Source organism: Cibotium barometz, chromosome 5 (assembly GCF_041138505.1).
Source record: "Cibotium barometz isolate CiBa-2024 chromosome 5, ASM4113850v1, whole genome shotgun sequence".
NCBI classification, from domain to species: Eukaryota; Viridiplantae; Streptophyta; class Polypodiopsida; order Cyatheales; family Cibotiaceae; genus Cibotium; species Cibotium barometz.
In genome coordinates this window covers 17,840,459-17,967,493 of record NC_141050.1, presented here as the reverse complement: position 1 = coordinate 17,967,493, position 127,035 = coordinate 17,840,459, and the positions used below count along the sequence as shown (strand labels likewise).

Genomic DNA, 127,035 nt, shown 5'->3' with positions numbered 1-127,035 from the left:
CATACCACCAAGAGGTATAACTCCAATACAACAGCACTCAGCTCTATAGTGAAATGGCAAGAATGTAGATACAATCCTCTACACAAGAGAACATCCCTTGAGTGTGCCCCATGTCCCTATTATATAGGAGGGCTCTCAAGTGACTCTTGACTCTCCATTTCCCATGTGTGACCCTTGGATGCCTGACCCTAACCTTAACCCTTAAGGTTAGTTCTAACCCATGCTCCACTAGAGCTTGTTTCCATGCTCCCATGCTCATAAGCCTAATGTGGGTTAACTACCTAGTATATGCACATAGAATGTGTACATAACATACTTCCCCAATGTCCTTTTACTGATCCGTAAATACGAAATAATTCGTTTGGACCATAAACGTCTTTATTGAAAGTACAATCTGAACATTGGGTTCCTTCAAGATGATGCGAAACATTAACACCTTGAAGTTTTGTAATGTGAACAGATTTCCTTGGAATAAACTTTTTTGGTGTTGCCTTTTGATGAACAGGTGCCGAAGTTGTTGTCAAAATTTCTTTGTATGCCCCTTCTCTTTGCACTTAAAGCATGTGAGTTTTTCCTTACAAACTTTGGTTTTTTGCTGGCATTATCACCATTTTTTGGTTTTGGTGTGAAAACCAATTTCCTTTTTTGTCCACTGTTTGAATAAGTGAAAGTGGGTTTCTTTTCATTTGACGCTGGTTTTGATGAATTGGCGCCAACCATTGTCTTATGAAAAACTTGAGCAACCTGAATAGCATCTTCAGTCGTTTCAACTTTGCACTTCTTCACCTCATATTGATAATCGCGAGATAATCCATTGATGAAAATACCACACAAAGTATGATCATCAGACTTGGCTTTAGCAGCCAATTGTCTACACTTTTGCACATAGTTATCAAAAGACTAATTAGCCGTGCTATTTTTAACCAACTTGGCAATAACTTCAAATTCATCCTCTAGTTGGACAAATTCTTTCTTGAATGCAACTTCAAATCCTAGCCAAGTAGTGGAAATAGGATCTTCTTTTCGATCCTTCCACCAAGTCAAAGATTTCCCCTCTAATAAACCCTGTGCCATTTACAATTTTTGCACATCAGTGAAAGAGTGAAAAGCAAAGTGTGTATTCCATCTATTAAGCCAGGCATCCACATATTCTTGTGGATTCTCCTTCTTCTCTTTGCCATACACCTTTGGTGCAAAAGACGGAGCAACTGCTTTGGTAGCTATAGATGAGGTGGCTAGAAGAGCTTTCTGCAAAGTTAAAATCTGCACCTTAAGTGATTCCATCTCATCATGGCACTTTGTTATAGTAGCCTCGAGACATTGTGTCACCTCCAAAAATTTGCTCTTTGCTACCGCCGCCTCTTCTTCTTCATGGAACTTATGATCTTCCCTTCTAGAGTTGGGATGATCACTCATGTCATCGACATTGTCATTGACCGAGAAGTCAATATGAGCCATGGTAAATGAATTCTCTTTGAATCTGGGTTAAACTTTTCTTCACCTTTCTCTTGACCCCGCTTGACCCAAAAGTTCTAGCAAATTAATTCATTAGAAATAACTGCACATAAGAAAATGCTTTAATTAGCATTTGGTGGCTAGACATTGGCTAAAAAATCATGAAAACATCATCTAGAATTAATCCAAATGAATAAAATATTAATACAAGGCATGCTCGCATTAATAATATGCGAATAGCCCGCATTTGTTTAGTGTGAGTACATAAAAAATGTACTATAATACTAAATATCCCTCGAAAATAAGAATTCTCGAGAAAAAAGAATTACCATGATTTTTTTCTAAATTTTCCTAATTTTATAGGGCCTCAAAATATGTTAATTTTGAAAACCACCAAAACCCATCTTATGGCACTCCAAACCTATAATTTTCTAGAAAATTTTTAGCAAGTAAATTTGCCAAGATATTTTTTAAAAATACTAAAATCTAGGATCTCTAAAAATAATTTCTAGAATTTTCTAATTTCTCATGAGAATCCCATCATCCACGAAATTTCCAATTTCGCCCAACAATTCTCAAATCCAATGAAATTTTAAAAAATTTAATGGATTTCTTAAATTTTTGGACCAAAAAATAGGTTTTTAAAAGAATTTGAATGGTCATGGGTGCCCGAATGAACATACCACATGTCAATCCACCAATCCCAAATATTCTAAAAAATTAAAATATCCTTTGCCTAATTTTTCACTAATTTTTTGGATTTTTTTGAAATTTTTAATTCACCCCAAACGCATTTAGAATACGAATGGTAAAAAAATATATTTAGAATTCCAATGGTTTCCCGGAATACGAAAAGCCAAAAGTTTTGGGAAAATGAAAAGACAAAAAAAAGGAATATGAAAGGTCAAAAGTTTCCGAAATCCGAAAGGTCAAAAGATTTTTCAGAATTCGGAAAGTCAAAAGATTTCCCGAGAATGCGGAAAGCCAAAAGGTTCAAGGGGAAAAAAAAATTCCAGAAGAAAGAATATAATTTTCAAAGAAATAATATATTTTTTCAAGATTTTTTTTCCTTTTTCCAAATGAAAATAACTTGAAAAAATATATCTATTTCAATTTTTTTTAAATGCTTATAACCTTTTGGGTTTAAAGCCTTTTAAAAAAAAATTATAAGGGAGGGGGAGCGAATTTCACCCGCCGACTACTGCGCAGCCCCCCCGCTCGTCTATGCACCAATTCCCAAAGAGAGGGAGAGATACCTCTCCTCTCTCTTCTCTTTGGGAATCGTCTATGCGCCGATTCCCAAAGAGATACCTCTCCTCTCTCTTCTCTTCTCTCTACCATCTCCCATACTATCTCTCTCTACCATCTCCTTCTCTTCTCTGTTAGAGATTAGAGAAAGATGATTTAAGATTAATTAATCATGTATTAATAATAATTAGTGTTTAATTATGATTAATATTTAATTAAATTATCTTATTAAAATACATTCCCACGCAAATGGAAGATAAAAATTTCAGATTTTGAGGAAGAGAAGAACTTTACGCACACGGGAGAGAACCCACGCATCAACTGACTGCCCCACATTGCTTTTCAGCAAGAAAAATTGGCAGAAAATTGAAAACATGCTCGCGGTTTACCATAAAAATGCTCAAAAATTTTCTAAAAAATTAGGAAAAATTTCCTAAAATTTTAGAAATTTAGGGAATCCATTCTACCAACAATATCCACAATAAAATATGTGGAATTTGGTAAGAATTCCATTAATGCTTATTTTAAACCATAAAAAATAGGGAAGAAATAGCATTAAACTCATGAAATTCCCCTCCAATGTTGATTTGTCCATTGAGTAGTAGTAACACGTGTTCCAATCGCCATATCGACAATCCACGTGCAAAATCACCAAAATAAACCAATAAAATAGCATTTTATTTAGTAAATATAAAAATTTACTTTTAAAAAAAATGCCAAAAATTGGAATAAGAAAGTAGAAACAACAATAATTAACTAGAGATTGCTCTGATACCACTGTTAAAACCCTAAGATCTTTCTAGATAATTAACATGCATAAATCAGGCATAAACTCTACCACCCAACCACCCCCGAGCCCAAGGGTTGCACACATGAAATATAATGGAGTACCACATACCTTAACCTTAGTGTCCCATACCACCAAGAGGTATAACTCCAATACAACAGCACTCAGCTCTATAGTGAAATGGCAAGAATGTAGATATAATCCTCTACACAAGAGAACATCCCTTGAGTGTGCCCCATGTCCCTATTATATAGGAGGGCCCTCAAGTGACTCTTGACTCTCCATTTTCCATGTGTGACCCTTGGGGATGCCTAACCCTAACCTTAACCCTTAAGGTTAGTTCTAACCCATGCTCCACTAGAGCTTGTTCCCATGCTCCCATGCTCACAAGCCTTATGTAGGTTAGCCTCCTAGTATATGCACATATAATGTGTACATAACAGTACATGTACATACACATATATACATACATACATACACATATATATGTGTGTGTGTGATACGTGCATACATATATATATGTACACATACAACACTATGATTTTTTAGAGAAGGGTAAATTATTTTATGTACATGTACATACACATATATACATACATACATACACATATATATGTGTGTGTATGTATGTATATATGTGTACGTGTACATACACATATACATACATACATACACACATATATATGTGTGTGTGTGTGTGATACGTGTATACATATATATATGTACACACATAACACTGATTTTTTAGAGAAGGGCAAATTTTTGTAATTTGTCCTTCCATGTATCCAATGAGCCTTCTTGCAAAGGGTTGGAAGGATACTGAGAATTCTAGCGAGATAAGCTAGACAGAAAAACTATAATCATAAATAGGGCATCGATTTTTTTTTCATTTCCATGAAATAAATTATGTGAAATTTTCAAGAGCAAAACTGTTTTTCTAATGTTTCATTTTAGTATCTAATTATTAATGGTTGAAAAGTCAACTTCTATTTTGCATGCAATATCATTTCTATATAGGGAAAGTTCTCACCCATGCATGCTCTTCCTCTCCAACATGCATGAGGACTTATACTTGTGTCTCTTTGCTACACACGGAGTGACTCTCCTTGTCTCTTCCCCTTTCTCTCTTTGCATTGCATGCCTCTCTCTCCCTATCTCTCTACTCTCTATAAAGTCTCTCTTCTATCTCTCTGCTCTATAGAGTTCAAGTCCCACCGTTGGTTGTATATGCCCTCGTGTTGCATTCTACCGACGTTAATACCTCTCTCTCTCTCTATATGTGTGTGGGGATGGCATGCTTCCCCCCCTCCCCCCATCTCTCTCTCTCTCTCTCTCTCTCTCTCTCTCTCTCTATGTGTGTGTGTGTGTGTGGGGATGGCATGCTTCCGTGTTGCATTCTACCGATGTTAATACCTCTCTCTCTCTATATGTGTGTGGGGATGGCATGCTTCCCCCCCCCCTCTCTCTCTCTCTCTCTCTCTCTCTCTCTCTCTCTCTCTCAATCATGATCTTGATCTATCTAGCTTTCTCTCTTCTCTACAGTTGGGCGATGATGATCTCGACGACTCGAGGAGGCGTGAGGGCTTCCCATTTTTCCTTCCTAGCCATGCAAGAGAGAGAGATGGAGAGGGGAGGGCAAGGCAAGACACTAGGGGCTTAGGAAGGGGGGAGAGAGACAGATAGAAAGAGAGCAAGAGAGTGGGGTGCTGATAGAGAGGCGACAACGAATGAGCGTAGACACCTTAGGTAGCAATTTTATTAAAAGAAGCCAAGTAAGTGGCATCTTTATATTAAACTAGTGGCTTGACCTGTCCATGACGGGCAAGAGTATTCTTATTTGTCGATCACAAATCAGTGCAGTAGAGAGAGGTGTTGCTCTAGAGTCCCAAGATCACGGGTTCAACCCCTCAATGCGAAAGCGATGGCACGCATGGGTGTTTTTTTTTCTACTTTCTAATTCCAAACAATTGAAAAAAAAAAGAAACACTCGTCTTCAAAGGGTAAGTAGGGATAAGCCTTATATTTGAAGCCCGTGATGGGCCCCATGCTCCCTAACTTGTCAACCTATATATAAACACACCATGCTTGCCATATATATTCTCCTAAAGCACTCAATCTCATTGAATAAAGCACCAAACTTGGCGTAAATAAACAGCCAACATTTCAACCCAAAATAATGTTGACAATCTCAACACACCTGAACAAAGCTTTAAAACAATCTTCGGACAACTGGATTATCTCTCCTTGGAAGCCTATACTCCTTGCCTCCATCTAGCAAAAAAACATTAAAGGAAAAAACATTAGTTAGTGCAAGATAAACTTTTCATGGGAAAAAAGAAGGAAAACAACAAAACCTTACAGAACTCATTTGGTGGATCAATATTTGAGGCGAATGGGGTTTGAACAGGCCTGTAGACAGCAAACCAAAAACTATGTATTGTGCAATGCCTATAACTCGAAAATCTAACCTATTAGGCTTTTCATAGTCCACAAACATTACATGTAGATGAAGTTAATCTCAGACTGTAAATTACAAGGAGCCCAAAACTCTCGTTTGTAAGGGTCTCGACCATACAAACCCAACAATAATTTGGGTTTTAAAAAATAAAGATATTCCCTGTTGCGAAAAGAATGTATCAATAGCAATATAAATTCATCAAACAAAACACAAAACCTACATAAAAAATAGGTTTCTATATATACCATAAAACACCGGTGCTCTCTAACAGTTTGATAATTAGAGATGCTGTTGCTTGTCCTTCCCAAAATGGAGGGTCTACAATTCAGCCATGAATATTACATAGATTATGGAAAACAAGAACACTTGAATTATAGCAATCTAAAAAATAATTACCTTCAATATCTTGGCCATCACCATAAACAAATTTGCCACCTCCATCCTACGAAATATTCCCCTGATATCAAATATAACACTCACAACACTAATAATTTACATAACACTTTAAGATCTCCCTCTCTCCCTCCCTCTCTCTCTATATATGTTTAGTATTTTCTAAAAACTTTGATTATATTTAAAATTATTCAAAAAAATTATAAGCTCTCATAAAAAAAGAAACATTTTAATAAACTTAAAAAAACCTCTCTCTCTCTCTCTCTCTCTCTCTCACACACACACACACACACACACATACACATGATACTTTCACTCTCTCTCTCTCTCTTTCTCACACACACACATGATACTTTCACTCTCTCTCTCTGTCACACACACACGCATGCTATAACTCTCTCTCTCTCTCTCTCACACACATGCTACTTTCACTCTCTCTCTCTCTCTCTCTCTCTCTCTCTCTCTCTCACACACACACACACACACACACACACACACACACACACATGATACTTTCACTCTTTCTCTCTCTCTCTCTCTCTCTCTCACACACACACACACACACACACATGATACTTTCACTCTTTCTCTCTCTCTCTCTCTCACACACACATACACACACACACACACACACAATCAACCCCAAACACACACACACACAAATACATTTGCTAGTCAAATTTAAAAAACATTTTCTAAAAACTTTGAACATATTTCAAATTATTTAAAATTTTTTAATAAGCTCTCATATTTTGATAAACATCCATAATATTGCATTTAAAAAATACATTTTAAAAAACTTTAAAAAACTTAAATTTAAATAAAATATCTAACCAATGTAATATACCAAACTAAATCCATAATTTAAGTGTTAATGATTGCAAAGACTCATGAAAGAAGATTCACCAAGATATTATCAAGATTACATAGTGCATTAACTTACTATTACCCACCATGCTCTCTCTCTCTCTCTCTCTCTCTCTCTCTCTCTCTCTCTCTCTCTCTCTCTCTCTCTCTCTCTCTCTCTCCATGCATGTGCACATGCTACCCACACACACACACAACACACAGACACATCCATGCAAGTCGACTGCGTCTCAGCATAGCAGAAACTGGGTCCCCACTCCCCCACCACACATGCATGCGGACGGGGCTCTTGTACTTGTACTTGGCGAAATAGACACCATGCTTTCTCTCTCTCTCTCTCTCTCTCTCTCTCTCTCTCTCTCTCTCTCTCTCTCTCTCTCTCTCTCTCTCTCTCTCTCTCTCTCTCTCTCTCTCGTGCACCTGCACACGCTACCCACACACACATAACACAGACACATGCTAAAGGTTGACCATGTAGGCTTCATCGAACGCACACAGACACATGCTAAAGGTTGACCATGTAGGCTTCATCCTACGCTTCGATGAAGCCTACATGGTCAACCTTTAGCATGTGTCTGTGTTATGTGTGTGTGGGTAGCGTGTGCAGGTGCACGAGAGAGAGAGAGAGAGAGAGAGAGAGAGAGAGAGAGAGAGAGAGAGAGAGAGAGAGAGAGAGAGAGAGAGAGAGAGAGAGAGAGAGAGAGAGAGAGAGGAAACTTACCTGTAGCAACAATAGCAGGATGTGGATAACCAGGAGCAAAAAAACGTGAAGGAGAGAGTCAGTAGCTCGTAGAGACAGCGAGGAGGCTCACCACTTCAGAGCATGGTGTCACCATGCTCTCTCTCTCTCTCTTATATGTACATTATGTGTGCTATGTTATATGCACATTATGTGTGCATATACTAGGAGGCTAACCCACATTAGGCTTGTGAGCATGGGAGCATGGGAACAAGCTCTAGTGGAGCATGGGTTAGGACTAACCTTAAGGGTTAAGGTTAGGGTCAGGCATCCAAGGGTCACACATGGGTAATGGAAAGTCAAGAGTCACTTGAGGGCCCTCCTATATAATAGGGGCATGGGGCACACTCAAGGAGGCTTGGGGGCTTGGAGGCTTATGCTATGGTCTCTTGTGTAGAGGTTCATATCTACTCATCTACCATTTCACACTATAGCTACATGCTATTGGATTCGAGTTATACCTCTTGATGGTATGGGACATCAAGGTAGAGGTATGATATATTTCATTATTATTCATGTGTACATCCCTTAGGCTCGCGGGTGGTTGGGTGGTTGAGTTTATGCATGTTTATGCATAACAATTATCTAGAGAGATCTTAGGGTTTTAACAGTGGTATCAGAGCAATCTCTATTTATTTTTTGTTGATTTTTTTTAGTAAATTTTAATATTGACTAAAAAAAATGTTATTTTATTGATTTGTGTTGATGAATTATACGTGGATCGTTGATATGGCGATTGGAATGCGTGCTACTTCAATTCAATGGACGAATCGACGTTGTGGGAGAATTTCGTGAGTTTAATGCTATTTCTTTCCTATTTTTTATGGTTTAAAATAAGCATTAATGGAATTTTTACAAAAATACCACATATTTTATGGTGGATATTTTTGGTAGAATGGATTCCCTAAATTTCTAGAATTTTTAGGAATTTTTTTCTAATTTTTAAGGAATTTTTTGAGCATTTTTATGATTAAAAATATATTTTTAATACATTTTTGCAGGTTTTTTCCACGGGTATGCGATCAAATTTTTGTCTATTTTCTGCTGAAATGCAATAGGGGACAGCATGTTGATGCATGAAATGCTCTCCCGTGTGCGTGGGATCCTCTCCGCCTCTCAATTCTGATTTTTCCTTCATTTTTTCGTGTGAATTTCTCTTGAAAGGGATTTTTTAATATTAATCATAATTAATGTTTAATTATGATTAAGACATAATCAGCCTCCTCTCTAAACAGAGAAGGAGAGGGTGGAGAGGAGAGAAGAGTGAAGAGAGAATCTACTCTCTCTTCCTCCTCCATTTCTTCTACGCGCAGGCGGCGGGAGGGGGGGGCTGCGCAACAACCGGCGGAAAAAAAACCCCCCCTTTAAAAAATCAAAACCCATATAAGCTAATAAAAGCTTATTATTTTAAAAGCCTGAAAAATAGTGAGAAATAATGGGATTTGAGGAAAAATCTCTGAAAAATTTCTGGAAATTTCTTCTTGAAACTTTTTGGCTTTTCATCTTCCGGAAAACCTTTGGCTTTCCGTTTTCCCGAAACCTTTTGGCTTTCCAAATTCTGGAAAAACTTTTGACCTTCCGTATTCCGAAAACCTTTGACCTTTCACATTCCGATTTTTTTTGTCTTTTCATTTTCCCAAAACTTTTGGCTTTCCGTATTCCGAGAAAACCGTTGGAATTTTGAATTTTTTTTGACCGTTCGTATTCTATATGCGTTCAGGGTAAGTTAAAAATTTCAAAAAATCCTAAAAATTAGTGAAAAATTAGACAAAGGTTATTTTAAATTTTGGAAAAATGTGGGGTTGGTGTTTGGCATGTGGTGCGTCCATTCGGGCGCCCGTGACCATTCAAATTCCTTTAAAATATATTTTTTGACCTAGAAATTTAAAAAATCCATTAAAATTAAAAATTTTCATTGGATTTGAGAATTTTCGGGTGGAATTGGAAATTTCGTGAACGATGGGATTCTCAGGAGAAATTAGGAATATTCTAGAAATTATTTTTAGAAATCCTAAAAATTTGATATTTCTTGCGTAATATGCAGGAAATGCTGACCGAAGCTCGGGATTCTATCAGGAGTGCTCAAGATAGGGCACGGTTTTATGCTGATAGGGGACGCTCATCTCGGTCTTTTGAACCAGGAGCGTTGGTTTATTTTAATGTTCCTAAAGATTCTCAGACTTTGTCAATCAATAGAAAAATGCTCGAATTTATCTCCTAGATATTGTGGTCCATTTTCGAGTTATACATTGGATTGGCACGGTTGCGTTTGAACTTAAAACTACCTCCACATGTTAGAGTTCATCCAGATTGAAAGGGAAACTGGGAGGTGAGGATAACACAGTTACTCCTCAAGAACTCGTTGAAGTTGAAGATTTATCCTATGTTCCACATGAACCTGATAAGGTACTTGAATTCAGGGAAAGAAAACTTTGTAGTTGACTAATCCTTGAAATAGAGGATTCGACTTGGGAGTCGGTTGAGATTGTTCAGCGCAGTTCTCCTTCTTTTCATTGCAAGAGTGCAATGTTTTGAGAGAGGGGAAGTATGTTATATGTACATTATGTGTGCTATGTTATATGCACATTATGTGTGCATATACTAGGAGGCTAACCCACATTAGGCTTGTGAGCATGGGAGCATGGGAACAAGCTCTAGTGGAGCATGGGTTAGGACTAACCTTAAGGGTTAAGGTTAGGGTCAGGCATCCAAGGGTCACACATGGATAATGGAAAGTCAAGAGTCACTTGAGGGCCCTCCTATATAATAGGGGCATGGGGCACACTCAAGGAGGCTTGGGGGCTTGGAGGCTTATGCTATGGTCTCTTTGTGTAGAGGTTCATATCTACTCATCTACCATTTCACACTATAGCTACATGCTATTGGATTCGAGTTATACCTCTTGATGGTATGGGACATCAAGGTAGAGGTATGATGTATTTCATTATTATTTATGTGTGCATCCCTTGGGCTCGCGGGTGGTTGGGTGGTTGAGTTTATGCCTGATTTATGCATAACAATTATCTAGAGAGATCTTAGGGTTTTAACACACACACACACACACTCTCTCTCACTCTCTCTCTCTCTCTCGCGTGCATCTGCACACGCTACCCACACACACATAACAGACACATGAGAGAGAGAGAGAGAGAGAGAGAGAGAGAGAGAGAGAGAGAGAGAGAGAGAGAGGAAACTTACCTGTAGAGCAGCAACAACAGCAGGACGTGGACAACCAAGAGCAAAAAAACAGCGAGGAGGCTCACCACCGCAAATGTGTAGGGCACTTCAGAGCCTACAGAAAACAAAAAAAGAAAGACATCAGGCGCAGAGAGAGAGAGAGAGAGAGAGAGAGAGAGAGAGAGAGAGAGAGAGAGAGAGAGAGAGAGAGAGAGAGAGAGAGAGAGAGAGAGAGAGAGAGAAGCAACAACGAGTAGAGGAGAGGCGCATTCAAATGGTGAAGCGGGCCGTGTAACCATTAATGAAGGTGATTGTAACTTGTGAGAGCATCAACCATGCGGACCTGCAATGGAGAGGGGCGGTTCAACCTTGCGGACCTACAATGGAGAGGGGCGGCGCTGCATCAACCATGCGGACCAATGGAGAGGGGCGGCGCTGCATCAACCTTGCGGACCTGCAATGGAGAGGGGCGGTGGAGAGTGTACACGTGGATGGCGAGAGAGACTGGCGGCTAGCTGGTGGGACATGCCTAAAAAGCTGGACATGTGGCATGTAGATATAAGCGCTGCTATATATAAATAGAATAAATGTGAATACTCGAAAATAAAATGGGGGAATGATGGGTAAAAATAAATAATTATTGCGCAAATAAAATAAGTGAATCATAAATAGGATAAAAATGGGTAAACGATGGGCAAAAATAAATAATTATTGCACAAATAAAATAAGTGGTGGGCTGTTCAAATTATGGCACATAAACAGCATTCAGTTGGGTCGAAGATGGGAGTCAAATTTTGCAATAAAAACTGCTCGGTTCTGCCTGCGAGGGAAACGAGAGCGGGGTTAAAAAGAAGGGAAAATGTCTCAGTTGCGAGCTCTGAAAACAAAGCATAATTTCTTCCCCGAAGGTTTTTGAAAGCTCGCGCCAAACCCCAAGGTACATGCATAGAGATTTCCTTGAATTCTGCAGCAGCTGGGCTTTAAAGAGTAGAGGGCTGTAGCTTGGAAGCTTTTCTGCTCGCCACCATCAAATCTTGTGTTGTGCTCCAACAGGTTTCTGCTTTTTTGCGTTTTTTTTTTGGGTGGTGGTTGTTACTGTTTAAAAGGAAAGGAAACATGAAGTCAAGGTTTTTGTCCTTGGCCTTTAAATCTAACCCCCTCCCCGCGGGTCTTTTTTTCTGGATAGCTTCTGTAGTTAAGCGGAAACTTTGGAGGTGCAAGAAGTTGCTTTCTGTGAAAGGTCAAGCTTCACAAGTCCATTTGGAAACTTTAAAAAGTTGTTTAACCGAAGAAAAATCCGTAGATTAGACCTCAAAACATCTTCGATCACAGGAGTTATTGAAGCCATCCACAGATCCGTTTTTCAAGCCATTGGAGGTCGGAGGAGCTTGAAGAAAGCCCAAACATGGATGGCGGCAATTCGTTAACTGCTGGGCCTGAAGGAAGGAAGAAAAAAGTCACCTACTTCTACGACCCGGATGTCGGAAACTATTACTATGGGCAAGGGCACCCGATGAAGCCACACCGCATCCGCATGACACACTCTCTTTTAGTGCACTATGGTCTTCATCACAAGATGGAAGTGCTGAAGCCTTTTCCTGCCCGTGTGAGCGATTTGTGCCGCTTCCATGCTGATGATTACATCTCATTTCTGAAATCGGTCACTCCAGAGACCCAGCATGAGCAGATGAGACAGCTCAAAAGGTTTAACGTTGGGGAAGATTGCCCTGTCTTCGATGGCCTCTACTCATTTTGCCAGACTTATGCTGGTGGTTCTGTTGGTGGGGCTGTGACACTCAATCACAATCATTCAGATATTGCTATCAACTGGGCAGGTGGTCTGCATCATGCAAAGAAATGTGAAGCGTCAGGCTTCTGCTATGTCAATGACATCGTTCTTGCCATACTAGAGCTTCTGAAGTACCATATGGTATGTATTGAAGAGATTGTATATGTACATGTGTCTCTTGAAGAGATAGGTACAGTAACCTGCCTTGTCATCATCAAGCTTTGTGTTTACGATTTTATGGTATTCTTGTGGTTTGCTGCAGCGGGTGCTGTACATAGACATTGACATACATCATGGTGATGGGGTGGAGGAGGCGTTTTACACAACAGATAGAGTTATGACCGTATCATTTCACAAGTTTGGGGATTATTTTCCAGGTACAGGTGATCTGAAAGATGTCGGGCATGGTACTGGGAAGTACTACTCTTTGAATGTGCCCCTCAATGACGGGATTGATGATGAAAGCTATCAGTTTCTGTTCAAGCCAATTATATCCAAGGTGATGGAGGTGTTTCAGCCAGGAGCCGTGGTCCTTCAATGTGGAGCCGACTCTCTTTCAGGTGATAGGTTGGGCTGCTTCAATCTTTCCATCAAGGGCCATGCAGAATGTGTGCGTTTCATGCGCTCCTTCAACGTCCCGCTACTTTTAGTCGGAGGGGGCGGCTACACTATTCGCAACGTAGCACGATGCTGGTGCTATGAGGTTTGGTCTTTTCGCAAAACTTTTTAGCATTTTCTCGAGAGTCTTAGAGGCTTGGTGTCTGATTCAATGATGTATGCTGATACAGACAGCGGTAGCGGTGGGTGAGGAGCTGGAGGACAAGATGCCCTACAATGAATACTATGAATATTTTGGGCCAGATTATACGCTCCATGTGACTGCAAGTAACATGGAGAATCAGAATGCCAGAATTTATTTGGAAAGCATTAGGGGCAAGCTTCTTGAGAATCTATCTAAGCTGAATCATGTGCCTAATGCTCAATTTCAGGAGAGGCCACCAGACACTGAAATGCCAGAACAGGTACAATTATTATCTCAAAGAGAAGATTGTTAGATTTGACATACAATTCTCTCCACCTGTGGGACAGTTGGGGAGTTAGACAGAGGGCAAGATTGCCCACACATCATGCACAAGTGGCCCCAACTTAGTGGTCTTTTTCTCTGTCTTCTGCCTTTTGTTTTATGAACCCATTCGGTATACCTGCTGTTTGTACTTTGGTGTGTGCCATCTGAATTATATGCTAATTCATCGCATGCAATCATGTACAGGAGGAAGAAGACGAGGATGCACGCGCCAAAGACCAAAAATGGGATGGAGAGTTTTCTGATTCAGATTTTGAAGACCATGAGTCGAGGCGCCACAGGGATGCTGAAAGTGGCAGCGTCTTCTGTCCACGGTCTGTATCTGGTGCTTGCTTTATAGTTAACATGCTTGCTTTGTCATGCGGGTCACTCTTTTATGCTTGTATGAAAAAACACATTGTTTTTTGATCCGTGTAGTGAGAGGGGCTCTTTGTGCATGCCCTGAGTCCCAAACATCCTGTTATCCAATGGAAACATGCGCACATTGAATAATATTCTGATGGATAGCAGGCTATATAAGCAGGAATGTCTGTGTTGTTCTAATTATATTTTACTTTTCTGACACTGTCTGTGCTGGCCATCTGTGTTCATTAATCTTGGTTTGCTCTGGATTTTGTTTGTATGTGTTGACTAACTTATTTGGCTAGGAATTGACTTTAATATTGTTTCTGGAGATTTTTTCAGGCCACTAGTTGTCAGAGAATATAAATTTGTACTGCAAATGATTGAAGCCCAGCTCCCAAAACACTCAAATGCACAATATTCTAACACCCCCTTTGCAACTCATAGTGTGCAAAATGAAAGGTGCAATGGAAGTTGCGTAAAGGTGCATGTCACAATAAGCAATTCATTTTGTAGGCACACTGTCTGTAGTATAGTTATCAGAAAACGGGGAAAGTGGGGAGAGGGTGAGGAGAAACACATTGAAATAAGAGGGAGAGGATGGGAAAGGAGATTGAAGCCACCACTAGTGTTAAATTGGGGGTTTTGCAGGGGATGCGGCAGGTATTGTCAGGGAATTGGCTCAAATGGCAAACCAGCTAAAATGGCAAGGAGGCAATGGCTGAAAGATCACCTCACTCGAAGTGTCTTTTACTTGTAAATATATGTTACATGTTAGATGTCAGGTTTTGAACTCATGACCTCTTATGGGGAACGTGTTGAATAGCCCTCTTAGCGGGCAAGGGCTTGTCGACAATATTTTTAGGTGTCTTATGTGGGGAGGAGAGTTAGTATATAGCCTAAGGTTATCAACGTTAATCTTGGGCAGGGTGGCCTGGGGAAGGGAGAGAGGGGGAGGGAATCCCTTTATAAAAAGCAACACCCCTTTAGGTTTATCATCTTTAGTAAAGGTGTTTTTGTCTGTGTTACCATTTTCGTGCATTCCATTGAGCATCCTACATTCTAGAGTAGTTATTTTTTTTGCATGGACTTACAAGGTCAATTTTTTTGTGGAACTAGCCTTTTTGTGTGCTTTTGAATCTTTCCATATTTGGTGTAGAAGTTGCTTAGAGATTGAGTGCTTTTGCTTTAAAGTAGCTGATAAGGTTGTATATTTCCTTCTCAGGAGGCCTGCACCATTGCTTCTTGATCAAGCCTCAAAGCGAGTAAAGCAAGAGGAGCATATGATTGACTTTCAAAATCCAGTTAAGCTCTCATCTGGCTATGTTGTGATTCTAAAAAAGAAAAGTCTTTACATGTGTGTGGTGCATGCACATATGCAGGCATAGGTGCATACACATAGACATTCATATACACATGCATATACATATACTTATTACACACATGCTACAATGGCTGGGAAAGAGAGCTGCAACCCTGCAGGGGCATGCACACACACGTGGGTGCACATCCATCTTTCCAACTATCGATCCATCATACATTTGTTTTTGGGTGTGCTGGCTCACACAGACCGCTCAGAAGTTGTCCAACTGCATCTTCTTCTTTCTATAATAGGGTTCAGTCCTTGGAGATATATGTTGACTCTGCAATTTTTTCACATGTGCTACTTCATGTAGGAGGAAAGTGATGGCAAGGAAGATGTAGCTGCTACCATGGATGGCATTAAAGAGCCTAAGGAAGAGGTAGTTTTTTGCAGCAGTGTTTTTCAAGTTTTGGCTTGATGAAAAGGAAAAAAACACTACAATTAAGGAGAAGAGGATAGGTGTTTTAGCTTTGTAATCCAGTGTTTTTTTTTCCATTCTAATTAAAAAGGTCCGCCATCATGATGTTATGTGCTAGCAATCGTGTTATTTGTCTTAAAAACTGTAGTGCAGACGAGTCATAACACTGAGAGCTTGTGTGCCATAGCGTTAATTAGTGGCTTGCATATTTTTGTGTCCCACAAGGGTGTAGCAAAAAGAGGTTGATACACATACACAACCAACTCGGTGTTAAAACTACCGGAACTCAGCACGCCTTTTGCGTTAATCACAAGTGCCAGTGGATTGGCTATTCGGTGGGATCCTTATGTAGGAAGGACGACCTGTGGCTTATGAGTCTTGAAAGCTTAAACCTCATGAGAGGAATTATGATATGGAATTATTGGTAGTAGTGCATGCCTTGAAGTTGTGGAGACATTATCTTCTTGGATAGAGATACACTCTAGTAACTGACCATAAGAGCTTGAAGTGGATATTTACTCAAAATGATCTCAACATGTGTCAGAGGAGATGGATGTAAACTTTGCAAGAGTTTGGCTTTGAAATGAAGTATAGAAGAATGTGGTTGTTGATGCCCTTAGTAGGAAAGCTTTTTTATTTGCATAGTAACCATGATTTCAAATACTCTATCTTCAAAAATCAAGGAGAAGATCGGGAAGATGAGTTCTTTGCTTCTTCAATCATGGCTTTGCTAAAGCAGGGAAGCAAGACCTCTCAAGAATTGAGGAAAGTCCAAGGTTACAAAATTGAAGACGGTTGTTTGTATTTCAATAACTGCATGTGTGCTGCTAAGGAAAGGGAATTCAGAAAGAGAATCTTGATTGAGACTCATGATAGTCCCATTGTAAGACATCTTGGTTATGTGAAGACATTTATGGTGGTCAAGAGGAGTTTCTCTTGGCCTGGATTAAAGAAGGATGTATTCCATCATGTTTGCCAATGCTTAACGTGCCAGAGGATTAAAGATAGAGAGAGTGAAAATGCCAAGAAAATTACATCCCTTGGATATTCTGTAGATGAAATGGGAATGCGTAAGTATGAAATTCATCACTGGATTGTTTTTGGTAAATGTAGGTTATGACTATATTCGTGGTAGCGGATAGATTAACCAAAGTTGCTCACTTAATCCCAGTAAAGAAAACCTTTACTACGCATGATATTGCCAAAATCTTTTTGTGGAAAATATTCCAACTCCACGGATTTGTTTTGCATAATAATAAGCGATAGGGATGCCAAGTTTTCCTTCCAATTTTCAACAAGTTTCTTTGAAGCAGTGGGAACTTCTCTTGATCTTAGTATTGCTTATCATCTTGAGGCTGATGGTCAAACTAAAAGGGTTAACTAAGTGATTAAGGATATTCTTCGTGTATGTTGTGGTCGTGAGCCAAGAAGATGGATAAATTATTTACATCTAGTGGAGTTTGCCTACAATGCCCTTTATCATCGAAGCATCGGTACAAGCCCATTCAAGGCATTATATGGGCAAGAATGCCACATCCTTGAATTGGTATGATCCATTGATCAAGGTTGAAGTTTCTAAGCAGATGCTTAATGAAATGGACCATCAAGCGTAATCCATAAGAAAGGACATAAAGGTTGCTTAGGACAGGCAAAAGCAATATGCCAACCCAAAGAGATTCAGCCAAAAATTTGAAGAAGATGATTTCTTCGTATATGATCCAAGAGTTTTTCTCTCTTATGGGAAAAATTATCACCCAAATATTGTGGTTCGTATGTGATACGTGGAGGATTGGAGATCAAGCTTATGAACTTCTTTTTCTCTCATATCTTCATATCTGTAATGTTTTGCATGTCGTTTGTTGAAGAAGTATGTTCTGGATCCAGGACATTCTAGAAGATAAGTAAATTACTATGCTAGTTCACATATTCAGCAGAGAGGGGGGAGTTCCTGCCATGCAGCGAACGACTACCACCACCGTGAGGGAGGTTTTACGCCAAGTCCGCCATCGCTCCAACACATTTGTGGGTTGTCAAGGGGGGAGAACGCTGAGTGAAGAGGCTAAGTGGCCCGCATAACCCACGTGGGAAGGAAAAAAAAATTATTTTACATCACCATGGGCAAAGCTTTACGCCAAGTCCACCATCGCTCCGCTGCTTCCATACAACACCGAGAAAAGGGGTGGACGAGGGAGTGCCGTGGAGAGGGTGAGGGCTTCACAACCCACGGGTAGGAAAAATTTTGCTCTGATACCACTGTGAGGATTATGTTGTTAATCCCTCATATTGTGTACTGATTACTACTTAAGTACTTAACTTAGAGAACAAGAACCTTCAGGAGAACACTTGAGAGAAGATTGAATTGACTTGAATTTGAGTACAATAGGTCTCTTATATAGGAGATGAAGAGACACATTTGAGGAGGCATGTCCTTAGACGAAAGGACATGACCATGCTATGCATAATGGAGTTGATAGTTATATAGTCTTGTGGGTTGACTACCATGAGTATATAACATGCACGTTCTTAAAAGGTGAATTTGGGCATGTTCCTGGATTCATCTAGGTATATATATAGAATTGGATGTAACATGTAGTGGAATTATGCATAATGAAGGATCCTGTCACACAATTCTCACACCGCCTTCTTTATCTTGAGTTTCGCGAGTCTTTAGCAATCCACTTTTATCACTTCAAACTTTAAGAGATGAGAGAGAGAGAGAGAGAGAGATCTGAACACCTTATTGGGTCCCAAATTACCCATTGAAGAGCCCCCTTCTATTGCTAGGAGTATTTGCTTTATTATCTTTGAAGAGAATGATTGAGGGACTGACTTTGGACTGTAGATAAGCCAAACGCAAGACCTTTGAAAGTCCAAGAGTCGGGCTGAACTGTACACGGCTGTAGAAGCACCAATGGTGACCGATCTCAAGCCTATGTACTTTTCCAATGGAATGTAGGAAGGCTGCAAATCTGAGGCTGAGAGAAGGGGCTGATTGGGACTGTTCTAGGCTGTGAATGTATGCTGAAAATGAATGTATGAATGCGTTTTACCTTCACCGGAAGGGCTGTAGCAAAACGATGATGAGTGAATGCTGAAAACTGTGTGAATGCTGAAAACGCAAGGTACTGTAGTGGCTGAATGCTGAAGGTGCTGCGTTTTGATGAAGATATGCTGAATGCTCAATCATGGATGCTCCTTGGGCTGAAGGATGAAACGCTTGAGTGATATGATGATGAATGATTATGGAATGCAAGAAGTGTTATAATTGTGCATCTCAGTGTTTTGGGGCTTTACTATTTATCTGGGATTTTACTGGATTTTTCTCTTATTTATTTGTCCAAGGCCGGTCGGCCAACCCTAGAGGCAGTCACGGCCAGTTTCCTCCTGCACCATATAAGGAGTTTCCCATTATTCACTTTTTCATCCATTTCCCTTGCACATAGTTCAACAGTCAATTGCTTGCCATTGCCATTGTAAAGCTTTACTGCAGTTATAAAAGGTGATCTTGTCCAACTCTCTCAATCTCCTTTGCACTCTCTCATATGTTTACTGTTTATGCTTCCGCCTGTGCTATCTCCTTCATGGTATCATATGCTTAGGTCGAGGCTGCTCCAAACTCTGCAAATCTGTCCACCTTTCCCTCCTTTTGCTGTGCGTTTTTCTCCATATCTCTCCCGGAGCTGCAGATCTGTGACAACAAGTGGTTGCGTTTCCCACAGTGCTGCGTTTTCAGGTCCAGCCAGCTTGCTGTTTGTTGCCGGCCAGTTTTGGTGGCTGTGTTTTCTCCTACAAAGGCAAGCCGGCCAGTTCACTTGGCTGCGTTTTCTTCTACAGAGGCAAAAGGTGGAGTTGTGGCTGTATTTTCTGCACCGGCATCTGTTTTTTGGTGAGTTCTTTGCATTTGGTGCTGCCAGACAAGTGGCCCTACATTGTCTGGATTGTTTTGCTGCTGTTCCACCTATTTCTCTCTACGGTTTGAGAGGGGGCTGATTGTTCCTGGTGCCTCGCTTCGTTGGTAGGCACTTGAGAGAAGTGTTTGAGAGCTGAGATTTGTTCTTTGCTGCTGTGGATATGGCTCCCCTTTGTACGAACAAGGATGACAAGTTGAAAGGACCCAACTATGCTCATTGGAAGCTTCAGATGCGGATCTGGTTCATCCACAAGGGTTTGTGGGACATTGTTTAGGGTATTGAAAGGAAGCCCGAGCGTCCTCAAAACTCTAGGAGGTGGACTCAAGATCAAGAGGATGAATTTGCTGTGGAATTACAAGACTGGGAGAATCGGGACTCGAAGGCGCATTCTGTGCTTGTGCGGACCATCACAGAGGAGGTCTCACCGGCAGTGCAAACTCTTACCAGTGCTCATTAGGTATGGTCAAAATTGGAGGATCTCTTTGCACGAGATTCATTGATGAGGGCAATTACCTTGCAGGGGCAGCTCTACGGCTTGTTATTTCCTGAAGGCAATTCAATGCAGTCTTCTCTCATGAAGGCCAAGGTTATCCATGACCAGTTACTAGCTATGGGTGCTGCTTTGACCTCTTCTCAGCAGGCTGCTCTTATCCTTAGCAAGTTTTCTTCGGACTATGATGTGATTTCTTGATCTTTGCGGTGCCAGGTTACATCCACTCAGTTGGATTTTGATGATCTTAGCTCCCTACTTTTGGAGGATTCCATTCGCATCTCACAGGGTAAGTTCAAGGTGTCAGTCACTACAGTTCTGACCAAGCACTTTCCTCAATTCAGAAGAAAGGTTGGAGTCACTGTTTCTCTTGCGGGAAAAGAGGACATCTGTCCAAGGATTGTTTGTCCAAGAAGAAGGACAAGACCAAGGGCAAGGCTTCATCTCAGAGAAAAGGCAAAGACATGACATAGGATAGTGATACAGATTCTAGTACCTTGTGGGCAGGAGAGGGGACTGATTACAGCTCCACCTACTGGTGCAGGGGGACCGTGATTCGGAGTTCCAAGCATTAGACATTTGGCAGGACATGGTTATCTTTGGTACAGCAGAGATTATGAACTGGATCTGTTCCAAGTTCATTGTTCGAGGCTTTTGGGATGTGATGTGTTCCGTCCATTGTTGGGGATTATGGGCGCGGCATATTCAGCAGCTTATCATCTATTTTTGGATTTCACTGCCACATTTGTGTAGGAATTTGTGGCCAAGCAAAGTTCCTTGCTGTTCGTGGTGGCATCTTGTTTCGAGGAAACATGTTGGTGGATGCTCTCTTCGAGGTGATTCCAGTATTCGCGGTGCTGGAAGGTCCATGGTTGCATCTTCATCATCGACTCTTGCACACTATGAGTTGTAGGGGGGTGCTAGAAATTGTGCATCTCAGTGTTTTGGGGCTTTAGTATTTATCTGGGATTTTACTGGATTTTTCTCCTATTTATTTGTCTAGGGCTAGTCGGCCAGCCCTAGAGGCAGTCGGCCAGTTTCCTCCTGCACTATATAAGGAGTTCCCCATTATTCACTCTTTCATCCATTTCCCTTGCACATAGCTCAACACTCAGTTGCTGGCCATTGCCATTGTAAAGCTTTATTGCTGTTATAAAAGGTGATATTGTCCAACTCTCTCAATCTCCTTTGCACTGTCTCATATGTTTATTGTTTATGCTTCCGCTTGTGCTATCTCCTTCAAGAAGCGATGCTATTTATATGGGTATGTTGCTCGTCGGTTGGTTGGCAAACTGGCTGACTGGTTAATGAAGCGACTGGATAATAGGTGTAATAAATGTTGGAATAATATGGGAAAAATGCCAAATAAATAGGATAAAATATGGAATGTTATTTTGAGGCTTTTGCAATGGTCTAGATGGTCTATATGCATATGGAATGAATGATATTGAATGTTATTTTGAGGCTTTTGCAATGGTCTAGATGGTCTATATGTATATGGAATGAATGATATGCCAAATGCAAACATGTTCTGATGCAAATCCTAAGACTTCTACGACTTTCATATGCATGAATGATTCTCTCCAAGTGGGTTAAGGGACTTGACTGACTGACTGACTCTCTAAGGCTGAGGAACGCTGTCCCAAGTTGTCTGATGTAATGGTACTAGGCAAACCACAAATGGGTACCAATGCTTGAGAAAAAGACAGGCTACGTCCTCAGTTGTGGCCGTATGCTTGCATGGGATGAGCATGTAGAACTTACTGAAGCGATCCACAATGGTAAAACACCGAGTTTTACGAGATCCGGTGGATGTTGGTAGAGGCCCTACAAAGTCCATAGAAATGTCGATGAAAGGTCCGTTCGCGGATAGGCAAAGGTTGAAGTAACCCAGCCTTTTTTCGTATGTGGAACCTTAACTTTTTTTGACAAATCTTACAGGCTTGAGCATGAAAGCCAGTAAAAGGACTATTCCAGTTTCTCAAGGGTTCTGTTGATGCCTCTATGTCCTCCAACTAAGGAGTCATGGGCATCATGGAGAAGAGCTGCACGCTTTTCTGGAATGACACAGAGACGTTTCTTGTAGAACAACCACTCGTTCTGCACCGAGTAATGGCCAAGCTCAAAAGTGAGGGCCAAACCGTATTGAGTACCAAACTTAGGGGAATCGACATACTGATCTTTCATGCTATCTAAGTCTTTCCCAGTGATTTCGAGAATGGTAGACTCCTGCATGGTCTGGATGCTGGTCTTTCGACTAAGAGCATCTGCGAATGGGTTATGCTTACCAGGGATGTACTCGATCATTCCTCCAAATTGTTGGAAGATCCGACTCCATCTGGCTTGCTGATCACTCTACTGGGCACTTGGCATGGTTTGAAGCCACTTAAGTGTTTGGTGGTCTGTTTTGACTGTGAAAACTTGTCTATAAAGAAAAGGCTTCCAATGTTTAAGGCTGTGATCACACCCAAAAGCTCTTTGTTATATACGAAATAATTCTTTTTGGCGACATCTAACTTTCTACTATAGTAGGCTACGGGTCTATTGTCTTGTTGAAGAACTGCACCTATGGCTACATTGCTGGCATTGGTAATGACCTCGAAAGGTTCATCCCAAGATGCTAACTTCAGAACAAGCGCGCCTTGCCTGTAACTGTGACTTTTTGTCTACGAGTCTTCGTATCCTTGAGCAAGTCGGTGAGAGGTGCTGTAAGGTTGGAAAATTGGTGAACATGAGTGCTATAGGCTTGGCAAAGACCTATGAAAGAACGGGTCTCTTGGGAAACTGAAGAGAGGTGCTGATACCTCAGATGTATGGCCTTTTTTTCCCTTTGGTGTTCTAGTAATATGCTTTCAATCGAGCTCTCGTTGGTGCTCCCGAGTGACGAGTTCAGCATGACGCCGGTCTTCATCGATCCTGCGTTGGGCTAGTCCCGTCTATCTGCTTTTTCTTCCAGTTGTCTGGCTTCATCCGCTTGTCTTTGTTGTTCCATCTGAAAGAAGAGGGTGATGAGGTCGGGGGTAATCGGAGGAGTGGGTTTTGCTGTTGTTGCTTCCAAGAGTTGGAGATGCTCCATAAGAAGCTGGTTTTGTGCTCGGAGTAGAGCTATGGTATCTGTAGTAGGCGGAAGAGCCAGGTCTCCTTTGGGGGAGACGTCTTCTTGTTGATGTGTACTCTTCTTTGTAGACATGTTGAAGTCGGTGGTCGTGCTAGGGCGAAGTTTGACCATCCAAGGATGCTCTCACGATAGGATGCGGTGTGTGTGGACAAGCTGAATCTGATACCAATGTAACGTGCAGCTAAATTATGCGTAATGAAGGATCCTGTCACACAAGTCTCACACCACCTTCTTTATCCCGAGTTTCGCGAGTCTTTAGCAATCCACTTTTATCACTTCAAACTTTAAGAGATTAGAGAGAGAGAGAGAGAGAGAGAGAGAGAGAGAGAGAGATCTGTACACCTTATTGGGTCCCAAATTACTCACTGAAGAGCCCCTTCCTATTGCTAGGAGTATTTGCTTTATTATCTTTGAAGAGAATGACTGAGGGATTGACTTTGGACTGTAGATAAGCCAAACGCAAGACCTTTGAAAGACAGAGTCGGGCTGAACTGTACACGGCTGTAGATGCACCGATCTCAAGCCTATGTACTCTTCCAATGGAATGTAGGAAGGCTGCAAATCTGATGCTGAGAGAAGGGGCTAATTGGGACTGTTCTATGCTGTGAATGTATGCTGAAAATGAATGTATGAATGCGTTTTACCTTCATTGGAAGGGCTGTAGCAAAACGATGATATGAGTGAATGCTGAAAACTGTGTGAATGCTGAAAACACAAGGTACTGTAGTGGCTGAATGCTGAAGGTGCTGCGTTTTGATGAAGATATGCTGAATGCTCAATTGTGGATGCTCCTTGGGCTGAAGGATGAAACGCTTGAGTGATATGATGATGAATGATTATTGAATGCAAGAAGCGATGCTATTTATATGGGTATGTTGCTGGACGGTTAGTTGGCAAACTGGTTTAATGAAGCGATTGGAGAGTAGGTGAAATAATGGTAATAAATGTTGGAATAATATGGGAAAAAATGCCAAATAAATAGGATAAAATATTGAATGTTATTTCGAGGCTTCTGCAATGGTCTAGATGGTCTATATGTATATGGGATGAATGATATGCAAAATGCAAACATGTTCTGATGTAAACCCTAAGGCTTCTATGACTTCTATATGCATGAATGATTCTCTCCAAGTGGGTTTAAGGGACTTGATTGATTGATCGACTCTCTAAGGTTGAGGAATGACCTATGTAGCTCATTCTTGAGATATCCTGGATTGAGGATTACAATGGGGTCACACCGTACGATGAATATCAAATCCTAAAGGGTTCTACTGCTGTACAATGTTGCACTGATGATGAGCCATCTTGTCACCATGCACTATAGTTTAGAGTGCATGTGACACTAGACTAGCCAGAGCAACAGAAATAGCTTAGTAGACAGACCTTATGTTCTAAAATCAACCAACACAATACATACGAATCCCTTAGTCAATCAAGGGAACTAAACATGTTAATCATTCTTGTAGAATAACCAAAAAAATAAGAGACTGACTGACGACATACCAAGCCATGTCTCAGGAGCATATTTTCAAATAAACCAGGTTCACCAAATATAAACCAATTCAGGAACATGGCAAGTTAACATCAAAAAGACGTATTTCAAACTTTTAGAATTACTAGATTTCATCTAGAATCCGAAAATACAAAGGTAAATTAAAATTTGCTAGTGCATCATCCAAGCATCGACCCACATTGGCATACCTGTGTTGTAGCCCTCCCAATAGTAGCTAACACGAGTGACATTGATATATTTGCTTGATTGGTTTATTGAGCCCTTGTGTTTGTGAGCTTCACAAACATGCGCTTATAATGTAACTCTCATATATGTTGGGTATAATAAATACCGATTTAGGCTTTTGATGTTAACTGGTTAGGGTTGGGTGACAACTATGACACATGGTTAGGTCTCTGGAGACCCACAATACGCATTCAGACTAACATATTTGTTTGTTTGTATGGATGCAGGTAACAGGACCTACCCTCTCAATGTTGGCTGGTTTTATCAAATGTTGATTATATTGATCACTACAGACATATTATGATGAAACTTTCATCTTGTATTTTTGTACATGATTTATGTAACCCAACAGTTGTGTCACAGGCCATGTAAACTCATTATTTGAATCAAGTTGGTAGTTTTTTTCGAGTAGATGTTTCTATTCGGTTGTGGATTATTGTATTATATGTAGCACAAAGACACACACACATATATGTATATACATACATACAAATGTGTATGTATTTGTACACACACACACACACACACACACACACACACACACCACGTACAATCTCACAATCCTCCAGAGAGCTGTGACATGCGGAAGGATTTCCAAGATGATGTCTTGGAAGTATCCAGGAGCATGCTGGACTCACTCATGGAAGGGTGGTAACCCTAGTGAGTATGTGAACTCATGGAAGGGTGGTAAGCTTGGTGAGTATGTGAACTCATGGAAGGGTGGTAACCCTGATGAGTTATTTGAACTCATGGAAGGGCAGTTGCTCTGGTGAGTATTGTCGGACATGTCATCTCCAGCCCATTTTACTCCATTTTATGCCACTTTTTATCCAGATATTTATCTGATGTAATTAGGGATTTAAAAAGCTATTTTATAGCTTAGTTTTAGGCTTTATTAGACCATTTGTCCAAATTAGTAGCTTTTTTGCTACTGCCGAGTGGCTCTACAGATATATATATAAGCATGGACATTGTTCATTCATAATTCATTCAATATTTCAGTTCGTGGCTCAAGTGTTGGATCAATCTTGGCTGTCTACTTTCTCTTGTTTGATCTCTACTTGCTTCCGCTTCATATTCACATATTTTCACATGGTATCAGAGCACTTGTGCTTCTACAAATTAGCAAGAGGACTTTCAGCCTGCAATTTTTTCTCCACATCTTGCGTTTTTCTCGTGGTGGTTGCATTTTGGAGATCTCTTGCAAGCACACATGAGTGCTTCTCTTTGCACTAATTGTAGGCTATTTTCAGCCTCTTTCCTTCATGTGGACCAACCCTAAATTCTGCGTTTTTCTTTCAACAGCCCCTTTTTCTGCGTTTTTTCATTCCTAGCCCCCCCCCCCCCCCCCCCCCCCCCCCCCCCCCCCCTTGAAAAGAGGCCCTACAGCAGCTGGTATACTTCATGGGCAGCCTTCAAGAGAGAGAGAAAGAGAGTAGCCATCATTAGGGTAGTTTGTAACGGTGGTAGAGGCTAGTGTGCAGTAAGACAGCCTCCCTTAATGAAGTGAGAGGGCTCCAATTTATAGATTTGGGTTTCCCATGAGCTAAAATGGCAAGATGACAAGTGGAAGACTATAATGACAAGTGGAGAGCCACACAATAGCTGAAGTGACAAGTGTGAGGCCACTTGTCTCACTTTGATCCACTTTCTTGCCACACGTCCCAATCTAAGAGATGATAATCTTTACCTTTAAAAATATCCCAATTGGTAGACCTTTTGTCAAATGTGCTTTTGGCATGTCTCCCCATTTGCTAAATTCTAGACATAATGACGCGAACGGAATTCCCATTGGAGTCGGGCCAAAAATAGTAACCCTCCTAGATTTTAGGAGTGTGATCCTTTGTATTCCAAGATAATTCCCCATTTCCAAAGCTTATACTTTTCAAATATTTAGATGTCCTTGAGTCCACTAGATCCCTTTAATACTGGGAAACGTCCAGGATGGTGACATCCTCCTTGGCTTCTTAAAAGTTGTCTGCAACTTTAAGCTTCAAGCTATATATCCAAGATATAATCATGTCTCATCAAGTCGGCGAGACGAGACAGTCTCAAAAATCCAATATAATTGAAAAACTCCATGTCCCAAATAAATGGGCGAGACTAAATAAGTCTCCATAATACCAATATCAAAATCATGTCCCAAAATAAATGGATGAGACAAAACAATCCCATAAGTCTAGATCATAATCATGTTGCATAATAATAGGCGAGACAAAACAGTCCCATAAGTCCGGATATCATAATCATGACCCAAAATAAATGGGTGAGACAAAACAGTCCCACAAGTCCAGTTATTATAATCATGTCCCAAAATAAATCGACAAGACAAAATAAGTCTTTTGCCAACAAGGCGTTAGTTCACATGACCCTTGGCGTCGACATAAGTCCCGTGCCAACCCCACTCTACCACTTGCATCCCATGTTGGTACTTTGACCACACACCTTGGATGAGAGGTGGGCTCAAGTAATTAGACAAAACAATGACTTACCTCCGTGTGGGTACTGATTCTTTCCCAAAAACCACGGGTCTTCATGCAATAGAGCTAGTATAGCAAGTACAACTCTCCATTCAACGGGTACAAGTACAATGGCTTGTACAGTAGGTACAAGGGTTGGTACAACCGGTACAGTGGTTGGTACAATAGGTATAGTGGTTCGTATAGTTAGTACAAGGGTTGGTATAGCCAATATAGTGGATGGTACAAGTAGTAGAATGGCTGGAAATCATAATAAAATGATTAAATACCGTTGCCTTCGGTATTTCTTTGCTATGGAAGGCTTCAAAACAGTCGCCAACAACTCGTATACTTCATGGGCAGCCTTCAAGAGAGAGAGAAAGAGAGTAGCCATCATTAGAGCAGCCTGTAACAGTGGTAGAGGCTAGTGTGCAGGAAGAGAGCCTCCCTTAATGAAGAGAGAGGGCTCCAATTTGTAGATTTGGGCCTCCCATGAGCTAAAATGGCAAGAGAAGGCTATAATGACAAGTGGAGAGCCACACGATAGCTGAAGTGACAAGTGTGAGGCCACTTGTCTCACTTCGATCCACTTTCTTGCCACATGTGTGAGGCCACTTGTATCACTTCGATCCACTTTCTTGCCACATGTCCCAATCTAATAGATGGGTTCTCCCATAATCTTTACCTTTTAAAATATCCCAATTGGTAGACCTCTGCGAAATGTGCTTTGGCATGTCCCTCCATTTGCTCAATTCCAGACGTAATGACGTGAACAAAACATCGAAGTCGGGCTAAAAATAGTAACCCTGATAATCCCCCATTCCCAAAGCTTGTACTTTCCAAATATTTAGACGTCTTGGAGTCCACTAGACCCCTTTCATACTCGGAAATGTCCTGGCTGGTGACATGTCGACTAGCTCTACATATATGTATATAAGCATGGACATTGTTCATTCATAATTCATTCAATATTTCAGTTCTTGGCTGAAGTGTTGGATCAATCTTGGCTATCTACTTTCTCTTGTTTGATCTCTACTTGCTTCCGCTTCATATTCACATATTCTTACAAGTACTTGGATCCTACATGGGTGGTGCCCGTGGTCGGGACTATTTTGGTGTACAAGATGGCAAGTTGGGAGATTTAATGCATGTGCACAAGCATATACCTGTGAAATGCACCTACATGTGTTACTTGTTTTGTTGCCTGGACATTGCTTGGTATTTTGCTTGTGAATGTCCACGGGCACTGGGGATGCCTGGACACTCCGTGTGCACACCTATTTGGGACTTAGGCAGAGATTTTGTGTTTTGCAGGTGGTAAGTGTGCACACTTAACTCTATTTAAATATTATTGCCTTCTTTACTAGAGTTAAGTGTGCACACTTAACTCTATTTAAATATTATTGCCTTCTTTACTAAAGTTAATGGTTACAGGTTCAAACTCATTAAAATCTGGGCAGACAAACTTATAAGTTACAAGTGAGTTCACATCAGGGCAGACTATAATAATGTACCGAGGCCAATTATTAGTGATGGGCACCCACATATGGTTTAAATCCTACGAGTTGCTAAAAAAGGTTGATGAGTTGCTAAAAGAGGCTGGGGGAGATATTTTTGAAGCCCATGAGTTGCTTTTTTGGGAACCTAGTGTGCTGGACAAGGCAGGGTTACTTGTAGGGTATGTAAGTTCCACACGTGGGGAGTCTAGAGCTTGTTAGAGAGAGCTGGTCGGCTTCTTCTACAGGTGGCATAGGGCTGCTGAACAGCAGATACAGGTGCCATAGAGCTGGCCGACTTCCTCTACAGGTGTCAAAGGGCTGGTCGACTTTGTAAACAGCTGCTACGGGGCTGGTCGATTGTGGTTTTTCTCTCCTTTTCTGCTAGTCGAATTGCTTACAGGCCTCAGACAGCTAGTCGACTTGCATACAGGGTTCTCTAGGGCAGATCGACACCTTCTCCTCCTCCTCTACAGGCTGGCTGAACTGTTTTCAGCATAGTACCGGGGAGGATATCAAAGATTTCACTGACTGGAACAGATACTGTTAGCAGTCATCTCCTGTCTGTACCATATTACACTGTAGGGAGTGAGGGCCAATGATGTGGGTGTGCCTGCCCGTATGAGGACTCCGTGATCATGTTCTTGTTTTTCCCATTTTTTCCAGTTGTTTGCTTGTCATAGGGGAGCTGTTTTTCCAGTTGTTTGCTTGTTGTAGGGGAGCTGTTTTTCCCTGGCCGACAAGTCGGCCAGGAGGGGTCCGCCAAGGGGCTGGCCAACCAGGCTGCTCTGGTCGTGGGCCAGCCGATCACTACTTCTGTTGGCCGACTAGGCTTGTCCTAGTCGTGGGCTTTTCTTTGGGGTTTGTCAGCCTGTTCGTATTGGCCGACTGCTGTACCATGCCCATATATATAGGGCTCTTGCCCCCCCCCACTTGTTGTACCGGATATACTCTTGTATATAGTAGAGTTCGACACATCTCTCTTGCTCTTGTGCAATTTTTTGCTCTCTGATTTCTGTCTCATTTTCGCTGCACATTCCGACATGGTATCAAAGCCCTAGGTGGCTTGAAGAGATTGTGAGAGCTTTTGGGGTTGCTGTTTTTGGTGTTGATTGGAGAATATTTGGGCTGTATGGGATGTGGAGAAGCGGGTAGAAGGCGGGCGTCATTGCTAGACAGCCACTTTGCAACAAAGTGCAGCCTCATCTTCAATTTTTTTTCCCACCCACCCTTCCTTCACAAGACCAAGTGAACCCCCATGATGGCATATTTGCTCGAGATGGCGGAGAAACCTATGAAGATCCCCACCCTCCCGACGTTCCCGGTGGACCGACAGTTGGATGGAAACAACTATGGCATTTGGAAGGTGATGATGGAGTCTGTTTTGGAATCTTATGATTTGGTTGACTTTGTCACGGTTGGTGTTTCAAGGCTAGATCCGACGGAGGAGGCAATCAAAGAGCGGGAAGCCTAGGCACGTTGTGGGATTGTCTCAATGCTCGTATGCGTTCTTTCATCTTCCTCAATTGCACACCCCAAGTGATCAATCATATCAAACACATGATGCTGGCTCGAGGAATTTGGCAGCACTTGGCTTCTCTGTACAATCGGGTATCACCCATGAAGAGAGTTTCCTTGGAAGTGCAGATGCGAGTGATGAATCCAACAAAGTCTTGGACAATGCGAGAGCACATCAACAAACTCTTCATCAGGAGATTCACCGTTCTTCAGGCTAGGAAGGAGATATCATTAGAGGAAATGGCCATCATCTTGTTGTCTCATCTATCCTCTCAGTACTTAGCTTGCTATTTCTCTTTGATCACCAGTGGGGGGCTCAGCACCATTACTTGGGAGGAGCTTGTGCCGATGATATTGGACCAAGAGGAGAGGTTTTTGAATCCTCCACAGGGCGGAGGTTCTGAGACTTTGATTGGCCAGCGGTCGAAAGGCCGCAACAACAACAACAACAACAACAACAACAACAACAAGGGCAAAGGGAAGTCTTCACAGTTGAAGTCTTCTGAGAAGAAGCCCGACTCAAATCGTGATGCTTTGAAGGCCAGCGGGACTCGCAGCCATTGTGGCCAAAAGGGTCATTATTCGAGGAAATGTCCTCAATGGAGCACCAAGAAAGGTGCAGATTCTTTAGCTGCAACTGCGAAGACTCTCAACTTTTGTGCACTTGGAGATTATGGACACCGGAGCTTCATCTTCTTTGAGCAGGGAGGCGGTTGGTCTCACGTTGGGATACTCGGGAGTGGATTCTGGACAGTGGTGCTTCTAGGCACATGACTCCTTCCCGAGAGTTGTTACAAGACCTTTGGAGGCAAACATGTCACATCTTTATTGGTGACAAGTCCACTATCCCGATTCACAGTGAGGGCAGGTTGGAGATCGTCCCTGATAGCAGAGGGGGAAAGCATTCCTCCCCAGTTCTTTATGTTCCATCTCTTGGTTTTCATCTTTTGTCAATGCATGAGGTTTGCAAGACTTGTATGCGGGTGGAGTTTAATGAGCATCCAGTTGTTATCCGGGACAAAGCAATAGGCCAGGTTGTTTGGGAAGGCAGAGTGGAGAATGGGATTTACAAACTCTCAGCACTCCCTTCTCTTTCTTACAGGTACTCAGTTCGGTGATTTGTGGCATTTTCGTTTTGGCCACTTGAATGTGGATGCGCTATGGCGGGCTTTCCGGGACCAAATGGTGGATGGCTTGCCAGATGTTGGCAGCAGGCAAGGATACTGCAGTTCTTGCATTTGTGGGAAGCAACGTAGGGAGTCTTTTGTGAAGCAGGCTACCAGGTGAGCTTCGAAACCACTGGAGTTGGCTCACACTGACTTGTGTGGGCCTATGCAGACCCCATCCTTGGGAGGAACCTTGTATTTCATGTTGATTGTTGATGATTGTTGTAGGTTCACATGGGTGTATTTTTTGCCACATAAGGACGAAGCCTTTGCTTGGTTCAAGGATTGGTATGCTTTGGTGGAAAAGGAGTTTGGATTGCAAGTGAAGACTGTTCGGGCTGACAAAGGAGCGGAGTTCTCTTCCAATGCTTTTGTGCGGTTCTGTGCCAGAGAATGGCATCAAGCGAGAGTTGGCCAATACAGGGTTGCCTTTAGAGAATGGAGTGGTTGAGCGAAAGAACCGACCGTGGTGGAGATGGTGAGGACGATGTTGGAGCATCGCAACCTTTCTCATTCACAGTCGTGGCTACGGCTGTCCATATCCTCAACTGATCTTCAACGACTGTAGTGCCCAAGATGACTCCATTTGAGGCTCCTTTTGGCAAGAACCCAGATGTCTTTCATTTTCGTGTTTTTGGGAGTGATGCCTATGTTCACTTTCCAAAGAAGCAGAGGGGGAGGCTTGACTCCAAGTCCCAGAAGCTTGTTTTTGTGGGAGCTGGAACAAAAGCCCAGGACTTATCCTCAATACTCATCTAAGAAGCAACAGTGGAAGATGAAACATGCTCATCAAAGACAACATCTCTGCTGACGACAACCTCATTCCGCTCCGAGTCATATAACCTGTAGCCTTTGAAAAGAGAGTTATATAGCTAGTCTCAGTCCGTAGGAGAGGTTGATCCCGCGGTTCGAGACTTGTCCGAGTAGTAGCAGGAGGCTCTGCGTTTTGTTCGGGTATCGAAGTGGTTGATGGATACCATTCGAGAGTCTAGTGTGACGGAGTATCCCTCCGAGTGGACCACGGAGGATGGACCTCGAAGATCCCATAGGGTTCGTGACAAATGTCAGTCAGAGGAGCATTTACAAGTAAATTATGCCTTGATGTCTCGTATCGTTCGGGACAAAGAGCCTACTTCAGTTAAGGAAGCTCTTTCCTAGGAGACTTGGAGGAAAGCCATGCAAGTGGAACTTGAAGCCATTGAGAAGAATGGAACTTGGGAGTTGGTACCGAGGCCGTCAAAATGATCAGTCATTGGTGTCAAGTGGGTCTACAAGACCAAGTATATGTATGATGGGTCCGTGGATAAGCACAAGGCCAGACTTGTTGATAAGGGCTATGCTTAGCGGCCAGGCATCGACTATGAGGACACTTTTGTACCTACAGCTAGGATGACCATGATTCGGACAGTTCTTGTTGCCCTTGTCTCTCATCAGCAGTGGCCGGTGTATCAGATGGATGTTAAATTTGCGTTCCTGAATGGTGACTTGCAGGAGGAGATGTATGTTGAGCAACCTCTTGGCTTTGAGGTTCAGGGCTCAAAAGGTATGGTTTGCAGGTTGCAAAAGGCCTTGCATGGTCTGAAACAGGCTCCCAAGGCTTGGAACTAGAAGATTGATACCTTTTTTCAGAAACAGGGTTTTTGGAGATCAATTGCAGATCTGAACTTGTATCTCTTTTGGGAACGCGGTATGGTCACATTGATTATCCTCTAGACTCATTGGGACGCAAGATTGCGGATCTTGCGGTATCTGCAGGGTACGAAGGATCTTGGACTCTTTTATAACACTGGAGGAGGAATGAAGGACCGAGTCGGTCTCAGAGGTTGGAGTGATTCTGATTGGGGAGGAGATCCAAACACGAGGAGATTTACTTCAGGATATGGCTTTACCCTTGGCTCATGAGCGATTTCCTGGAGCAGCAAGAGGCGGCCAACTATTGCCTTGTCTTCCATTGAGGCAGAGTATCGGGTTTCTTGTGGTGCTGCTTGCGAGGTGGTGTGGTTTTTTTGCAGAGGTTATATGGCGAGATTGGGTTTCCACAGAAGGAACCCACGGTCATCCAGTGCGACAACCTGAGCTGTATAGCTATTACTCGGAACCTGGTCTTCCATGCTCGGACCAAGCATATAGAGATACAATTTCACTTTGTTCGAGAGAAGATTTTGGCTGGTGACATCTTGCTAGTTTTTTCTTCGACGGAGGACAATTCAGTGGACCTCTTCACGAAGCCTCTACCTCAACAGATGCTCCGTCAGCACTCTAGCTCACGGGGGTTGGTTCCACATCCAGGAGTTGAGAAGGGGTGTTAGCAGTCATCTCTTGTCTGTACCATATTACACTAGGGAGTGAGGGCCAGGGACGTGGGTGTGCCAGCTTGTATGAGGACTCCTTGATCATGTTCTTGTTTTTCCCATTTTTTCCAGTTGTTTGGTTGTCATGGGGGAGGAGCTGTTTTCGTTGGCCGACTTGTAGGCCAAGAGGGGCCCACCTAGGGGCTGGCCGACCAGGCTGCTCTGGTCGTGGGCCAGCCAACCACTACTTCTGTTGGCCAACTAGGCTTGTCCTAGTCATGGGCTTTTCCTTTGGGGGCTGTTGGCCTGTTCGTACTGGCCGACTGCTGCCCCAAGCCCATATATATAGGGCTCTTGCCCCCCCACACTTGTTGTAGCGGATATGCTCTTGTATATAGTAGAGTTTGACACATCTCCTCTCTTGCTCTTCTGCAGTTTTCTGCTCTCTGATTTCTGTCTCATTTCCGCTACACATTCCGACAGATACAAGATTTGCCTGGCAACTACATTGCGCACAGGTTACTAAACGAATTGGCCAGAGGGCCGTCCAAGACTGTTTGGGCCTGTTTCGGGACTGTCTGGACAGAAAGCAGGCTCTATTCAGTCATGAAGACAGAAAGGACGTTGTTTTGGGCTAGCTTGGTGGACTCATATATGATCCAGTGGAACCTTCGGGTGGCCAGGAAGCTTGAAACATAGCTGGTTGTGCGAACAGTTGTGTGGACAGCTCTAAGCTAGAGGATGTGATCACGTACTAGCACTCGGGTGGGCTTGATAGGCCTCGAGGTAATCAAGAGAGTGGTTGGTGACTGCTTTGCCTTGGGTTGGTGACCAAGGGCTTGTTTTCTTTCGTGTTTTTCACTGATTTGGATAAATCTGATGCTGCCGGTGGAGTAGGAACTCCCGGACACCACACCCACATCTTGTACAAGAAAATTACTCTGTTGGTAATAAAGATACCTCAGGGGAGGCTGGCCCAACTTCAGCCCCTAGTGTTGTGTCATGTGCAAGCTTGTCTTTTGGCGATTACAAGATGTATATGTTCTTGATATTTGTGACATATGTATTGGAATATGATGTGAGGGATGCTGAATGTATGCTGTATTTTGGCAATTAGTTTGTGTATTCACGTGCTTGCTTGCGACATACACACATACATACAAAGATATATACACATATACAAACAAACATATAAATACATACACATCTCTATAATATATATGTATGTGTGTGTGTGATGTTCATGCACATGGGCATGGCTAATCCTAGGCTTGCAGCAGACAAAATATTAGGTTTTGGAGCAGTAGCAGCTGTCACAAGCATGGAAGGCACGGTGTGTGGACTAGGACCTTGTCGATTGAGCATCTTTCTGATGGTGTTGGTAGTGAAAGATTTACGCATGTCCATGGAATTGGCCGACAGCAGGGTGGCCAGTTTATTATCCCTTCTAAGGCGTATAAAAGGCATCGCTTTGCTCATAGTAGAGGATTTGATCCTCTACAAGGGTCGGGTCATAGTAGATAGGTAGGATAGGGTTTTCCATCTTTTTGGGGCATGCCTATGGCTGCGAGAAAATAATGTACCTTTTTGTACTATATGACTATGCTAAAAAATATAGCCATCTCTCTCTCTCTCTCTCTCTCTCTCTCTCTATTCGGGGAGATTGTACCCAATGCTTGTGTGATTTTGTGTCTTCTATTGTTAAGTATGTTACGTTCATGTCTATGCATATACGCACGCACGCTCACGCTCACACTCACACTCACACTCACACTCACACTCGCACACATATACATATATATACATATAGATGTACGTATACACATATATACATATACATTCGTACATTCATACATACATACATACATACATACATATAGACATATACGTATACCTATGTATGTATGTATAGATAGATGGATCGATAGATAGATAGTTGGATCGATTGGATGGATAGATAGATAAGATGAAGATATATATATAGAGAGAGTTGAGACCTTGTCATGCTTTCATTCCAATAATTGTCAACCCCTTGTGATGCAAGATGGATGAACGAGGAGAGGACTAACTATAGGAACTGCTTATCATGTGCTGTGGGCTTTGGTGGCGGTTCCAAACTCACATATCCTCTGTGTGTGTAAGCAACTATCATTGGCCTTTGTATTTGACATCCAAGGAACCAAGAACAAAGGAGAATGCTCAAGGTTTATATTCCATTGCAGGGAATCGAGTATTCTAGAACTTGAGGGTGGTTGTCTAAGTTGTATCCAAAAGGAGCAACTTTGAGATTGAACAACACTAAAACTTTTGTACAAGAGTCATGGGACTAGCCATCTCATGGAGGCATTGTTTATCAGCGAAGGAAATCGGAATTGAGTACATGGATATGAATACTGTTAGTCTACCATAGTCAGACATTGACATGGGTAGTTAGACTACACTAGGAATTGGTGTAAAAACCAAGAAATTGGTGTCAAAACCAAGGAACTGTTTGTGCATTCATTTGTTGATTTGCTCTATGTTGGTGAACATATTTGTGTATGTGTGCCAAGGGTGGGGGATGCCCGGCTAAACCCAAGGACAAGCATGTGTGTATGTGTTTGTGTCTTTTGAGTCTTGACATATAACGGGTGTGTGTTGGAAGAGAATCATGCCGGGAAACTCTTGCTTGAGGGCGACCCTAGAGGTGCAAGGGATGGGAGTATTTGCCAGAGAGGTCAAACCCAAGGTCACTTTATGTGAAGAGTAAAAACTGTGAGGGCAAGATGCTTCTTGAAGCCACACACAAGAGAAGAGGAGGACCTTCCACATGAAGAATCATGTCTCAAGAGCCAGAGAGAGAAGAGCTAGGCCCACAACAAGAAAAAAAGCAGAGAAAAGCAAGAAAAAAGCAAGGAAAAGCTAAGACAAAGCTAGACCTATCACTTGAGGACAACTGTTTAATAGTTGGAGGAATGTCACTGAAGCATCAAAATACGGGTTGTTGACAAACAAAAACGCAATGCAGAAAAAACTAACGTGGTGTTGATGACGTGGCACTCCCATGGGCAAGATAGCAGTACAAGGCAACCTTACAAGCTTGGAATGAAGCGACCAGATTTTAGAAAGCAAAAGATTAAAATCTTTTTAAATACTAAAAAGAGGAGCTTTTATTATTAAAAAGATACTTTTTGGGCTATAAGTAAGTCTTAAAACGCTTTTCCTGGGTGCTTTTGGGTAAAAACTATAAATTTAGCTATTCTCTCATTGTTGAGACATATAAAAAGACGAGAGCTCTCTAGCTCTAAGAACTTGTACTCAAGACTCCCTTCCAAGGGGTTTTATCTAATATAACCCGGAGGGGGGGAGGAGGCTAGGACCAAGGCTATTTTGGTCTCTAGTGTCGTGCCACAGTCCTTACGAAGGCTTGTTGCAACAACCGGGTGACATGAGGCATCTATGTGGAGAGAGCAAGTTTCAAACTTTGCTAGAATGATGTGGTGTGGAATGGAGGGTGCGTATGAGTGTCTTTTAGCAGCCCCTAGTGTCACAAAATTCCTCACAACTGCTGTTTTTCTACTGCTCATGTGTGGCATGTGGAGCTTGACATGGCATACATGTATGGCCGGTGGAGCTTGACATGGTGTGTCTGTGTGGCATATGGAGCCTGACATGACAGTACATGTATGGCTCATGGAGCCTGACATGATGGTACATGTGTGGCTTGTGGGGCCTGACATGGTGTACATGTATGGCTCATGGAGCCTGACATGATGTGACTCCTTGGGACTAGTTGGAGATTTTCTGTATTTATGTTCTGGGAAGGTTCCGGAAGGATCATGAGCCCTGGACATTTTAACTGATACAACTAAGCAAATGGGTGTTTCTGCCAGCCTAGTTGTGCTCATGTGCGTGCATGACTTTGATTTTACCTTTGGATGGCTTGTCTTGTTTGCCTGGACAATGCCTGAGTTTTTTGCCTGCGTTGTCCATGGGATTGGGGCCGCGTGGGCACCTTGTGGACGTGTATGTGCACACGTGTTTGGGACTGATAGGTGGTCTACATGTGTTTTGCAGGTGGTAAGTGTCCCCAAAAACGCAATTTATGGCTTTATGATTTTACATACTAATAATTATGGGTGCAGGTTCACACACACCTATAAGTGACTGGACAACTTATAAGTTGTACACACTGGACGAGACTTATTTAATACATGTGGCAGCAATAAAGTGGGCACTTGACCTGATTTGTACCAAACCCTTGTAGGCGCCTCCTTCGAGACCAGAAAAGCACACGTTTGAGCTATTATTGGCAAAAGAGCTCTATTATTGAGGGGAACTCCAGATTTGAGGTAGGTGCATGCTTTTCTGGTGTGCATGAGAGCTGGTTGACTGGTTTTCAGCCTGCTGGCAGCCAACTACAGCTATCTACCGCGACGGATACTCACCAGATGTATTAGAGATGCTGGCCGACTCCTTCTGCATGTCTCCCACTGCTGGCCGACTGTTTTACAGCACTGAAAAGGAGTTGTACAGGTCATAAAACAAGGGGAAGAGCTGGTCGATTTCTCTGCTGATCGGAGACTTACTTGCTCGCGTACTATTGCTGGTCGCTTCCTTTTGTGGCTACTGAGGGCTGGTCGACTACTACAAACAACCTCTCAAGGCTGGTCGACTTTTCCTGCGAGCCATACAGGAGGAAGGTGAAGATATAGGGTTGTTCCGGGCTGTTGTGGGAGTGCTATGGGCTGTCCATAGTTCTCCTGCATGTGCTTGATGCCGGAAGTGCCCTCTTGTGTTGAAGATCATCCACAAATTCTGCATATGTTTTTGTCTTGCTTTCATACTGTATTGGAAGAGATAGGTGCTAGCCAGTGGAGAATCCTTGGGCACCCGTGAAGTTGTATTGGAAGCAGACTCCTTTTTGGTAATCTAACCATAAAGGGGGGATGGGGGGGGGGGTCAGCCCATCTTCTGGCCCCTAGTGTGGTGTACTGTGCAGAGTTGTTATCTTCTTTATCTGGCATGCTTATGTGTATTTTCAGTTTTCATGATTGATAAGATTTCCATGTTACAGTTGCCCTCCTGTTTACATTGGTATCAGAGCTTGGCTTTCTACAAAGCTTGTACCTTATATGATGCTGGATATGGCTGTAAGGAGTCATTATCCGTGAGAAAAGGTTGGGATTCTGAAGTAGAAAGACTTTGTGGCCCTCTTGTCTGTTTAGGGGCACTGTTGCACCCTTGCAGTCTATTCAGTATCATACTTGGGAAGCTAGTAGCGAGCGATTCCGGGGCATGGAAATTCTTTTCTTTTTGAAAATTTGGTAGATAATTATGGCCCGCCAGTCAGATCATTCTGTGGAGGAATCTATCACTTGTACTCGCCGCATGTGCGGGAAGAGGATAGAGATAGGGGTTAACGATACATCGTTGTCTAGTAGGGCTGAAGATCAGCAGGATATTGATGCCTTGATGAATGAGCTTGAAGAGCTTCCGGCTTTGCAAAGAGACCCAGATATACAGGGGGTCATTGAATCAAAGTCTCACGTCAAGGCTGATGTGGTCACTTTTGATGTAGTTGTTCAAAAGATGGGAATTGACAAGTCTCGAGAGTTGGTTGTTGCTTATTTGAAAAGCCGTGGTGATGTTGTTTCCGATGATGAGGGCAAGTGGGTCTTCACACAGCAGCCTCGCAGGCTATCCCGTGAAGGGAATTCCAATGATGTTGTGAGAGGGCATGCAGCCCGCACCAGTGATGTGAGAGGGTATGAAGCCCGAGCAAGTGATGTAAGTGGGCATGTAGCCCGAGCAAGTGTTATGAGGGGATTTGCAGCCCATGCAACAGATATGAGGGGGCATGCAGCCATGCAACCTGAGGGGATGATGTACATCGACATGCAGCCATGCAACAGATATGAGGGGGCATGCAGCCATGCAACCTGAGGAGATGATGTACATCGACATGCAGCTCCAGGGGATGATGAGGGGTTTTCAGCCCATTTGAGAGATGCAGAAGATCTTCATGGAGAAGATCTCCACCTTCTAGGTATGTTCCTGCTTCCAGAGTTCCATCCAGAGTGAAGGGTGTTGCACGGGAAATCAGCCCTAGACTTGGGCACCGTCGCCATCGTAGACATGATGAGGAGGATGATATTTTAGAGCGTTGGGATGCTCGTCATAGCAAGAAGGCCAAAGAGTTCAAGTCAAGGGACAAGGACATTAAATTCGGGAGCTATAATGGAAAGCTGGATACCACCAAGGCTCTTGCTTTCATAAGGCAATTTGAAATAGCGTGATAATATTGAGCATGATGTTGTAAATTCCATAGATCAAGATAAGATTGATTTCTTAAGTGAATATGTCGAATGTTTCGCTGACTTCCTACTAGGGCAGTTATCCCCAGAGAGGCCAGAGGATCATTGTATTGACATAATCCCTGGAAGCTCTCCTCCTAACCGACCTCCTTATAGGGTGAGTGTTGCCCAACAGAAGGAAATCATGGCTCAAGTGAACGATTTGCTTGAGAAGGGGTTGATAAGGCCAAGTTTTTCGCCTTATTGTTCTCCAGTTTTACTTGTGGAGAAAAAGGATGGGACATACAAAATGTGTGTTGATTACAGGGCCCTTAATAAGATTACCATCAAGAATAGGTTTTCGATTCCCCGAATTGAGGATATTCTTGACAAACTTGAGGGAGCTGCTTGTTTTAGTTGCATTGATCTTAAGAGTGGCTACCATCAGATTAGAGTGGTACTCCAAGATGTGCACAAAGCGGCTTTAAGAACATCACAAGGTTGCATTTAGAACACATTTTTTATTGTTGTGTTTGGGAACGTTTCATAACGTTTGAAACTTCAAAACCTTTTGTATTTGGTTGTTTTTTCGAAAGTGTGAGTATTGAACGTATGAAACGTTTTTTATATTAAAAACGTTTTGAAGCTGGCTTTGTAATCTTGCTAAGGTAAAAAAAAGGGATAAATTCTTCTGCTCACGCGCATCGCTGTCTCACGTATCCCGCGGAGTGTCACACTTCACCTGTTCACGAGGCACTTTTTACTCTCTTTAGGAGAGGTTTTTTTCCCATGTTCTTTTTTCTATTTATTATGTTCGCTTTGTATAGCGCTTATGCGCTCATGACATCAGGTACATGTGACGTTGTCGTTTGATTTTGATTTATCATGTGTTTCTACTATCTACTTGAATTGTCAAATTCCAATCATGGTGTATTTGGGTATGTCTAGACATTGTTTATGTTGTGAGTGCTAAATTTGAAACTCTTAGATAGGCTGAAATGCTAGAATGTGATATGTGTTGACATCACTTCTTGTCTATCAAAGGATATTAGATATAGAGTCTAGACTTTGGGCTTTCTTGACCAATCACAGACACAGGTCTCACACACACATACACACACACATGTATGAATTGGCAGAAAGGCATCTAAGGTGGGTAATTTTCTTGTCCATGTTTCATTTTCAGATTTTGCATTCTCTGGGCAAGAAGAATTTGGTAGGTGATGCTTTGTCATGCAAGCCTTAAGTGCATGCAGTGACTATCGCTTATCATCTGGACTTGTCAGCGATGAAACCCTTGTAGGCGCCTCCTTTTGGACCAGAAAAGCACCGGACTTGATTTGTACCAAACCCTTGTAGGCGCCTCCTATTTAATACATGTGGCAGCCATAAAGTGGGCACCGGACTTGATTTGTACCAAACCCTTGTAGGCGCCTCCTTTTGGACCAGAAAAGCACACGTTTGAGCTATTATTGGCAGAAGAGCTCTATTATTGAGGGGAACTCTAGATTTGAGGTAGGCGCATGCTTTTTTGGTGTGCATGAGAGCTGGTTGACTGGTTATCAGCTTGCTGGCAGCCAACTACAGCTATCTACTGCAACGGATACTCACCAGATGTATGAGAGATGCTGGCCTACTCCTTCTGCATGTCTCCCACTGCTGGCCGACTGTTTTACAGCACTGAAAAGGAGCTGTACAGGTCATAAAACAGGGGGAAGAGCTGGTCGATTTTGGCTGGACAGGTTCTTTGCTGATCGGAGACTTACTGGCTCACGTATTGTTGCTGGTCGCTTCCTTTTGTGGCTACTGAGGGCTGGTCGACTGCTGTAAACAGCCTCTGAAGGCTCGTCGACTTGTCGTGTGAGCCATATAGGAGGAGGTGAAGATACAGGGTTGTTCCGGGCTGATGTGGCAGTGCTATGGGCTGTCCATAGTTCTCCTACATGTGCTTGATGCCAGAAGTGCCCTCTTGTGCTGAAGATCATCCACAAATTCTTCATATGTTTTTGTTTTGCTTTCGTACTGTACGGGAAGAGGTAGATGTTATCAAGTAGAGAATCCTTGTGCGGAAGATCATCCACAAATTCTTCATATGTTTTTGTTTTGCTTTCTTACTGTACTGGAAGAGGTAGGTGTTAGCAAGTAGAGAATCCTTGGGCATTCGTGAAGTTGTATTGGAAGCAGACTCCTTTTTGGTAATCTAACCATGGGGGGTTGGGGAGGGGCCATCTTCTGGCCCCTAGTGTAGTGTATTGTGCAAAGTTGTCATCTTCTTTTATCTGGCATGCTTATGTGTATTTTCAGTTTTCATGATTGATAAGATTTCCGTGTTACAGTTGCCCTCCCGTTGAAGAACCATGTCCTTCATCTTACCAAAGGGTAACATGGATGAATTTAAAGAGTGTAATGCATGTAAGTGTCTCTGCAACCCATTTCCTATGTGATATATAGTGCTATGCCATTTGCATACAATAGAATAGACTATTGCTTTAGACAGGAGCCCTTGCCATGGTGTGTGTCGATGAAATTTGTGAACTCATCTACATAGAGCCCAAAAAGAGGGGGGGAGACGGGACATCTTGCTGTACTCCAATTGTGCTGCAATTGCTCCATGCGTATTGAGACGACTTGTGCATATAGTGTGATTGTGTCGCAAACGACCTCATATCTACCCTTACTGTCTGAATGGACAGATCAATCTGGCTCGTGGGACTCTGTTGAAAGCCGAGTGGAAGTTAATAGAGGAGTGTAACTTATCTCCTTGATGCTCGGCCATCCTCGATGTTTGGACGAAGTTCTAAGATGTGGTTGAATGTGGAGTGATCTTGCCAGAAGCGTGGTGCCCCGACGAAGTCGACCAAGCAGCGGCACCCCACGTAAACATACCCTCTGGAGAGAGGGGGGCCAGAATACGCAGCATCCGCAGCCAAATCTGCTGCGCTTGAGGGCAATCCCAAAGGCAATGTCTCTGTGTCTCCATAGGGTGGCCGCATCGGACGCAGGCCGCCGGAAGACCGCTGTAAACAAGCCAGGTGCCAACTGCTGAGCCCCTGTGGGGGCGACCAGCCACTGGAAAGTTGAGATTCTGTGGGCCTGTCGACTAGCCCAGAGCCGAGCCCAGAAATCGTCCAGGAACTCCTGTGAGAGTCCCTGTAGCCGCCAATGCCCTGCTGTGGAGCTGGAGAGACCATCCTCCTCGCCGTCAAAATATGCCTCCCCAGCCGAACAGTATACTGGAAAAAGGTGATCTCTGTGGCCTCAAGGGATGCATAAGGATCATGCTACTCGTACTCCCCAGGGTCCCACTGTAGCCGGGCCAAGGGGCGCGCTGCATATGCCCATATGCGCCAATCCGGGAGCACATCAGTAGGGTCGGGGTCAATATGCCACTTCCGAGAAGCGGCGGCCACTACCCGTATCCTCTGAAAGGTGCACTCTGCAACCAAAGGCGACTCCACCTCCACTCTCTGAAGTCTGCCCTCATCCTGAATCTCATAGTAGAGGCATCTGCCATCCTCAGTGCAAGCTCTGACAGCAATCAGGATCTCCAATTGAGTAAAGGCTCCCATCCACCGTGGGGCCACTGGCTCGAAAGGCGTGAACCACTCCTCTGTGAGTGCCTCCTGAATATCATCCCTCATAATCAACCCCCCTCTGAAGTGACTCAGCCTCTCCACCTGGATCTCCTCTGGGAGACTGCAGAAGGCCTGCCAGTCTCCAAAACTTCGTGCTGGGCCTGCTGCTAGAGGTCCCCAGGCTAGACGAGGCCGAGAACCCAGCATATGACCCTGCTTTGTGCGAACCGCTGGGCTCCAGATGAGCGGCTGTCTGGCCCGCTCCTCAACACAAGGAGGTCGCTGAGAGAGCCCCGGTCTCAGCAGCTCCCAAGCTCTCAGGATACTCAAAGCAAATCTGTCCTCCCATCCTCTACTGAGGCCTGTCCTCCTCATCTCTATGAAGATCCAGCGAATCTCTGGTGCCCAAGTGCCCCCTGCTGGGGGAGCCCGAGCCTGCAGCCGCTGCAAGAGAAGCTCTTTCCAAGGCTCAGCGCTTGGAAGCAGCCCCCGAACAATAAGCTTCCCCAATAAGGCTCTACTCTGATCGACTGGATCTATAATGCCCAAGCATCCCTGAGCCAGCGGAAGTGTAATAACTGCCCATGCAACCTTTGCCCGGGCTGGCTGACCGTCCCGCCCAGACCAAAGAAAGTTCCTGATCAGCCTCTGTACCTGGCTGATGCAAGAGCTCGAGAAGATCCAGCAAGACGTAATGTACCACATGGTCGCTAACAGCACCTGATTTGCCACCACCACCCTTCTAGCCAAGGATAGTCGAGCTGTACTCCAATACAAAAGCTTCTTCCGAATGCTCAGAAGAAGCGGGGCAATCTGCTGCTCAGGTGACAAATCTAGTCCAATCTGGCATCCCAAATACCGCACTGCTGTGCCAGGAGGAATCCATCTAAAACCGGGGTCCGGGCTCCATGCCGGAGTGGGAGCGCTACTTATCCAAAAGGCCACTGTCTTGCGCCAATTGATCAATGCTCCCGAAGCTGCAGTAAAAACCTGGAGCGATTGCTCTGCCGGAAGAAGATTGGCCTCTTGGCCATGCAAAAATAAGCCCGTGTCGTTTGCAAACTCAGCATCGAGCAAGGGGACACCCCTGACGGACTGATCTGGTCAGCTCCAAACTCGGCCCCCGTCCTCCTGCAATCAACACTTGGCTACGAGCTGTGGAATACAGAGCCGCCACCCCTCTGATCCATCCTGGCTCAAAGCCCAGGCGAAGCATAGTGCCCTCTAAGAAACCCCAATCAACTCTATCGTATGCCTTCTCAAAATCGAGAAGCATCACGACCAAGTCCTCGCCAAGAAATCTAGCTCGGGCCGTCGCCTCCAAGAAAGTAAAGATGTTGTCAAGGATACTGCGCTCCTTGACGAATCCTGTCTGGGTAGCATGAATCAACTCCCCCAGGAAGGGCTGGATCCTCAAACTCAAGGCCTTTGCTAAGACCTTGTAGACAGTATTGAGAATCGTAATAGGCCTCCAATGCCGAATATCATCTGATACTCCCTCCCCCTTGGGGATAAGAAAGATCAAGCCCTCTGAAAAGCTCTGTGGCATCACCCCAGTGTCCAAAACATACTGAAAGCCCCTGCGGAGGCCTGGCCCCAAAAGGTCCCAATAGCGCATAAAAAAGGCCGGCGTCAGTCCGTCCTCCCCTGGGCAACTATGTCGCGGCAGGACCCTCAAGGCCTCGGCAAGCTCAATCTCTGAAAGAGGCGCACCAAGAACTGTACGCATACGATCTGTGACCCTCCTCTGCACATGGGCCCACACAGTCTGTCTGCAAGCATCTCTATCCTCAGTGGCTGGCTCCGCTGAAAGCAGGTCTCTATAGAATGCAGTGGCGATGGCTCTGATCTCCCCGGGCTCAGTAGCTACCGATCCATCCGGTCTACCAAGCTGACGGACTCCTGCTCGAGCATGGCGGGGTCCAGTGATCTCAAAAAACTCCCCAGTCACTCTATCACCAAGTTGCGTCCACTGAGAGGCCTGACGACGATAGTAAAACTCATGTCTCTGCTCCTCTGCCTCTCTAACCTCCTGGCGTGCCTGGCTCAGCTGAGATGCCAACCACTCACATGCAGGCTGCTGCTCCTGAAGGCGCTGTAGCGAAGCAAGGCTGCGTCTCAGCCGATGCTCCCGCTCGCGAATCTCTCCGAGCCGTGTCAAAGCTGCAGCGTGCAGAAAAGAGCTAAGCTTGATGAGTCCCTGGGCACACTAGCCTGCTGCATCCTGGTCAGAGCACTGACTGTCATGCCAGATCCTCTCAATGTCCTCAGCGAGACTGGGATCTGTAAGTACCCTCTCTGGGATCCTCAACTGCAAGCTGGGCTCTCGTGTCTTGTCCTCCAATGTCAGGATAACTGGCGCATGATCTGAAAATGAGGTGCCAGCGAGAATGCCGACGGAGCCCCCTCGCTCCCCTAACCAGTCGCCCACATAAAAGCGATCAATCCGTGATAGATTAGTCCCTCCCTGTCGGCGATCCGACCGAGAGAAACTAAGACTGTCCTGAGAGCGGGAGAAGGCCCCATGCTGCCATGCATCAGTGATCCTCAGTGACATGCAAAACCGGTCCCAAGCTGCAAGCTCCGTGTCGTGCACTGTAACATGACTGCCTCCCACCCTATCGGCCGGGTCCTCAAGCATGTTGAAGTCTCCCCCGACACACCAATGTGCGGCCTCTGGCAATGCATCCGTAACCTGGGTCCAGAACTCTGCTCTAGCACTAGCATGATTAGGTGCATAGACGTTGAGCACGCCCAATAGCTCATCATGCACCCTCAGAATGACATACTGTGCTCTACCAGGCACAATGATCCCTCGATCCACAATGGCCTGCCGCCATACATCTGCAATGACCATGCATACTACTGCCTGTCCACCCAAAGGACCAAACCCTGCAGACCAAAAGGTGTCCCATCTACCAGGCATCACCGAACCATATCTCCGGATCCTGCTCTCACCCAAGTGGTGCTCCTGCATCATCAAAATATCAATTCTGCCTCCAACCAGGCATCTCTGAAGCTCCTGCCTCAAGCAACCACGATAGCGTATAAAATGTGCTCTGCCCAGGCCCTGTACATTCCATGAGATGATCCTCATGGATGACCTGCTGAAGTGGATGCTGTCTCAGCCGTACGGCGGGCCTTCGCAAGCGGCTTGGATGGAGAGTAGTCCCCATCCGAGCGGCTGCGAATCTGCCCACCCGGTGTACTGCAAGAATCACGGATCAGGCGCCAGTGGCTGTGGCCCATGGTGACTGCCTCCCGCTCTGACAGAGCAACTTCATGTATACATACATATCCAGGGTCGCGTGCTAAGGCTGCCACTATACGCACGACCAAATGACGAATCCCTGAGGCATCCACACTCCCGGGATCCAAGAAAAAATGAGCCAACTCCCATAGCCGGCCTATCACATCTGTCACCTCCAGATCGCTCACATGATGAGAAAACTCAACTGCCTGAGTCTTCAAAGTGCTAAGAGCGAGCTCTAGAGTCCACTCCCGGTCGCAAGGGCCACATAGAGGGAACGAGAAGGCCACCGCTGAATCAAGTGCCTCCTCCCCGCGGGCCGGAGGTATCACTACATGAACTCGGATGGGTGCTGGCTCACGGGGGCCCTCTGCTCCAAAAAGCCGAGTGAAGGCGTAATCAAAAGCCTCCGATCGCTGGCTAACACCGAGGCGACTCAGCTGACTGCGGATAGATGATATCCGTGAAGCCCGAATCGGCATGGTAGGTCTCCTCTGTGGTGCTCGAGCGAGGTTGGTGCTCAGCGCCCTCCGGACTGCAGGCGAACGCCAGGGGACTGCCAGGGCCTCCCGGGAAGGTGAGGTGGGTGGGGGGGGAGGAGGGGGGGGGGAGGGGGGTGGAGAGGGAGCCGCTGCCGAAACCGGAGCGGGGACGGGAGGAGGTGAAGGTGGAAGCGAGGCGGTGGGAGGGGATGGGGGTGGGGGGGGTGAAGGAGGGGGTGCTGGCATCTCCTGGTCCTAAGTCGTCGCCGCAGGGGTCTCCTCCTGGAGGGGAGCAAAGCTGTTCCTCACGGGAACCCAGTGAGGCTGAGACTGTGGCTGCTGCTGCAGCGGTCTCTAGGCGTGCTGCTGTGGCTGTCTCCCTCGGCGGCGCCCCTGTCCAGGCTGCCACTCCGAGGTCTCTGTGGCTTGAGCAGGTGTCCCGGAGGCAGCCTGCCGTGCCGCATCTGTGGGCGGGCCATCAGGGGCCTGCTGCTGTGGTGAGGATCAAGGTCTCTTGCGAGGGCAGGCCTTGGCCAGATGACCGACCTGCCTGCAAATGAAGCACTGGTTTGGGAGCCCCGAGAACTCCACTCTCTGATCAATCCATCCCCCCCCTATCCTAGGTAGCTGAATGACCTTAGGAAGGGAGGAGATGTCAGACACCAAAACTCTGACCGAAGGTAGCCCAGCTGCTCTGGCCACCACTGAAGCTGCTGTGGGGCCAGTCTCTAGTACCGAGCCCACCAATGCTCCTAGCCTAGAGAGGAGCGGAAGATACTCCCGGCGGAGTCCAAGGAAGCAAACTGTAACATGAAAAAGGCGCTCTCCCTGCTCAGCCGCTGCTGGGTCAAAGCCATGCTGCCAAGGTCTGAAGAAAGCCCGAGCACCCCTGATGTCAAGGGGACTCATGGCAAGGACCTTGGCCACGCTCTGGGCGGTCTCGAATTCGATCTGATAATGTCCACGGCCCAGTAGCTGTACGTCCAGGATCTTGCCCACATCTGCAAGAAGGCGGGCCTGGAGAAGATCCCGGATCTCCCCTCTGTTGGGGCGAGTGCCGACTATACGACAGATGGTGGAATGAGCCTGGAGGCATTCCAGCTCTACGGTGAGGCTCGCTTCCTCTTCTGGCGAAATAGAAAGCCTGATGGGGGTGTCCTCAGGGGCGGGCGAGGGGGCTGCGGATGAGTCCCTCTGAGGCGGGGCGGGAGGAGCCTCCATCAGAGTCTGAAGCTAAGGCGTAGGCGAGGCGAAAGCGGAGATCCTGCAAGAAACGAGCAGCGAGGCGGAAGACGAAGGCCGGAGAAAAAGGAAAAAAACCCCCTGGGGGCGGAAGTCAGCAAGAAAAGGGAGGGGGGGGGGTGAAGTGGCGAAGGAGAAACCCTGGGGGGGGGAGGGGGGGGGGGGGGGGGGGGGGGGGCAAGAGGGGCGGGGTGGAGAAAGTGCTGGCGGAGGGGGGGGTCGGGGCGCTGCAAAGGGGAGGTGGGCGCGAAGAAAGGGGGGGGGGGCGCGAAGGCGAGGAGGGGCGGCGGGCAGTGCAGCGAGGGAGGGGGGCGCAGCAGCGAAAGCAGGCGGAGGAGGCAATAGGAGGGGCGGCGGGCAGTGCAGCGTGGGAGGGGGGCGCAAAAGCGAAAGCAGGCGGGGGGGGGGCAAGGGAAGGCGCGAGGAACGAGGGGGGCGCAAGGGGACGAGCAGGCAGGTAGGCGGGGGGCGCAGGTGTGCAGGTAGCGCAAGCAGGGATGGGCGGGAGCTTGATTTGGAGATATTCTTGTGAAGCTCCTTGAGAATTGATAGGCTAATGTCATGTGCACATATGTACATGGCTCATAATCCAAGTCTAATTCTGATAGGCAGCATATAAAGAGCTAGATTCGGGCTCATGCCAAGGCCAGACAAGGTACAGAAGATCGTTCAAAGGACAAGGACCTTGTCGGCCAGTTTTGGAGTACTTCTGGAGCAGGTTGGTAGCCTTCAGAATTTAATGGGATTTTCTGCTGGCTGACCAGCAGTCGGCCAGCTTCTTGGGCATGTTTGGGCCTATAAAAGGCATCTCCTTGCTCATTATTTATTTTCTCACTCCTTGATGGAGTAGGCCCTAGAGTAGGGTTTCTTTACCCCTTTTGGGTGGGCAAGGCCAAAGATATTGTAACCTTTTTAATATACTATGAATATACTGAAAATACAACCATCTCTCTCTCTCTCTCTCTCTCTCTCTCTCTCTCTCTCTCTATTCTGTGGCTATGCTGATTGTTCTTGCATCAAGTGTTCCTATGCAGTTCTTAGGGCTGAAAGAAGGCTCTCAAAGCTTTTGCATGTGACATTGGTATTAGAGCTTCAGGTTGTATTTGAGATATTGTTGCTGCCCATGTCCTTCCCACCTTACTGCATCGTGCATGGATGAAACCATCGCTCATGTCTTGATCTTTTGGTGGTGTGGTGACCAGGCAACAATATATTAGCATTAGGCTCAGCTATGCTAAGTGCTATTGGTGTCCCGGAAGAAGTGCATAGGTCCAAGGGGAGAAACGTAGCAGACCCCCAAAGGCTGGTTGGTGTCGGGCAAACCCAAGGGGAGAGTTTCATGAAAGTTGGTAGCCAGTTGTTGGTGGGGCTGCCCTAGAAGCAAGGGATGAAGTTAATCAAAGGGGTGGAGCCAAGGGTGCCAGGATCAGTTTTCAAGAAGGATTCATTTTTGTGTTTAGGGACAGGGCAAGAAGGCAAGGGCACAAAGTGGAACACATGCACATATTTCTATCTCAGACTTGGAGTGGATTCAGAGACCTAAGGCAAGGTTCTCATGGGCATGTTTGGGCCTATAAAAGGCATCTCCTTGCTCATTGTTTATTATCTCACTCCTTGATGGAGTAGGTCCTAGAGTAGGGTTTCTTTACCCCATTTGGGAAGGCCTAAGGCCAAAGATATTGTAGCCTTTTTAATATACTATGAATATGCCGAAAATACTCCCAGGTGGTACAATGGATATCATCACACAGGATTGATATTGACAGATTACCACCCTTACAGTATGACCTAGCTGCACCACACAGACGCCTCTCTCAGACAGAGAGGAACAGAGTCATGAGACATGACATTTGGCAGGGCCAAATACAGGAGACTTGGCTATCTCCCAGTCGGCCACTCTCGACGAAGATGCTCTACTACAGAGACCACTTCTTGAGCACCTCCACAGACGGCTTCATCCAGCGACCACGATACTTGGAGGTCCACTTATCACATGGAGCCAGAGTAGCCATTGGGCAACTAAGGGTCTCATCACACCAACTAGAGATCGAGACTGGGAGAGCAGCACGCATCCCTCGAGCAGAGCGCATTTGCAGATCATGCCAGACGGGGGTAGAGACAGAGGAGCATTTTGTTTGCCGATGTGGTGCTTTGCAGGAGATCAGGGCATGCTATCCTGAGGTTTTAGAGGGACCACATCACTTAGACAGATCTGGGAGAGATCGGACCAGAGACAACTAGGCAGACTACTACTAGCACTACAGAGACACAGGGAGATCTTACTTCAGACATGCGCACATCATAGCGGAGGAAGACAGTCCCAGTTGACTGACTTCTTCCAGAGATTGGCACCAGTAGCCCAGCCACACACATTGGGAGTGACATCTCAGCGAGCGGAGGAGATTTGAGCTAGGTGACGACCCAGACTAGCCGGCTACCAGACACCACGACTACACCACAGAGAGATCGCGGCCATCCGGTCTCGACACCAGTAGGAGGTCCAGGAGCAGCTAGCACATTTTTGCTCTGATCCAGGACGCATGTTCCAGACATTTACGGCATCCTCAGATCGGATGTATGACATATTGTACCCAGACTATGGGACTGGATGGAGTTAGGAGTAGATAACATATCATACTTGTATCACCCCTTCATCATATAGAGATGCATTAGTAGCCCTAGTACTCCATCCACACCCTCTCGTTTGTACACCACCATTGAGTCCCCTATGGTCGTGTTGTCATACTTGTACATTTTATTCTCACTCCACATTTTCCTCTTGATGACTGGAGGAACATCATTGTACTACTTGTTTGTCTCATAGGCCAATTTTGGCCTTTTGCAGACGTTAATATATCTTTCTTTCTTTCTCTCTCTCTCTCTCTCTCTCTCTCTCTCTCTCTCTCTCTATTTTGTGTCTATGTTGATTGTTCTTGCATCAAGTGTTCCTATGTAGTGCTTAGTGTTGATAGAATGCTCCCGGAGCTGCCGCATGTGACATTGGTATCAGAGCTTCAAAGCTTCAGGTTGATTCTGAGATATTGTTGCTACCCATGTTCCACCCCCCTTATTGCATCGTGCATGGATGAAACCATTGCCCGTGTCTTGATCTTTTGGTGGTGTGGTGACCAGACAACAATGTATCAACATTAGGCTCAGCTATTGTAAGTGCTATTGGTGTCCCGGAAGAAGTGCATAGGTCCAAGGAGAGAAACGCATCATGTTTTAAGACCCCTAGAAGCTGGTTGGTGTCAAGCAAACCCAAGGGGAGAGTTTCATGAGAGTTGGTAGCTAGTTGGGGCTGCCCTAGAAGCTTTCATGGAGCACTCCAAGGGCTAAAGTTCATCAAAGGGGTGGAGCCAAGGGTGCGAGGATTAGTTTTCAAGAAGAAGGATTCATGTTTGTGTTTAGGGAGAGGGCAAGAAGGCAAGGGGACAAAATGGAACAGATGCACAGATTTCTACATTATACTTGGAGTGGATTCAGAGACCTAAGGCAAGGTTTTCAGTGGAAAGGTTCCTATGAAGGGAAGGATGATAAGTATGGGAGACCATGTGTGGAGACAGGGGATGATGACAGTCATTCTGAAGTTGGAATCCTGTCATCAAGTTTAGCACGAGGGGATGTCATGTGCACACATGTACATGCCTCATCATCATAGTCACAAGGGACGGGGGACGGTGACGGGGTATGGGGACGGGGACGGGACGGGGGACGGCCATAAGTAGGGAACGGGGACGGGGGAGGGAACGGCACTCAAAAAATACTTTTTTTTAAAATTTTCTACTCTACACTTATTCTACTTTGGAAGTACATCAAAATGAGCACAAATTTACACTAAAATGGTAAGCTTTTGAGTCATATTAATAATTAAGTAGATACAAAATGAGTCATGACTCAAGAGTCAGGACTAAGCCTTAAGGAGGCAGAATACATGGACGGACTCAAATGAGTCAATGACAAAAAAGTGCTGAAGACTAGAGGCTAGAGGCTAGAGCTAAGTAGTAAGGCCCATGAATCATGATCCATGAATGTTCATCCACGTGAAGTGCTCGCCTCATGGTCATGGGTAGCTTGTGCCAAAGAAGCATCAAGCTCATCCTCAGTCTCATCCTCACTGGCATGCTGCTCTTGCACCTCATCCTCTTGTTGCTCTTCTTGTTGACTCGTCTCCCACTCGGTGAAGAAATCTGCCTTCTTGGTCACGCTCTTGCAAAGCATTCGCAAGTTCGCGCTGACGAAGACAAGGTCATTGGCACGCTCTACCCTGAGTCGATTCCTCTTCCTAGAGGCAATGTGGCTGTAGGTACTCCAAAGTTGCTCCAAGTAAGAGGAGCTGACGGCCTGGCTAAGTATGCGGATGGCAAGCTGCTGTAGCTCCGGTCCATCTGAACCAAAGTCCTCCCACCATAGAGCAGCACCAACTTTGGAGCGGTCAACCTGTGCATCATGACAGTCATAGGAGCCATGAAATGACCTGTACATCAAAAGCTGGTCCCTGATCTTGCGCCTAACCGATGCATCAGGCACAAGACGATCCAAGATGATCCTCCATCCAACGCTCACCCCAACATGAGAAAGTTGTAGGCAAACCGGGTGTCGGAATATTTGAGGAGAGAGAGACAGGACCTCTTGTTGAACTCATGCCGAAGTCTTTGGTGGTTGAGGACAAAGGAGACCATGGTGTTGGCCTCCTCAATGAGCGGGCTGATCCATGGTAATGCCCCGATGTCCTTGAGGAGGTTGTTTAGGCAATGAGCCATACAAAAGGACACCGTGACATGTCCATACATACCTTGGAGAATAGCTCCCGCCGCCCTATTGGAAGGCTCCCCATCCGCAACAAAGCCCACTACATGCTCGGGGCCAACGATCTCCATGGTGGTAGCCCACTCCACCGCAAGCACATCCGCGCTCTTCCTAGTGCCGGATGCATCATGAGATGAGATGAAGTACATCTCTCCGCGGGAATATGCAACCATGCCGTGAATACTCCTCTTGCGGGTGTCACTCCATCCATCCACAATGAGGGAGACTCCGTTCCTCTCCCATTGCCGCTTTGTGTTGTCGGCCGCTTGCTCTACAATGCGCTTCTCCTTCTCGAGCAATGTAGTGCGCAAGCTCTTGGATGAGGGGGGGCGTATAGGTTGAGCCATACTCCCCAATCTTCTTAACCATGACCTTGAAGTATTCCGACCTATTCAAGAAAGTAATTTACTAATGAGAAGGGGACTAGGATGATGAAAACATGAATGATGAATTGGCAATGATCAATTGCACTTACCTAGCCGCTTGAAAGGCAATGTGGTCGTGGAAGAAGAAGCGGGCCACCGCCATATCCACCTCCTCCTCCAACTTGGGGTTCCAATTCTCCCCAAGTGTAGATTGTCTCCGTGGGCCACGTAATGATTGAGAGGCCGTGGAGATGGAGGGTGCCGGCGTCGTGGATGGAGTAACATTCCGACTTGATGGTGAAGGTGATGGTGTGCATGATCCCGACATGACTCCATTGTAGAGGCTTGAGTTCCTCTCCCTATCGTCGCGGGATCCACGGCCACTCGTGGTGTTCTTCTTGTCGCTTCGACCGTTTCGTAGACGCTAAGCTTGTCAAGAAGTTCCCATCTCTTCTCGGGCGTGACATTCGTGCAAAACCTCACCTCATGCCCACTCTCATGCAAGAGGTGGGCTCGCACTTTGTCGGCGCCACCCGTTCGCCGGTACGAGCAAAGCTTGCATACCCATGGCCGAGAATTGCCTCCATGAACGGATGTGGTGTAGTTAACCTCCTCCCACCATGTCCATCCCGTTGTCCTTCTACGAGAAGCCCCGGCACGTGAGGAGGATGCCATGGTTGAAGATGGCTTGACTCTTGAGCCTTGAGGAATGAGAGAGAGAGAGAGAGAGAGAGAGAGCCTAGAGGCTAGAGGCCTAGAGGCTAGAGGCTAGAGCCTAGACTCTAGAGGCTTGGAAGTTGGAAGACTCAAGAGGCTTGAAAGTTGAGGGAGAGGTGAACCGTGAGAGAGAGAGAGAGAGAGAGAGAGAGAGAGAGAGAGAGAGAGGCCTAGAGCCTAGAGTCTTGGAAGTTGGAAGACTCAAGAGGCTTGAGAGAGAGAGAGAGAGAGAGAGAGAGAGAGAGAGAGAGAGAGAGTCTAGATTCTAGAATCTAGATAGTAGGGCGGCGGCCCGCGGGCCTTGTGTGAGAGCCTAGAGGCTTGGAACTTGGAAGTTGGAAGCTAGAAGAAGCTTGAGCCTTGAGTTGTGTGCCTCAAAGGCTCAAGGCTCAAGGCCCAAGGCCCAAGGCCAAGCCAACAGCCATAAACGGCTAGAAACGGGAAGCGCAACAGCCAAAAACGACGAGCGCAACGGCAAAAAACGGCGAGCAACGGCTCTCTGCCGTCCCCTCACAGAGCCGTCCCCGACCGGCATCCCCGTCCCTGCGCCGTCCACGTCGCCGTCCCCTGTGAGAAACGTGCCGTCTCGTCCGTCCCCATCGCTGTTGCGTCCCGAATCGCCGTCCCCGCGTTCCAAGCAGCCGTCCCCTCCGTCCCCCGTGAGTATGCTCATAATCCAAGGCTACCCTTGATAGGCAGTAGATAAATAGCTAGATTAGGGCTCATGACAAGGCCAGACAAGGTACAGAAGATCTTCCAGAGGACAAGGACCTTGTCGGCCAGTTTTGGAGTACTTCTAGAGAGAAGGTCAGCAGTCTTTAGAATTTAATGGGATTTTCTGTTGGCCAGCTTCTTGGGCATGTTTGGGCCTATAAAAGGCATCTCCTTGCTCATTGCTTATTATCTCACTACTTGATGAGTAGGGTTTCTTTACCCCTTTTGGGAAGTCATAAGGCCAAAGATATTGTAACCTTTTTAATATACTATGAATATACTAAAAATATAGCCATTTCTCTCTCTCTCTCTCTCTCTCTCTCTCTCTCTCTCTCTCTCTCTCACCCCCGCCCCACCACCTCCACCTTCTTCACAAAGGGCATGGTCCTCAAGGCCATTCGTAGACTATGCAATGGGCGAGCCCAAGATCATGAGGGACTCAGTGCCGAGTACATCTCGCATGCCCATGATACCCTAGCGCCCCTACTAGCCTACATGTTCAATAGAGCCCTTTGTGAAGGATTTCCACCCTCTTATCCACCAACACCATCACCCCCATCCTCAAAGCCGGAGATCCACTTGATCCTAATAACTACATGACGATCATGATTGGCCACACATTGGCCAAACTCTATGGATTAGTGCTAGAGGCGGAGCTCAGTTCATTTGTAGAGAGCCAGGGATGCAGAGCCTCAGGACAAGCTGGCTTTCGGAGGAGCTACTCTACCCTTGACCACATCTTCACCCTCCATGCCATCATCGAGGAGGGTAGAGCACGACACCAGAGGATTTACTGCTGCTTTGTGGATTTCCGCAAAGCTTTTGATACTGTACCCTGAGCCCGCCTCTTACACCATCTACAGGAGATCGGAGTCCCATCTGACATGGTTTGGAGCATCATCGCCCTCTATGAGTCCATCACCGGACGAGTGAGAGCCCCACAGGAGATCTCTAGCACTATTGGGGTGACACATGGCTGCCCTCTATCACCCACTCTTTTCGGCCTCTACATTGATGAGATCTCGAGCTTCATTGATGGATTAAGCGGGGCTGGTCCCACACTGGCAGGCATATTGATCTCCATACTACTTTATGCAGATGACATTGTCCTCCTCTCAGACTCAGCTGAAGGGCTTCAGAGACAGTTGGATGCCTTACATGACTTTTGCACTTAGCGGCACCTCTCTGTTAACCTTGGTAAAACCAAGGTAATGGTCTTCAATACCTCTCGCCCCGTCACATCTAGATTGAGGTTCACATATAGAGGGGATCCTGTGGAGATTGTCTCATCCTATGTCTACCTTAGTGTCACTTTCAGTGGCCCACGCTTTACCATGCTTCCTGCAGCACATGCCAGAGTGACGCGGGGATACGCAGCCTTGAGCTTACTTGAGCGGTAGTGCTTCCAGGCACATTTCCAGGAGCCCAGGACGAAGGGCTGGCTTTTTGACACCCTCATCACACCAGCCTTGATGTATGGAGTAGCTTTCTGGGGGCCAGATTTATCCGATGAGGATTGGCAGCGAGTTGAGAGGCCCCAGGTCATGATGTTCTCCCGTATGATCTGCAGCAAACCATCAGTCCCACACCAGATTATCCAGGCAGAGTTTGCTGCAGCCCCGATGGTAGTGGAGGCACTCTTCCAGACAGTCACATACCTCCATCGCATCAATCACATGGATCCCCACAGGTACTCGAGGCTTGCCCTGGAGTTTGCTAGACAGCTAGCACTTGAGGGGCACTCTAGAGAATGGTACGCCTACCCCCCCTTCAGTACAGTTTGGACTCCCCTTTTTTCCGGCTGTCTCACGAGGATACCAACGGGGTTATCTGGTCAAATCTTCTTAGCCTCTACACACATTGCACATGGATCACACCCCCGGAGCTCCCCCACGAAGATGCACTTTTACAGAGACTACTTCCTCACACTCACCGAGGATGGATTCATCCAGCAACTGGGCTACTTGAGTGTTCACATGTCCCATGCCATGCGGATTGTGATTGGCCAGATACGGGTTTCTTACCAGCGCCTCAGAGTGGAGACAGGTAGAGCTGAGTGCATCTTCAGAGCCGGGAAGCTCGTACGGACACCCAGAGAGGAGAGGATCAGCCGACTATGCCACACAGAGGTTGAGACGGAGGAGCATTACATATGCCGTTGCCTAGTATACTATGAGATCCGCGGGAGGTTTCAGTGTTCAGTGTCTATTTTGTGAGGGATTCGGTCCACTCTCCAGGATCATTGACTTCCAGGACCAGCATTGCCTGGGCCTCTTCTTGCTTGAGCTCCGCAGACACAGGGACACCTTCTTGAGACACAGGCCCCAGCCACCCCGCCCCTCCCTCGGCGGCCAACCATCACCGGTTTCTTCCGGACCCAAGAGGTGGAGGACATCGACATAGTGGATCTTGTGGACCCTCCACGAGTTGCTCTGGACCTACCTCGCCCGTTAGGCCGAGCCTCTGCACTCTAGCGTGCCCGACGCCCTCGACCCCCCCATCGGCCACGATCACCTCATCAGCTTCAGCTCCAGCTCCAGGACATGCTCCACCGCCATCGAGCTACCTTTCCACGCGACATAGCTGAGGGAGACCTCTCGGCCATACTCGTCAGCCCCATGCTTGACATTTTGGAGAGTGGTATACCATCTACTCGGAGCTGATGTTGCTCCCATGTTTTTATGTTCTTAGTATTCCATGATGAGTTTCCATGGACAGTTTTGTATCACCCCAGGGAGATAGCTATATTTATGTTTTCTTTCTGTTTTATTTTCCATTCCATGATGAGATTTGCCATGGACATTATTGTATCACTTTGGTCTCATAGGCCCATTGGGTCTTTAGTAGATGCTTAATATATCTTTCTTTCTCTCTATGCTGATTGTTCTTGCATTAGGTGTTCCTATGCAATGCTTAGGGCTGAAAGAAGGCTTCCAGAGTTTTTGCATGTGATAGCTAACCTCCTCCTCCTCCTCCTCTTGGGATTTGGAGAGATCTACCTCCTCATAAATTGTCATGCTTACCCCTTCCTCCTTTCTTTAGAGATCTACTTGGTGCTTCTCTGGTTCGGGTTTGGGCATTTGGGCTCAAGCATTGGAAAACCAAGGCAATGAAACATATGCTAGAAGCTCCTCATCACCATCCAAGAGCTCCTCCTGCCTTGGAAGCTCTCCCTCACTTATCAACGCTCCCGGTCTTGGGTTGCTCCTCAACCTTAGGCGACTCCACTCTTGTCTGCGTCCAGCCTTACTGATGTGCGCCCTGCAGCCCAGCGCCCTTCCATCAGGAGCACCTCCACCTGTGGGCCGCTGCTGTGCCCTGCTGCTTCTGCCGCCTGCATCCCAGTCACCTCATGTGCCTGAATGCCGCCTTTGAGCAGCGCTGCCTTGCAGCAACAACACCCGGCTAGCGTTGCCCACGCTGGTAGCCTCTCCATCAGGTGCCTCAGCCACCTGCTACCAACCATATTGACAGTTCACCTGCTCTGTAAGTGGCTGGCACTGTACCTCCAGCTTGGCATCTACTAGTGCAGCCCATCACCCCTCCTGCAAACACAGGTCAAAAATCAATTTGGGGTTATTTCATTTCTTGCTGAAAATTGCAAAATCTAAGCGTCTCTAACCCACAAAAATTAGGGCTTTTCAGAAAATCAGTGGCTAATTGAAGCCCTGCATATGCATAAAATTTGGGAGTCTCACAAAAATCAGCTTTTAGCATCAAATCTGGAGCACCTACAGCATTAGAAATTTGGGGCTTTTCTCAATCATGGAGGCTTTGCAAGTTGGAGCTTCAATAGTCATCCAATTTTGGGGCTTTCTTGAAATTGGCCCTCCTACATCAAATTGACATTTCTTCTATGCAGCTCCAATGTTGGTGGCTAACCGGGTTCTCTACCCTGGCCTTGGAACCTAAAATGATGCCCCAGGCATCGACTTTGTAGCAATGACGCCACAAAAAGGTCTACATCACCGGCATCGAGGGGGGATTCTACCCCGACTTTTAATCTATTTATGTTTGATTTTATGTGTACGAGTGTCTAGGGTTCTCTGCCTGGGATGTCCCCCAAAGCGAGATGTAATAATCTCCTGCGTGTTTTTTCCACGTATTATATGTTTGTACCACCTTATGTTATAAAAGGCTCTACTCCCATGTTGATCCCCCTTTTAGTAAGGGGGTGTTTTTCTTGGTTGAACCGATGTAGGCATATGAATGGTCAACCTCTTTATTAGGCCTGACATGAGAGTTCAAGTGTTGTGTTCGTTTGTAGCACGTGATTGCAGTCATAGAACCCAAATCATCATATTGAAGGTTCTTCTTAGGTCACTCCACGTTCTCTCTGAAGGGGGGTTTGTTGGGATTTGGAGTCGTATGTGTACGTGTCCATCATGTGTCCCGTCATGTGTGTGCAACCATGTTTGTGTGTCCACCAGTGTGTGTGTGTGTGTGTGTGTGTGTGTGTGTGTACACCCCCAAAAAGGGTGTGAACACTCACTTATGTGTTATGTGTGTGTTTTGGTGTGAACCCACTCTTATAGTGGTTCACATAATATCTAGATATTTATACATGCCGAACATCATTGCTTACGTCATGTAGAAGAACCTTCAAAGGTTATGAAAGTATTGTACTTGGTGTATCTCAAAAGATTAATCGAATCAAGATATCATTTTGAGTCGTGCAATACTTCTCTCTCTCTTACCTCCCCACCATGGAGCCCTTCGAGCCACCATAGCTGCCTGCACTTCTGGAAACCCTAACCCTAGGCAGAGCTGGGTCATCAGACACGCTATGTGTGGCCACTTGTATGCTACTTGTGCATGCTGGTTTGCTGAAGCCGATCTACCCGCCCTCAACCAAATTGTCTTGTTGTACAAGCTGCCAGCTTGCATCAGTGCTGACGTATGCACTCTTGCATCACTGCTCACCTCAGTGCAGATGTATACACGCTTGCATCATTGCTATCCACAGCACTGATGTATACACAATGCACATACATCAGTGCTTGTACCATGCATATCTTCTCATCTTAACCACCCTTGAAGCTGCTCTTAACCCTACACTACATATAAAAAGGAACCTCCCTTTTCCAACACACACTTGTTGAAGGCAAAAAAGTCCCACACGAAGTGGAGGGTGGTGTCCAACTGATGTTGCAGCCTACAACAGTTGTAACTGAGGTTTTTATGCATTTTATTTCTTACTGAGATATAATTGCAGTCCTTGTTATTCAAATGCTTGCTTTATTTGCTGGAATTTATTCCACTACTATCCCAATTTAGGACCTGTGCAAGCTTCCACATTGCTTTATCTTAGTTGGGGCCCATCCCCACAACAGTAACGAATTGAGGGCATAGTAACAAGAAACGGCCATTTCCTAGCCCGGAAACGTGGAAACACCGTTTCCCGAGAGTCGTAATTTCCATTTCCGTTTCTGTTTCTGTTAGTGATTTTCTACAAATCTTGTTCACTATTTATTTCAATTATGATGGTGTACTCAAACTTTTGCCTAGTTATTAATTTTGTCATTATTTTTATATTATGTATAATACATCCACCGTTTCCTAGTTTTGAGCTGTTGCCGTTTCCCAGAGGTCGGCTATTTCCGTTTCATGCAACTATGATTGAGGGGAGAGGTCAATTTCCTTTCCAAGAAGCAAAGCCAAAAGGCTTTAGCCTCACTCTAGTGTGGAGAGTATTTAGCAAATTTTGTTTGTATTTTGCAAGCAACTCTTTTCTTTCGTCCAAGGAGATGCCTACTTCTTTGTTTTGGGGGCTTGTGGGTGGTGAAGGTCGAACTGTTTATTCCATTTCCGACATCATTCCAATGGTGGAGCCTTGTGGGGATTTCTTAGTGGGGAGTGGATTGTATAGGGAAGGCCAAAAGGCTTTAGCCTCACTCTAGTGTGGAGAGTATTTAGCAAATTTTGTTTGTATTTTGCAAGCAACTTTTTTCTTTCGTCCAGGGAGATGCCTACTTCTTTGTTTTGGGGGCTTGTGGGTGGTGAAGGTCGAACTGTTCATTCCATTTCCGATGTAATGTCTTGCATTCCTCATCTCATACCATTCATTCCAATGGTGGAGCCTTGTGGGGCTTTCTTGGTGGGGACTGGATTGTATAGGGAAGGCTATTACGTCTCGATAGCCCTAGGATTAGGACTAGGGGCGTGTGCTAACCTAGGAGTTAACCCAATATTAGGGTTAAGGCTTAGTTAGGGTGTGGGGATCACATATGGGCTAAGAGCTTATAATTAATAGCCTAGGGCTATTAACTATAAGCTTATAAATTAATAGCACACGTGGGCTAAGAGCTTATAATTAATAGCCTAGGGGTATTAATTATAATGGATGGCTAAAAGCTTATAAATAAGCAAGGGTCAATAATAGTCGGGTTACTACTATGGGGTCACATCCTGCAATTTTAGGTACAAAAGGTACCTAACGTACTAAAGTACCTTCAAACAAGTACTTGTCCCGTTGATTAGGGCTGAATGTGAAAAAGTAGGCTGCTACTTTATGTGTGTTGGCCGCCCCTCCTTGTGATTGAACAGAGACTCGAGCTCCTTCAAACTTCAAAGTTCATAGGCCGTCCTTGATTTCTTCTCACAGGCGGTACTCAATAGTGAGCAATGTGTTCCTCCTCCTCCTCATCACTTTCTTCTTCTCCTTCAATCATTCAATGGCATCTAGAGCTTCAGACAGCAAGCGGTCCAAGAAGCAAGCTACTTGGTCATGAGGTGGATTGTGATGAGACATATGCAAGTGGAGGTGCCAAGAAATGGAAGTGCATGTATTGCAAGCAAGGAAAGACAGGAGGTGCCAATTGTGTGCGGGCTCATTTGATGCATGAACTTGGCTATGATGTGGCTTTTTATCAATCAGTTCCAATAGAGGAGGAGTCACAAGAAAGGCTCGATGCACAGGTGTTTCTAGCTCCACCTACAAGGTCTGTGGCTTTAAATTCCTCTCTTTTTTAATTTTTTTTAATTTTTTTTTGCTTCTAGTGTATCTAGTGGTCACCACCATCACGAGGTGGCCAAAGAACTATTCTTTTTTCATGGGATCCTCGAAAGCAAGAAGCTGTGGATGCTACAGTGGCCAGGTTTTCCTTTCATGATCACATTGCATTCAATGTGGCGAGATCACCATATTTTCAAGAGAGTCTGTGCAATTGTTGGATTTGGACCCACATATACTCCATCTTTGAGGATCACTTTGCTGAAAAAGGAGAAAGAGGCCATTGATGGAGCATGAGAGAATATTCGTGTTTGGTGGAAGAGGAATGGGGTGTCTCTTATCATTGATGGCTGGAGTGACTCGCGCTCTCGCACCATCCATGGTATTGTCGCTTATTCACGAGGTGGTGTGCATTTCTTATCCTCACATTATGCATCTGAAACAGGGAAGCTTGTGGAGAAGTGGGCAAATGCTGTCGACACCATTGGTCCAAAAAGATGTGATTCAGGTCATAAGAGATGGAGAAGCATCAAATAGAACGGCAGGGGCAAAGTTGGAGTTGAGGTATTCCCATAACACATTCACTTCTTGTATCACACATGGGCTGAATAATTTGCTGAAGGACATTGGGGATTTGCCGTGGGTGGCACCTGTTCTTGAAAAAGTGAGAGAGAGATTGTTAGTTTTATCATTCGTCACTGCTAAATTCTCTCCGAGTTCAGAAAGAGGTCTCCCCAAAAGATATCTTAAAATACTCCGAAACGCGCTTCGCCTACAATTTTATTATCATGGAGAGGCTTCAAAAGGTGGAAAATGTTTTGAAACAGCTTGTGGTGAGCTATAAATGGATTAATTGGCCCACCTCTCGTTCAGTTACAAGTAGAGCATGCTACAGTAATGTGATTCATGATGCATTTTGGGCTGATATGTTGTTGTGAAGTCCATCATTCACATCTTAAGGATTGCGAACAGCAAGCAACCTTGCATTGGCAAGGTTTATGAGGGCATGGACAAGATGATAGAGTGCATTAGAGAGGTGAAGTCTAATGAGGGAAGGCAAGAGGAGTTGAGAGAACTTTCCTAAACTCGATGGGATAACTATCATTCACCCTTGCATGCAGCTGGTTTTGTGCTAAATCGAGAGTTCTAGGGGTGTGGCCAAGATACCGATGAGGACGTTGTAGATGGTTGGGAGAAAGTATTGGGAAGTTGGTGTTAGATCCTTTCCAAAGGAGGTCTATTAAAGATCAATTATAAATTTATAGAAGTAGGCAAGGAAGATCTGGTTCAGTAGATGTTTAGAGAAACAGATGCAGTGTGGGTGCCACCTTATGGTGGGAGGACTATGGAGCAGGGACTCCTGAGCTTCAACCTCTTGCCATTTGTATTTTGACCCAAGGAGCTAGTTCCTCGCCTATTGAGCAATTGTGGAGTGTATATAGCCACATAGCCTCAAAGAAGTGGAACCGGCTTGCTACACAAAGAACCAATGATTTGGTTTATGTCTATGCAAATCTGTGGCTGCTTAGTCAGCTCTGCAGTTCGGAGGCAGAGGGTTTGGTTGATGCCCTTCAGATTCAGATGTGATGCAATGCAGATGGACATGGATCATGATAAGATTGGGAGCTCTTCTAGAGTAGTTGATGATGATTTAGTTGCTGATCTTGACATTTGATGTGTTGTACTCCATCTTTTAGTTTCTATCATTTGACATTTGGGATTTTGCTCATGTGCATTGCATCTATCTTTGTAGCTCTTGCGCCTTTCTTTGTATTGTTTGAAGTTTCAGAAGCTGATTGTGGAATCTGGATCTATTTCTATTTTTCTTGAGTACTCAAGTCTCATGATCAATGGCTATGTATAATGTATCGTGTTTGTCATGTTTTAAATGAAAGATCAATAGCTTTTAATATGTGTGTGTGTGTGTGTGTATGTTTACGTGGTGTTCCCATTCCCGTTTCCGTTTCCTAATCCCTATATGCTGTTTCCGTCCCTGGGATGGCATGGGCCATTCCCGTTCCCGTTGCGTTGTGACTATGAATTAGACCTCAGGCTTGGGGGTGGTTCGAGGTAGTTGGGTGGTGAGTCGCTAGCCGCAATCCATCGTGGTCATGCAATGTGTATGACGATGTCGGGTCTATGAAACCTCGTTAGGGTTTTGGTTCTAGGTTAGACTATCCTCGGGCGTGGTCTATGGAGACCTTACAAAGGCTTTGTTGGGCTGCAATGTGGAGCACATGCGAAGAAGGGAGGCTTTCTTATGAGTGCGGAGCACATGCAAAGAAGGGGGGCTTTCTTATGAGTGGAGCAGGATGTTGATTGATGTCACGTGCACACGTGGACATGGCTAATCGCTGATTTGGCAGCAATTTTAGGGTAGTTCTAGGGCACTAGCAGGCTCAACTAAGGCAAAGAAGAAGCCAACATGGTCAAAGGATTGGTCGGCCAGGTCATTAACTACCATACACTGGAAGTCAGCAGCATTAAATGAAGATTGTACTTGTCCTCTGCTGGCCGACAGCAATTGGCTATGTGTAGGGGCTGTTTATGAGTCTATAAATGACTTGGCAAGGTTTAGTCTTTAATCATCTGATTCCCAGTTGGGGCAGGTCAACTGTCAGTCCATAAAGGGTCTTAGTTTACCATTTTGGAAGGTCAAAGGCCACATAATCAGTGCTTTTGCATTAGTGTTCCTAATCAGTAGGTTGTATCAAGTAAGTCAAGGCTTCCACATGTCACAATTGGGGCTATAGGATAGAAAAGTTTAGGTTGCAGAGTGGATAACATGGAAATCATCTCAATCAAATGTTTGCCATAACCGTGACTGTAGCATCCTCCTCTGTTGAGCATCTGTGTATGTTTACCATGAATAACTGGAAATGTCCATGAATAATTGGATGTCCGAAAACAAGAAAAAGAGACATCTACTATGAGAGAGAGAGAGAGAGAGAGAGAGAGAGATTTCTCATGCTTTAGGCTCTTGTGCACAGGCTTTGGATCTTGATACAACGGTAGTGGATGATTCAGGAAAGTCTCCTGACAAGGAGGTAAGGGAAAATGCATCTGGTGCAATGTATACTCCATCTGTCTCAGCAACTGAGAATTCTCAAGGGCTGGTTTCTGGCTCGACAGCTCCAACAGTTCTGATTGAAGGGCTACCTGTGAAGAATCTATCACTAGCGGCTAATGTTGAGGAGGGACGACCATCAATGGCGACATTGCTCAACCTCCAAACTACTGGAACTAACACGGGGGCTGTCGTGCCGAATGCTATGTTTGCTGCTGGACCTGCCATTGCATCTCCTCCACTGCACACTGTTGGAAATAGCAGGCCTGTCTTTTCAGGTGTGCTTCCTGGTCTTGCAACAAACTCAAATAACTTGAACCAGTTTTAGGACCTCTTCCTGCTGCTGTATTGTTGCCATGGGTTGAAACAAATGCTTTACACATCCCTTCACATTTTTTCGGAGCTCCAATAACATCTACAGAAAATGCTAAAAATGTACCCATAGATGGATCCTCGAGTCAACCGGACACCTCATGAAGTATTCTGCCTGCTGTCTAAGAGCTGTGCGCGCTACTAACGGGTACTTGTGTTTCATATATGGATGCTAGTCAGAGAGCTTTGGAACTGATGCAAAAAAGTGTTGCTTCTCTTAGCTTTGCCTTTTTTGTTGCATTGTCAATGCTCACTGAGGTATAGTTGTCATATGAAAAAGATTTAATGTGTTAGGTTGCGGAAACTACACTAGGGTATTCCCATCATCATTGACTGAGGTGGAGTAAAAAAAAAAAAAAAAGTCTTGTTTCTTTGATATCATCTATTTCGCATTTTCAACCAATCTTTTGTGTGCAAGTATTCTTTCGTGTGTTTTGAGTGAATGCATTAGCTTAATTTAGTGCCTTCATGATTTGTGAGTGGCATTAGCCTTGTTAATAATTGACTAGTAGCAGCCCATGCTTGGATATCTAGCATTGTTGGTTTAAGAAAGCATAGCCTGTGCTGGTAGGCCCTTTCCCTAGATGCTATTGTACTACAGGAGAGAGTTGGAACCCCAACATTTAAATATGATAGCTTGTAACAAAGAATGTGTACCTTGCATCTAATATGCTGAAAGTAAACACACAATTCGAAGAGCTAAGTTCTCAGGCCCCACACTTCCCCACGAAGTAATGGGTGAATCTAAGCCACACCATTAATTCTTGCCTAGCATGTGCACCAAAGACCATGGATGGAGGGGTGTGCTGTGTAATCATAGTTGTGCATGTGCACTAATAAGCACTCTATGCTTGAGTGTACAGCATGCTTGTGCCTAGCATGTGCACTAAAGACCATGGATGGAGGGGTGTGCTGTGCATGCACTTTAGCTTGAATGTACAGCATGATTGTTCTTTTCAACTACAGGTCTCTTTTGATTGGCATGGTGCTTGTGGCAATAGTTTGTTTAAGGACCAAATAAACGAGGCGGGAGCAGATCAAGTTTCAGTAACCCTTCTAATAATGTGATTCATATGGTGCTCATGCCCTTGTGCTCGTTTGTTCAGAAAGACTCAAGGTTATGGTGCATATGGTTTCCTTTCCTTAGGTATTAGTATAAATGTGGCTTTCAATTTGCTCATTCGATCCTTCGTGTGCCAATGCACAAGAAAATGTACAGTCACATGTCAACTCAACTTTATCATTGTGATCATTGTTGACATTGTTTCACTTGAGTTGCCATGTGATCGTGCATTTTCTTATTGCATAGACATACCAAGCATTGAATGCAAATTCGAATTCGATTGCTTAATATCCTTGGAACACCTCATTACACAATTTACAAATTCAAATTGAACTTGATTAGAGAGAGAGAGAGAGAGAGAGAGAGAGAGAGAAGATATACAAGTGTCCATTTTTACTTGTGTGGTGAAGATGGGCTTCTCCATGAATAGGTGAAGATGGGAAACAACTTAAGTGTGGTGTATGCACGGAATGTCAAAATGAATAGGGCTTATCAGCGATAGGTTAAGATGGACTTCTTCACGATGAATAGGTGAAGATGGGAAAGAACTCAAGTGTGGTGTATGCATGGAATGTCAAAATGAAAACAATTTTTACACATGAAGGTAGTGCAACCATTTGTGAATTATCAAAGGAACATGATCAAGCCATTTTAAAGTAAAAGTGTTAAAAAAATGCAACAAAAATCATTGAGGAACATGAGTTGATGATTGATGGGGTGAGAAATAGACTGATAAGTGTGGTGCTATAGATTATGTACCATGTTGCAAGAAAGATATGTTACTAGAGGCTTTGAAGATGAATGTTTATTTCACATGTATATGCAAACTTTGTCCCTCATAATGAATACTCCTTGTCTAAAAACTTTAAAGCTTGTAAACAATTTCTTGAAGCTACATATAGTTTATATTGTGAGAGTTTGTAGTTTATAAACTTAAAAGCTCGTAAATAATTTCTTGAACCTATGTGTAGTTTATATTGGGAGAGATTGAAGGAAGATGTTAGTTTAGGAAACAACCCTTAGTAGTTAGTTATACTTTAGCCACCTTAATCGTAGTACTTTTAGCTTATCTTTAGATATCAACGGTCATAACTGAATGGGTATTATCTTTTGGTATCCTAACTAGTGTAGCTATATAAGTGCAAAGCGCAACTTGATACATACAGAAATTCATTCAGAGATAATGCAATTCTATATTCAATGATCTTTGTCTTCATCTTTTCGTAAGCATAATTGTTTATCTATGATTATCTCAATGTTGCTTGCTACCAATTGTTTAATATGTTCACCTCATTGTATTGGTCATTCACCTCATTGTATTGGTCATTCACCAACACTTTTGGCAATCTTGTTGTGCTCGCTTTTCCATTGTTCTCTAGTTTTCAACATTTTTAGTATGTCAAGACCATGCAATGGATTTGTCTCATTGGTTGAGGGATTGCCCCTACTAGCTAAACGGACAATCGTCCCAGGGTCTTATAGCCACAAAGGATGCCGAATTATACTACCAGCATAATGTAATCATATACATTTGGGTCTTGATTGTTGATCCTTATGCTTTATTCTACATTTTGAATTGTCGATAGTATGTTGATTCAAGTTCTCTTCTCTTCTCCCATATTCTCTCACTCACCGAGGAATTGAAGTAGAGGTCAAGTTTTCCATAGGTCTCTCTCTCTCTCTCTCTCTCTCTCTCTCTCTCTCCTCCCCACCCATTTGTAAATCTCCCTAGCTTGAGGACCCTAGCTCTCCACAAGAGAGGGTTGCTCTCTCTTGTAGACTCAACAAAAGAGGGTTGCTCTCTCCACAAGAGAGGGTTGCTCTCTCTTGTAGACTCAACAAAAGAGGCAAGGTTAAGGACCCTTATGATTGAAGCTTGCTTGTATGCTCTCTTTTCTTTGTTGCATGTATACTTGAGGATTATGTGGGGAGTGATAGTATGTTGATTCAAGTTCTCTTCTCCTTCTCTCCTTCTCTTCTCTTCTCCCATATTCTCTCTCTCACCGAGGAATTGAAGTAGAGGTCAAGTTTTCCATAGGTCTCTCTCTCTCTCTCTCTCTCTCTCTCTCTCTCTCTCTCTCCTCCCCACCCATTTGTAAATCTCCCTAGCTTGAGGACCCTAGCTCTCCACAAGAGAGGGTTGCTCTCTCTTGTAAACTCAACAAAAGAGGCAAGGTTAAGGACCCTATCTCTCCACAAGAGAGGGTCTCTCTAGTAAGAGTGGCTAGAGATTCAAGCCAATAAGACCCTTGCATTCTTTCTCTTCTTCTATCTTGCAAGACTCAAGTATTCTCAAATTGCTGAGCATCTTTGGCACCACTGTCGAGGAAGTGCCTTGGCATGGACTCCCTTGCTAGAATGCAAATCCACTTATTGTTGTTGTTTAACTTATGTTTGTTTTTTTAAAAAAAAGTTTATTTGAATTACCTTCGTACTATGGGACATGGAGCAACCCTTCAAGCTCAAGTTGCATGATTACAAGTAAGCGTTCATTTCTAATTCCTTTTATTCAAGCTCTTTCTTCTTGCATTTGGTATATTTTTGAGTTTTTATTTATGTTAGACATTAATCTCACCATTAATCCTTGTAAAAATACCATTAGGTTGTATTGAGCATATCAATAGATAGATTAGGAAAAGCTAAAGTATCTTCTCAAATCAAGAACCCAAAAACATGAACCATTAGAGAGCATAATTTGGATTTTTTTGGTCAAAATTATGAAAAATATCTCTAGTTTGTTTACGTACGTGCTCAACAAGGCCTATGAGCGCATGCTTGCAAAGTAACATATGTTCCTACATCTGACATGGTAAATGTGCATAATATTCTCAATATGAAAAAATAGTCCCTTCATAAATGATCATAATGATAAAAACCGCTAAAAATTGAACCATCATCATGTGGCCCAAACTTTCACCACTACAAGTGGCAGACCTGTTAGTTTTACGTATGCACGCACCAAAGTGGGAACACACATTCTGACTTGTGAATGCACGTTCTTAAGTCAAACAAACGCTTGCCCATGCATGTTTCTATCTTCTCTGTGGCCATGTACATTTGCAGATCCTCGTGCATATTTCGAGACTTGTGAACACATGTTTGCAAGTCCAACATGGACATGGGCATGCACATTCTCAACTCACTTCACCACACACATACCCAATTAAAAACACACCTTCTCAACTTGCAAGTCTAAGAAAGACTAAAAAACTTAAAACTTAAAAAACCTAGCTGAATCAAGAATTTCCAAGGCCATAATGTGACTTATGTTAGTAAAGGGTGTGCTCTAAGATGGTCACCCTTTCATGTACACAAGATCAGGAAGGATTTTTGGACTCAATCCCCCACTAGAAGAGAAAAGGGTGTGCTCTAAGCTGGTCATGCTTCCATACACACAAGATCACGAAGGATTTTTGGACTCAATCCCCCACCACTAGAAGACAGTGCCTCAAATGTGCAGAGTCAAGAACACCTTCTCCAGAGGAATCATTACACACTCCACAGTCCTTGGAACCTCACAGGAGCCAAGCTACACAATATGCAAAGATGCTAGATTGAGTGGGGCCTATTATTGGGAGCCTATCACTTTAGAGCCTCATATGGACTAAGAAGTTGGAGTACTTGGAAGCTAGGAACTCCACGGGCTACAATCAAGCTCTGATACCAATATTGGGGGGGTTAGGGTTTTAGAGAAACAGAGAACACACACACACTTACACACACACACACACACTTACACACACAAAGATGCACACAGCAGCGAGCTCTCAAGAGAGTTAGAGAGATGGTGATAGCTACTCAAAGTAGATAGGATACAAAGATGTGGAGCAAGTGAGTTGACTCCACAATATCAAAATACACATAATAAGTGTGGTGCCCTTTCACACCTAATATCCAAGGGAAAAAACCCAAAGGGAGAAAAGTTCCCTTGGTTAGCCCATGTTCACACGTGGCACTAATCATATCATAAGTGGCATAAGTCATAGCATATATGCCAATAAATACCCCCTGTAGTGAAAATGTGAACCTGTACAAGGTCTGAGCAGATCACTCTCTATAGGAGAGTAAGCCTAAAGCTTTGCGGAAAGCTTCAAACTTCTCTTGAGGCAACGCCTTCGTGAACAGATCAGCAACATTGTCCTGTGTAGAGCAGTAAAATAATGAGATCTCCCCTGCATGAATCCTCTCCCTGATATAGTGATAATGAATCTCTATATGCTTATTATGGGCATGAAACACTAGGTTTTGTGCCACGGCTATAGCACTCTGACTGTTAGTGATTATGGTGATGGGTGTCTATTGACACTCACGAAGATCAGTCACATGAATCTCCTCAGCCATACACAATCTACTGTGGCTATAAAGGCCACCCTGTGCTCAGCCTCTCACAAACAGATGTGGCAACAGTGGGCTGCTTTTTACTCAGCCATGATATGCATGAATGCCCCATAAAGAAATATTTCCCACTGGTGGACTGCTATGTATCATAGTCACTAGCCTAGTCTGAATCACTGTAAGCATGTAACTGCAAGCTGCCCCCTTGGGATATACCAATGCAAGATCCAAGGAGCCTTGAAGATAGCGGAAGATCCGCTTCACTGCTTGCCAATGCTTTGTACCTGGGATGTGCATAAATTTGCTACACTAGGAAACCCCAAACTGAATATCTTGGCGTGTGTTGGATAAATATATGAGGTAGCACACTGCTTGGCTGTAAACACTCAAATCAAAAGGCTCTCCAACATCATACATGCTCAATTTCAGCCCTAGCTCCATCAGAGTAGAGATGGGCTTACAATTGAAAGCCAAATTTGTGCAACAACATTTGAATGTACTTTGATTGGTGTACATAAATCCCAACATCTGTCTGCACAAATTGTATGCCCAAATAATAACGCAACAATCCCAAATCTGTTATCTCAAATGATGTTTGCAATTCAGCTTTGAATGCTAAAATTTTATCCGTATCATTCCCAGTTATAGCAACATGTCATCCACATAAAGAATGATCATAATTAAAGTGCCATGATCCTCCATAGAGGTTCTCTCCGTTGGACTATTGCAAAATCCCTACGTGGTCAAATAAGTATGTATCTTCTCTCATACCAAGCTCGAGGAGCTTGTTTAAGACCATAAAGTGCTTTTCGAAGCTTGCATACTTTGTTTTCATGACCATGCATCACAAAACCAGTAGGTTGATTTGATACACTTCTTCTTGCAAATCCCCATTGAGAAAAGCTGATTTTATGTCCAACTAATACACTTTCCATCCATGATGGGCAGCCAAATGCAACAACACATCTAATTGTGGCCATACGAGAAGTAGGTGCAAAAGTCTCATCATATATAATCAATGCCTTTTTGTTGGGCATATCCTTTGGCAACTAGCCTGGCCTTGTACCTATCAATGGTACCATCAGACTTTCGTTTTTATGGATAGAATCCATCTCATTTTGCATGGCTTGCATCCAATGCTGGCTCCCTCTCTCACAGACTCCCCTCAACCCAAAAATCTAAAGATGGATCAGGGAGCTGCTCCATTGATTATTTTGCTGAATTCTTGGAGATGAACTTGATGGACACACCCACACAGTAGGTGGCAACAATAGTAGCGAGGCGAGTGGAAGCCAAGCCCCCAAAGTGTACGCCAATCAGGAGGCCCCTCTACTCGTTCATTTCCCATGGATGAAGAGGTACCTGAAGGTGTCTGGAGGCCCCTCTGCCCGTTCATTTCCCATGTGTGAAGAGGTACCTGAATGTGTCAGGAGAGGCCCCTCTACCTGTTCATTTTCTATGGCTAAAAAAGGTATCTGTACGTGTCACGAGGCCCCTCTACACGGTCATTTCCCATGGCTGAAAAGGTACCTCTATCCATGTCGTCATCAGGAGGCCTTTCTACCCATTCATTTCCCATGGTTGAAGAGGTACCTGAAGGTGTGTGGCATGCATTTCACTTTCATGTTTGCATATTCACAAGTTCATATGAAGTCATGCAAAACATTATAGATACACACAGGTGGATCCAGGACGGCCATCTCACCTTTGCTATGAGAGATTCTCAAGGGCCATCCTCAACTCTTAGGGCTACCTTCTTCTAGATTTCCCCACCTACTTTCTCTTATATGATCCACAAACTTGCACAGAACATGATAGAGTTTATGGCCAGACAAAAAGAGAAAAAATTGATGTTGTCTAGCAAGCACTTCTCATTGCATAAGCCAACTTTGCCCAATAGGGGACTCAAAGGAATGTGACGATCGCACTAAACGAACAGGTGTTGGTTGACTCTGGATCCACTACCTAGAGCGAGAGATAGATATTATACACACAAAGGCGGAGGGAGCTAGAGCAGCAAGGGCACAAACTTAAGAGGAGCTCACACATGCAACCATTGCACTACAAAAGGGATGCACACATACAATCATTGCACTACAAAGGGCTGGAGACAATGGCACAAAATAGGTAAAAGCTCATGGATGAAGTTAATAGCAAACTTTCTAGGCACAAAAAAGGACTTTAGGAAAGCCATAAATGCAAAAGATAAAACCATAACCCAGCTAAAGTAGCAAATCACAAGCATGAAAGTTGGGTCAAAGCAAAAGCAGGTTGAGCTCGATGCCAAGAAGAAGGTTGAAATCCTAATGGATGTAGCTACAAACATTGTGGACCTCACCATCTCCCTCGAGATTCCCTCTGGCACCCTCGAGTTGTAGCATCGGAGTCTCAGCTCAATCTTCTCCAACACAACATCTACATCGATGAGGACATCCCCACATTCACCTTCCTGCATTCTCTCCTCCAAGGTGCCATGGGCCTCCTAATCCACCCTAGCTATGCTATTCTTCTAGAACACCATCTCCTTCACAAAGTCCTCCACCATCTTCTGCCTCCCTCACCATGTTCTCTACCTCAACTTTCAGTCATGGTGCAGAGTCTTCACCTTCTCCGACCACATATGGAAGAGGGATAATACATCTAATGGATGCCCACTAATGGCTGGCAACTACCAAGAACAATGAAAATGACCATGCATCAAGTAGCAACAATAAGGAACAGTCATGGGAGGAGCACCCAGTAGGATCAGACACGTGGTTTGGCCAAAGTGAGGCTCACCACCAGGACCCTTCCCCATTTGGCCCCTCTGCACATCAGATGCACCCACTCTAGATGCTTTTGCCAAAGGCAAGACCAAAGAATTTCATACCCAACCCTCAATATAAGCTCCCCCTCTTTCCACCTCCACCTTGAGTCCTACCACTTCACCCCTTGCTTCTCCAATGCTACCATCCCCCCTTTTATCTCCCAAACTACCTCCACAACTTATCTCATTAGGGGGTGTCATAAATGAACTATCCAAGGCCTCCGCTTTTTTGCAAGTGGCCTCATAACCCATTGACCCCACATGCAACCGCCTCTTCATTAGGAGTGTTAGAAGAAGGCAAAATCCTAGCACCCCTCATTGGAGAGTAGGAACCGACTTCCCATTCAACTGGTGAGGACTGCTCCAGTTGAATGGGAGTGTTAGAAGAAGGTACAATCCTAGCACCCCCATTGGAGAGTAGGAACAAATGTTCCCCCCCGACCACCCATTCAATTGGAGAGATTTTCTCATGATGGCATTGACATTGATAGAGCCATTAGGATCATGGAACAGAGGAAACACCTTGATCCCACACCAAATATCAATAGGGTCACTTAGGATCCTGGAACAAAGGCAACACCCTGACCCCACACTAGATATCACTGACCTAGACATCTACTTGATCAAAGTTTATCTGGAAGAGAAGTTGAACCAATGGTTAAGATCTCATCAGCAAAAGGGACCAAGGGGGATATAAGAGACCACAAGCTAGAGCTCACCCAATCACAAATGAACTCATGGGTGAACAACCTATATGGCAACAACCTTACCTTCTCTAGACCAAACATTAGAAAGAAAGATGGGCCTGGGACCTCTTTGAGAAAGAGCTACAGAAGAGCCCAAACCTCGAATACTTCACAGAATGTGCACATGAGGCTTGACATAGTCATCACTATTTAGCTTTTTTGCCTCATTATCGTCCTACTAGTGGAGTTTCCAAAATAGCACACTTTTGATAAAAGTCTCCAAGGCATGGCCTTTGACATCAACAAAGGCTCTACCCTACGATAGATAATATTGCAAGCAAGTACAATGGATGCAAGGCTAGAGGATACTCACATTCAAAGATATTCGAAACCGCTTTTTAAACATCCTTCTAGACCAACAAGGCATTCCATTGCACCACCCAGTAAAATTCTTGTTTCGACTTCTACTAGAATTTTAGTGGCTTCTACCATTGACTCTCTAGAGCCTTATTGAGGCCAATTTTGAGGATAGAATTGTGATTAGGGAGGAAGGCATGTTAACTGCATTGGCTAACATTACTCTAAATGCACAACACCATTTTTAAGCCATATTTTTTGTAGTGTGCAATGCGCTTCATGTAAATGATTATGGGAAATCTCTGAGCTTTTGACTTATGTAATGCCAAAAGATAGTCACACTTATGTAATGCTAGAAGATAGTCAAAACTAAGCTTACAAGTTGTGTAATGCCAGTAGTGTATACTTAGACTAGGAAATTAGCCTAGACTAGCTTTTGGGCACCTCGACATTACTGTACATATGAGTCTTGTATATAAGACATTTTTACTAATAAGAAAAGACATTATCCCATTCTCACAATTAATTTTTACTTTCTTGCTCTTGTGATTGAAGCTTGCTTGTATACTCTCTTTTATTTGTTGTGTGCATGCTTGAGGATTGTGTGGGTGCATGATGGTACGTTCATTCAAGTTCTCTTCTCCTCTTATTGGCTTGTACCAACCCTCTCTTGTGGAGACCTAGGGTCCTCGACCTTGCCTCCTTTGTTATCAATATAAGGGAGATTTGAAAATGGGTAGGGAGCAAAGAGAGATAGAACTACGGAAAGCTCAACCTCTACTTCATTGCCTCGGTGAGAGTGAGAGCATGAGGGGAGAAAGGAATGGAGGCTAACCAACCACTTGGTAGAAGGCTAGTTAGGCATGCATATGGGATAGTTGGTCTCCCGCCATCTAGAGTAAAATTTGTGTTTTCTTGATTAAAAGAGAATATTCATCATTAAATATCTCTAATCTAGGGTTTATACATACTGAGTTCATAGCTTACCTTGGGGGAAGCAATTAGTTGTCACTTTCAATAGGATTAGGGTGTCATTAAAAGTGTAGCTAGGTGCTAGATCTCATCATTGCTAGGATACTTTATTGGTACAAGGGTGCAATCATAATTTACTAGGTGTAGCAGTGAGACCAATATATTGTTCATAGCAAGCCCATAGTGGTCCTTCATCAATCCAACCTTGATCTTGTGGAAAACAAGGAGTGGAGAAGAGTCAAATAAGGCCATCAATCCCTAGAGAAAAACTTGCCTACTTATGGAGCTCCTAGCCATTAAAGAATTTATTATTTTACACATTTAAAATAAGCCTTGAACTCATATTTCATATGCTTTGGGGCGGATGCACATGAAAGGGTGTACATACTATTGGCATGAATTATACTACACTTTTGATGTAGGGTAATGGGTAATGGGTAATGGGTAAGTAGAGTGAAAGTTTCACCACATAAGGTGGGTAAGACAAATACTAATTCTAAGAGTCTAATTAATTTTAATGACGTTAGGAGATGGTGCGGTACTGTAAAGTAGGTGAAAGAGCTGTACTTTGAGATTTGCATGAGCATTTTGTGCATGTGAGAGTTGCCATAGCCACTCCTCAAAGGGCTACCCCCATTCAAACTCCTCATAGTCTCCCCTATAGTTGCTCCTGCCAAATAACTTTGAGCTCTCTCAAATTGCATGTTTGACCCATTAATAGAATCTGCATTTCATGCATGAGAGGAGAGAAAATGCAGTAGGTGATTAAATGTCTCTGCACTCAAGCATGGAAAATAGTCCATTGAATTAAAACACTAATTGGAGAGAGAGAGAGAGAGAGAGAGAGAGAGAGAGAGAGAGAGAGAGAGAGAGAGAGAGAGAGAGAGAGAGAGAGAGAGAGAGAGAGAAGATAAGAAGAAGAAGAAGAAGAAAATCTGTTCTCCCATGTTAGCACCTGCATAGGTGATTTTAGAGAGAGAGAGAGAGGACACATTTTTTTCCAAACTCACATTGAATGTTTTATGTGAAGTGAAACATGAATTAGAAATCTCTTCAGAATGTTTTTTCCCCATGTCGAAATATTCTATGGTGCCACATGCCATTTAGATGCAGTCATAGGTGATTTTAGAAAGAGAAAGGCCACATTTTGTTCACAGAAGTTGGTCCTACAAATGTTGTATTTTCTAGTGTAGGTGTTGCACTCTCTTTAAATGGCCTCCATAGAATTGTTGGCAAGAAATCCCAAACACAAGCCGTTGGAGAATTTCTATTATAGTACACAGACACAAGTGCATTTGACGTGCCTAGCCCATAGGCACAGGTGCATTTGACTTCCAGTACTTTTGATGTGCCAAGCCCATAAACCATGTGAAGTTGCAGGAGTGGATGAAAAATGTTTGGGGTAAGATTAAACTAGATAGTAGGAGGGGTTTTCATATTAAAAATCTAAAGGATACTTATGTACCTGAGTTCTTCCATTATATTTATGGTACAAGAGATGTTGTTAACAATGAGGTGGGGTCAATTTTGGCACGTGCATTTGCAACCCACAAACACGGAGTTGTGGTAAAGTGGGAAGACTTCCAGGAGCACAGGTTGGAATGTTGTCAAGGCTCTATTAGTGGGACAATGGTAAAGGAAGAGTCAGATGTTAAACACAATGTGCATCACCAACAACTACCTACAATGCAAGTCATTGAGGAATAGTTGCATATGGTGTCCATGTGGCATAGTGATGTAGAGTCCAGAAGACTCTCTTTGGTTATAGATTTGGAAAGAATACAAGTGAAAGAGAGAGTAGCACAGAGAGAAGTAGATGGCCATGACAGAACCCATGCTTTTATATTGCAAAAATTCCAGTGTGTTAGCAATGAAGTCTTGAAAGAAGACTATAATTAGTCATTAATTGAACTTGATGCTACATTGCGAACTGCAAAGGAAACCTTGGGGATTGTTCATGCTGAACGCAGGAATATTGAAGAGGAGGTAGACAAGGCATGGATATACCTGTGTAATTTAGAGGAGGTAGACAAGGCATGGATATACCTGTGTAATTTAGAGGAGATGACAACATCTATTTACTGAACATGGCTTGAGCCTTGTGAAGCCAAGTTTGTTTAGTACATCCCGCACATGCTTCAAAGGACATTACAGTCCACATTGACAGGTTTGAATGTGCATCACTAGAGTCCATGAATTTAAGATTTTTGATTTATAGTTTAATTCTTTAATGGTAATCATACTCCATTTATGTTGTGCATCATTTTCAGGTGTTGTTTTTGTGGTTATGGGTTTGAGCAAGACTACTTAGATGTACTACGTACTCTTTGTTTGCACACATACCACATGTTTTGTGCGACGAACACTTTCTTGCGTAGCGCACACTGTCATGATCCAATGTGTGTCAAGAAGGAAGTGCCTACAAAGTGGTTGGATGCTATGGGTAAGGCATTTGGTAGATTCTCAAGTGCACATATGTGTTTACAAACTAATTTTTCAAACTTCTAGTGTAGTAAGGTATTGACCATGCTTAGTTTTTGGTTGTAGCTCAATGCCTTGAAGAGTTAGTATAAGTGTTACCTCTATTAGTGGTACATAGTACTTGGATAGGCTGCCTTGCGTGTGTTTGATTTCATTTCTAGCACTCTGATGTGCTTCCTACATGTACTAAATAGGGAGTATATCATTTGTTAGATTAACTTGTGATATTTAGTACTCCCAAAGCTAGAATTGCATTGAAATAGTGCTCTCCTCAACTACCCACTATACTATTTGTTGAAAAGTGTTGTGTATTGTCAATCAGAGTGTTAGGCACTATGTACATAGAGTACTATGTACTACAGAGTACTTTTCTTATACAATACTTTCTTTTGAGATAGTAGCATGTATTATGTACTAAGATAGTATTGTGGTGCTATCTAAAATATACTGTAAAGTTTTTTGAACAAGTACCTCATCCATGTATTGAACTATATGTAAAACCAAGATGTTGTACTATCAATCACAGTGTTGGGCATTATGTACATAGAGTACTATGTACTTACATAGTACTTTGCTTATACAATACTTTCTTTTGAGATAGCAGCATGTATTATGTACTAAGATAGTACTATGGTACTATCTAAAATATATTGTGAAGTTTTTTGAACAAGTACCTCATCCATGTATTGAACAATATTAATGTATTGACGCCTATCAATGTATTTTGTAGATCTGAATTGTAAATGTACTACTAAAGAACTATGTATGAATGCCTCATACATTAGGAGAAATATGGACTCTCCATTTTTCCCCTTAAGGAGTGAATAAAAAAAGATTGGCCTGACCAATGAGAGAGCTGGGATTCTAGATCCATGTAACATGGATCTTTTTGTCATATCTTTGCCCAAATCTCTTAAGACAATAAAATAATAGAGCCCATATCTTTAAAAAATAGAGAAATGTCAGATTTCACGTCATAAACTATTCTTTCATGTTAGATGTACCTTGCGGTCAGCACATGGAAGTTTGAAAACCGAATTTCATTTTTTTCCATTTTTTATGTTTAACTTTTTACTTTCCCTCCTTTTGCATTTCTCTACCTTTTCATTTTCCCCTTTTTTTGGCGGAATTCAATTTCACCATATCTTCTGCAACTATGGTTCTTTCTTCATGAAAATTTACAGGTATGTTGTTCTCCACCATAGTTCTCTCCTCCTAAAATTTCATCTCATTTGGACAAAACGTTTGTGAGTTATGCCCATTTTCTCACATGAACTTTCTCTTCTCTGCACCACAGATAGCTATCTTGATGTGAAGTGGCATCAAATTCTTGTGAGTAATTATCATATGTTTAGGGTTTGTCTATGTTTTGTCTTGATGTGAGTAATGATCATAGGTTTAGGATTTGTTTATGTTTTATCTTGGTGTGTTGCTGTTAATTTTCACAGGAGCAAGGTTGTGTAAATCAAAGCAGTAAGTTGTTGTTTATTTCTTGATGTTTTAATCTTTATTTGCTGCTTACAATCTTCTTTGCACAACAATGATTTGAAGTGGTATAAACTAGCATAGTAATGATCATAGGTTTAGGATTTGTTTATGTTTTGTCTTGATGTGTTACTGTTTATTTTCACAGGAGCAACAAGGTTGTGAGGAGTAAGTTGTTGTTTATTTCTTGTTGTTTTAATCTTTATTTGTTGATTACAATCTTCTCTACACAGTAATGATTTCAAGTGGCATAAAATACAACAGTAATGATCATAGGTTTAGGGTTTATCTTGATGTGAGTAATGATCATAGGTTTATGTGAGTAATGATCATAGGTTTAGGGTTTGTTAATGTTTTGTCTTGATGTGTTTATGGTTATTTTGATAGGAGCAACAAGGTTGTGTAAATCAAAGCAACAAGGTTGTGTAAATCAAAGCAGTAAGTTGCTGTTTATTTCTTGTTGTTTTAATCTTTATTTGCTGCTTACAATCTAACATATATATTTATTAATCATGTAGTCTAGCTTTATTAATTTAGATGTCTTCAAGGAGGAGGAATATCAGTAATATTCACATAGTGGAGGTGTTTAACAAGAGAGATGATGAAGGTAACTGGATCCCTGATCCAGTACAATAAGTTAAACTGGATTTTAATGTGACCAGATGCACAAATGGTATGAGTACAATAACAGAGGCTTTCATTCAACATGCTTATATGCACTAAGAGATTCGATTGCATCATGATAACTTCAGTGAAAGACATAAGCCTAACAGTAAGTTTATATCTCTGTGCTTTGTGTTCTTGTGCTCTGAGTCCATGGTTATTAGATAGAGTTTTAATACAAGCATGTTTGTTGCTTGCAGCTTTATATCCATCCACTCTGCATGAATGGCAGAATGTAGAATGTTTTAGTGGAAATCTAAATGTTTTACATGCAGAGATAGGTGCCTTGATCTATGACAACAAGAGTGTAAGAGAATTGGCATCTCAGAATGTTTACTTTTATGATTCAGTGTATGATGTGGAGAGACATAGTTTGGAGTATATTCCACTACCACCGTTGTCTAGCCGAGGAATGGTATAATCCTAGCTTAGACATGTTAGAAGCATGTAGGTAAAGATAAAAACTGAAGTTCATGCTGCCATGAAACCATCCACAGGCTCTAGAGATGTGCATCTAAGTTGGTTTGTACCATTTGGTTTGTTTGCACATTTGTTTGGATCCTATGAAGTAGTTAAGAAAACGAAGATTACTTATCAATGCAAGTTTCCATCTGAGGATTGGATGACTCAGTTTTTACTGGGTGAGTCATGGCATCTCAAGAGAACTCACCACGATGATATCATTAAGTGTAGAATTACTGTGTCAAATGTTACCTTTAGGTAAGATTGCACTTCTGTTGATACTGTATGATTTATTATTTATTATATTTTAATAAAGTGTCCTTTATTTACTAGAGTATAAACATAAGGTATAAAAATAAATATAAGTTTATAGATATTTGTAAGTAATATAATAAACACAAGTATAAATTTATTAAAAATATTATAAATTTAAGTGCCCTAGAGGCCCTAAATATAAAAGTTGGGGCCATTCTAAAAAAAAATCATCCTCTCCCATGCATTACATGCTCGATGTGCTGACATCAATTTTATTGGTTTGTAGGAAATTGTGTATCTTGATGAATTTGCATCGAGACAAAGTGGATGATCTGGGGGGGCGGCCAAGAAAGGGTTCAGGACTCAACTTTATGCAATATGTTCTTTTCATGTACAGATTGGGATGATCATTGGACTTTGGACACATAAGTACTATGCAGTACATTGGCAAACTTGCCAATGATGTGAGAGTCTTCCACAAGACTTGCTCTCCGGGGTATGCAGAGAACTTTTTGAAGATTAAAGCACTTACAAAGGGTGCTGCATTCAAACTTATTCCGAATAAATTAAGTTTGGAAAAAGTTATTCTCCTTCGACGCTCAAAGTTACTTTACTTGTTCTCGACTCAAAGGTCAGGGCCTTTACATTCTGTGGTGGCCCGTGGCATTTTTATTGTGAGGGTATAGGATCCCACTGTCATTATTAGGACAGAGCTTGAAGGGTTCCATGTTTTGATTCTAGCCATCAAGGCGGCTTCAGAGTCTGGAGAGCCTAGTAGTAAGAAGCCTAGGATATAGCTATGATGATTATGTAACTTTGATGACTATGTTTTGATGGCTATGTAATTTTTTATACTATGAATGGAAATTTGGGTTGTAGAGTTTTTTGTTTAATACGTGTCTTGTAATGTATTTTATTAGTTAACTTAAGCAAATAAACTCAAATTACACACGTAACTCAAATAAAAATTGTATCCATTTGAAGACGCATATAAATCAACAAATTATATAAACTCAAATTAAAAGAGACTTATTTGCAACACAAGATAAGAGAATTTTTTTTAAAGATATACATCGAGCTTTACATAGCTATTGAGAATTACACTCATGTGCGATATACAAAAATAAAACTAAAGATCCTGGCCCGAAGGATCTCTCCAGCGTCACATGCGTCGCACCAACTGCATGTCCTTTTCATCATCACTGATGGTGACCCTCTTCGCATGGATAGCTACAAACACTGTGTCACCAAAAATGTCCACTAGGTACACCTCCGCAGCCTCCTGGAAAGCTTTGCCTATCCACCACGTAGGTAGTGGGCTTGATGCTGCACGAACCTAGAACCACCTATCACGATGGTCTTGCAGATCCTGCATGATCTCTCACACCACATGTTGGAAGGAGAGCTTCGATATGAGCAGGTTCACCGTCTTTTGGTATTTCCTAATCTCACGGAGAGCCACAGTGCCAGGCCTCCACTACACTTGCGATGTTGCTGCTGTGGTGGTTGGATAGGGGGGGGTACTCCACATCCCACCTCAGGGGGCTAGACTCTCCTAGCAGTTTGCTTGGCACGAGCCAGGATCTTGGAGGGGAGAGAGAGAAATGAAAGATGAGAAATGAGGTGAAATGAGGGTTACTTCCATAATTATAGATGAAATTTTTTATATTTTCTAAATTAGTTCAATACATAAATTTGATACTTTTTAATTTTTAAAAATAGTTTTCCTTATCAGAATGATCTCTAATTTTATGTGTACATATAAGTATCATGGAACACCTCCTAGATAAAATATCAACCCCACCAGAGGTCTGTAGGGCCCTTCTTCGAAGGCTTGCGTGTATAGAACTGCTATTAAAAAAAGAAGGCCTTTACACGACGCGAGCCTTCGAACAAGGGCCCTATAGGCCTTTGATAGGGCTGATATTTTATCTAAAACATGTAAACTATATGATCTATTTACATAATAAATTTCAACCCATTTTGATACTGCACACCATGCATTAATTTTTTCTAGGAAAAAAAATATTATCGTATAAAATAGCACTTGCACACATGCACATGGTCTTGCTTGCACATGCACATGCATGCTCATGATGTAAGCCACATGATCTATGCATAGAACAAATTTCAGCCCATTATGATCTATGCACACCATGTATTAATTTTTCTTAGAAAATTTAAGAATATACACCTATACATGCACAAATAAAAAAGCACCTACACATGCACATGCACTTGCAAATTTTTTTCCACGAAAATATAAGAATATACACTAACATTAGAAATGAAGAAAACTAAAATATTCAAATCAATGGGCAAGTCCCCGGTACACAACATTGGAAAAAACAAGGAAACTTAAAATATCCAAATCCAGTACATCGCATAAAGTACAACTAGTTGAGTAGAACTGAAGGAAAATGTGAAAACACAAAACGATACACGAGCATTTACACAGCTCTTAAAACCATGTCATGGTTAAGGCTAAATGCATCACTGTTGTTACGAATCCTACGAACAAGAGTGAGATCCGAGGGCTAGAGTGTGATGCGCCGAGCACATGGATGGCTAACAACTAACCATCATGCATGAGATCCACCAAGTAACTTTCAGCCGTCTCTTGAAGAGCAAGCAACGCTTGGTCTGACCACCATCGCTCCACATTACATGCTTGATCTCTTGAAAAGTACTTGTAGTGATTTTCCCTTTGTAGATCTTGCAGTATTTCTTGCACCAACCTCGAGAAAGGTGCCTTGGGTATAATCAACTCAGGACTCTTATGGAACCTCCTAATTTCACGAAGAGAGGCGGTGCTTGGTCTCCATCTTCTCTTCTTATGCGTAGGTGGATGGGCATTTCTAGATGGAGCAGTGGGAGCAGCTTTCCTAGCTGGACCAGCGGGAGTAGCTTTCCTTCATCATTGTCGGTGTCAATACGTTCACCAGCTCCAGATGAATGAACCGGCGTCTTGGAAGGCATCTTGTTTGCTCTTTGCTTAATACGCGCCATACTCACAAGCTAGAAGGAATGGAGAGAAATGGAGGAATGGAAAGAAATGAAAGAAGTGCCTTTTTTTATAAATGGAACTTACTATAAGTTATTGACACTTACTTTTAATAAATATCAACACTATCAAAAAGTTATCCATGCTGACTTTAGTAAACACTTATTTTGAAAAAGTTATCCATAGTGACTTTAGCAAACACCTATTTCTTTAAAACATTGGATTGCTCCAATACTCTCATAAACATAAAATGTTATTTCATAATTATAATTCTATCGATATTTCCATTTGCTACCGACTCTCTCTTGGATTGTCAACTTTTCTGCATGATGTTCTTTGGCCATGCTATTTTCATATCTTGCTTTCCTCACTTCATATATTGCCGTGCGAGTATCAATGGGTTTGGACTTTATTAATTTGTCCTCATATCTTATCTCTATTCTCCTATACCACCATTGGACTAAGTGCCTCATAGGATTGGAATCATTGATTCCACCTCCATGTGCCGTTGCTTTTTGGAATCCGCATCGAGCTTGCCAATGAGATCGCTCCATGCCTTATGAAGAACATATCGCCAAACTTCCTTGTTCAGCAAAGTATGGACCATGAGCCTCAAGTATGTGCTGCATTCAAAAACACAGGATCCACAATTAAACTCAAAATATTACATTCATAATTTAATTGTTGTAAAAATGAAATGGAGACCACTTTGACCATATAGTGTGTAATGCAATTTGAAGACCATGCCTATGTCATTGAGTTATGAAAGTTTACTACCGCCTCTTTAAATGTATTGGCATCATCATAATTGAATGTCATCTTTTGTAAAAGTGGTGCCAATTTATCAAGTGCAATCCACACATTTGCCTTTGCTATCCATGTCCATCCCCCATTGCTCCAATCTAGGGAACAACCATGTGGTTTTTTCCATGCTTCGTACTTCTCTGGTTGTTTTACAAGAAACTTATCATCTTTATCTCATGGTGGAGATAAGAATTTCCTAGACTTTGCTCCCCCAAAACACGGTTTGCATGGTAAATTTCCACTCTTTCCTGACTTTTTCTCGTTCTTTTTTATTTCTACTTTGCCTTGGTGCAATCCAACATCAGATAAGACTTGTTCTACCTTCTTGCATGTTAATCATCATCTAAAGCAGGCTGCATCTTGTAGGTGAAACACACGTACTCAAACACCAACTTCTCTATTATCCTTACTATGCAATGCAAGGTGCAAAAGTGGACCGTTGTTAAGGGTATTTCTAAAATAGGATCCCACTTAGGATGTAATGGCACCAACATTCCATTCCTTTGAACACACTGGTCATGTGTTGGAGCACCACGTTGTCCTGTCCTTGCAATCCATTGTTTCTTCCCATCCTTGCCTTTCTTTTTGGATTGCATGCAATATAAGCAAGGGAACACACGTACTCAAACACCAACTTCTCTATTATCCTTACTATGCGATGCACGGTGCAAAAGTGAATCCTAGTTAAGGGTATTTCTAAAATAGGATCTAAGGGCACCAACATTTCATTCCTTTGAACACACTGGTCATGTGTTGGAGCACCATGTTGTCATGTCCTTGCAATCCATGATTGCATGCAATATAAGCAAGGGAACACACGTACTCAAACACCAACTTCTCTATTATCCTTACTATGCGATGCACGGTGCAAAAGTGAATCCTAGTTAAGGGTATTTCTAAAATAGGATCTAATGGCACCAACATTTCATTCCTTTGAACACACTGGTCATGTGTTGGAGCACCATGTTGTCATGTCCTTGCAATCCATTGTTTCTTCCCATCCTTGCCTTTCTTTCTGGATTGCATGCAATATAAGCAAGGAAACTCAAGTGATGCTGAATTTGAAACACCAAACATACATTTCAATGACATTGTTTTCAAATCGCTAGCAAGATGCCATTCTACCTTGCATTCACCAAATCCATCGACATGCAAAACTTCACCATTGTTTTGTCGTCGTACAATATCTGGTATCTCTATTAAGTTAAAAAAATTTTAAGTACTTCATGGTCCTCCTTTGCTACTTCAAATGCAGCAAGCCACCATATTTCATTCTCCGATTGCACACTAAAATATTTTGGATATTTTGAATTGATTCTGGGATCCAATGCCCTATTCTTAGTGTCAAGCTAACACGTTCAAGCTTTTGTCCCTTGATGACTTTTCTCTCATCAAGCTTCAAAACAAATTGAAGCTTACCTCTGCACTCTTTGATGACAGACATGTTGTAGAACTTTACCATTGTTGCTTGTAGCTTGCATACATTCAATACAAAGTTATTATCCACATGCAATTTGAAGGGCACTTCCTTTGATCCAGACTTAAGCATATGTGTATCTTCCAAATGCATTGGCTCACCAATTGTGTCTAAGACTTTTGCATCAAGAGCTTTTCGTGTCTGCTTTACATGGAACGATTTAGGGATGGAAACCACCCGTCTCTTGTTAATAACAGCCTTAAACCTTGCATCCAATTGCTTATTGTGAGACCCCCGCCCCCTCCGAGGGTGCTGGGGCAGAAGCAGCGTCAGCCTCTCATGCGGGGTGGGAATCCACACTCGGAGCCTCATCCATGGATATCCGGGCAAGAGACTAGCCCGGCGGTTCCTCTAAAACCGAACCCGGAAAAACTTCCCTCGCCCGAAAGATTGATCCGACCGAACCCGAAAGTCACATGGTTAGATCAAGGAAGAGACTTGCACTTGGTTCATAGAATCACCGCTTTTTTTTCCCTTTAGCGAGGCACAGCCGCCGTCCGCTGCTGATTCCCTCTCACAGAACAAGGGTCTTCCTAGGACTTAATCTAACTAACATAACTTAATCATAACTATTTGTATCGTAGAAATCCCCCAATCCAGCCTAACCCCAACTGTCCCATGGGTTAGCCAACTGCCCAACCACTATATTGGTGGGATTCCTTTATAAAAATTTAGTTATGTTTTGCCGGGTACCGAGGAAAAGAGTTCCCAGGCCCCCTAGCCGGCTCTTCAACCAAAATTCAAGGTAGTCATACCACTTACACACCTAATATGAAATTGCCATTTTAACAGATTTGGTTGTCTTTAAAACAATCTTTTAATGAAATCATAGTATTACTGATCATAATCCTCCAAATTATTGAGTCCATTGTTTTACAAAATATATCATCCGGACTCTCCGTTGAAGACCAGCAGGTCAACCAACGAGATCCAATATCAAAATTCAGTTCACAAAAGTAATTCTTTTCAGTTCATCCATATCTTCCTCCTCGACGTACGCATGGGTGTCCTAGCAACCGCGAGCCCGTGCATTACCTGGTCAAAATCCTCTAGGATCCTACTTAGGTGTCCTAGCACTTCACTCAGGGACCGCTTTGTCGGTCCTCGCCCATCGTACCGAAAACGTACTATTTTAACCATATCGAGGCTGGTCAAAACCCTCTAGGATCCTACTTAGGTGTCCTAGCACTTCACTCAGGGACCGCTTTGTCGGTCCTCGCCCATCGTATCGAAAACGTACTATTTTAACCATATCGAGGCTGGTCAAGACCTTGGCAGGCTTTACTGCGAGAGACGTCCCTCGACAACTCCCTACCAACTGTTTGTTGCAAAAACGAGTCTCTCCTTAGTTAATCACATACCAAATGCTTCCTCCAGCATTCTGGCATAAAACCGTCCTTTAAAAGAAAATAGAGGTTCTATGCAAGTAGAATTCCCAGTTCGAGATTGGTTCCTCAAAACCCTTTTCCCCTGTAATCCAGATTTTTTTAATGAGAATCACTGATCTCTCATCAGGGTAATCTACCCATCATTTGACTGAATTTCCAACTAGATTCTTGGTGATTTCGGTTAAGGGAAAACTACGCTAATTCAACGGTAGTCTATTCTTTGTGTTAAGAATTGGAATTGGTCTCGAGGTTTTTGCTTGATTTAGATTTGAGAGACGGGCAAGTAGTTTATTGGCCACCCGTCTCACAGTCGTGGTCTAACCAAAATTATTTGGTTTACTTCTAACTTTGATTCCTATAGATTTTCTTTAGATAAAAATCTACTGAACTTCTAACTGTAAGGAAAATTTTAACTTTATGAATTTCATTCCTTCCTAACCACAATAGATTAAGAAATAGTTCTATACGAGAATATCGGGATTTTATAAAAATACTCTTCTTCCATTAATCCAATTTTAGGTATATATCAATTTGGTAATTTATCCACAAAAAAATATCTAAGAATATTCTTTCCCACCAATTTAATTATCAACATTAAAATACCCTAATTTTCTATGTAGAATTATGGTGAAAATTTCTTTTTTGTCATCAAAGTTAATTTAAATCTTTTTCTACTTAAAATACTATAAAAATTTATCTTTTTAATTAAATACAAATATCCATTTTTTTGAATATGCCAAAAATTCCTCTTTTTGCATTTAAATGATTGAATTCTAAATGTCATGGGAATTCCTCTTTTATCATTTAAAAATTCTTATGCATAAAATAAATTTATCAAAAATTTATCTTCCTCCACTTCCTCAGCTACTATAGTGACGGCTCTAGCTGCTGCAGTCTGAGGTGAAACTCTCTCTCTTTGGTTTTCCCAATTCTGGGAGGGAGTTCGGAGACTAGTTTGCATGGAGGCTGTAGGTTGAGCTGGCACTCTTCTAGGGTTGCCCTAATTTTGGCGCGGGGGACCCTGATTGGACTAATACGAAGGAGTCTGTCTCTAAACTCTGGGACCCTCGCTTCCTTGGCCCATAGAAGGAGATGGGCAATCCTTGAGCTAGTGCCCAAACCCCTGACAACCAAAACACCTGTTCTCACTTCAAAGCTCTTTCCTCTGCATTCTTGAAAGAGCTGGAGTTCCTGAGAAAGAGCTTCGAGGAAAAGGTCTTCCTTCATTCCTGAAACTTCCTGTCTCCAGATTTTGATTGGGACCTTGGTGTCTCTTTAGAGGTGGAAGGTTGGAAGAACTTCCCGGTCTTTGGAATCTCTTGAAGGATGAGGGAGCTGGCACGACTTTAATGATGAAGGCTTTGGTGAAGTCCTTCGCCCATCCTTACAGCTTCAGCCATGGAAACTGGCTTGGCATTCTTGACCACGGTGTCTAAAGGTTTGTTCATTCCCCAAATGAACCTGGCCATGAGTTGCTCTTCGTCTAGCGGTGGTGAGTACTTGAGGAGAAGAGCAAATGCCTGGTGATATTCTTCAATAGTTTTGCTCCCCTGGTTTAGCTCTAAGAATTCATTCATCTTGGTTTCTAAAAATCTAGGGGAACAAAATCTCTTCCTTAGATAAGCTTTGAGATCATTCCACGATTGGGTGTTCCTATCCAGATGGTTGGTATCGCAATGGTTTCTCCATGCCACCCTGGCTGTTTCCATAATCTTCAGCCTCGCGAGAGCCATTTTGCTCCTCTCATTGTATCCGGTGACATCAAAATATTCCTCCATGTCCTCGACCCACTTCTCCATAGCCTTGCCCAAGTTCTCCCCTTCACCTTTGATGAAGGGACCTGGCTGAGTTCTGTGAAGGGCCTTGTGAACGTTAGGGTCAAGCTCTTCCTCATCTCAGTGAGAGGCGGCCACGGCCACGGTTCGCTCGCCTCATGATTCTGCCAAAAATGATACATTATTAAATTTTTATTTGATTTCGTCAACGAGATCCTAAGACTTAAGAGGTTCAGAAAATAATTGCTTGAACAAGATAAATGATCTTATTGGAGATCTATGACATATGTCCGAGTAACAGATCTTGCTTCTTCAATTCGTCATATAATAAACAATCACTTATATATCAGAGAATTTTCCACAAAATAATTCTTTATTTATATAAAGGTTGCAATATATGTACATAGAGCATCTTGGCTCCAGAAAGTCACAACCTCCTCAAGAAATGCATAAGACGGCGATACTAGGCTATAGACATGCCCCGATATAAAAGTTCTCTCACTGCTAAAGGAGATACTATCTTACTCTTTGAAATAAAGCAGCTAAGAAGTCTATAGATATGGCAGGAAAGTCTGAAATCTCGAGGCGTGGGGTGATACAGAATAACACCATGGATCACTTTTAGCCTCATCAAGATCATAGCCAACGAGATATTCTCCCTTAGCATCACGCGTTGGTCGCAAGAGGCATGGACATACTACCCTGCAAACCACTTGTGCTGCCATCTCTCCCCTGGGTCTGGGAAATATAAATCCTCAAAATGGCTTGCGAGTCTGGCTCGACTCGTACGGAAGAGATGATATGCTCGAAGGCGAAAGCAGTCATATCCTGTGATGACTGGGTGAGATCGGGAATATCGTATAAGCATGGAACTTCCATCTAATAAAACCAAATTCTTTGTATATAAAAATCTTCATTAATGAAGCTTAAGGAATAAAAATACAATACGTAAATGCTCTTTCTGAGTTTTTATTATATATTTCTGAATTCGTTTTTCCTTATTAGCTTTTCACAAAGCTCTAATACCAGCTGTGAGACCCCCGCCCCCTCCCGCGATGCCCCCTCCGGAGGGGCGTTGGGTGGAGACAGAAGCAGCGTCAGCCTCTCGCGCGGGGCAAGATCCACACTTGCGGCCTCGTCCATGGATATCCAGACAAGAGACTAGCTCGGCGGTTCCGAACCTAGAAAAACTTCCCTCGTCCAAAAGGCAAGGGAAATTGCACCAGGAAAATCATCTAACGGGAGAATTGATCTAACGAGTCAAAGTCTTAACTAACCAAATTGATCCGACCGAACCCGAAAGTCACATGGTCAGATCAAGGAAGAGACTTGCACTTGGTCCATAGAGTCATCGCTTTGGCTATCATGGTAGAGCAAAGGGAGTATGCATGGATGGGGTAGTTGAGGCTGGGTGGTGCTATGAGGTCAAGGAAATGATCTTCCTTGGTAAAGAGTGTGGAATCCAAGAACAGGTGACACCAAGCGATGAGGTTAGACATAAGTGAGAGGGATGGAATAGGGAAAGGTTCAAATGAAAGGCTCAATGGCATTTTTAATTTTTCGAAAGGTCCGAGGGAAAAAATGAAAAAAGGGGTGAATTTGTGTGCACACAAGAGTGGGTGTACGATGATAGAGGAGGTGGCGAGCACATGCATGTAATTGTGTACATGAGTGTATGTGTGTACATGAGTGTATGTGTGTACATGAGTGTGGGGGGTTGTGCACATGAGTGTATGCATACACAAATTTGGGGGCACATGAAAAGTTGTGCCACGATGAGCAGAGGTGTGGGCACATGTGTGCATGAACTGCACAGGTGTGTGCACACACATGTGCATGTGTACGTACATACATAGATGGGAAGAACATGCATGAGTGTAAGTGCATGAATGTGTGTACACATGCATGCAAATGGTGAGTGCACGTGCGTACACAAAGTGCAAAGGTGTGTACACATGCAAATGGGACTGCACATGTGAATGGGAACGCATGGTGAAAATTTATCTACACACATCTGCACAGTGTATGTGTATGTGTATGTGTAAATAGATAAGAGTGCGTGCACGTGTAGAGGTGAGTGTGTGCACACCCATGTGCATGTGCAAATATGTAGATGGTGTGTTCACACACATGTAAATGGGCAAGTTTTTAGTTGTTTCTTAACGTTTCTTGTTGATTTTTTAATCATTCTTTTTAGTGAAGATCATGATTGTACACTTGAGCCACGGGGCGAGGGAAGGGTGGGGGCTACATTACATATGCGTAGGTGAGGTGGGGAGAATTGCTTACCCATCCCCACGATAAAATCTGGGTGGATGTCATAGTGGTCATCTTGGTTGGTGCGCTTGTTTGAACTTTGACCATCTAGCTCTGGTGAGTTAATGTTGGGGATCCCTCTGTTGATTGGACGTAACGATGGGACATAGTGGAGGAACACTTGGCACCATAGGTAGTGTTATAACCCTTACGTATGGTAACACGTGGGATGCGTACAAATTAATACATGGGATTTACACGCCAATAATACGAGGGACACGTGGATGTTGCATGGAAAAACTAATGACGTCATACTATTGCACATCATCGCTTATAATAATAAGTGTGAACGGATAACGCTCGTGGGTGACGGTTGTAGGCCAAAGACCTAGTGATGTGTAGCATGGGGGTACCAGCAGGGACACCAGGGGCACGTGAGTGGTGTGTATCCGGTAAGGTACACACTAGATGCTCGGGTTCAGTGGTATATATAATGGTTAAACTTAGTATGCTAAGCTCTGTTTCTTTTTGCTATTCTTGAGTTCATCTTCTTCTCTCTCATGTTTTCTGCATGAGGCTTCAAATAGAGACCTTGACATTTGGTATGAGAGCCTCGCCTTTGGTTCTTGGCTATGGGGGAAGACTTATAGTAGCTGGTATAAGCTTGTCTTGAGCTTGCAAAAGCATGGAGATCAAGTGTAATTCGTCCGTCCTCATCACTGCTGCGGTCGTCTATCCGTTTGCCGAAAATTCGTGGACGTCCGTCGCGCTATAGTTTTGTTTGTTGCTTCTATCCATTGACGTGATGTGGTTCTATGGCCATCGCCTTTTAGCTGTGGTGACTAAGCCCTAAGCACCTTTGTTAGGTGCTTGCCATGCAGCCGTCATAGCTGCCATTTAACATTGCTGCCGGCTGTTACCACCACACCATGGTGTGGCTAAGTCAAGCCACACAATAGCCAAGCCTTCTTCTCTCTTCTTCAACTTGACTACAGCGCACATCACACAACCCACGGCATTGCCATAGCAGGCGCCATTGTCTTCACTTGCCAATAATGCAGCGCAAAGAAGAAAAACAAATTCCCACCCAAAAAAAAAAGAAGAGAAAAAAATCAATCCCTAAATCTCTCTCTCTCTCAAAGGTTCTTGGAGGAGGTTCACATGGAGAGTATCTTGGCAACAGAATTTCTCTTTCCAGTGGTCCGTTGCTCGCAACACTTGGCCTGATCTTTGAAGCTGTAGCTCTACATGGCCTCCATCTTCATCGCTTCGACATTCTTATGACCAAGGGGCTCGTTTATTCCTTCTCTTTTATTTTTCGTCATTTGGTGCTTCTTGCATATTTGTGGTTAAAAATGGATTCCGATCACTCTATCCCACAATCACTTGAATCTATCCCTCATTGTCAGCAAATGCATGATTTGTGGGAACAAATGAATTTATTTATGAATGATATCCGTACCATGATAACACCTATAGTAACTTAGACACCGTGTTGACTTCGGATACCCATCCTTTGGGTAATCGTGAGGGTACTTCGGAAAAGGATTAAATCCAAAACTTACATTAAAGGATTTAAAACCGCCAAAGTACATGGCACTTTACCTTCTCGCACGGTTGATGTAGTAGATCACTGGCTTTCTAAGTGGGAACAATGCTTTACTTTGTGTGATATCACAGATGAGCACATTAGATTTTGGCATACTGCACATAATTTACATGATGTGGCTCATCATTGGTGGAGGAAAATTCAAAAGGACAAGGCAATCCTGAATACTTTGGGAGGAATTTTAGAATATGTTAATTTAGAATTTTGTGCCACCAGATGAGCAGAGCAGAGCACTTGATACTTGGTTTTTTATCTCTCAAAAGAATCTTATAGTTTAGGAGTATGCAGACAAGTATCGAGAGGTGCTTAGGAAAATACCCTAGATTTTACCAAATTTTACACTTTCATAAATTTTCCCTAGGATTAAATGATAAACTTCGACCATTAGTACGCCGAGAGGAGTGTCAAACCTTATCCAAAGCTATAGAGATGGATTTAGTTTATGAAGATGGTCGAAAGGGTCAAAGTCAGGTAGTGGGTCAAGGTTCAAATTCTCATTTTATACGACCTACTTACGAAGCTTTGAGATACACTAGAGTGGGAAAAAGGGAAAGATATCCGGCTGCCCATTAGAATTAGTTAGTGATCGTAGCTCACATTTTATTAATGAGATGATTGATCATTTACTTGTGGGAAAAACTACGCAGGGTTCGATAAAAATCTAAGACAAAAAGAATTGGAAACAGGGGACCTTGTCCTCATGTATGGTGTAGGAAGCACCAGAAAAAAGAAACACAAATACCGAGGCCTGGGACCATTCCGAGTATCGGAGATCACACCTCATGGTTCTGTTCGAATTGAAACAATTGATAGCATACAGATGGAGGGTTATGTCAATGGAAATAAATTAAAAAAATATTTTGGACCACTAACCCAAGAGATGCTCTTGCAAGAACATACAACAGAAACAGCTTGCAAAGGAAAAAATCCAGCAAGCTCAAGAAGAAGCTAAGGCCAGGGAGGCCAAAGCTAAACAATTACTGTAAGAAGAGACTGATACATGTCAACATGGCTTCCATGACTCTCTTGGACAAAGAGGAACTAAACATTAAGCCAGCACGACTCAAGGTGGGACTTACTACAACTAAAGGCCATGCAACAAGCATTGCATTAATAGATACGAGGTCAAGTCATAACTTGATCTCGTATGAAACCTGGGTAGCATTAGATAGACCACGCCTTGAACCTACTAATGCGCAAGTACGTAGTGTTCACTTGCTAACTACAAAAGCTGAGGGATTTTTAAATGTTAACATTTCCATAAGAAATAATTCCTTGGTCGGGAAGGTGTTTGTCATGCTTGCAGGTTCCATGGAAGAGGAAATGATTCTAGGATTATCCTGGATCTGCGCTAGTAAATGCAATATCCAATGGGAATAACGGACAATGTTGTTAAGCGCGGGCGACAAGGTCATGTCCATACCCTATGGAGCATGACAAACAGAGGGAAACAGATCATAGATGATGAACAAACAACACCGAATATAGTGGCAACACCTCTTAAAACAGAACAAGCATCAGTCCCACGAAGCTCGCACACACAATACCCAAAATCTAAGGGTACACAGAAGTGGGTGCTTAAAAATCAACCTGACAAAAAGGACACCATGAATAATATAGGGACCACAAGAAGAATCAGCAAAAAATTTAAAAGTCGGACCTTGCTTGACACAAACAGATTGGCAGGACTATAGCATCCCAATAGACCTCAAAGGTTCCATAAGCAATGGGTCCGAAAAGACTTACTGTGAGCACAAGGATACTACCAAGGCAATACAGCAATATGGGTACCCAAACCCCACTCAGTGGCCAACACCACAAGCAGTTCAAGTCATAAAAGAGCATACAACATCAACTCCCAACTCAAGCAGGAACCTCGCCAACCCTTGTATGGAGGAAAAAGACAACTTAGCAAATTGGGTTGGGGATTGCCAAAGCAATGATAGTAGCCACTATGGTTACAGAGCTGAACAGGGAACCTAAAGATAGAAACAAAGAAGTTCAGCAAAGCGACACAGATAGAAGCCCTCCACCACAAGGCACAGTAACAACATTGTTCAGTTGGGTGGAAGGAACAATTAAAAACTCCCACATAGAGCTAAAATGACTGCATCTACAAATGCCCAAAAGTACCCAGGTGACCCCTTGGATCTCGTGGATGAAGGATGTCCAATGGTTGCACAATGGGTACAAGATAAGCAAGGTATCATTCACTCATTATGTGCATGTTTGACTTGGCTGCTAAGCATGTTTGACTGCTAAGCATGTTTGACTGCTTAAGCATGAAGGAAAATTTGAGAAGGTATCGATCTTATGCTTCAAAATTTGAAAAGTTTCACGTCGTGAACCAATTCAAAAAACGTTCATGCCGTGAACAAATTCAAAAAGGTTCACGCCGTGAACAAATTCAAAAACGTTCACACTATGAAACAATAATTTCTCACGGGCCAATCAAGCAGTGCTACGTGGTTTTCTTCATTAAGGCGGCCGCTCTGTCCGACGGCTGCGTTATAAAATCAAAATTTCTTTCCTCTTTTGTCATCTTGTATCGTGTGGCTTTTACTTTCACTTGCGCGTCGCTTCCGCTATTGATCGCTCTGTAGCTCCCATCCCGCCATCCCAGATTTTGGACTTAATCGACTATCTCCTTTCAAGGTGGGAGCTTGATCCTTTTTCTTTTCGTTTTCTCTTTCTTCTTGTATTTTTTTATCTTCATTATTTATCAAAATCTTGTCGGCACTGTGTATTGTCCATACATCATAATTATTCTAAAAATAATTTTCATGGTATCCTCACATGCATCTAAACAATGAAAGCAAAAATAAAAACCCTCATAATAAACAATCTTCACTACAGATTCATGATATTATCACCCTGTGGTTTCACGGAACCTCAGGTTTGTGAACCTGCAGTTTCACAAAAACTCATTAATATATTTATTTAAAAAAATATTATTTCTGACAATCATAAAAACATTCTTCAATCATTATAAATAGTGTCATTAATATACAAAATCCAAAATTAGTTTTCAAGAATTATACTTAATAATAAATGCTTACATAACTAACTCCATGAATAATTATTTGTTTAACTATCTTGGATTTTCATAACTACATGTAGTTTGTACGTGGTGGTCACTGTGTTGTGATTAAAATCATAATTCTTGGACATGGAAAGCCTATTATTCTACTTAATACTTAGAATTTTAGGTGATGACATCTCCTCTTTTACGATCACTCTTAATGGATGCTATGTGAGGCCTAGTATAAGAGTTTGATTTTTTTTTTGTTTAAATGCATCCTCTGAATACATTAACCTATTGTAGAAATCACACTTCCTAATAAGGAAATGATGTAACAAGTGTCCAATCTTCACTCTCTAAGTGAGGTGAGGTGTCTCCTCTCTCTCTCTCTCTCTCTCTCTCTCTCTCTCTCTCCTCTCATTTTCTCTCCTCCTCTCTCACTGGATCAATATCTCTCTCTCTTGGGGATGGACCCTTAGTGAGGTGACTTACTAAGGGCGATGTTGCCCTTAGTGAGGAGGGAGTGGAACCCCATCACTAAGGGTGACGTCACCCTTAGTGAGGCAACCCCCCCTTACTAAGGGCGACTGCCTTACACCTTCTCTCCCCTCTCTCTCTCAATCACCTCATTAGACCCCCCCCCCTCTCTCTCTCTCTCTCTCTCTCTCTCTCTCTCTCTCTCTCTCTCTCTCTCTCTCTCTCTCTCTCAACCGCCTCACTAGACCCCCCTCTCTCTCTCTGTTCTTCGCCTCTGTCTGTCTCTTCCTCTCGCGTGCCTCACCGTCGCCTCTCTCTCTCTCTCTCTCTCTCTCTCTCTCTCTCTCTCTCTCTCTCTCTCTCTCTCACACACACACACACACACATGCCTCCCCTCTTTCCCCCTCCTTCTCTATTTTGCCTCTTTCTCTCTCTCAAACACTTCCCCCCTCTTTCTCTCTCTCAAAGCCTCAAATACCTCTCCCTTGTTTCTCTCTCTCAACGCTTCTCTCTCTCTCTCTCTCTCTCTCTCTCTCTCTCTCTCTCTCTCTCTCTCTCTCTCTCTCTCTCTCTCTCTCTCTCTCTCTCTCTCTCTCTCTCTCCTTTTTTACTGGTTTTTTTCTTCTTCTCTTCTCTTTTCTATTTCTTGTCTCTTTCTCTCTATCTTTATCCAAAACCCTAAAAATTTATTTGCTTTTCTATTTTTATCTCTTTTTACCTTAAGAATTTGTTTTGTTTCTCTATTTATATCCCTTTCTTTAAAAAAAAAAATCTTTTTTTTAAATCTCTCTGTTGTTGTTCACTTTGTTTGCTTGTTCTATTTCTTTCCTCTTCTAATCTTCTTCCTTCCAATTTTATTTAGCAATCTCTTAGTTTTCTCTCTCTTCTCTTGCTTTTCCACTTTTCTACATGGCACCTCATCAACTCGAAAAAGGGACACGGGTGTTTTTAACAGTCAACGGTATGAAAGTAGCTACTAGCACTGTGTTACATGTAAGCGCCACTGTCGATACCATCCATGGATATCTTTTTCCACATGGGTATGTCAGCATGTCGATTGAAGATGTCGAAGTTGGAGAAATACCCCTTCCTTTTCCCCTTGATTTAACGTGATATCCTCACGTTAAATCAAAGAAAAGGCTACATCATTGTATGGCAAGAAGGAGATTATGTAAGTGTTGTTATATCTATTATTACCTTTGCAATTGTGCTTTTATATCGAGACTAATTTGTCTTGTATATGTCGATGTGTTTAGATTGATCCACATTCAATGGGAATCCAGCTTGTAATTAAATCTCCAAAGCGTGCACAACGCTGCTACCAGGCAAGCAAGCCAAGAAGTAACAAGTACGAAGAAGAGGAGGAAAACAGTGCAAGAAGAAGATGATAATAATTGGGCTCCTCTACGAAGAAATCCAAGTCGATCTTCTAAGTAAACAAAAAAAAAGGTGCTTCTTAGAAATCCAAAGCAAAGATGATATCCTCATGTTAAATCAAAGTAAAGGCTACATCATTGTATGGCCAGCAAGAAATTACGTAATTGTTTGCTATATCTATTATTACCTTTGCAATTATGCTTTTTTGTGGTTTTATTGAGATTAATTTATCTTGTATATGTTGATGTGTTTAGATTAATCCACATTCAATGGAAACCTAGCTTATAATTAAATCTTCAAAGCATGCACAATGCTTAAAGAGCACTGCTATACCAGGCAAGCAAGACAAGAAGTAACAAGTACAAAGAAGAGGAGAAAAACAATACAAGAAGAAGATGATGATGATTGGGCTCCTCCACAAAGAAATCCAAGCCGATCTTCTAAGTCTACAAAAAAAGGTACTTCTTTAAAATCCATGAAAGAAACAAGGGAAGTAGGAGAGGTGGAAGAGGGAACCGAAAAAGAAGGAGAGAATGAAGACTACTTCATGGTCACACATACAACTCGTTTACGCTAGAACTCATGCAAGACAGTCTAAATAGAGAAAAGGTAATTGTTATATCCACTTTTTAAGTAATCTTGCATAAGGTATTTTTATGACTGGCAAGCACAACCTCTTTGTGTACATTGTAAGTGAAGAAATCCACTCCTTTTCCACCTATTCCCTTATGCAGACTTGTGCCTAACTTCTCTATACGAAGAGTGCAGTTTAGGTACACGAAGCTGGCATAAGGGGATTCTACACAAATGGCTATGTTGTCGATTGATGCAGGTTCATTTGCTCTATCTCCTTATCCCCCACAATCCTGTCAGAGAAGTATCGCAAAATGATATTAGTGCATGGGATTACATATGACGAATGAAAAATGAGGAGTTCGAGAATGTGATCAAAGACACGGAGTGGGCATTTATGTATAATAAGATGTTTTATGTGTGGGATGACAATCATCACATTGTGGCATGGATGGAGGAGATTTATAAATGTGAATCATCTTAAATTGCTAACTTTTTTAATGCGGTGTTAAGTTTTTTAAAATAGTTTTGAGACTAATTAGATTTGCACTGACTATAGCATTCAAGAATGTTATATCAAGACATCCATGTGTTGGTGCTATCCTTATTAAATTCAATGAGGATAGTCGAGGGTACGAGAATATATGTCTTAAATCTCTTTGACTTGGGAAGGTCAAAGTGTAATATGTTTTATCTTTCTTCATAACTCATAATTTTTTTGCCATAGGATGAATGAAGTGGACTATGTTTCGTCATGTCCTGTAGACAAAGTGTGCCTCATTAGGGCGCTTCGATTAGAAAATAAAGAAACAATTATGAAGCACACAAGTGATGAAAAAGGCATGAAAGGAGAAGCATACCTCGATGTAAAAAAAAAGGGTCGCCCATCCTGGTACAACTATGAGCTTTCAAAACTATCCCAAATAGTATTCCAGGTAGTACAATCTTCTATCTTCTAACATTTGAAATATATGATTAGTATTTACATATTGTCAAACTAGTGTAGTAACCTATGAATAATAGGATGAGTACCTCGCAGCCACCCGATACATTGCCCCCTAGTACCTTGCCTACAAATGAGTTTGAAGACAAATGGAGAACAAGGTTTCTTTGAGTAAGAAAGCTTACACTCTTCCCTCTGTCTTTTTGGTAGGCAACTTGGTATTGTGTTACAGACAACTAGTGCAAGTAAATTGGGATGAGAAACCAGATTATTTTTTATGGAGGATAGGCTGTGCAACTTAGCATCTAGCTCATTGTCAAATGACCATAAAGCAATGATTTTAGATATTTTAATTGATGGAGATTGGCAGAGGCTAAAGGACAAATCCCTAAAAGTAAGTAATAATTACTTCCCCTATTTTCTTGATATATACAAAGCACTATATTTTGTATAAATAACAATCTCAATGGCAACACAGGAAATGCAAGTTTATTCAGGAATTGGCTAAGAAGAGGTCATATGGCACGAGATTGGAGCACAAGGTGTGGCCATCCTTGCAAAAATAATAGATAAGTACAAAATAGTTTTCTAAGATATATTTCAGGAATACCTTGCCGATCTCAAGAGGTTGTATTTTGGGAAGCTACTTGAGAAAATGGTGGGGTCCCTGAAAGAACAAGGCATGGTAGCTGCAAACCCTACTGTTATTAAAGATACTAAGCATGCTGTGTTTAGGCATGTAACATTCTAGAAAGACTACTTACTACACTTTATTATGCTCTTATATTTGTAAACTGAATAGAAACAATTATATATAGATGGATTCGTAAGTGCCATGCTGAGAAATATATTGCAACTATGCTTGCCATAAATGACTGAGAGCACAATGTATACACAACAGCAACTTTGAGACCTTTGGGATGAAGGGATATACAAGAGATTCCCATTATTCCTTGACTTTCCAAATGGAAAATTTCCCAAGAGTGAGAAGGAGATGTATACTCGGGCTTGTAAATCAAAGCAATCAAAGATGGTACGTACTATATAATTCAATATTTCAGCTCTTTTTTAATATTGTTTCTTATATCTTTTCGAATCGGGATTTCTATTGTGAAGACTAGAATTCTACGTGACCAATCACATGTTCAAGACAAGAGCAAAGGTCTTATGAAAGATGAGGGGACTGATGAAGATGAAGAGGATGATGATGATGAAGAAGGGGCAAAAGTGCCAAAGAAGGATGCCACGAAGGAAGAGAAAAAACCAAAGGCAGGAGGGGAAGAAGATGACTTTGATGTCTTTGCATCGGAGTATGATAAAATCAATTCCAAGGATAGCACTCGAAGGATCGAGGCAACTCTAAGAGTTGACGAAGTGGGTTATACAACAGCAACACAGGCAGAGTACTCCTTTACTCGTGATTGATTAGTTTTATTATTAAATAGTTTGGATACTAACTTACATGATTTAGTTATACATCCAGTTTAGTTATACGTCCAGAGATGCGGGGTTTGATTATTATACAAGGTTGGAATACTAATGTTGATGAATAAGTTGTGGATCTAGATAAGCTTGGCAAGAGGTAAAGCGCCAAATGCACCACATTGCGACATAATGATCCACCTAGCCTAGGTGTTTAGACACCAATCCAAATGAATTTGCCAAGTATGATTTTACTCATTAGCAATGATAATGTAGTGTATATGTGTAGTGCATGCACTTACAAAATGTATGCTTCGTAGGAGTGTCTCGTCGTACGCCCTCGATAGTAGTCCTCGGTGTTCCGAGCGTGTTGCAACATCAAAGTGCTAGTTCCTCTACTGTTATTATAGAAGCCTCGACGTTGACAGGTGTATTAATCAATTCTTAACACATGTGTAAGGACTGTAAGTGTGTGTCTTTTATATTGTGTAATAACAATTAATGTGTAACTCTTCTTAACATAGTGTAGCAACATGATTCTGCAAAGGTGGTGGGGGCACTTGTTGGGGATCCTTTGAAGATAGGCCATGCAATTTAGAACTAGGAGTGTCCAGAGGAGCTAGTACATCTTTTTGATATATTACAGATCGTGAAATAAGGAAACCAAACTTTTAATATTAAAGGTGTCAATACAAGCACAACGTGTGATTGTATTTTAGTGAGGTTGCCCACAGGAGGTTCTGTTTATGGCTACCTGATGACATTGTCCCGCCATGGAATCTCTGCACATGTGAGTAATCAAGAAGATTTTATTATTTCATTAAGATTTTAAAGTTTTTTGTGTATACGTTGGGTGAAAATTTCTCATTTTATATCTATGCCACGTAGACGGAGACGAGCCTTTATTGCTTCAAATTTGTGAGACCATCCTAGACGACAATGGATCTCTTATTGTCATTAGTACTATGTATCAAGTGGCAACCATTATAGCATAAGGGCCGAGCAATGTGGCTTCTCCTTAGACACCTAGTGTACAATGCAGTTTGGAAAGGCATTTAGACAAGTGGTAAGCAACACTAACCATAGAGGTTACTCTTGTGCAGACATATACTCTCGTTTCGCTACTACCTTCATGAGCATAGTTGGAATAAACCATGCACAACCTTTCTCGCCTAATTATATCATTGGTCCTTACACCACGATGCACTGGGCAAGATTGCATATTATGTGGAATTAAGTTCTACAAAGAAATACTTTCTTTGTAGGTGGATTTCAACGTGTTAATTTGGGATAGCCTATTGAAATGTCATGCAAAAGAAGGGTAAGTGATAGTAGAGCTTTATGCAGGATGTGGAGATTGTGCTATGGTAGCGCGCAAATTAGGCACATGAACATTGTTTGTATTGATCTCGAAGAGGACGTTATGGAGGGCGTCTTGATAAAAATGTCATTGTAGTGCGATGAACATATTTGTTTACGAATATTCAAGTTAAAGGGTTTAACAATTGTTTATGATTATGTCATGATCTCATTTTACATATAAAAGAAGAGAGAGAGAGAGAGAGAGAGAGAGAGAGAGAGAGAGAGAGGGTATGTTGGGGTTTAAACAATGTCATACAATGTTTATGCTCTCAACATGTCATACAAAGCAATAAAGAATTGACATTTTATGTATTGTGTGGATGAATAAGGTAGTGTTAAGTTTGTAGACTTAAAGAATCTATACACAAAACATGAGCTAAGTATACTGTGTTTGTTGAGAAATGAGAAGGATATATATATATATATATATATATATATATATATAGAGAGAGAGAGAGAGAGAGAGAGAGAGAGAGAGAGAGAGAGAGAGGGAGGGAGCAAAGAGAAAGATAGAGAGAGTCAGCAAAGAGAAGGATATATATATATATATAGAGAGAGAGAGAGAGAGAGAGAGAGAGAGAGAGAGAGCAAAGAGAAGGATAGAGTGAGAGAGGGAGGATAAAGAGAGTCAGCAAAGAGAAGTATAGAGAGCGAGAGAGGAGGATATAGAGAGTGAGCAAAGCAATGGAGAGAGAGAGAGAGAGAGAGAGAGAGAGAGGATAGAGAGAGTGAGAAAAGAGAAGGATAGAGAGAGAGGGAGGATAGAGAGAGTGAGCAAAGAGAGAGAGAGAGAGAGAGATGGTAGATAGAGAGAGTGAGCAAAGATATATATATATATATATATATATATATATATAGAGAGAGAGAGAGAGAGAGAGAGAGAGAGAGAGAGAGACAAGGGGGAAGAGAGAGAGAAGCAATGGGAGAGATGTGAGATGGTTGGAGAGAGGAGACTAAGCAAAGAGAAAGATATAAAGAGAGAGAGAGGGGAGAGTGAGAAATGGGAGAGAGATAGAAGCAATCGAGAGATGTGAGATGGTCGGAGAGAGAGAGAGAGAGAGAGGAGAGGAGAGGAAGGGAAGATGGTAATACATAGAGAGAGAAAGGGAGGCTCAAGGTTGGTGGTGAAGGGGTTGGGCTGGGAGGTGGTGGGTGTTGAGCCCATGATTTTATTGATGATACGTTTGAGCGTTTCTTGCTTGAGGAAGTGCAAAATGGAACGAACACCATTCTCTTACTTTGTGCCTTCACCCCAGAGGACAATCGACGCCCATAGAAGTAAAGATGATGGTGTATAACAGTTATGTGACAAAAGAGTTATATTTGGAAGTTGTATGTGAATGAACTTGGTTTTATTTCCACTTGGAAGCAGTAACCTCGATCTTGAGGATGTAATGTTGTTATTGTTTTCTCTCTCTCACGATTCTCTTTCCCTCTCTCTCCCACTCTCTTCGCCCCTCTCTCTCTTGATGGAGGGGGGAGGGAATCTCTTGATTTCAAAAAAGCGAGTGGGAGAGGGGAGAGGGAGAGAGGAAGGAGAAAGAGAGAGAGAGAGAGAGAGAGAGAGAGAGAGGGAAGAGGGTGGGAGAGAGAAAGGAAAGAGGGGGGAGAGGGACAGAAAGGAGAGAGGAAGGGAGGGTGGGAAAGGGAGAAATAGTGGGAGAGAGGGAAGGAGAGGTGATGCATGGGAAGGGTAGGGAGAGGGAAGGACAAATTATGCACATAGGAAGAGTTAGGGAGAGGGAAATGAAGGAGAGAGGGAAGAGGGTGGGGAAAGGAGAGGGAGAGGGAGTGGGCAAGGAAGGAGAGAGGGAAGAGGGTGGGGAAAGGGGAGAGAGAGGGAAGAGGGTGGGGAAAGGGGAGAGAGAGGGAGAAGGAGAAAGAAAGGACGAGGTTGGGGGAAGAAGAGAGAGAGAGAGAGGGTGTATAATATTTTGTGCACATGTGAGTACCCAGAAGATTTGGAGACGGAGAGAGGGAGGAGGATGGGAGAGGGAGAATTAGAGTGAGAGGGAGAGAGAAAGGAATGAGGTTGATGAGATAGGGGAAGGAGAGAGATTGAGAGGGAGGGTTGATAAGGGAGAAAGAGTGAGAGAGGGAAGATGGCGGGAGAGGGAGAGATAGAGGGAAGAGGAGAGGAGAGATTATGCATAGGGAGAGAGAGAGAGAGAGAGAGAGAGAGAGAGAGAGAGAGAGAGGGAAGGAGAGATTATTCATAGGGAGAGGGAGAGACAAAGGGAAGAGGAGAGGATAGATTATTCATAGGGAGAGGGAGAGACAAAGGGAAGAGGAGAGGAGAGATTATGCATAGGGAGGGAGAGAGAGAGAGAGAGAGGGAAGGAGAGAGAGTGAGAGGGAGGAAGTGAGAGGGGGAAGAGGGTGGGGGGTGACAGAGAGAGGGAAGAGAGTCATATATGCCAGACCTTTATATATAAGCTATTGATTGTCTTTGAATGGATAGATAAATGCCAATGGACATATGAAAAATTAAAGAAGGCATTAGAAAAAAGTGTACGCATCTTGAGATCCCCCAAGTATTATCTTTAAATGGATAGATAAATGCCAATAGACATATAAAAAATTAAAGAAGGCATTAGCAAAAGGAGCACCCATCCTGAGATTGCCCAAGTAGGATCTAATCTTCCATGTGCATATCGATGCTTGAGCATTCTTTATTGTGGACATGTGCTAGCACACAACCAAGAGAGCACAACATGGAATTTCCTACGACTTTTACTAGCCATTAACTCAATGATGTTAAATGCAACTACACAACCATTGAGAGATAGGGGTTAGCCATGGTAGAAGTACATGCATTACTTGCTAGTGCCATTAGGAGAAATATGGACGCTCCATTTTGCCCCTTAAGGAGTGAATAAAAAAAGAATGGCCTAACCAATGAGAGAGCTGGTATTCCAGATCCATGTAACATGGATCTTTTTGTCATATCTTTGCCCAAATCTCTTAGTACAATAAAAAATAGAGCCCATAACTTTAAAAAATAGAGAAATGTCAGATGGCCTTGTGGTTTTCACCATCAACTATTCTTTCATGTCAGGTGTACATTGTGGTCAGCACATGGAAGTTTGAAAAACATATTTCATTTTTTATATTTTTTTATGTTCAACTTTCTGCTCTCCCTCCTTTTTCAATTGTCTACCTTTTCATTTCCCCCCTCCCCTCTTTTTTGACGAAATTCAATTTAGTCATATCCTCTACATCTACGCTTCTTTCTTCACAAAATTTTATAGGTAGCTTTCACCATAGCTACCTTCTCCTAAAATTTCTCCTCATTTAGAAAAAACCTCAGTGAGTTATGTCCATTTTCTCACGTGAGCTTTTTCTTCTGTGCACCATAGCTCCTTTGCTGTGTTTTTTCTCTTCAAGTTGTACAATCTTTATTTAGGACTGTTCTAACTCAGGAGTCCAATTTTAGTGTTTTGTAGCTATATTGTTTTGTTTTTTTCCACCATAGCTAACTTATTGTTTTCTTTTATTTATAGATAGATTCATGTACATGATATCTATCTTGGTCCCAAGCTGCATCTGGTTTTGAAAAAGTCTCTCTGAGTAATGATCATTTCTATCACATTTCATTGGTTTTAGTCTCTCTTTATACTTCATTGGTTTAGGGTTTTCTTAGGTTGTTTGGTGATGCTTACTATAAGCTCTAATACATTGTTGTTGCTTATGTTCATAGAAGTGTTTTATCTGTTTAGGGTTTCATAGGAGATAAGATGTGGTTAGGGTTAGTAATAATGTGTTGATGGACATTTTCAATAGGAAAGATAATAAGGGTAACTGAATCTGCAATTAATAGACCAAGTTTTTCATGTGTTTAGGGTTAGCACTAATGTTCATTGTTAATGTGTTTAGGGTTAGTATTAATGTTGATTGTTAATATACAAGGATTTTATTACAGCAGAAGAGACAACCTAGGATGAGAGGAGTGGCTCAGCTTATGCTTTATGACATATTGATGTAAGGTTTGTTTATGTGTTGTCTTGATGCCTTGATGTTTATTTTCATAGGAGCAAGGTTGTGAGCAACAAGGTTATGTAAATCAAAGCAGCAGGTTGCTGTTTATTTCTTATTGTTTTAATCTTTATTTGTTGCTTACAATATTAACACATATATTTATTAATCATGCAGTCTAACTTTGTTAATTTGGTGCTTTGTTTTTTATCGTAGATGTCTTCAAGGAGGAGGAATACTAGTAATATTCACATAGTGGAGGTGTTTAATAGGAGAGATGATGAAGGTAATTGGATCCCTGATCAGTACAATAAGTTAAATTTTATTTTAATGTGACCAAGCACTCGTGGGAGTTTCAAGGTCAAGCTTAAAGATGTAATAGACCTCAACAAACAATGGAAAGGTAGAATCATAGAGTTCAGGAGATGCACTAATGGTATGATTACAATAACCGAGGATTTCATTCAGCATGTTTATATGCACAAAGTGATTCGAGTGCATCATGAAAACTTCAGTGCAAGACATAAACCTAATAGTAACTTTATATCTCTATGCTTTGTGTTCTTGTGCTTTCAATCCATGGTTATTAGATAGAGTTTTAATACAAGTATGTTTGCAGCTTTATATCCATCTACTCTGCATGAATGGCAAAATGTAGAGTGTTTAAGTGGAAAGCTAAATGTTTTACATGAAGAGATAGGTGCCTTGATCTATGACAACAAGAGTGCAAGTGAATTGGCATCTTAGAATATTTACTTTTATGATTCATTGTATGTTGTTGTGGAGAGACATAGTTTGGAGTACATTCCACTACCACTGTTGTCTAGCCAAGAATCGTATAATCCTAGCTTAGACATGTCAGAAGCATGTAGAGTCAATATAAAAACAGATGTTCATGGTGCCATGAAACCCTCGTAGGCTCTAGATATGTGTATCTAAGTTGGTTTGTTCCATTTGGTTTGTTTGCACATTTGTTTGGATCCTGTGAAGTAGTGAAGAAAACTAAGATTACTTACCAATGCAAGTGCCGATTTGAGAATTGGATGACTCAGTTACTAGGTGAGTCATGGCATCTCAAGAGAACTCACCATGATGATATCATTGAGTGCAGAATCACTGTGTCAGATGTTACCTTTAGGTAAGATTGCACTTATATTGATTTTTGATAGTTTTTATTCACAAGTACTTATGTTGATTGTTGTTGTTGTTTTTATGTTGGCTATTGCTTGTTTTTTACGACAGGTACTTCATTGCAAGACAAACTTTGTGCATTCGCTTCAAGTATAGGAGGTGGCGACTTCTACGAGGGGAGTGACTCAGCTTGGACGAAGACATGCGAGATGGCACACATTCAACACTCATTGATGTGGTTATTCTTTGAGAGGGTCATGACTCTTTTAGTGTTAATGTAAAGAGTCATTGGCCCCTTAGTTTTCTGAGGTAGGAAATCCAACTAATGTCCAATGTGATCCCCCTTGTAGCTTCTATTTCAAGTTGGATGGTAGGAAGGTTGGGAGTCAAGAGTGAACATTGCAAAACATGTAAGCAGTGTGTTGCTCCACACATCCTTGTGATTATGGAGTCAATGTAATTCTTATTCTTTCCAGTGAATATAAGAAGTTGTTTCTCTAAAAGTGTTATAAATTTAATTTTAATTCATTTTAATAATATGTTGTGGTTTTTCAAGTCTAATGTGTTTCAAACCCATGAATATGTAAGAAAATAATGATAAGTATAAGAAAGTATGAACATAAATTTAAGTATAAGTATATATTTAAGTGTAAATAATAATATAATTAACTATGCTAGAAATAGAAGTGTGGTTTATTATATTTTAATGAAGTGTCATTGTCTTTTAAGTCACTAGATATAAGTATATGTCATTGCCTTTTAAGTCACTAGATATAAGTATATGTCATTGCCTTTTAAGTCACAAGATATAAGTATATGTAAGTATAAAAATAAATATAGATTTAAGTATATATTTAAGTGTAAATAATAATATAAGTAACAATGTAAATAATATTATTATAATGTAGCATGAAAAAAATTATTATTTATTATATTTTAATGAAGTGTCCTTTATTTGCTAGAGTATAAACATAAGGTATTAAAATAAATATAAGTTTATAGCTATTTGTAAAGTACAATAATAAACATAAGTATAAATTTATTATAAATTTGAGTGTAAGTATCAATATGAGTATAAGTTAGATCAAACTCATTTATACTATCTATTCTCTAGATCTCCATTTGTGTGCTAGCTCTCCCCACTGCCCATCATGGCCACCTCCCCTGCTTTTGTCGTGTGTGGAGTAGCAACACTCGCTATGCTCACCTTGGGGACCAGATCTACCCCAGGTTTTGCAAGAGTTTAGACCTTGAGGCTGCCATTACCACCTTAGACCCAGACTCCACCTTGTTAGTTGGATTTTGCACAACAATCAATGAATTTACCTACTCTATCCCAAACTCCACCTTGAGTTGGATTCCTTTGGAGTTCCTCTTTGGCGCATGAAGAGTGGATCCAACCACAAGAAGGCGGTGAAAAGAGCTCTAGCTCATGTCGGACATCTCCACACTATCACTGTCCCAACCTCCTATGAGTGAAAAGCACATCCCACTCGATCTCATTGTGCGGGATATTGCTTTTGCTATCTACATCTTGAACTTTGATGTTCAAGAGCCTGAGGATGATGACATAACTGTTCTCCCACTGGTGAAATACATAGACAGAGAGCCAGAGGAGACTGCTCTAGACCCTGTCATTGAGGCTCGAGAGAGATCTTGCATGGTGCTTACATCCATCCAGCCTCACAAAACCCAAAGTCACGACCCATTACTAGCTTCTTTGAGTGCCATCACCATCGAAGGGGTGGAGTACCTCCTCATGAAGGATGTGTTGGAGCTCTTGGAGTTGAGGGAGGAGGAACTCTATAGTATAGTTGTGCGAGATGCCACTGATGAGTTCGTGGACTTTGATTTTCAAGAAGCCCTACCACCACAGGTTGATGAGATAGGATGATATGATGATAGTAGTGTAGATGACATCTCTGCTATCATTGCCGTCTAGAAGCAGATTGAGGATGCAGCTCCTCAATATGAGATTTCAGATGAAGAGTTTGAGCACTTGCACAGTAGGAGGGACATTTTGGACCTCGACCACAACATGCAACACTTGTCGTTGATTCGAACGATGACCCATTCTAGGAGAGCAGATCTGGAGGCACCCTTGCAGAAGGAGCTTGACAAAGTAGAGAAGGTAACTTCCTTTTACCAGATGCTCCCCAAATTTGATATATGGGGCCTTTATGGCATGTAGACCCCACACATATTATGCCATGCCCATCAGAGGTGTGTAAGGGCTCTGTCCGAAGGCTTGCGTGAGAAGGCCTGGTTCTACAAAAACCAGGCCTTCTCATGCGAGCCTTCAGACAGAGCCCTTACACGCCTCTAGTGGTGTTATGGGCTACCACACCTCCTTGAGGGAACTCAATGCATTCACCTAAAGGATGAGCAATATATCACAACTGTCATAGGGCACTTACCAATACTTCAAACTCGAGTCCCTTGAGGTCTCCAAGCTCACTTGTTAAGCTCCAATCTCCAAGCTTCACCTCCATGCAGTCACTGTAGAGTCGCTCGCACCGTCACATAAGGTAATCACTCTCTCTCACTGTAGAGTTGCTCACACCGTCGCATAAGGCAATCACTCTCTCTCACTCTCCCACACAAGCATGAATCATACAAGCATAGAAGAGGAACAATGCTAAAATTCTCTCTCTTTCTCAATCTCTCTCAAGACACAAGGAAGAGCTCTCTATAGCACAAAGGGGATTGTGTCTTTTCATTTATGAGAAAATGCCTTATATACATTTGGTTCTTATTCACACTTGGACGCCCAAAACTTACTTAACTAGGCCTTGGGTGGCCAATATCTCATAATGTACAACTTTTATAGTGCCGTTTCATGACACTTTTATAGTGCCGTTTCATGACACTTATTAATGTCCTTAATTGGAGGATCATGTTTGTTAATCTAAAATGGGATTAACATCCCCCCTTACCAATGTATGTTTGCAAATGTCATTGGTATGAAAATTGGGAAGTTGTAGCAAACATTTGAGTCGTGCCTTTTGGCTTCCTGAAAAGATCATGAATGTAACGATCCTTATTTCCAGTAGATCAGCTAGCTGGGGGTTTGCCAACTTTGTGTGCTTTGCCACATTCGCCCATAATGTGCCCTCTCTAGCCAAAGGAATTAATTCTTCTAAGTCAGGGCATGGAGCTCGGAGAGGGTATAGCACATTGTGCTGTTTTGTTGGGGTGATCTCAGAGTAAGCTTTTGGCATGATTCAGTGAGTTGGCTCAAATGGAATGATCTGCATGAGGACCTTGAACTTAACTTTGGCTTCAAAAGAGGGTTGCCACCACGAATGAAACCCTCATACTCTACACCTAACAAAGATTCTACAATGGTGTCATTAGTGAATGCCTCAATGTTATCCTGCGGGATAGGATGTCGTACCTCTTGAGAGTGCCGTTGTGGAGACCGGTGAGGTGCTAGTATCTCCTCAAGGGCAAGAGGGTTAGTGAGAAAATCTATCTTTGGAGGATTGAAGGTTGAGAAAATGCAGTCAGCTTGAGATGTGTTAGTAGGTGGAGTGTTAGGATAGGGCTTAAGTAGCTTTCCAGCAACATTAGAATAGACAGGGTAAGTTGATTTTAAAGATGAAGAAGAGGATTCTTCTTGACCCTGACCTGTGCTTGCTAGGGGGTGGGTGGCTAGGCTTATGAGACTTAATAAATTCTTGTAAGTCCGGAATCTCTTCGGAATTGATAATGGGATTATGCATAGAGAGGGTGGGACAAGGAGAGGAGAGAGTGAGAGTGGGTGGGAGAGTGAAAAGGAGGGTGGGGGAGAGAGAAATGTTATTAGCAAGCATGCATATTGGGAAGGTGGAAGAGATTCCTCAAATTTACAATGGTAATGTGGCTTTCGAGTTACCGAATGTACGTGATCCTTCAACCCCTCCAATGCAAGGAATGGAGCAAGCACATGATGGCCATTGTTGGGTGAAAACTGTGGAGAGTCACATAAAGTTTCCTGGAGTAGTCTGAAAGAGTTCTTGTGGAGGCTTGTTTGAGTGCACTTATGCCTTGTGTGGAAGAACTATGAACAACACACAACATCATGGATTGGTAAGCTTATTCTCTTAGCTCAATTTCAGTAAGCCTTGATTAATAAAAGTATTTATTGAGATTTTGTAATTTAAAATAACAGGCAAGCTCACACAAAATCTTCCCTTACTAGGCTTAACATCAAATGGATATGGCTCTCTAGCATATTTCTAATGCAAGAACAAACCTATATGCATAACCATGTGTGGTGCTACAATGTACTATTGTATGCCTGCTGACCCACATATGACCAGATTGATGATACATCAAGGGAAACATTTGCATGAGGTGCAAAGGGGCACATCAAGGCAAACATTGCAAAAGATAAGAGAACTTGTGTGCAAGAGGCAGTTTCAAAGGTGGCTACAAGTGATCTAAGAAAGATACAAATGGATATCACCAAATAACTTGTATTGGATGCAGTTGGGAAGCATACAAAGGATGGACTAAATATTAGCACAATGGAGTTGTCACTATTTTGATTACACATGCATTCCCTAATTCAATGTCAAAGGTAATGTTAACTCTATATTGATTTTAATTCTTTTGATTACTCTTATCAACTTAATTTTACATAGTTTGTTAAGTTGTTCAATTCTCTTGTAGATTCAGGAGGATGGTACGCACTTTTAGAATCAACGGTACAATGCAAGGTGTAGAGTCCAGTATCCTAAGAGACAATGCGCTTTTGAGTTCTTCCATGATGGTAGTCGTTTTCCTGCGCATTCTTTGGACAAATCAGAGTGTTACATGTTTAAAACGTCAACCACAGAGCCTACATCATCAAGTTTAGATGTGGCAAACCGTACAATGCAAGGTGTAGAGTCCAGTATCCTAAGAGACAATGCGCTTTTGAGTTCTTCCATGATGGTAGTCATTTTCCTGCCCAAGCTTTGGACAAATCAGAGTGTTACATGTTTAAAACATCAACCACAGAGCCTACATCATCAAGTTTAGATGTGGCAAACCGTATGTGCTAAATAGGAGACGATGATTTGGTGAACCGTTGTGCTAAATAGGAAACAGTGATTTGAGAAGGGCTTGGGTTTGTTTTGATCACGTTAGGCATGTGTAGGGATAGATAACAAAGGCTGCACATGTATATGATCCAGGGTAGAGTTTGGTCTTGTAAAGTTCTTGAAAAAATTTGAGCTTATTTTTAGTTGTTTTCCAACTGTTATATGATGGCATACAACTTGTAAGAGATTATGACAATGGCGTCTTGTGAAATGAAAGAGGAAGACACAATGGGACAAGTTCTATTATAGGAGATGATTAACAATGTTGTGGTGCACAAAGGCTTTCCTAAACCAGATTTTTTTGGCTTCATGGCTGATGAGGTTGGAGCCAACTAGAGGGCAGTAAGGACAACCTATATAACAATGGACCAGATAATATATTGGAAGGTTGTGAGCATTCATGTCTTTTTCATTGGGAACAAAGCTTGAACATTTATACAGTATAATATATACTCAGGATTTTTCAAGAAGAGCACAAGTGACTATGCCATCAGTGGCATTATGCATTGAGTGAAGAAGATGAACTTTTGAAATACAGATACATTAGATCGTGGTGGATGAACGGTAAAGTCGCTGATACAAACTTACCAGCCATGGATTATTAGCTTAGTGGTGACATAATAGAAATCCCCATTGGAGGAAGCACCTTGTAGGGGTAAGTATTACTTTCTTGGTTTTGAAAAGAAATAGCTTGCATTTGGAATCTGAATTGGTTTTGAAAACAAATAGCTTGCATTTGGAATCTAAATTGTTAATTTAATCTTTTGTTATCGAATGTGGTTGGAGCTTATAACTTCGATTCTCATCTGTTAACTTAATCTCCTGTTATATATAGGATGTGGACGATGCCACTTTGTCACACATGCCGACCACCAATCTAGCAAAAACAAAACATGAAAGTTGGTTAGCATGAGAGGGTTTCAAGGGAACCATCTCTTTATATGATGCTGATGTTTTAGATCTTGCTGATTCCCTCTTGCAATCCACAAAGAAGTATGTATTCATGCAAGGTAAATATCACGGAGCAAGCCCTATAATAACAAAGTTGATGGAGAAGGCTAGAACATCAAAAGCTCCAAGTCCATCAACCACCAGCAAATTGGTGGGGGAAGCAGTGAGTGGCATACCAATGCATGTGCAACCAAACTATAATGGTGAATGACAACATTATAGTTAGTTGGTATCAAAAACCCACGCAAGAAACCAACCACGCAAGAAACAACATTATAGTTAGTTGGTATCAAAAACCAACCACGCAAGAAACAAGGTAGGAGATTAAACTTTCCACCCACTATTCCTTAAGCTATAGATGGTAGTCAACACAATGCAGAGGGATTAGCAACTAAAGTAGAGGTGGTCAACACAATGAAGAGGGATTAGCAAACTGAAGCAGAGATGCAAGAAATTGTGGAGAATGACATACACGACTCAATGTGGGCTATACGTCGAATACCAGTACACAACAAGGTCATTTGCCAAGAATTGTTAGGTGGTCAAGATGGCAAGTGTAAGAAGAGCATCAAGAACTGTGGGCACGATGTTCCAGCTCCATCTTTCTATGGTATGAGAGAGTGTCCAGGGGGCAAGCGGCATTGGTTCATGTGGTTTTGTAATAGCAGTGTGGATCATACTTGGAGAGTATGTAATACTATTTGTCAATCACTTGCTAGACCCCCGGTTGTATGGCCAGTTGGACGAGGTACAAACCTTACTGTGGACGAGATCCGAGCATTGAAGGCTGGTGGATTTATGTTGCAAAAGGGACTACGCCAAGAAGTAAATGATGCAGCCCATCGTTCAACAAAGTACATAATTGGCATATTGGATATGGCAGCCAAGAGAATAGATTCGGCAATTTCAAACACATCTACAGTCTTTGAGCATTTGGTCATTCAGGCTAGGCAAATGGAAGTGTTTGTAATTAAGACCGAGGAATCATGATCTATACTATGCAATGAAAAATATCAGGTGACTATGGGAAAGAACCCATCATGCACATGTCCCGATTTTCAAATCATGACAGGGGCTAGTAGACCATATTGTGCATGCAAGCACCTTTATTTTGTATATTTGCGTATTTTTGGGTTAGATGTGAACCATAATATGTTTATATAGTAGCTACGGTCTTTGAGCATTTGGTCATTTAGGCCGGATAAATGGAAGTGTTTGTAATTGAGACCAAGGAATCACTACTACGCAATGAAAAATACCGGGTGACTATGGGAAAGAACCCATCATGCACATGTCACAATTTTCAAATCAGGGTAGGGATTAGTAGACTATATTGTACATGCAAGCACCTTTATTTTCTGTATTTGCATATTTTTGGGTTAGATGCAAACCATAATATGTTTATACATCAACTCACTCTAAAAAAGGAGGACCTAATGAGAATGTTCAGCAACAACAAAAGAACAATCTGAAAAGGACCTTGTATTGTTGATGACATTGTAATGTTGTTTTGAAAATGTCCTTCATTTTGCGATAGTAAAATGTCCTTTATATCATGGTTCTATCAACTCTCTAATGAAGGTCTATTTACTTTTCGTTTTTAAAATGTCTTAGCAAGACAATCAATATGTCAATGGTTGGAATATCTTCATTTATTATTTTAAGGTCTTCTTAATGTTGATGTCTGCATCGATTTTCTTGAATATATTACTTATTCATGCACTTACTTTTTCTACACAAAGTAGTTATCCATGCATTTACTTTTCTAAATTTAGAAAATATCCATAGAAATCTCTTTTTGCTTTTAGCATGATGTATCTATAAATATGGCACCCTAGCTCTTACTCTAACCCCCCACTCCCCTATCTCATTGCCTCCCTCTCCCTCTTATTGTATTTCTCTCCCTCCCTATTTATCCTTCTTCGCTTGACTCTCCCTCACCATCATTCTCGACCTCAACAACCCTCACCATCATCCACTAATATTTGTAGATCTCATTATGTCTTCTTCTAATGGCCCCAACTATACTCTCAAGGATATCCTTGATATTCTTTGTAAAGATTTGTGCACGAAGTTAGATGGAAAGACAAAAGAACATTTGAAAATCACGACAGAGGCTTGTAATCTTTGGAGCAAGATGCTAGCGGATGAGCCCATCGATTTCGGAGATCTATATGTCTAGAATATGAAGATTAAAAATGCCATTGACACTTGGCAGAGTTATGGGTACATTGCTGAAGCAAAGGAGGAGTCCCTTTTGAGAGGAGTTGAAGAATAGAGTAGAAAGCACATAGGTGTAGGAATCCTTATGTAGTTGGCAGATTATCTTGTGTAAACAATATTTAAGGCTGTAGCCCTTACAAGTACTTAGTTGTAAGAACCCTTATGTAGTTACATGAGATTGTCATGTTGTCTTTAGTCTTTGCCTGCAAGGATGATGCAATAACCTTTCTAGAATAAAGTCTTCTTTTAACTATAATTTGCCTTGTCAGTCTTATTAATCGCCTTGTTAAATTTTAAGTTATTTGTTATTTTTAGGAAACTGTATGTGATCTCGATGTAAATTTTTTTGGGAAAATAAAATTATCTTTTGCCCACAATTGGTAGCTATACGATATATCCCATTCAAATTTATATCGTTCATTGTTTTTCATGACATGAAGTCACATGTAAAGACATCCAATGACATGTGCATGTGCATGTGCATTGAGACGTGCAATACTCTTGAAGTGCATGCAATGAACGGATTTCACGTTATGAGCATCTATGTCTATGAAGCACACGAATCCTTATCTGAAATGGGATGTAAAAAAAAACAATACATACTCGCTCTTTCCCAAAAAAGTACGAAAAGATGCACGCCTTTATTATTGGGGTGGTATTTATTATTGACATTAAAAAAGAAGAAAGGTGTTTTTTTTTGTTTGGTGCAAAAGTAGAGTACACCTCTGTCACTACTATAAATATAGAGATAACATCCATACAACTTTAAAGGTTAACCACCATTTAGCTAAGCCTTCGTAATAGAACACACCACCCACAACCCTCTTTCATATTGTTTGTGATGGCCTCATCAAATATTAGCATTGAAGTTGTTACTGCACGTATCGCTAGGGAGGCCACGAATGCGGAGGTCAACCAAAAGACCGTAGATGATGCACAAGCAGCGTGGAAAGGTCTCACATCCTTACCGTGTCCTAGTAGTGATGATTATAAATTAGATTACTGTTGAGATTATAATCAAAGCGGATAAGTTTTGACCTTTAAAAATAAATATTGAAAATTAGATAACTGTGGAGATTATAATCCAAACGAATAAGTTTTGACCTTTGAAAGCTTTCAAAGGAAATATTAAAAGCAATGCAACGGCATTTTTGAATGTGTGTTTTAGAGGGGGCCAAAAAAAAGGCTGGGCCAATCATTCCTAGGGGTAATGGTACAACCATAATTAAATCCCTACTTTAAAGGGCGGTTAGTCCAAAAGGGTCTTTTCCAAAAAAGGGGGAAAAAAAAGAAAAAGAAAAGCTACGTCTTCAGGGTACTAAAATTTGACCAATCTGAAATTTAAAATCTAGCCGTTGGGGCCCGGTTGCGGTTGTACACTATTGAATTAGCCACACTCCAAACCAACGATTTTTTTCCCCTTTTTTCAAACGAACTCGATTCTCATCTGATCTTCTTTAACTATAGAGCTAACTTGCCCCCATTTAAGTTTGTTGTGCTGTGCGTGCGCGCGCGCGAGAGTGTGTGTGTGTGTGTGTGTTTTAAGACCTTTGGATTTCCCGCGAGATGTTCTTTCCGGTTCAAATCTGTGAGAGCATTCAGCAATAGCTTGTGAGAACGACACAATGTTTGCAAAGGCGGTTCTCACAGATGAAGAGAGGACCGTTGATCCGCATCTGGGTTACCCCAGAGGCTATGCAAAGCTCTGCAGACATGCTTACATTCGGATGCAGGGGCTCATCACCCCCTTCACAGAAGGACCCCCACAGCGGTTTCATCCTTATCCACCTCACGAAGAAGAGGTAAACACGTGCCTTTTTTTGTTGTTGGAAAAATTGCAGAAAATTCAGTTAGATTTCACATAAAACTCATAGCCTTTCTTAAACAATGCACTAAAAATAGATATTATGACGAGGAATTTCCATTACAGATTGCCAAATTGAAAGGGTATGATGATTTGTTTCCAATTCTTGATGAGGAGCATAGGGATGCATCTAATCCAAAGAGGCATATAGATTTCCTATGGCAGCAGTTGGATCACATGGGGTAAGGCTTATGGGCCTCGTTTCTATATGTATATATCTATGTATGCATGTGTTGATTCTTAGAGATTAAGCTCACATTGAGACCATATTCTTATGCAGGAATGCTGGGTTTGATCCTGCCAGATTTCGCATTGATATCTATGGGAATGTACTCTACTGGAATGCTGATCCTGGATCTCCACTTGCTTGGGAGGTTGATCATTGGTTTCCACATTCAAGTAAGGTTTTGGTGGCCAACATCTAAGTAGAGAAGGCATGCTATACCCACTCCCTATGTCAATCCGTGTATAAAAGACAGCGAAATAAGCAGAGCTTTGTATTAATGATCATGGATATATGCTTATCAGGAGGGGGCAAAACAATCACAAGCAATCTCAGATTAGTCCAGTGGCAAGTCAGTCAAAGAAAAAGAAAAAAGCTGGAGTTTCTTGTACCCTGGTGGGATTTACAGCTTGGAGTTTCAGTTAATCAGTTCCTCTCTGTATTTGCTTCCAAAAATACAGATTTCAGGTAATTGCAAACCTTCATTTGCAGGATTCTTGTATCATAATAAGTACTGCATTGTCGCACACGCACACGCACACGCACATGCACATGCACTCTTACTTGATTTTGTCCTCTCTCTCATGACATGTTGTGTGCCTGCATGCACATGTACTGTTTTTTTTTGCTATGTTTGCAGGCAAAGAGCCTTTTCCTTGTTCTTCCTGGCTGGTGAAAATCAACAGCTTGATGATAAACAAGCTGTGGAAAGCCACTCTTGGCCTCATCACTTTCGTGAAAGAAAGAATCAGGTGGGACTTGCAGCTGCTGCCTTGGTACGAGTACAGAAAGACTTGGATGGTGCCTTGAAATCTCGTAACACCAATAAAGTTGCAAAACAAGAGTATTTACAAGCTGGTCTCACAGGTGAGCTTAGCCTCTATATGCTTATCAGTTGGAAAGGAGAGCCATATTATTTTCTCTTACTATTTAGAACTATGATGGTTTCTTTCAATTAGGGGCTCCTGCAGGAAACAAATGGGCATTACAAGAAGAGGAGGCTGTGAGAAGGGATCTGCAGAATTTTGGATCTGGATGTTGGAAAGACATCAAAGACAAGGTTTGGCATTCTTGTGCAGTTGATGTGTTGATGTATTGACCTGCAAGTCTCACACGTGTGCCCACGCACACAGAAGCACACACAAACACACAGATCCATGCATGCATGCATACATGAATACATATGCATTTGTTTGTAATTGTATGTTTCAAACCCTTAGAAAAGATGATCTGAAGTTCTGATAGGACACGCACATGCACACACATGCATACATGCATACCTCTGTGCATGCACACATACATACTTAAATGCATATTTATTTATGACATACACACACACACACTAATGTGTCTGTATATCCCCAACAACAAACCACCCCCCCAAGTTTGCACACACAGATGCTTGTGCACGCACATGCACATACTCTGTGCATTGATAAATCCCAGACCCTTTAACAAGATGATATTTGACTGGGATTTTTTTGTCTTTTGCCAAACAAACATCAGGACTGGAGGAGAGGAGATTGGCAGCTGGATAAGGAGAACAGAGCATTACCTACAGATAGGTACTTTGCAACTGCTGCAGCAATACAAACAGAACAGAAATGGAAGCAATCACTTGAAGAAGACAAGAAGGAGAAGGTGGAAGAGTCAGTGCAACTGGAGGAGGAACTGCAAAAGATGAAGGCCCAGAATGTGAAGGAGAAATCTGTTCTTGATCAGCTTGAACAAGCTCTTGCTAAACAAAAGAAAAGGGTAGAGAAGCAGAGGCGATGGTCGGAAACACAGTCACAATATCGCCTTTGTCTTGAGAAAATGATCAGAGATACACTGCACCAGTAAGTCTTGGTATCAGAACCCACATAACTTCTCATGTTGCATGCCGGGTGCTAGTTGTGTATAGTTATCAGGGCAACTGCATGTAGAAAAGAATGAGAGCATGCAAAAAAAATTCTCTTTGGATGCTAGTTATGTATGCCCACAGGGCAAGTTGCATGTTGAATGTTAGGGTCTCTCCAGACATTGTTTGATGGGTGGGTGTGGGATGGGAAGTAGTCCCCGTCCATGCCTGGTCGATCCTGCCTGCGTCACCAGATCTTATTAGCGTTTTGATGCTGTGCTGCAGGCCAGTGAGGATAGCCTGTAAAGACCTTGGCTATGTATGCCCATTGGGAAAGTTGCATATATAATATTAGAGTCTTTACTTGCATCTTTTTGATGGGCAGGCATGAAAGCACAGCCGTTTCCCTTCCCGTTGTCAGATCTTGTAATCTTTTTGATGGGTGGCCATGAAAGAAAATGGACGGGGCAGACTCCCACCAATCCATGGCCGACCCCCTTCCCTGCCCATCTAAGATCTTGTCATCTTTTTGACAGCAGTGGACGGGCGGGCACACAGGGATAGTCTGTAAAGTCCCTTAATGTAGCAGAAACACTTGTACAAAATACAGAAAATGGTTGGTGTTCAAATTCTATTTGTCTGTGCAGATGTGTTGTGTACAAAGAGCAAGCCAGGTTGAATCAAGCTGCTTGCAATGCATTGCTGGCAAGGCTGGAGTCGCAGAAATCAACATGTGATGCAGCTGAGATGGACCTTGTGAGAAAAGTGAAGCAGAGGGAAGATCTTGAAGCCTTGGCGAGGCCCAAAATCACCAAGCGGATCAGGCATCAAGGGCACACTGACGTTGGAAGCTGTATGAAGCCAAATGTTGCCACGAACTTTAATCCCAGTAGAAATTCAACTAGTGGGCCTTGGAAAGCGCTGCCCTTATGTGAAGGGGAAGATTGCAGTGACCATAATGAGCATAACTTAAGAGGATCCAAAGTGCATGTAAGTTCCAAAACTTCAAAGCAAAAACCTAATGACATAGAAGGAAAGGAGCTAACCGCTCATCAAGTTGTATTGGGCACCCGAGAGTTAAGATTGACTGGTCCTAAGCTGCCCATCAGAGAAAAATACTGTAGGAAAGCTCATGAAGGGCCATTGAAAGCCTCTGAGGTGCTCACAAGAGAAAAACATGAAGGCCAATTGCAAGCCTTTCAGGTGCCCATCAGCGAACAACAGTGCAAAGAGGAAAGTGCAGAGGAGAACGGGAGAGAAACTAAACAGCAACTAACCAAATTATGCTCCCAGACAGACAAAATGATGGCGTCGCCAGGTTATTCTGGAATAAAGAGAAAAGCATTGGAAGTGAGCGGTGAGCTGGATGTAGTTCTACTTGGGTATGAATATGGGGAGCATAGGGATAAGGAGGCGCAGAGGGCAGAATCAGTTGGAGATAATGGGACCACACAGAATAGCAGCCTGGAATGCCATGATGATGATGACGGCCATGTCAGTGATGATGATGGCCATGTCAGTGATGATGACGGCCATAATAACAATGATGATGATGCTGATGATGGCTTGGAGAAGGAGATGAAGAAACAAGAGGTAAGGCAAGAGGGGACATGTAACGTTGTGAAGACAAGAGACGATGAGCAGTTGGATGAGCTGCTGCAGGACGTGCTGGTAATGCAGGACAAGGTGAATGCAGCCATGGTAGAAGCTATCCTTGAGGAAGAAGATGAACATCAGAGAGTGAAAAGGGTCGGCAAATTGAACTTGGACAAGTGGCTTCAAAAGCTTTTGCTCGATTCTGGCTATGGCCAGAATGAAGAACCCACATCAGTTCTCAACTTGCAGAACAGTGTACATGGTGGCAACCATGGCTTGGAGGCTAAAATTAGCCATTGCCAGAACAGCGCTTTTGAGCAGGTAATGGTGGTAGAAACCTGCAACCCACACCTTGAAACCGGTGCTGAGATGGAAATGCGCAATCGCCCAACAGGCCAAAATGGCGTTTCTGAGCTTGTAGAGGCTGCAAAAGGTGGCATAATTGGCGGTTTGTTGAAGAAGCTCAGCTTCAAAAATGGCGGTGCCCCTTGCTTAGAGGAGGCGGAGGAGCCGAATTCCGGGGGTAATATGGCGGACAGTAAGAAGTCAGAGGAGCGGCGTATTAGCCCTTGGCGATGGGCGGTCAGTCCTGCGGTCAAGCGGTCGGCCAGTGCAGGCGGCGAGGCCCGCCCACGCCGGCTCAGCCCCTGGCGGCGAAATTCTACCAAAGATGAGAAGGCTGAGGAGCGCAAGGTGATGGAAAGCTTCAGCAAGCTCAAACTTGGCAGAGACAAACGGCAGGCTGACGTGGCGCCGTCTTCTCCGCCGCGAAAAGATGAGCCTCGCCGTCACTCGATGGCGGCACCACAACGTGCACCTCCTTCTCCACAGCGTCGCTCGCTCCAGCGCCGGCAAACCCCTCCGTTGCCGGAGCGCAGCACGTCAACCCCGCCGGCACCTCATTGCAGCCGGATAACTGCCTTGCAGCCGGCGGCTGGTGATAATCTTCCGGCAAAGCAGCGTCCATCTACGAACGCCGGAAGGACGACGGTGGGGTGACGGCCGAGCCCACTTCTGGCAGCGGCGGCGCCGCAAGGAAAGCCAGCATGTTGAAGAAAAGCGCAAGCACCAGAGGCGGCAGGCCCGGCGGCGGTGTGGGAGGGTCCCCGCCAGGCAGAAGTAGTAGCGGCGGCGGCGGAGGGCGTGGAGGTAAGGAAATTGAAGCGAGTCTCCGCCTTTTCGAGGACTTGGAACTTCCCGACAGCAATGATGGCCGACTCCGCGCCTCCCTCTCCCTGGCCTGGAAGAAAGCCGTCCAAAAACTTGAGTTGGGGCGCCCCGCCGCAACACACCGCCACATCCCAGCTCACCTCGAGCAATAGCCAACCTATGCATCCATTTCTTTTTAAATTTATTAAGCCACCTTTGTTTTGTATCCATTTCTTTTTAAATTTATTAAGCCACCTTTGTTGACACTTTTGCAAGTTTATGTAGCCCATGGAAAACCTCTGTATTCATTCCTCTTTGAATTTATTGAGCCACATTTATTAATTTAAAGAGCCACATTTATTTTAGCACTTTTCTAAGGATTCATCTTATGTAGCTCTCATGGACCTATGTATCCATTTCGTTTTAAATTTATTAACACTTTTTTAAGTTTTAGGTAGTTCATGGAAAACGTACGTATTCATTTATTGAGCCACACTTATTTTAACACTTTTTGTAAGGATTCATGGTCATTTTGCATAATTCATGGCCATTTTGCATAATTATTAATAAGAGCTTAAAGGATAACTATAGCTCACTTCTCATCTAGATCATAGACCTTTGTCCACCTCTCATGTGGCTTAATGCTCCTAACTAAGGGCGAAGAAGTCAAGTGGCCTCTCCATTTCCATTCCTTCTATTGGTGGTGACCTTTAAAAAAAATGATGCTTGCTATATAGTATAGTTTGGAGAGGTGGCATTAAGAGTCGATAGGAGAGGTGTAGAATATGAAAGGCCTTTTAGCATTCAATCGATTTGAGGACACTATGGTTCTCTACCACTATTTCATGTTTGATTAAATAAGTGGCGATTGGGTTACAATGTTAATTGGGGATTTGATAAAAAGTGGCAATGCTAATGTTAGAGAAGTATCAACCGTTGCATATTAATCGTGCTAGTGTTTGCATGCCAATGCAAGGGATTTCAAAATCAAACCATCATCATGCACTTATTTGTGTGTGTGGCTTTTGATTTTAATAAATACTTTTCAAATTCCTTTCTTGAAAATCTCTCTCTCTCTCTCTCTCTCTCTCTCTCTCTCTCTCTCTCTCTCTCTCTCTCCACTTGCGTTTGAATCCAACTTATCACCTTTTATGTAGCTCATGGTCAACTTATACATTCATTTCTCTTTGAATTTATTAACCCATATTTTTTGGACACTTTTGCAAGGATTCATCTTTTATGTAGCTCATGGACCCATGTCACCTCATATGTAGCTCATGGCCATTTTTGCGAATTCTTAATAAGAGCTCAAAGGATAACTAAATTAACTCACTTCTCATCTAGATCATAGACATTTGTCACCTCTCATGTGGCCTCTCTCCATTTCCAGTCCATTAGTCAAGTTTTTATATATAGACATTTGTCACCTCTCACGTGGCCTCTCTCCATTTCCATTCCATTAGTGAAGGTTTTTTTTAATTTAAATGATGCTTGCTATGGTCTGGTGAGGTGGCATTGAGGGGTAGGAGAGGTGCAAAGACATAGAATCTTCAACTTTTGGCATTCAAATAATGTGAGGACAATATCTTTCCCTTACGTTCTTTCTTGATTGATTAAAGAAAAGTATCAACCCTATAGACTACTACAAGTTTGTGTGCCCATGCAAGGGATTTTAGAAGCACGTAAAAACTATACCATCACTATACACTTATCTATGTGCACATGCACGCATGCATGCGTGCTTCCATTGTCTAAAGTTGTCAACATGTACACAAAAGAGCTGTACTACAAAGACACTAATCGCTCGAGAAGTTGAAGATGTTGACATTGATCAATTTTGCATGAGTCATTGAGGACATGTTGTTGCACCTGAAGAACTAAAGAGAGCAATGCACACTTTAATTAAATGGTTATGTACTTGTTTCTCCACATCCCCCTTGCCCATTTCTTACTAACTTTTGTTTAACTAACTCTACATTTTCAGCATTCAATTGGATATTAATGATTGAGATGTTTCATTCTAGTCCATAGTACTTAACATTTCTAAAAAGAGTATAACAAGCCAAAATTTTAATAAAAGAAAAAATAAATCAAATAATGGGTACATAAAAGACCTAAATATCAAAATTCATAAACTTTTAGGCCCACCCATTGTGTGACTAAGTGAAAAGCTCACAAGTACCACCCCATTAACTTTTTTCATTGTACTAACACCCTTATTCCTTCTCTTCTAGAGGAATAGTGAACCAATCAAGCAACATCTCTAAATTATTGTAGTCTCCTCAAAGTGCTCTACTTTGTATCAACATTCTCAACTCAAACTTAAGGACATAATCAACATCAAGAAGGGGGGCATGTTTACCAAATATGAAAACAGTGTACATGCTTCACATAATGCTTTGGTACTCAAGAGTTGGAAGGCCAATCAGCTATAAGGCCATTAGTCCATTAGCACCTCATGTTTTATGTTTTGGGCAGCCACAAAAGTATATAAGTGAACCACTCACTATTGTATTGGATACTCTTATGCATAATTGAACACACACTTAACTTATGTGATATATATATATATATATATATATATATGCTTATAAATTGAGGTGGGTGTAGGGGTATTACAAAGCTCAAAGGATGGCTAATGTGTGCTACAAAATCTCACGCGTGGGTTGATGTGTGTTGCAGAACTCACACGTGGGCATATATGTCACAAAGCACAAAATTGGGTTAATGTATGCTACAAAGCTCACATGTGGGTTAATGTGTGTTGTGGTGGGTTGATGTATGCTACAAAGCTCACACATGAGCTAATGTGTTTTGTGGTAGGTTGATGTACCTCACAAATCTTACAATTGGGCTAATGTTTGCTATAAAGCTCACATGTGGGCTAATGTGTGTTGTGGTGGGCTGATGTATGCTATAAAGCTCAAAGGTGGACATATGTGTGATGCAGAGCTCCGAGGTGAGATGATGTGTGTTATAGAACTAAGAGGTGTGTGTTGATGTGTACATTGTAGAGCTGAGAGGTGGGTTGAGGGGGCTGAGGCATGTTACAAAGTGCTACAAAGATCACATGAGTGCTTAAAGAGACTAGGGGCGCTAAAGAGTGCTACTGAGATTAGAGGATTACTCTAAGGGGTTCTCCTAGGTGAATTTAAGGGTGTTATAGAGCTCAAAGGTGAGTTGAGGAGTACTACAAAGATCAGAGCTTTGCTAAGATCTTAGAGAAGGCAACTACTACGGAAAGCAACTACTCCATGACAAAGGAAGAACTAAGAGGAGAGAAAGATGTGAGAGAGAACATAAGGAAACGAGAGAGAAACAATGAAGGTTGGGATTGAGGTTTCTGGCTGAAGGAGGGAGCTTGGGAGGTTGGAGGAGGCTATGGGGGGAGCTGATGTGGGTGGGAAAACAAGATAGGCTACAAAAAAAAAGGGAGAGTACTAGGTTTCAAATCTAGGTCCTACATCAAAAAAGAGTAGATAGGGACATTTTAAAATGACAACTTAAATACACAAATCTTTGATGTCATCTTTTAAGGGATCAAGGAACCCAACATTCTATGCCCATGGCATTCTCTGATTGCTTCTCTTTTTGATCCTCCTGAAAGCTAATGAATATGGATTTTCACTTGAGAAACATGTTTCCCATAAAAAGTGTAAGAGGTCAAACACCTTATGAAGCATTCAAAAATCATAAACCCAAAATCAACCAATTGAAAATATTAAGAAGTTTTGCTATGTTATTTTACGATGAGTTAAGATAACAACTTGATGCAAAAACAAGAAAGTGTTTATTGGTTATTGTGAATAAAAGAAAGATTGCAAGATGTATAA

The 127,035-nt window shown here is 42.7% G+C and overlaps 2 protein-coding genes across 17 annotated transcripts; both read left to right on the top strand.

The window, feature by feature from the left end:
• Nucleotides 1–11,680: 11,680 nt before the first annotated feature.
• Nucleotides 11,681–66,508, top strand: LOC147638147 (histone deacetylase 19-like). 15 transcript variants are annotated; one of them, XM_086798077.1, is made up of 10 exons: nucleotides 11,872–12,177; nucleotides 12,320–12,364; nucleotides 12,457–13,054; nucleotides 13,176–13,616; nucleotides 13,702–13,935; nucleotides 14,184–14,311; nucleotides 15,565–15,643; nucleotides 16,016–16,081; nucleotides 65,679–65,735; nucleotides 65,821–66,508. In XM_086798077.1, exons 3-10 carry the CDS (start codon nucleotides 12,530–12,532, stop codon nucleotides 65,833–65,835), a joined length of 1,545 nt encoding a protein of 514 aa, XP_086654203.1. In that variant the 5' UTR covers nucleotides 11,872–12,177; nucleotides 12,320–12,364; nucleotides 12,457–12,529; the 3' UTR covers nucleotides 65,836–66,508. The 15 variants fall into 15 exon arrangements, with proteins under 15 accessions (XP_086654197.1, XP_086654191.1, XP_086654205.1 ...); XM_086798073.1 differs by having other exon boundaries at nucleotides 12,311–12,364; XM_086798071.1 differs by lacking the exon at nucleotides 12,320–12,364 and having other exon boundaries at nucleotides 11,681–12,177.
• Nucleotides 66,509–118,009: 51,501 nt separating this feature from the next.
• Nucleotides 118,010–123,468, top strand: LOC147638146 (uncharacterized). 2 transcript variants are annotated; one of them, XM_086798063.1, is made up of 8 exons: nucleotides 118,010–118,332; nucleotides 118,461–118,576; nucleotides 118,675–118,793; nucleotides 118,923–119,085; nucleotides 119,258–119,484; nucleotides 119,589–119,677; nucleotides 120,124–120,455; nucleotides 121,105–123,468. In XM_086798063.1, the coding sequence occupies exons 1-8, from the start codon at nucleotides 118,156–118,158 to the stop codon at nucleotides 123,050–123,052; spliced, it is 3,171 nt and encodes a 1,056-aa protein (XP_086654189.1). In that variant the 5' UTR covers nucleotides 118,010–118,155; the 3' UTR covers nucleotides 123,053–123,468. The 2 variants fall into 2 exon arrangements, with proteins under 2 accessions (XP_086654189.1, XP_086654188.1); XM_086798062.1 differs by having other exon boundaries at nucleotides 119,577–119,677.
• Nucleotides 123,469–127,035: the final 3,567 nt, after the last annotated feature.

What these genes read in the sequence shown, in the direction of transcription:
- LOC147638147 (XM_086798065.1), top strand. Translation starts at nt 12,530, where the DNA reads ATGGATGGCGGCAATTCGTTAACTGCTGGGCCTGAAGGAAGGAAGAAA. An exon ending in CACGATGCTGGTGCTATGAG is followed by an intron (nt 13,617 to 13,701) that starts GTTTGGTCTTTT and finishes ATGCTGATACAG; the next exon opens with ACAGCGGTAGCGGTGGGTGA. An exon ending in ACACTGAAATGCCAGAACAG is followed by an intron (nt 13,936 to 14,183) that starts GTACAATTATTA and finishes AATCATGTACAG; the next exon opens with GAGGAAGAAGACGAGGATGC.
- LOC147638146 (XM_086798062.1), top strand. Translation starts at nt 118,156, where the DNA reads ATGTTTGCAAAGGCGGTTCTCACAGATGAAGAGAGGACCGTTGATCCG. An exon ending in TCCAAAAATACAGATTTCAG is followed by an intron (nt 119,086 to 119,257) that starts GTAATTGCAAAC and finishes CTATGTTTGCAG; the next exon opens with GCAAAGAGCCTTTTCCTTGT. An exon ending in GGAAAGACATCAAAGACAAG is followed by an intron (nt 119,678 to 120,123) that starts GTTTGGCATTCT and finishes AACAAACATCAG; the next exon opens with GACTGGAGGAGAGGAGATTG.